This window comes from Bolinopsis microptera, chromosome 1 (assembly GCF_026151205.1).
Source record: "Bolinopsis microptera isolate Bmic1 chromosome 1, MBARI_Bmic_1.0, whole genome shotgun sequence".
NCBI lineage: Eukaryota > Metazoa > Ctenophora > Tentaculata > Lobata > Bolinopsidae > Bolinopsis > Bolinopsis microptera.
In genome coordinates, this window is record NC_087072.1 from 1,057,965 (window position 1) to 1,199,005 (window position 141,041).

A 141,041-nucleotide genomic window follows, 5' to 3' on the forward strand; every position below is an offset into this window, starting at 1 on the left:
CGGGATCCGTTACTCCTCAGCCACACTTGATAATTGCAACTACATCTCCGATGCTACAACAGCCAAATTACGTGTCTCTACGAGTTCCCATCTTCAGTATGGAACGACAGATTACCTGTTGCCACAGAAAGATTTAGGAGATATGAAAAATAGGATAGAATCTATGGTTGCCAACAAAGGAGACTGGGAGTTTAATGTGTGGTCAGGTTATACAGGTGCAAGAAAAGTGATAAAAGAAGGGGAAACTATTGCCCAACTTGGTGTATGGATGAACAGGATCAGTTCTCTGAGACCAATCTGTGAGACATACAAAGGAAATTTTAGACCTACACCGCATTAGATGAAGTACAAAACAACTTTCAAGATCAATTTTAACTCCCTCATTTCCAAGAGGTGAGTTTAACTGGTAATCTGGACATTCACAGTCAAACCCTTTAGACATGTTTGTAACGACTGCCACGACTTTACTTGCTCTCTTCGCAGTAGGAGATTTTGCTGCAACGCCAAAGCTAATCCTCTACGACCACTCTAACCAAGGAGGAAAGGCCGTTACCATACTTGGCCCATCGCCAAGGTTTGATCAACTAAGTTTCAATGATGACACTACCAGCGTTTGGGCAGTCTCTGGAGATTGGGAACTTTACACGGGATATGATTACCGGAAGACTAGGTTCATCGTGGAAGAAGGTCAGAAGTTAAACGCAAAAGACAACAACGCTTATTCTTCGGCCAGACCTGCTTATTGCAACTACATCTCCGATCCTGCGACTGCTAGATTACGTGTTTCTACAAGTTCCTATCTTCAGTATGGCACGACGGAGTACTTGACCCCGCAAAAGAAATTAGAAGATGTAGGTATGAACAATAAAATATCATCTATGGTCGCCGACAAAGGAGACTGGGAGATGTATACCCTTCCAGGCTATGAAGGTGAAAGAAAAGTGATAAAAGAAGGAGAAGTGATCAATCACCTTGGTGGATTCAACAATAAGGTCAGTTCTCTGAAACCAATCTGTGAGACATACAAAGGAAAGGCAAAGTGTGCACTGCAAAGAATCGAAGTATTGGACAAGGAAGGAGACTTAGAACCCAAGTACACTGGAACTGAAATCATCGGCTCTCAATCCAGTGGATCCTGTTACGGACCAGCCGAACACGAGATCGCAATCACACAGACAGATGCTGTGGAGGAAACAGTAAGTCTCGAAATTTCTAAAGAAGATGAAGTAAACTGGGACGTAACCGCATCTGCATCGGTTGAGGTTGACGTAGGATTTGCGGGAACTGGATCATCTTTCTCCGCGGGTTTGTCTGTCGGAGCTGGCGGATCTATCACTATGGGAAGCTCTAAAACAACAGAATCAACAACTCTGAACGAGAAATCACACGGACAGGTCACTAAGTTGAATGTGCCGGGTGCAGGGATCGTCTTCGGTATTGTGGACAGGTATGAGATTGACCAGGGTGATATACCGGTGAAGTACCACCTGATATGTCCGGACGGGGATACTAAAACAGTGGACTCCTCAATCGCAATGAAACAAGTTTCCTTCGGGTCAGCTCACTTTTGGACACTAACTGGAGAGTTCACTAAAGAAGCTTGCAGAGCAGACAGGAGCCTACCAGATTGCGTTGCAAATGTGAGGAAGAACTTTTCGAATTTTATCGGGCAGAAAACGGAGGTTGAAGATGCGTTTGAGGCATGTTTTGCCGATGGTAAGGGAGAATTTAGACGTGCGAAACTAGTCCGAGTCTAACTAGATCACTATGACTAAGGTCAATGTCTTTATTTTAACATGAGTATTTCATTCATTGACTTTTTTTGTCATTGAATCAAGACTATTTATGATTTCAATATTTTCTGATCATAATTTGTATAATTTAAACTTTTGGTAAAAGTATTTTAGTTAGCAATATTATTATATATTATTATCGTTTACTTATGTCTACGGTCATGCTTGCAAGCATTGTGCTTACTAAATATTGACTTTGATAAAGATTTCACACTAGAAATTACCACTTTGACTAAAAATTGCCAACCGAGCTCAAACTTACCGCTTTAAATTTGGTGCAAAATGGAGGCTATAAGTATAAGTTTAAATACATTTCAATAAACCGATCATTCAAATTCAGGATGTATGTAGCTACTGCCACGACTGTGCTCACTCTGATCGCAGTAGGAGTTTTTGCCGCTGATGAACCTAAGCTCTACGACTTCTCTAACCAAGAAGGTACAGCCGTTACTCTTACAGGTCCATCTGCAAACTTGAATGATGATAGAACCGATAGCGTTTGGGCAGTCAATGGAGATTGGGAACTTTACTCGGGATACGATTACGAACACGATAGGTCCGTTGTGAAGGAAGGCCTGAAGTTAGAAACAAAAGGCGGGATCCGTTACTCCTCAGCCACACTTGCTTATTGCAACTACATCTCCGATGCTACAACAGCCAAATTACGTGTCTCTACGAGTTCCCATCTTCAGTATGGAACGATGGAGTACCTGTCGCCACAGAAAGATTTAGGAGATATGAAAAATAGGATAGAATCTATGGTTACCGACAAAGGAGACTGGGAGTTTAATGTGTGGACACTGGACAGGTTATACAGGTGCAAGAAAAGTGATAAAAGAAGGGGAAACTATTGCCCAACTTGGTGGATGGATGAACAGGATCAGTTCTCTGAGACCAATCTGTGAGGCATACAAAGGAAATTTTAGACCTACACCGCATTAGATGAAGTACAATACAACTTTCAAGATCAATTTTAACTCCCTCATTTCCAAGAGGTGAGTTTAACTGGTAATTTGGAAATTCACAGTCAAACCCTTTAGACATGTTTGTAACGACTGCCACGACTTTACTTGCTCTCTTCGCAGTAGGAGATTTTGCTGCAACGCCAAAGCTAATCCTCTACGACCACTCTAACCAAGGAGGAAAGGCCGTTACCATACTTGGCCCATCGCCAAGGTTTGATCAACTACGTTTCAATGATGACACTACCAGCGTTTGGGCAGTCTCTGGAGATTGGGAACTTTACACGGGATATGATTACCGGAAGACTAGGTTCATCGTGGAAGAAGGTCAGAAGTTAAACGCAAAAGACAACAACGCTTATTCTTCGGCCAGACTTGCTTATTGCAACTACATCTCCGATGCTACAACAGCAAAATTACGTGTCTCTACGAGTTCCCATCTTCAGTATGGAACGACGGAGTACCTGTTGCCGCAGAAAGATTTAGGAGATATGAAAAATAAAATATCATCTATGGTCGCCGACAAAGGAGACTGGGAGATGTATACCCTTCCAGGCTATGAAGGTGAAAGAAAAGTGATAAAAGAAGGAGAAGTGATCGATCACCTTGGTGGATTCAACAATAAGGTCAGTTCTCTGAAACCAATCTGTGAGACATACAAAGGAAAGGCAAAGTGCGCACTGGTAAAAATCGAAGTATTGGACAAGAAAGGACAATTAGAACCCAAGTACACTGGAACTGAAATCATCGGCTCTCAATCCAGTGGATCTTGTTACGGACCAGCTGCACACGAGATCGAACTCACACAGGTAAATGGCGTGGAGGAAATGGTAGCTCTCACGATTTCTAAAGAAAACGAAAAGAACTGGGACGTAACAGTGTCTGCAGAAGCATCTGTTGAGATAGGATTCATGGGAAGTGGAGCATCTTTCTCAGCGGGTTTGGATATTTCAAATGGCGGGGCTGTTACTATGGGAACGTCTGAAACAACAGAATCAAAGACTATCAGCGCGAAAGGACACGGAATGGTCACGGAATTTTCAGTGCCGGGTGCAGGGATCCTCTTCGGTATTGTTGACAGATATGAGATTGAACAGTCCGATTTACCAATGAAGATGCACATGAAATGTCCGGACGGGGAAAAAATAGTTAAATCCTCTATTGCAATGAAATCGGTTTCCTTCGGGACAGCTCACTACTGGTCACTAACAGGAGAGTTCACTAAAGAAGCGTGCAGAGCAGACAGGAACCTCCCAGATTGCGTTGAAAATGTGAGAAAGAACTTTTCAAATTTTGTTGGGCAGACAAGGGAGATTGAAGAAGCGTTTGAAGCATGTTTTGCCGGTGGTAAGGGAGAATTTAGACGTATGAAACTAGTCCGAGTCTAACTTGATTATTATACTATAGTACTATACTACACTATTAAAGATACTGTCTTGTTTACCGCTACGTAGACACTGAAGGATGTTCTTTACTTATATAAGAGTTCCAAAAATTATCGTGTTGGTACCCCTATTATAGCACTCAGTGGTATTGGTCATGATGCGATGAGGGAAAGTCTCGGCTGACAATTGCACTACCACAGTGAAATGTTTATCTGATGAGGGCGGTAGTAAAGTGCACTCCCACTAAATCGTTCGCTAAAAATTTAATACATTTTTTGCCCAGTGACCAATTAGTCATCTAAGTGGGGAATGGGGAATAGCGTAAAGTGCCCAATTAAATAAGAACGATCGTCCTTGCTTATTGCAATAAACTGCACTGCTATTTACTGAAATCAAACAAATCTCCTGTACAGCTATCGTACGCCATTGATTTACACCAACTCCTTTTGAAAATAAAACAATTTATAGACATGACCCCATGTAGAAATTACAATCATTTTCTATTGCAATAGCATTGGTGCAAATGATATTGATATTAGAAGTCCGCGTCCGTCAGTAGTGCAATTTAATCAATAGGACTAACCGGGGACCAGACATTTTAAATATTTACCTTTCTGGTGACAATCTCCAAATTATGAAACCAGTTCAATTTATAACTGAGCTAATCGTAATTTTCATCACGAAGGGTTGAATCTTGATAATATTAATGTCGAGGCTTGTACCTTGTACTGATACTTTTATGATGGCTACAAGCCGATGACAGTAACACATAATATCTGAGCAAGCCATAGACTAGTAGACTAAATAAAAGTGAAAAGACTGTAGTTCATGTTAATGTTGGACACACGTTGTATACCTCTTTTCGTGCGGCGCGAAGTGCGCGTGGCGGCCGAAGATAACAGATAGGAGGTATACAACGTGTAGCAAGTTAATTTAGAAGGTGTAACTTAAACTTATTGTGGGAGCAGGATAAGGGTGTGGTTCCAATGGCCACGTAGCAGCGTGTGGACACTGACCATAACAATGTAATAACAAAGGAAATATAAGGAGTTATAAACTTCCAGTTTACCTCATAGAGATTAAAGTCGTCACAGTGGCAATACGTAGCGTTTCATTGAAATTAAATTGCCTTTTCTGAACAGCTGTCTCCGATGCGGCAAAGTTCAAAAAACTGATTATACAGACTGATTATAAAAACTGATTTTAGTTAGAGAGAGAGAGAGAGAGAGAGAGAGAGAGAGAGAGAGAGAGAGAGAGAGAGAGAGAGAGAGAGAGAGAGAGAGAGAGAGAGAGAGAGAGAGAGAGAGAGAGAGAGAGAGAGAGAGAGAGAGAGAGAGAGAGAGAGAGAGAGAGAGAGAGAGAGAGAGAGAGAGAGAGAGAGAGAGAGAGAGAGAGAGAGAGAGAGAGAGAGAGAGAGAGAGAGAGAGAGAGAGAGAGAGAGAGAGAGAGAGAGAGAGAGAGAGAGAGAGAGAGAGAGAGAGAGAGAGAGAGAGAGAGAGAGAGAGAGAGAGAGAGAGAGAGAGAGAGAGAGAGAGAGAGAGAGAGAGAGAGAGAGAGAGAGAGAGAGAGAGAGAGAGAGAGAGAGAGAGAGAGAGAGAGAGAGAGAGAGAGAGAGAGAGAGAGAGAGAGAGAGAGAGAGAGAGAGAGAGAGAGAGAGAGAGAGAGAGAGAGAGAGAGAGAGAGAGAGAGAGAGAGAGAGAGAGAGAGAGAGAGAGAGAGAGAGAGAGAGAGAGAGAGAGAGAGAGAGAGAGAGAGAGAGAGAGAGAGAGAGAGAGAGAGAGAGAGAGAGAGAGAGAGAGAGAGAGAGAGAGAGAGAGAGAGAGAGGAGAGAGAGAGAGAGAGAGAGAGAGAGAGAGAGAGAGAGAGAGAGAGAGAGAGAGAGAGAGAGAGAGAGAGAGAGAGAGAGAGAGAGAGAGAGAGAGAGAGAGAGAGAGGAGAGAGAGAGAGAGAGAGAGAGAGAGAGAGAGAGAGAGAGAGAGAGAGAGAGAGAGAGAGAGAGAGAGAGAGAGAGAGAGAGAATTTTACCGAAACTGTACCGAAAAAACCAGTTCTTATAACTCTGTAATAACATTCTGTAATCACCACCCTCTTGCAGTTTCGTAAACACTCGTTTATAACAACACGAAAAGGTGTCTGGTGGTCTCACATTCCAATTGCTATTGTTTTTTTTTCACTAACATGCTGCCATGTGGGATGTTTAAGAACGACAGTATCATTTCAATTTTTATTATTTCGATCTGACCCAAATTTGAGGAGCTTGCTACAATGATAATGTTTAAAGCTACTTTATCCACCCTTCTAGCCCTGGTCTTTGCTCTTGCAACTTCTGATGATGGCACCTGTAACAAGAACATTGGTGGATGCTGTACCGATGTCGAGTGTTTCCAGGGTGATAACCCAGTGCCATTCAAGGCACTGGCTCTAGGCACTCAACTGACGTCTGCAAACGGAAAGTATGAGTTGAAGATGCAGACAAACGGAAACTTGGTGCTTTACTGCAATAAACCATGGCTTGGTGTTTTAGTGCCGAAGAAAATTTGGTCCTCAAAAACATTCAATTCAAATGGTCTTTTCTTTTTAGCTTCTAGCAACCTCGTCATATACAACGTGACTACTGGTGATTACTGGGTTAGCGGTACTGAGAACACCGATGGTAACAGGTTGAAAGTTCAGGATGGCGGCAACGTCGTTCTCTACAATGCCAATACTGAGATAGTCTGGAGTACAGGGACTGCTGGAGAATGTTAGAACTTGACAATAGATCAAAATGTTTTCAATAGCATAGGAGTTATTTGAAATTATGGTCAATCAAATGGTGCTACTCTAATTATATATCGCATTTTAAAGTTATTGACTGTGTTTCTTTTTGTTTCGTTTCAAACAAAGTAGTCAATTAAATTTTACTCGGCGTGCTGGGTACGAGCGTGCTAAATCACTCCACACTCGAACTTTGAAATTTTTCTAAAAGGGTTCCTGGTTGTTGAAACCAATTTGAATCTATGTATTTTTTAACGGTGATTCCGCCATGGGCTAAAATGCTCCCCTGGCGAGTTATCGGCTAAAAACGTTTTCAATCAAGTGACATTACCATTGACCATAGATTTACAAGATTTGCAAGATTCAAAAAATACAATTTATATTACATAAGTGTAATGTCAGATATACGGTCAATAAAAAGAAAGTAATAAATTGAAAGTTAAAAACAACTAAAACAGTTGTTTTGTCAGGGGTAAATGTTTGTGTCTCAGGTTCAGATGTTTTGGTCCTTGACAAACAGTGCTGTTGTTGTTGTTGTTGTTGTTGTTGTTGTTGTTGTTGTTGTTGTTGTTGTTGTTGTTGTTGTTGTTGTTGTTGTTGTTGTTGTTGTTGTTGTTGTTGTTGTTGTTGTTGTTGTTGTTGTTGTTGTTGTTGTTGTTGTTGTTGTTGTTGTTGTTGTTGTTGTTGTTGTTGTTGTTGTTGTTGTTGTTGTTGTTGTTGTTGTTGTTGTTGTTGTTGTTGTTGTTGTTGTTGTTGTTGTTGTTGTTGTTGTTGTTGTTGTTGTTGTTGTTGTTGTTGTTGTTGTTGTTGTTGTTGTTGTTGTTGTTGTTGTTGTTGTTGTTGTTGTTGTTGTTGTTGTTGTTGTTGTTGTTGTTGTTGTTGTTGTTGTTGTTGTTGTTGTTGTTGTTGCTGTTGCTGTTGCTGTTGTTTGTTGTTGTTGTTGTTGTTGTTGTTGTTGTTGTTGTTGTTGTTGTTGTTGTTGTTGTTGTTGTTGTTGTTGTTGTTGTTGTTGTTGTTGTTGTTGTTGTTGTTGTTGTTGTTGTTGTTGATGTTGATGTTGTTGTTGTTGTTGTTGTTGTTGTTGTTGTTGTTGTTGTTGTTGTTGTTGTTGTTGTTGTTGTTGTTGTTGTTGTTGTTGTTGTTGTTGTTGTTGTTGTTGTTGTTGTTGTTGTTGTTGTTGTTGTTGTTGTTGTTGTTGTTGTTGTTGTTGTTGTTGGTGGTGGTGGTGGTGTTGGTGGTGGTGGTGGTGTTGGTGGTGTTGTTGTTGTTGTTGTTGTTGTTGTTGTTGTTGTTGTTGTTGTTGTTGTTGTTGTTGTTGTTGTTGTTGTTGTTGTTGTTGTTGTTGTTGTTGTTGTTGTTGTTGTTGTTGTTGTTGTTGTTGTTGTTGTTGTTGTTGTTGTTGTTGTTGTTGTTGTTGTTGTTGTTGTTGTTGTTGTTGTTGTTGTTGTTGTTGTTGTTGTTGTTGTTGTTGTTGTTGTTGTTGTTGTTGTTGTTGTAATATGGTATTTAGAGATATCTTTTAGGATATCTTAGTTTTAGTATAACGTTTACGGGACGTAGAATTTAGTATGTGTTTCCGGGTATATAATAACCAATGTTTTTATATGTTCGTATTTGGGAGTTACACATTTTGAGTGTAAGTCGGTTGGCTGGCAGAACTACTGTCAGACTAACTGTCTGAAACGAGCCGTCCGCTCACTTTGCACCTGACTTACAGCCAGGCCTGTGGTTGGTCCTCGCGACCACAGCGTGACTGCTAGTGGAGTGCTCATTGGCGAGACGGCGTGTCACGTGGTACAAGCAGATGCGTTGTGCCGTCACGCAGTGTGGCGTGACGAAGTTTTGAGAGTATACCCGGAGAGCCGGATGTGGAGAGCTCACTTCTTAGTTGCCCCTTAATCACATTAAGGGATTCGAATTAACGGTAGCCAGTCTTACTGAGCACTACCAGCTGTGATTAGACACGTCGTGTGATCTATAATCACGTTAATCGATTTGAGCGAACACTTGGAGGTTTTTATCTGTTGACGTTCACTTTGTATTACTTTTCCTTTTAATTTATTATCCCTTTTAATATACTCGTTTCATTTCTATCTTACGGTACGCCCTGCCGTTCGTGCTTCGTGACTAGAGCTTGACTAGCATACACTAAATACTAAGTAAGAGAACTCCGTTTTCTATATATATATGGTTGTTGTTGTTGTTGTTGTTGTTGTTGTTGTTGTTGTTGTTGTTGTTGTTGTTGTTGTTGTTGTTGTTGTTGTTGTTGTTGTTGTTAGTAATCCACCCACTTCTTTTTCTTGAAATAGTTGTTTTCTTGAGGGAGTAGTCGACGAAGGCATGTCATATAAGGAAGTCGGTCTAATTTCTTGTCACGGTTAAAGTCTTAGCATATGCTTCAGTTAGAGATTGAGTGAGAGTAGAGGTGCCATCTAGAGAACGTGTTTAAAAGTAAGTTACGTTATTGTCGAGTGTCTCAGTCTGTTTAGACCGGGTAAAATTCAATTAAAAACCAGGAGCGGAGATATTTCAAAAAACCCAAAATGCAAAACGGACAATATCCTCCTGGGGAGGACACAAAGAATCAACGAAAGAAGTATTTTGTACAAATGAATCAGACAATTAAATTAGACAGTGTAAAGCTAATCTGGCAAGTATAAAGTACTAGTAGTCTCCTAAAAAATGGTGGTCACACCGCGCGACCGTGAAAATTTTAATTGCTAATTGTCATGCGCCATGCTGATGCATGACTAAAACTTCATAAGTGACGGAAAGACAGTGTCAGTAAAAGGATTGACCTGGCCTCGAGCAGAGAGAGAGAGAGAGAGAGAGAGAGAGAGAGAATTTTACCGAAACTGTACCGAAAAAACCAGTTCTTATAACTCTGTAATAACATTCTGTAATCACCACCCTCTTGCAGTTTCGTAAACACTCGTTTATAACAACACGAAAAGGTGTCTGGTGGTCTCACATTCCAATTGCTATTGTTTTTTTTCACTAACATGCTGCCATGTGGGATGTTTAAGAACGACAGTATCATTTCAATTTTTATTATTTCGATCTGACCCAAATTTGAGGAGCTTGCTACAATGATAATGTTTAAAGCTACTTTATCCACCCTTCTAGCCCTGGTCTTTGCTCTTGCAACTTCTGATGATGGCACCTGTAACGGGAACATTGGTGGATGCTGTACCGATGTCGAGTGTTTCCAGGGTGATAAAGCATTCAAGGCACTGGCTCTAGGCACTCAACTGACGTCTGCAAACGGAAAGTATGAGTTGAAGATGCAGACAAACGGAAACTTGGTGCTTTACTGCAATAAACCATGGCTTGGTGTTTTAGTGCCGAAGAAAATTTGGTCCTCAAAAACATTCAATTCAAATGGTCTTTTCTTTTTAGCTTCTAGCAACCTCGTCATATACAACGTGACTACTGGTGATTACTGGGTTAGCGGTACTGAGAACACCGATGGTAACAGGTTGAAAGTTCAGGATGGCGGCAACGTCGTTCTCTACAATGCCAATACTGAGATAGTCTGGAGTACAGGGACTGCTGGAGAATGTTAGAACTTGACAATGGATCAAAATGTTTTCAATAGCATAGGAGTTATTTGAAATTATGGTCAATCAAATGGTGCTACTCTAATTATATATCGCATTTTAAAGTTATTGACTGTGTTTCTTTTTGTTTCGTTTCAAACAAAGTAGTCAATTAAATTTTACTCGGCGTGCTGGGTACGAGCGTGCTAAATCACTCCACACTCGAACTTTGAAATTTTTCTAAAAGGGTTCCTGGTTGTTGAAACCAATTTGAATCTATGTATTTTTTAACGGTGATTCCGCCATGGGCTAAAATGCTCCCCTGGCGAGTTATCGGCTAAAAACGTTTTCAATCAAGTGACATTACCATTGACCATAGATTTACAAGATTTGCAAGATTCAAAAAATACAATTTATATTACATAAGTGTAATGTCAGATATACGGTCAATAAAAAGAAAGTAATAAATTGAAAGTTAAAAACAACTAAAACAGTTGTTTTGTCAGGGGTAAATGTTTGTGTCTCAGGTTCAGATGTTTTGGTCCTTGACAAACAGTGCTGTTGTTGTTGTTGTTGTTGTTGTTGTTGTTGTTGTTGTTGTTGTTGTTGTTGTTGTTGTTGTTGTTGTTGTTGTTGTTGTTGTTGTTGTTGTTGTTGTTGTTGTTGTTGTTGTTGTTGTTGTTGTTGTTGTTGTTGTTGTTGTTGTTGCTGTTGTTGTTGTTGTTGTTGTTGTTGTTGTTGATGTTGATGTTGTTGTTGTTGTTGTTGTTGTTGTTGTTGTTGATGTTGATGTTGTTGTTGTTGTTGTTGTTGTTGTTGTTGTTGTTGTTGTTGTTGTTGTTGTTGTTGTTGTTGTTGTTGTTGTTGTTGTTGTTGTTGATGTTGTTGTTGTTGTTGTTGTTGTTGTTGTTGTTGTTGTTGTTGTTGTTGTTGTTGTTGTTGTTGTTGTTGTTGTTGTTGTTGTTGTTGTTGTTGTTGTTGTTGTTGTTGTTGTTGTTGTTGTTGTTGTTGTTGTTGTTGTTGGTGGTGGTGGTGGTGGTGGTAGTGGTGGTGGTGTTGTTGTTGTTGTTGTTGTTGTTGTTGTTGTTGTTGTTGTTGTTGTTGTTGTTGTTGTTGTTGTTGTTGTTGTTGTTGTTGTTGTTGTTGTTGTTGTTGTTGTTGTTGTTGTTGTTGTTGTTGTTGTTGTTGTTGTTGTTGTTGTAATATGGTATTTAGAGATATCTTTTAGGATATCTTAGTTTTAGTATAACGTTTACGGGACGTAGAATTTAGTATGTGTTTCCGGGTATATAATAACCAATGTTTTTATATGTTCGTATTTGGGAGTTACACATTTTGAGTGTAAGTCGGTTGGCTGGCAGAACTACTGTCAGACTAACTGTCTGAAACGAGCCGTCCGCTCACTTTGCACCTGACTTACAGCCAGGCCTGTGGTTGGTCCTCGCGACCACAGCGTGACTGCTAGTGGAGTGCTCATTGGCGAGACGGCGTGTCACGTGGTACAAGCAGATGCGTTGTGCCGTCACGCAGTGTGGCGTGACGAAGTTTTGAGAGTATACCCGGAGAGCCGGATGTGGAGAGCTCACTTCTTAGTTGCCCCTTAATCACATTAAGGGATTCGAATTAACGGTAGCCAGTCTTACTGAGCACTACCAGCTGTGATTAGACACGTCGTGTGATCTATAATCACGTTAATCGATTTGAGCGAACACTTGGAGGTTTTTATCTGTTGACGTTCACTTTGTATTACTTTTCCTTTTAATTTATTATCCCTTTTAATATACTCGTTTCATTTCTATCTTACGGTACGCCCTGCCGTTCGTGCTTCGTGACTAGAGCTTGACTAGCATACACTAAATACTAAGTAAGAGAACTCCGTTTTCTATATATATATGGTTGTTGTTGTTGTTGTTGTTGTTGTTGTTGTTGTTGTTGTTGTTGTTGTTGTTGTTGTTGTTGTTGTTGTTGTTGTTGTTGTTGTTGTTGTTGTTGTTGTTGTTGTTGTTGTTAGTAATCCACCCACTTCTTTTTCTTGAAATAGTTGTTTTCTTGAGGGAGTAGTCGACGAAGGCATGTCATATAAGGAAGTCGGTCTAATTTCTTGTCACGGTTAGTCTTAGCATATGCTTCAGTTAGAGATTGAGTGAGAGTAGAGGTGCCATCTAGAGAACGTGTTTAAAAGTAAGTTACGTTATTGTCGAGTGTCTCAGTCTGTTTAGACCGGGTAAAATTCAATTAAAAACCAGGAGCGGAGATATTTCAAAAAACCCAAAATGCAAAACGGACAATATCCTCCTGGGGAGGACACAAAGAATCAACGAAAGAAGTATTTTGTACAAATGAATCAGACAATTAAATTAGACAGTGTAAAGCTAATCTGGCAAGTATAAAGTACTAGTAGTCTCCTAAAAAATGGTGGTCACACCGCGCGACCGTGAAAATTTTAATTGCTAATTGTCATGCGCCATGCTGATGCATGACTAAAACTTCATAAGTGACGGAAAGACAGTGTCAGTAAAAGGATTGACCTGGCCTCGAGCTGCCCTTTCAGGCATTTGTAAAACAGGACCATCCTTATCTTGCTTTTACATTTTATTTGGAAATTTCAAGCGTAAGTTTTTATTTTTTAAAAAAATATAACGGTTTGACAAATTTTTTGCTTATATAATTTCGTTATAGCGATAAATTTTCATACTATACGTTGTATGACCATTGACCCGCCGCGCACGCATGCGCAGCTCCCCCTGTATCGTACTCGTAGAAACTCTACTATTATTATATAGTGAAGCGACAGGGGGGTCACCCCCAGGAAACCTTACTGGTAGGGGCCTAACTTCGCGTTCGAAAATAAAAGAGATAGAAACGTCTGGTTTTCAACAAAATGTCCGCTTTGTGAAAATAACGTTTCCTTCCCAGGAGGAAAATTCAAGACAACTGACAACGTAGATTTCAAAATCAAATTATCGCGAAAAGTCTTATTTTGGGCCTTATAAAAGTGCGCAGCTTTAACTCTGCAGATTCTTGTTCTCTAATTGGCTGAATCGTATCACGTGGTGCAATTGCATTCTTGGAATGTTTGCAGCGTGCAAATGCAATGAACCTACGAGCGCGCGCGGAGTTCAACAGTAAAGCTGTGAAGACGCAATTACCTGTAGTAATATCGCCAGCCAGTAAGGTCTGCTGGGTAAACAGTAAATACTGGGGTCCCCAGGTGGTATGAAATATGATAAAATACGCGGCCATCGGATCGGGAAATTGAGCAGCCATCCACAAAAGAAAAGCGGCCGCATTTCTTGTTATATTGGCCATATGCAGCTTCGACACCTAGGTCATTTCTTCACTTTGAAGGTATTTATGTCCAGCGACCAATAACTAAAAAGTGTGTTCACTATGGATGGCACAAGATACGAATTTTGAATTTTGAAATGGCTTTACAATTTAAAAGATATAAACTCGTCGAACTATGCTTGAAAAAATCAACAACATAAAACATATCTGGATCATTATTCGATATCTGGGTCACATTCAGATATCGGGGACACATTATACAATAATGCTATTTAGAATGATCACATACATGAATCTATCTGGGTCACAAATGAGATTTATGATTGCAAATAAATTACTAAATATAAAAAGGGTCTCAAACTGAGACCCTGATCACTAAGTGATGTTAAATGTATAAAATATTATTGAAGGTGATACTAACTTAAAATATACACAAATATTATTCAACAACAATAAAAGTTAATTTTTCCCAAATAAAGCTTAATAAAACAGCTTCAAGGTTTTTTTCGTCAACACTGGAACTTTAAAATCCTGGTTCAACTAAATCTAAGATCCTCTTCTTCAAGACGAATGTAAATTATCCTCCAAACTAACTAAGGAAAGGTCCCTCTTAACGTCCCTCTCCTCCCTAGCGACCCCCCTATTAGCGACATGAGTCAGATAAGTAGTCCACAGCACGCCCACCATATTACTCACCAGCACTCTGTGACTAAGAGGTATGAAGGTAAGGAGGACGAAGTGAGTTGGTATCCAGATCTTGTAGTTTGTTAGGATTATGAAGGGAGCCTCCTGTCTGGAGGAAGGAATGTGGTATTGAGACGGTTACTAATGGTTACTAATGGTTACCAGATCTTGTAGTTTGTTAGGATTATGAAGGGAGCCTCCTGTCTGGAGGAAGGAACGTGGTATTGAGAAGGTTACTAATGGTTACTAATGGTTACTAATGGTTACTAGTGGTTACTAATGGTTACCAGATCTTGTAGTTTGTTAGGATTATGAAGGGAGCCTCCTGTCTGGAGGAAGGAACGTGGTATTGAGACGGTTACTAATGGTTACTAATGGTTACCAGATCTTGTAGTTTGTTAGGATTATGAAGGGAGCCTCCTGTCTGGAGGAAGGAATGTGGTATTGAGAAGGTTACTAATGGTTACTAATGGTTACTAATGGTTACTAGTGGTTACTAATGGTTACCAGATCTTGTAGTTTGTAAGGATTATGAAGGGAGCCTCCTGTCTGGAGGAAGGAATGTGGTATTGAGAAGGTTACTAATGGTTACTAATGGTTACTAGTGGTTACTAATGGTATCCAGATCTTGTAGTTTGTTAGGATTATGAAGGGAGCCTCCTGTCTGGAGGAAGGAACGTGGTATTGAGAAGGTTACTAATGGTTACTAATGGTTACTAATGGTTACTAGTGGTTACTAATGGTTACCAGATCTTGTAGTTTGTTAGGATTATGAAGGGAGCCTCCTGTCTGGAGGAAGGAATGTGGTATTGAGAAGGTTACTAATGGTTACTAATGGTTACTAGTGGTTACTAATGGTATCCAGATCTTGTAGTTTGTTAGGATTATGAAGGGAGCCTCCTGTCTGGAGGAAGGAATGTGGTATTGAGAAGGTTACTAATGGTTACTAGTGGTTACTAATGGTTACCAAATCTTGTAGTTTGTTAGGATTATGAAGGGAGCCTCCTGTCTGGAGGAAGGAATGTGGTATTGAGAAGGTTACTAATGGTTACTAATGGTTAATAATGGTTACTAGTGGTTACTAATGGTTACCAGATCTTGTAGTTTGTTAGGATTATGAAGGGAGCCTCCTGTCTGGAGGAAGGAATGTGGTATTGAGAAGGTTACTAATGGTTACTAATGGTTACTAGTGGTTACTAATGGTATCCAGATCTTGTAGTTTGTTAGGATTATGAAGGGAGCCTCCTGTCTGGAGGAAGGAATGTGGTATTGAGAAGGTTACTAATGGTTACTAGTGGTTACTAATGGTTACCAAATCTTGTAGTTTGTTAGGATTATGAAGGGAGCCTCCTGTCTGGAGGAAGGAATGTGGTATTGAGAAGGTTACTAATGGTTACTAATGGTTAATAATGGTTACTAGTGGTTACTAATGGTTACCAGATCTTGTAGTTTGTTAGGATTATGAAGGGAGCCTCCTGTCTGGAGGAAGGAACGTGGTATTGAGAAGGTTACTAATGGTTACTAATGGTTACTAATGGTTACTAGTGGTTACTAATGGTATCCAGATCTTGTAGTTTGTTAGGATTATGAAGGGAGCCTCCTGTCTGGAGGAAGGAATGTGGTATTGAGAAGGTTACTAATGGTTACTAATGGTTACTAATGGTTACTCATGGTTACTAGTGGTTACTAATGGTTACCAGATCTTGTAGTTTGTTAGGATTATTAAGGGAGCCTCCTGTCTGGAGGAAGGAATGTGGTAATGAGAAGGTTACTAATGGTTACTAATGGTTACTAATGGTTACTAGTGGTTACTAATGGTTACCAGATCTTGTAGTTTGTTAGGATTATGAAGGGAGCCTCCTGTCTGGAGGAAGGAATGTGGTAATGAGAAGGTTACTAATGGTTACTAATGGTTACTAATGGTTACTAGTGGTTACTAATGGTTACCAGATCTTGTAGTTTGTTAGGATTATGAAGGGAGCCTCCTGTCTGGAGGAAGGAACGTGGTATTGAGACGGTTTTATTTGACAGAAAAGTGGAATTTGTACGAATGTTTGTTGTTTGAGGACCGGTTTGTTAGCAAACCTTACAAATCGATGGGAAATTAACTTTTTCTTACTTGATGTAATGAATGATGTAGTCTGAAGATTTAGCCTGGAGGATGTTGTTGAATGTAACAAATAGAGTAGCAGTAAAGGGACTGAAGCAGCTGATGAGACCAATTTTCTTTATCGAGTTCAGAGGGGTCTGAGATTTACCGAATACCTGAAATAATAATAATACCTGTATTACAAGTATTTTAGACAAACTCTGATGTTGTCAATTAACAATTTGTATACTGATTTGTACATCAAAGTCAGTCTCTAAATATTTAAAACTCTGATTCTTAACACGCACAATGATATTACTTCTAAATAACCCAATACCTTATCAGCGAGATTGTACACCAGAGTAATAACAGGAGCTATGTAACAAGAGCCTAGGAATGTAGATCTACAGGTGCGTTCAACTTCATGCCTCCCTCCCTTCTTCTCTATAGCCTGACAGGATACGTGGTGTTTGAACCTTCAGCAGGAAGTTTAATCTCGCAGGTTCTATCACAGAATAAGGACAGTTTAAATAAGGACAGTTTAAATAAGGACGTAATGAGAGAAGAGTTAGAATATTAGTTAAGATAAAAAAGTTGTACCTGCTGATAGTTGTATATATATATATGTACAATATGTACTATACCTGCTGATAAAAATTTTATATTATGTACAATATGTACTATACCTGCTGAGCCAGTACATCTCCACAAAAGAAAACACAGCCGCTAGTAACCATGTTTGTAGCTAGCTGATGTCTCTGTAACATGTGAGAGTAACACCGCATAAGAGCCCCCATACTTTCAAGTAAAGTCCCCCCTGAGTCTGCTCCGTTGTTGGATTTAAATCTTTGTTCTTATCCAGTTGCTCAGTGTCAAAGACTAAACTTCGAGATAGTGATGGAACAGCTTGAACGAGTGAAATATCAGAGGTTATGTTTAGCCATCTTGCTTGTCACCCGCTGTTCTCCCTTTTAGTGTCACCCATGACCCATAATAGCTGCAATGAGAATCAGTTCGGTTTCATTAAGAATATTTGGGCTTCATTGAAATCTGGGAATCTAAAATCTTTTACATGTTTCTCCAATAATAATCTAATTACATTTTCCAAATTGACAGTATTCAATTTCCATGCATGGCAGAAACTTGAGCCTGACCACTGAGCGATTTGGTACTTTATCAACAGATACCTGATGGATATTCAAATATATCAGCTGACAACAATTATCACCTGATGGTTTAAAAGCACCCGTGAAATGATACAATCAGATATAAAACCATATAATAACTATTTACAAATAACACAATCCTTTTTAATAATTCAGTTAATAATTCTGTTAAAGTCGGGTGAAATAAATTGTAGATATTGTGTAAGTATCCATACCTAAAGGGCGCATAAAATCTATAAACAAAATCGCCATATTTTAATCGAATATCGGGGAATGTTAGAAATAGAAATGGTAAAAGTCGCCACTGACTGAATGAGTTATGAACTAATAAACTAAATAAATTCTTAGACTAAGCTTAACTCATAATTAGTGTCCACTCTAAAATGAATATCAATTCACAGTTCAGCTTCACATGCAATTGCTTAAAAGATTAAATATATAGATAACAGATAATATGTACATCTTTAAAATTACTTTTCGATAAATTCCCTTGTCACGATCAATAATCTCTCTCCTCCTAGGTCCGGGCAGGTCCTCTGCCTAGGTCCGGGCATTTGAGACATTAGTCAAATAACAAGTCCACAGGACACTCACAAAGTTACTGAAGAACACTCTGTGCCTGAGCGGGATAACAGTGAAGAGGAAGAAGTGAGTTGGGAACCAGATCATGTACCCAGTCAGCACTATTCTCGGAACATCCTCCGCTATCTGGGTCATGGTGTAGTCCAGGGGTTTGGAGCGCAGCATGTTGTTGCACAATATGAAGCCGGAGTTTGTTAGCGGACTAAAAACAGCGAGCAGTCCTATCTTCTTTATAGTGTTGAGAGGGGTTTGTGTTCGTCCAAAAACCTGAATAAACGGTCGCCATGATCATTGATAAGGTATGTTGAAGGTAAAAACAATTATATATCATGATATTAAAAAGCTTGTTATGTGACATTTATATCATTGCAATCTTTCAAGAAATCTATCATGTATCATTTTAATGATTAAACACCCAACATGTGAACATATAAGCTAAACTTGAAACAGTTCCAAATAAAATCGTTAACCAGTACTACTGTACAGTCGTAGTACAGTAGAACTGTAAAATACTACTGTAGTTACCTGATCGACTAAGTTGTAGAGAAATACGACTATGGGAGTAGAGTACAGGGAACCGACAGCTACTGATCTACCAGTACGCTCTAGATCGTGGTCTTTTCCTTTCTCCTCGACCAGCTGAAACGTTATTTTACTGTTCAAGTTACTATGGTTACCAGCCTGTTACTATGGTTATCAAGTACGCAGTGATTTGGTATCGAGGAATCGATCCACATATGGAGAATTAAACAAAAGAAACATGAACACAAAAAAGGATTCCAAAAGATAAAATTCCATTACCTGTTGAGAAAGAATGTCCCCAAGACAGAATACACTTCCTGTAGTCACCATGTTCATCGCAAGAGGGTGTCTCTTTAGGTTGTGGGAATACCATCGCATAAAAACACTCATCTTCCCACCGCTCACTATTAGTAGTCTGCTCACTATTAGTAGTCTGCTCACTAATAGTAGTCCGCTCACTAATAGTATAGTAGTCCGCTCACTAGTCCGCTCACTAGTCAGCTCACTAGTAGTATAGTAGTCCGCTCACTAGTAGTATAGTAGTCCGCTCACTATTAGTAGTCCGCTCACTAGTCCGCTCACTATTAATATAGTAGTCCGCTCACTAATAGTAGTCCGCTCACTAATAGTTTAGTAGTCCGCTCACTAAAAAACACCCTTGCTGGAATGATTACACTTCACCGTCTTTTACACTTTTGTAGATCACAAAATCATATGGTTCAGGGAGGATTAACGACTTTTACTCGTAAAACTGATCGTTAAAATCACCTTCTTACTTCTCGGTAGTTTTCTTGATAAAATTATTCTTACATCATCTTATTTACCTAGTTTCAAAGTTACACGTTAGTATACTTATTTTGCTTTCGATATCCTAAAGCCAAGAACCGGGAATGTAGCCCAGATAAATTTCTCAATTGCTACAAATTTATGTTACATTAAATTCAACAATGCTTTCTGAAGCTTAAGCTACATATTTTGTCACATATTTTGCAAAATAAACTGAAATGCTCTTACAAAAAGTACAAATCTAAATCAAACTGGGCATCTATTTCTAAAAACCGTTACTGTTCGTACATGTCATCATATAAATCATAATATTCCAAACAAAATAAAATCTAACATAAAATAATAAATTGTTAGCTACATTGGATGAATATTTATTCACTCAGAAGACTCCTCCTCCTCCTCCTTCACGTGACTACTAGTATTAGAAGCGTGAGTAAGATAGCAGGTCCAGAGGACCCTGACCATGTTACCAAGCAGTACTCTGTGTTTGAGGGGAGCAACAGTTAACAGGATGAACTGTGTGGGGACGGAGAGGCAGTAACCAGCCAGGATCATCCTCGGTACATCTGTTCTGAAAATGGGGAAATTAATAAAACATTTCATAAATATATCTTAGGGTTGGGTTCATTTCATGGATTCATTCGACATTTGCCACTCTAACATCAATACAAAGTTCGACTTACCGACTTAGGGCGGATTCAACTTCCGAACAAAAAATACAAAGTTCGTCTACAGTAATAAAATTAAATCGACGAAGTAATACAATGTCGAACTTCGACATTGGGACTTCGACATTGTCGAAGTCCCAATAAAAGCCTCCTTCATAAATCTTACTTTATTTGATGAATGGTGTAGTCGAGTGATTTAAACTGGAGCGCATTATTTATTATAACGTAAGTAATTATATTGAAGGGAGTCAGCATGCCGATCATCCCCATCTTCTTAAGGGCGCTGAGTGGAGATTGGGATGATCCAAATACCTGAGGATGGAAGATTTAGGGAGTGTTAGCTACAGGAACAACTACAAGTTTGAAAGTGGGGAGGGCGCACAAGCGAAGATTCTCGATGACCTCAACGTTTTTCAGGATAAACACTGGGCTAACTCAGTCACTCTTACGAGGAAATTATGTTTTAATTAAATAATTATATAAATTTACATTAATTAACTATATAAATCTACCTTGTCCACAGAATTGTAGATGAATGTAGCGGCCGGAGCTGTGTAGAAGGAGCCGATAAGAACAGATCTCACAGTACGGTCCACCTCGTGCAGCTCTCCTTTCTTCTCAACTACCTGGAATAGAATATTAATGGTACAAATATTAGGGGATCATAGCAAGGGGTTCGTGTAGGTGTTGAAATTTAAAATTCGGTATAAAGATTAAAATGGAACCAATTTGCACTCCTACCTGTTGAGAGAGGATGTCTCCGAGGAAGAATACAGCTCCTGTTGTGACCATGTTCACTGCAACCTGGTGCTTTTTTAAGTGGCGGGAATACCACCGGAGAAAAGCACTCATTCTGTCAGTCTAATCTCCCGATGTCTCAAACAATGCGGTCAATGTTTTATTTAAAAAGTTTTTATTAGAAATGTCTAGGCAGCTTGTCGTCACAAATTCATGAATATATGGGTTTCCGCTCTGCGAGTCTGCGATACAATATCAGACTTTATTGTTTGTCGTCACATTTTTGTTTCCTAGTAAGAAGATGTGTTTTAAGTCAACTAGCGCAGAATATAACATGTAAATTGTATTTTATACATCATACAGTTACAGTGATTACATATATGAAATTAATTGGAATAAAAACAATCGAAATTAAAAACTGTATATATACCCCATATAGCAACACTAAAAAACTGAACTGCAGAATTCTGACTGGATTTTTACCAACCCTCGAATAAGAATTAATATTGTTAATATTTTCATCCCACACCTATGAATAACAACAATATTGAAGCGCTAGATATATTCTTAACACACAATAATAATAAGAAATGCATAAAAGCCTTGAAATTGTAAAGCTGTTTTAGTGAGTTAATAAAAACATAAAAAACTAAAAATAACAACGGTACGCGTATAACAAACATGTGAAAGAACTACCAAAAGTAACAAGTTTAAAAGGTACCTTTTGTAAAAAAAGGTTAAAAGCATGTTTGGTATGTTTTCCACATTTGTTTAGGAATCAACTGCTATGTTATACGTTTTTACATTAACTAAAATACAAATTGAAATCACTCCAAGCAGACACATCAATCACAACTATTCGGAACTAAAATTTGATATAAATGAGTATTTAATCTGGTCTCTGGATATAAAATTATAAATGTAACATAAAATAATCCAAGTGTAAGTTACAACTTCTTCTCCTTCTCCTCCTCCTCCGCCCCATGTTACCCAGGTTACCAAGGTTACCAAGGTTACCAACGTTACCCAGGCTTCTTCTCCTTCTCTTCCTCCTCCCCCTTCACTGTCCCATGGGTGCCAGTATTAGAAGCGTGAGTAAGATAACAGGTCCAGAGGATCCCAACAAAGTTACTGAGAACCATTCTGTATCTTAGAGGGACCACAGTCATCAGAATAAAGTTAGTAGGTATCCAGATCTTGTACTGAACTAGGACTATCGTCAGTAAATCGTCTCTGGGAGGTTACAGATATAATGTTATCCATCAAATTAGAACAGATGATTTAAAGTAATTAATATAGTTACTAAGTCACATGATGGGTATTGGGTATCCATTACTTTCAGGGGTGCTTAGGTAAACCATGAGAATCGAATAGGTGCTTCTGGTTCAGGTGGGCAGCAGGTTATTACCAAGGTTACCCAGGTTACCAAGGTTACCAAGGTTACCAAGGTTACCAAGGTTACCAAGGTGGGGAGCAGTTTCTATCTTGCGTTATGGACGTGTAAAGTTCCCACTAAATACTGTATTCTCAGAAATTCATACTAAAATTCTCACTTCAACTGATTGATGGTGTAGTCAAGGGGTTTGTTTTGGAGGACATTATTGCAGATGACGTATCCAGCACTGGTGATCGGACTCAGTAGACTTAAAAAACCAGTTTTCTTCAGAGAATTTAGCGGCGTTTGTGACGGACCACATACCTGAGATAACAATAATTAACCTACTTAATAATTTTGTAATTAACAATAATATTAACAAACATATTTACGTCCTTCTAAACACAGACAGAGTATTACTCCGCCGTACCTTGTCAACAAAGTTGTAGAGAAATGTGATGACGGGGGCGATGTAGAACGAGCCAACTGTAACAGATCTGACAGTTCGTTCCAGTTCATGATCCTTTCCCTTCTTTTCTATTACCTATATTGGAAAGTCGTATATATTGGAGGAAATACCATTCCCAAGCAAATTCTGTATTTAAGGAGCGCGAACATTTTGTAGAGGATTAAAAATGAAATGAAGCTGATCACCAGGAGGCAGGAACTCGTTAGTTTTTGTACCTGTTGAGAGAGGATGTCGCCGAGAAAGAACCCGGTTCCTGTTGTAACCATGTTCATTGCAAACTGGTGTTTTTTCAAGTGGCGGGAATACCACCGGAGAAAAGCACTCATTCTGTCAGTCTAATCTCCCGATGTCTCAAACAATGCGGTCAATGTTTTATTTAAAAAGTTTTTATTAGAAATGTCTAGGCAGCTTGTCGTCACAAATTCATGAATATATGGGTTTCCGCTCTGCGAGTCTGCGATACAATATCAGACTTTATTGTTTGTCGTCACATTTTTGTTTCCTAGTAAGAAGATGTGTTTTAAGTCAACTAGCTTAGAATATTACATGTTAATTGTATATTATACATTATACAGTTACACATATGAAATTAATTGGAATGAAAACAATCAAAATTAAAATCTGTATTTATACCCCATATAGCAACATTAAAAACTGAACAATAGAATTCTGTCTGGATGTTTGCCAATCCTCGAGTAAGAATTAATATTGTTAATTACTTCATCCTACACCTATGAATAACAACAATATTGAAGCGCTAGATATATTTTAAACAAACCATAACAAGAATTTCAAATTAAACCCACCCCCCCCCCCCCCCCCCCCAGATAACCGGTTGTGCTACTCGCAGTCCTTGAACTGTGAAAACTGATAAAAACTACCGAATAAAAACCGTGCGATAAACGTGTGAACAAGAATGAACTACTAAAAGTATCTGTTTTTAAGATACATAAGTCATCTTTGGTATGTTGTCCACAGTTGTTTCATAATCAACTGCTATTTTATACGTTTTTACATTAACTAAAATACAAATTGAAATCACTCAAGCATACATTTATCAATCACAACTATTCGGAACTAAAATTTGATAGAAATGAGTATTCAATCTGGATATAAAATCATAATTTAACATAAAATAATCCAAGTGTAAGTTACAACACCCACGCTTATTCACTCAGAAGACTCCTCCTTCTCCACCTCCTGTGTCACGTGACTACTAGTGTTAGAAGCGTGAGTAAGATAGCAGGTCCAGAGGACTCCAACAAAGTTACCAAGGTTACCAAGGTTACCAAGGTTACCAAGGTTACCAAGGTTACCAAGGTTACCAAGGTTACCAAGGTTATTCACTCAGAAGACTCCTCCTTCTCCTCCTCCTCCTCCTCCTGTGTCACGTGACTACTAGTGTTAGAAGCGTGAGTAAGATAGCAGGTCCAGAGGACTCCAACAAAGTTACCAAGGTTACCAAGGTTACCAAGGTTACCAAGGTTACCCAGGTTATTCACTCAGAAGACTCCTCCTTCTCCTCCTCCTCCACCTCCTTTGTCACGTGACTAATAGTATTAGAAGCGTGAGTAAGATAACAGGTCCAGAGGACTCCAACAAAGTTACTGAGAAACATTCTGTGTCTTAGAGGGACCACAGTCAGGAGGATAAAGTGAGTAGGTATCCAGATCTTGTACTGGACTAGGACTATCGTTGGTAAATCGTCTCTGGGAGGTTACAAATATAATATTATCTATCAAATTAGAACAGCTGATTTGTAGTAAGTAATATACTTCTAACACACGATGGGTATTGGGTATCCATTACTTTCAGGGGTTCCTAGTCAAACAAAACAATCAAGAAAATCGAATAGGTGCTTATGGTTCAGTTGGGGTCCAGGTTATAACCAAGGTTACCAAGGCTACCAAGGTTACCAAGGTTACCAAGGCTACCAAGGTTACCCAGGTTACCAAGGCTACCAAGGTTACCCAGGTTACCAAGGTTACCAAGGCTACCAAGGTTACCAAGGTTACCAAGGCTACCAAGGTTACACAGGTTACCCAGGTTACCAAAGTTGCCAAGGTTACCAAGGTTAACAAGGTTACCCAGGTTACCAAGGTTACCGAGGTTACCAAGGTTACCAAGGTTACCAAGGTTACCAAGGACGTGTGTAAAGTTCCCACTAAATACTGTATTCTCAGAAATTCATACTAAAATTCTCACTTCAACTGATTGATGGTGTAGTCAAGGGGTTTGTTTTGGAGGACATTATTGCAGATGACGTATCCAGCACTGGTGATAGGACTCAGTAGACTTATAATACCTGTTTTCTTCAGAGAATTTAGCGGCGTTTGTGACGAACCAAATACCTGAGATAACAATAATTAGACATTAACCTACTTAATAATTCCTTGTTTAACAATATGATAGTATTATTTGTACACGGAGTAAGGAGATTGTTTGCAAGGAGAGATACATTCCGTGTACTTGAACTTTAGCAGACGTGCGAGCTAATCATTGCAACATCACGTTATGTGTACAATGTAACCACATGCAAAGAAATATCTTGACGTAGACAATACGTTTCACGTCTAAGTTTATCCCTATTTAGCAAAAGGAAGGAGAACAATCAGGTGAACAAATCCTCACCTTGTCAACAAAGTTGTAGAGAAATGTGATGACGGGGGCGATGTAGAACGAGCCAACTGTAACAGATCTAACAGTTCGTTCCAGTTCATGATCCTTTCCCTTCTTTTCTATTACCTATAATGGAAAGTCGTAATATATTGGAGGAAATACCTTTCCAAGGCAAATTTTGTTTTTAAGGAGTGCGAACATTTTGTAGAGAATTAAAAAGGAAATTATCACCAGGAATTCGTTAGTTTTGTACCTGTTGAGAGAGCAATTTGCACTCTTACCTGTTGAGAGAGCATGTCTCCGAAGAAGAATACAGCTCCAGTTGTGACCATGTTCACTGCAACCTGGTGCTTTTTCAAGTGGCGGGAATACCACCGAAGTAGTGTCCTCATTATCTCGGCAATAAGACGCTCTCAGTTTAATCAGACTGTTCTTGTTTTAGATTATCAGGTGCTAAGGCAACTCGTCCGGTTTAGATGTGGACTTCATATGTCACTAGCAACCGGAACAGCCTTTAAATACAGTAGTTGTACTGTTTACCTCCCTTATAAACCTTTGTTGTCACATCATATTCTGCAAACTATGGGTTGAGACGGTTAGTCGCTCGGGTTGAGACAGTTAGTCGCTCGGGTTGAGACGGTTAGTCGCTCGGGTTGAGACGGTTAGTTGCTCGGGTTGAGACAGTTAGTGGCTCGGGTTAAGACGGTTAGTCGCTCGGGTTGAGACGGTTAGTCGCTCGGGTTGAGACGGTTAGTCGCTCGGGTTGAGACGGTTAGTCGCTCGGGTTAAGACGGTTAGTCGCTCGGGTTGAGACGGTTAGTCGCTCGGGTTAAGACGGTTAGTCGCTCGGGTTGAGACGGTTAGTCGCTCGGGTTGAGACGGTTAGTCGCTCGGGTTGAGACGGTTAGTCGCTCGGGTTGAGACGGTTAGTCGCTCGGGTTGAGACGGTTAGTTGCTCGGGTTGAGACGGTTAGTCGCTCGGGTTGAGACGGTTAGTCGCTCGGGTTGAGACGGTTAGTCGCTCGGGTTGAGACGGTTAGTCGCTCGGGTTAAGACGGTTAGTCGCTCGGGTTGAGACGGTTAGTCGCTCGGGTTAAGACGGTTAGTCGCTCGGGTTGAGACGGTTAGTCGCTCGGGTTGAGACGGTTAGTCGCTCGGGTTGAGACGGTTAGTCGCTCGGGTTGAGACGGTTAGTCGCTCGGGTTGAGACGGTTAGTTGCTCGGGTTGAGACGGTTAGTCGCTCGGGTTGAGACGGTTAGTCGCTCGGGTTGAGACGGTTAGTCGCTCGGGTTGAGACGGTTAGTCGCTCGGGTTAAGACGGTTAGTCGCTCGGGTTGAGACGGTTAGTCGCTCGGGTTAAGACGGTTAGTCGCTCGGGTTGAGACGGTTAGTCGCTCGGGTTGAGACGGTTAGTCGCTCGGGTTGAGACGGTTAGTCGCTCGGGTTGAGACGGTTAGTCGCTCAGAGAATTTTAATAAATTGCTTTGAAAAAAAAAATTATTATAACAAGTAAACGGCACACAACTGTTTCCAAGTCTCGAATAAATCGTCTTAACTATAACTTAACTATATAAAAGTAGAACAAAAAATATAATATCAAAAACACTGAGTACACATATTCCATTTGTTGATAAACTCAAAAATTGAGCTAATAAATTAGTTTTCATATTGTAACTGATAGATAAGTTACAAAAATATCATTAAAAAACAAAAACCGTAAAAACAATGAAATATTTAACTATCCTCCGTAAACAAAACAATTTTCGCATCTTCAGGACTAGTTTGAGAGTTGGCTTTGTAGGCCAAGTAAGTATTCCAAAACAGAGCCACAACATTGGAAAACATCAGCCTGTACTGAAGTGGAATCAGTCTGAAGTTGAGCACTTGGGCTGGTACCCAGAGCATCCAGTTGGTAACTATAATGTTTCCGTACTCCAATCTGAAATTATCATATTGCAACCCGCATTTAAATTCATTATTAATATAATTGAAAAACACGATATCACAATCATATCATAAAGAAAAACGATCGATGAGTCTTCAAAAAGTTACAGAGATAAGAGGAAAACACACAACGCACCGCAACTGATTCTCTATCATTTCCATGGACTTCCTTGCAGCAGATTGTTGACGATGATAAATGCAGCCACAAAACATGGAGCAAACAACAGTTGATCTGTTACTAACTTCTTCGCAGCAGTTGAAAGCAACATCTGACTTCCAAACATCTAGAAAAATATCTATCATTATTGAATATTGATATTACTGAAATAAAAACACTTTAAAAATGATTAACAATATTTAAAATATACTTGTCAGAACTTGTACGAACGGGAAAATTAGCGAAAGCTCAAACATTATTCGACAAAAACAAATGAAAACCTTGTCAAGAGCGAGGTACCAATTGCGGAGAATTGGTGCTACGAAAAACCCGCCAATCGCAGTCATCCTTGCAGTGCGCATCCAGTCATGTTTCTTTCGTCTTTCTATCAGCTGCAGGAAAAACAGCAAGACGTTTAATAATTGACTGTGCCAAACGAGAATTTGGTGCCTACTTTGTTAACCCTGCAATTGATTGACTGGCACCACCACAATATGATCAGAATATAAACCTAAACTTGAACAAGTTAGAAGGGTAAACAAGTCAACCTGCTGAGCTATGACGTCACCGGTTAAGAGAATGGAGGCTGTGGACCAAATGCCAGTTAAAAGTGGACGAGAAGTCAGCTGTCTAGTGTACCAAGCAAGCATTACACACCTTCTTCTGGTTACCTTCTACATTTGTACAGCTATTGCAGTGATAAGAATGTGATACAAAAGTTTTGAAAATTAACCGATGGCAGCTGCAGGAAGTTTCGGTCAACAAAATTTAAACCGAGAATATGGAAAAATGAATTCATCTGGGGTCAGTAAAGAAACTCAGTGATGGAAAATGAAAAGAAATAAAATAAACTAAAAACTTTAACGTCAACTTAAATAACACGAATAGATAAATTTCAGTTGTTGTATCGACTAACTAATAAACATTCATCGAGTCGGTGAAAACTACCCAAAAATATGAAACATAAAACTATTAACTGAGGGCACAAAACATGAAAACATGTGAAACATAAAAGAAAGCAAAACAGACGTATTTCCACTGTGTTACCGTGGTAACAGGTAGCAGACGTATTTATCGGCCCACTTTCCCAAGGGTTGTGTCAGTCTTAGGATCTGCAGTTTGAGACTGAGCTGCCACTATTGCCTCGTTGATCTGGGTCTGCAACAATCTTAAATCCTCGATGTGGAGAAGACGCAAAGCTTTTCCTGCTTCGTTGGAACTTTTCTCTCCGAGGTCAAAACCGATCTGTTGTGATGAAATTTGTCAATTTCAAGCTCCAACGAACCAGCATTGCAATCAAAAAATTTGTCCGTGGTAATATGTTTAAATTGACACTGTATTTACTAAAGCAAACAGTAATTTCAATATGAAAATACAGCAAACCTCGGCGGAACCAAGTGTCATCTTATCCCCAGTGCGTTTCACTGCGCCGGGGCTAAGTCGCTTTTCTATGAGAATCCTGCAGGCTTTCAAAACCTGAGAGTTAGCAGAATTTACGAAATTTATCATTCCAAGAGTTTTACTGTTTTAGGGTGTACTCAAGAAATTCATGTTTTGAAAAGCAAACTGTATGTGACATTGTTAAGATATTGTAAATAACATGTCATATCGCGCGCCGCCCGCTGCGCGTTTTACCTGATGCTTATAAACAATCAAAATCGGTTCGGATTTCGCGCCGGGGTTACAGTTACTCGAGGAGTACGGAAATAAAGTCGAGAAAGATCTGTCTATCCCTATTTGGGCTCGGACAGTTATCTTTTTATCTCTTGGAGCACTCGCCTGTAAATAGTCGTGATGGGGAGGTATTCTGAGGAAATCTCTGAGCATGTTTACACTGTTTTTAAACTGAACACTATTCACGTCAAGTGCAGCACAATCCTCATCCTCCGTAATCCTCAACTTAGCTGCTCGCTCACTATAGTTACAAATATATGAACATTAGGATTTCTAATCAATTTGAAGTGGAGCAGTGGCGTAACGAAAGGCCCTGCTGACCCCGCTGTGCAGGGGGGCGCCGTCTTAGGGGGGCGCCAAATCGTCGTTTGAATGTGGGACAATTTCGAAAACTTAACTAAAGTACTAGCAAAACTGCGCGTTTTGCTCTAGATACACACTTTTTTAGAGATTTTACCGGCGTATTCTTTAAAATCACCTAATTTGTTCAATTTTAGGGAGGGGCACCAAAAGGGGAGGGGGCGCCAACAGGGGGGCGCTTTTTTCGGCAGGGGGGCGCCAACAGGCAACGTTACGCCACTGAAGTGGAGTCAAATATATTCTCGATTTAAACTTGATAACTAAGATTTTCACAAAATTACTATTAAAAAGAGTAGTCCTCACTTGATGTTGTCCTTCTTATCAGAGTATTCCAATCTAATAGCATAGTTCAATAGCCAATCCAAAGCTGCATTTTGATATTTCTCAAACCCATACGGACATTTGAGTTGTTTGAGATACGAAGCCGAGTTCGTTCTCCAGTCTTCACCTTGCAGCACGCCTCTATCTTCAGTGCTATAATATCTGAAGATTAAGCGCAATATTTACAGCTGTAAATAGAACTTTTGCAATGTATCAGAGAATCGTATTTGAGTAAGAACTGTACGCTTAGGTAACTAATTAACTTAGATAACTAATGACTCATAAAACTGGCAGTTAAAACACTCCGTAGTTAAAAGCATAGGCAGTTAATTCAGATCTGTTTATTCAAAAACATCGAGGCTTTTAACCGACCTGATTTTCTGGTTTTCGAGCCAGTTCAAGATATTCTTGACATCCTCCTCGCTATTTAAAGAGAAGTGTTCGGGAGAATGATATTGTAGTGTCCTTAATTTCCTCTGGATTGAGAGCATCTGCTAATTGAGGGGGTTCACGTAAAAATCATATAATATAATATTATTAGAGAGAGAGAGAGAGAGTCTGATTGAAATATAAGTCGGGGACTTTAGCAATGAATAATGAAAAATCACATATTTCGTGAGATTCTGATTGTCGACTCATAAGTAAAAATACTGTTAATTTTTCACGAAAACATATACATTTATAGTTAATTAACAAACAACTCTGAAGTATAAGAAGTACAAATCACAGATTTGATTCATTAATCAAACCAACAAACCCCAATTCAGAAGTACCAAAAGTCTATCATTTTCCTAAATTCACACGACTCGTCAGAGAAATGGCCAAAAGATTAAAAAACAAACTTGAATCTCTATCTCATGTATTTTTGCACGGTTATGAAAGTCTAATCAAAACACAAACAAAAAATCACTTAAATAACACAATAATAATACCAAAAACCACCTCCCCCACTCAGCGACCATCTATCAGAACTATCTTCTGAGTGTTACTAGCTGGTTACTAGTTGGTTACCAGCTGGTTACTAGCTGGTTACTAGCTGGTTACTAGCTGGTTACCAGCTGGTTACCAGCTGGTTACTAGCTGGTTACTAGCTGGTTACTAGCTGGTTACCAGCTGGTTACTAGCTGGTTACCAGCTGGTTACTAGCTGGTTACCAGCTGGTTACTAGCTGGTTACCAGCTGGTTACTAGCTGGTTACCAGCTTGTTACTAGCTGGTTACTAACTGGTTACCAGCTGGTTACTAGCTGGTTACTAGCTGGTTACCAGCTGGTTACTAGCTGGTTACTAGCTGGTTACTAGCTGGTTACTAGCTGGTTACCAGCTGGTTACTAGCTGGTTACCAGCTGGTTACTAGCTGGTTACTCGCTGGTTACCAACTGGTTACCAACTGGTTACTAGCTGGTTACCAACTGGTTACTAGCTGGTTACCAACTGGTTACTAGCTGGTTACTAGGTTACTAGCTGGTTACTAGCTGGTTACTAGCTGGTTACTAGGTTACCAGCTGGTTACTAGCTGGTTACTAGGTTACCAGCTGGTTACTAGCTGGTTACTAGGTTACTAGCTGGCTGGCTCCGCTCAGCGACTAGCTTTCCTTCTTCTCAGCAGCAGCTCCGCCCAGTATCTTACCCCTCTGTTTCAACATGTGCATGTAAAGCTTGGGAAGGTAGGGGAAGTAACCCATCATGTAGATGATCAGGAAGGTCGGGTAACTGAAGGACACGTTCAGCTTGTTGGGCAGGGAGACAGAATACATTCCAGAGGCAGTGACGTAGGGCAGGACGCTGGGGAGAATGTGCACTTAGTTATTGTTCAGTACCTAGATACCTTGGGTAGGTAGATTAAGTGGACTCATATTAAGACTAATATTCTCAGTTTGTTATCAATTTAAATCTTTCAAAAGCTTTATTCTTATTTCACTCAAACGAATGATTAGTGATTACTGTACCTGTAAATAGTGAGGAGTTCACCAGACACTCCGATAGGGTAGAGGAATGTGAAGAAGGAATACCTCGCCCAGGTGAGAACATACGGTACTTTGTCTACCAGAGATAGAGCATAATACAAGTACCTGAACCATACAGAGACAGTTAGATAAACATCATGGTACAAGCATAATACAAGTACCTGAGCCATACAGACAGTTAGATAAACATCATGGTACAAGTATAATACAAGTACCTGAACCATACAGACAGTTAGATAAACATCATGGTACAAGCATAATACAAGTACCTGAACCATACAGACACAGGGACAAAAGGATTTCGCGGTAATTTTGACCAAATTTCGCGGTACCGCGAAATTTAACAGGCTATACATTAAACTATACATAAAATTTGTCGCGGAGAATGGGAAATTTCGCGATTTCGTACATGCCGCGAAATCCTTTTGTCCCTGTACAGACAGTTAGATAAACATCATGGTACAAGCATAATACAAGTACCTGAACCATACAGACAGTTAGATAAACATCATGGTACAAGCATAATACAAGTACCTGAACCATACAGACAGTTAGATAAACATCATGGTACAAGCATAATACAAGTACCTGAACCATACAGACAGTTAGATAAACATCATGGTACAAGCATAATACAAGTACCTGAACCATACAGACAGTTAGATAAACATCATGGTACAAGCATAATACAAGTACCTGAACCATACAGAGACAGTTAGATAAACATCATGGTACAAGCATAATACAAGTACCTGAACCATACAGACAGTTAGATAAACATCATGGTACAAGCAAATTATGGTTTATAAATGCTATCATGTAGATTTTAAAGTGATAATTTCTTCTTATTTTAGCTAACCTGACTATTTCAGCAACACACCAGGCAATAATCATCATAGGAACGTTAGAATCAGCTTGTACTTCCTTCACAGGGTCCAATACTAACCACAGCACCACTAGTCTAGATTGAACCTGGAAATTAGAAATTTATAATAAATAGTCAAGGAACTTAAATTTACATTATCACACTTTAAATTCAATTAATCATTATATATATATATGAGATTTAAGCGTAACATTTCAGCCATGCAAATTACATTAACATTATTTTGATATTTAAAACTAATGGTAAATGGAAGCAATGGTATCGCATCATAAGTTGCTTAGTGATATGAGTGGCAGGATGAAAACTAACTAAAACACCATGACAACTAACTACAACACCATGACAACTAACTACAACACCATGACAACTAACTACAACACCATGACAACTAACTACAACACCATGACAACTAACTACAACACCATGATAACTAACTACAACACCATGACAACTAACTACAACACCATGACAACTAACTACAACACCATGATAACTAACTACAACACCATGACAACTAACTACAACACCATGACAACTAACTACAACACCATGACAACTAACTACAACACCATGACAACTAACTACAACACCATGACAACTAACTACAACACCATGACAACTCACTACAACACCATGACAACTAACTACAGCACCATGACAACTAACTACAACACCATGACAACTCACTACAACGCCATGACAACTAACTACAACACCATGACAACTGACTACAGCACCATGACAACTAACTACAACACCATGACAACTAACTACAACACCATGACAACTCACTACAGCACCAACAGATCACTACCTGTATGAAAGTAGTAAGAGGAGAGGAGCGGACAAGTCCGATGGCAGCGTGAACAATCTCCAGAACAGCAAGGGACTGGGACAACTTCAGGGCTACTTCCACTCTCTTGTACACTGTAGTAGTTGACTCAGTGCTGTACAGCTCGTATATAGTGTACCATAGGACTGTACTCCAACCAAAGGCCAGACAGCAATTGTACAACAGAAGATATACTTTTCCCAGCATTATAAGCCTGCATTAGTTTTATAATTAGATATGTCTGGCATCTGGCAATTTATTTCAAGTGTTAAGATTAATTGAAAGGTTTTACAATTGTGTACTTCGATCATATCGTACTGATGGTAATTTTATGTACTCACTTAACAATTTATGTACCAAAGTCCAAAATATGACTGGCATCCAATAAATATTATATTAAGATTGAATCACAAAACTTTAATACTCTTCAAATTTTACAATGGTGTCAAAGATCTATCAAAATTACATTCAAGCAACATAAAACGTAAACAAAATCGATTCATTTATGTACAAATCATACTTATAATTTAATTTGATAATTTAAGAGGGTCACATTCCTAGGTTTCAGATTCAAGGTTTCTAACATCAATACCCTATAATAATTTATCACGTGCATACACAATACACACTTCATCAATCTTTTAGTACTACAGAAACTGATTCGCAAATAAGGATTAACGAGGGCCGTCCTAAAAATAAAGTATATAAAGAATTCATAAACTCATTTAAATTGGTTATGGAGTCCATTTAATTTATCCATCAACAAATCCACGTCAGCTTGCTCAGATTTGCTCCATGCTAGTGGGAGATGCTTCCAAACAATTTGTCTGTCCTGAAAGAATTCACCAGAGCTCTTTGGATCAGTTGCTGCTGTATTGTTGGAAACAGCTAGCCATACCACTGTGTCAGCTCCTTGTTCAACTGTCCTAAGTTTATCTTTCATTTTCTCATAGAAACCAGGCATTGACGTCCGGACTGCTGGAGTATCTGCCCATCCCGGATGCATTGAAGTAAATTGAACATCAGCATATTTTTTGGCCCATTCCTCGGTCATAACAACTTGTTGCCTTTTATTTTGAGCATATGCCATTGTACCCTCAAAAGGACTCAAATTCTCTGCCATCAAATCAAAAGGATCCAGCTTGTTAGTCAACATTCCTCCTGATGAAACAGTGACAACACGTGCTCTTTCCTCAGCACTTCCAGTTTGTAGTAATAACGGCATTAGGCTTTCAGTCAGAATGTATGTCCCAAGAGTATTGGTAGCAAAGTTTTTTTCGAGGTTATCTTCTGTTAGTTCACGTTTATTGACCATACATCCAGCATTATTGACCAATGCATGAAGGCCTCTTTCGTTATTTTCTTGTGCAAACTTTATTGCAAACTTGTGAACAGCTGCTGGACTGGACAAATCAAGAATGTGTACATGAATATTCTCATTGTTAGTGCCTTCAATGATCTCCTTTTTAGTTTCTTCAGCTGAGACAGGATTTCTGCAAACTAAATGAACTGTTCCCCCTCTTTTAGCTACCTCAAACGCTGTTTGTTTCCCAATACCACTATTAGAGCCAGTAATTAAAAATTGTTTTGACGAACAGTCTACTTCTAAATCACTGGCTTTAAAATTTTTAGAAGCTGATAAAAATCCTCCACGAGTATATTCCATCAAGCCCTTCGCAATCCATACGGAATTACGGTAAATCGACATTCTGAAACCAATTAACATGAGCACAGATAAGACGAGAATCCATACAGATGAGCGTAACGAATACATTCCTATATGTAAGTGCTTAATGAATTGTATTTGTGTCATAGGATGGTCATCATTATGTGACCAACCATTTAATGAAAGACTAAGTTATGTAAAAAAAATCAAGAGTGAATATAAGAGTCATCCTCGAAGATATTTTATCAATGTTGATAATCATGTGTAATAGATACATCGTCCACAGAATTTCGTGGAAAAAAACAACAATACCAATAACTGTGAACTATTACATCGAATCTAAATCGAGTTACAGGAGAAATAAGTGACGAAGAACAAAATGCTAATCGCATCATGATAAGTAAACAAGAAGAGGTTGTAGAAGGGATATGTAACGAACTTCCATGAATTGTAACGAGTATTGTACTGTGTAGAACATTAAAATGGAACATTAAAATACTCCGCGGTGCATGTAGTGAGAATGTGACAAATTTTGATTTAGCGCTCGATTTTCACAGTACGGCAAAAAATGCGCGGCGCGCATAAATTGTAATTTTATCTAAAACTTTAAATTATATCATTGATTATTGTGGATCAGTGTTAAATTACCATTCAATATACTGTAAAATTGAATATTTAAAGTTGCGCACTGTTTATACTTTTTATTAAATTAAGCAATAATTTTTTAAATGTTCAAAAATAATTTAACATGTAAAAATATTTTTTTTTAATTTGCCTATTTTGCACATTTTAAATTATTGTGCGTTGTATGAAAATTACATCGCATTACACAAAACTAATATTAAGCAACAATACGTTAGTACGCAATTGCAATTTTATTTTATACTATAACTGGTCGGCTATCTAAAATAAATTATAAAATAATAAACACAACAAAATTGAAATATGATTTATAATCTATAAAAATAACAAACAACAAATTGGATTAATTTAAGCACATATTTATACTATCAAAGATATGCAAAAAATTTTAATAAAATCAAACATACGATTTTGTAATATATAATACATAATAATATAATGACCATACAAATATTTTAAAACTCAGGTTTCGGAGCGCCGCGCATATTTTTGTAACTCGTGTAGACGCATTGTGACAATCGAGTGATAAAGCTAAATTGCTCTTATTGTTAATTCCAATCCAGTTAGTCGTGCTGCTGTTTAACATCGAAACACTTAACACTTCCTTCGTGTATTTAAATATCGAGTCAATGAAGAGTTCCAACGATCTTTGTGTAAATCTGGACTCATTTTGTATCACATCAATGCTAGTGTGACGTCAACATTTTTCAATTCACATTGATTGATAATGGCACACAATATTGCAAAATACATGTAATTGTTAGAAATTATCGAGATGTAGTGCAAGTTACTTACTTAAATGATTTCATCATTTATGAATTGCTAGTCTGATGCTTATCTATTTGTCATAGCTTGTTTTCTATCATCCAATCTCTCCATTCATTCGAATGTTGGGAATGTTGAGACTTGATTAGAGCCTCTACAAAGTAAAGTAAAATTTATGACATAACATCATCACACATGTCTACAAAATGCAGTTGTAACCAACATGAGCCGATGTATATTTGAACGGTTATTATTATTATCTCCCCTCTTTATACAGGTTTCAATTGCTTCCCATGACGAGTGACTGGCTTGTTGAACGTTTGAATCATCCGATCATGTGGATTCTCTGTCAAAGCCAAATGCTGAACGTTTTAAAGATAATCACGTGACAGCAAACTGAAGTAATCATTAGTCAATCGATCCCGTGAAATGACTTAGAGTCTAATTGTTAGCTGCTATTATTCGACAACATCAGTCTTGGATTAATTAATGCCACACTTTACTCCTATGTAACTTGGGGACGGGGTCAGTGGCGTAACGTTGCCTGTTGACGCCCCCTGCCGAAAATGCGCCCCCCTGTTGGCGCCCCCTCCCCTTTTGGTGCCAACGATTTTGTGCCCCCCTAAGATGGTGCCCCCGGCCCCCCCCCACAGTGGGGTCAGCGGGGCCCTTCGTTACGCCACTGGACGGGGTGGGCAACCCCATAGGCAAGTCTGCAAGCATCACTGAATCAATTACTGCATACCATCACAGTTACACTGTCGTAAATATTGTTTTGATTTTGACCAAATTCTGACTAATTTTTGACTGAAGAATGTTGAAAATGATGCCCATTTTGCCCATTTACTCCCTAACGTTTGGCCAGAAGGGGCATGGGCATCTATGGGGTTGCCCCCCCCCCAGCATTTGATTTCAATTATAAATATAGTAATAATGATGTCTGTTTCTGTAATGGCCTATTTTTCAACTTCACGCTCCCTTGAGGGCTGACCTCTTTGAACCTTGACCCTTCCACCAGGCCTGTACCTTAGCAAAACCTATACTTCAATTAACAGCTACTGCTAATATTTTCAGCAACTGCTAAGATTTTTCGTTAACAGAAAATACTTCAGAATGGCATCAGTCGTTTTGACAATGAATAGCCCCCACGATGGTCAGCAACAGTCGAGCTCATCTCCGATGATCATAAAGAAGAAAACTAGAAGAGCCCCTAAGAAACAGAAAAAAAATAAGAAACCATACTTCAAGTTGTCGTGGAAAGAAAAGGAAGAATTAAATGAAAAAGATCGTATGAAAGGGGAAGCAAGGCTTGCTAATGCAAAAATATCTGCCCCTAATAACACTACTCAGTTTTTGATGCAGGAACATCCAACTACTACTCCAAACCGGACTCCAGTGGGCATGTCTTATGATTCTGACGATGATGAATACAATTCTATGAGCAGTGATGACAATGCAAATGAGATCCAGCCTGGAGCTTTGGAAAGTCCTGGAGTATTCATGGAGAACGATTTTGCTGAAACTTTTGAGAACATGAAGGCTGATATTCTGGAGACTAAAACCAGGTCACAACTGATTACTGAAATAGTAAGTTTGGAAAAGGCAGTCAATGAGCTGGTCAAGGAGAATGGGAAGGTCAGACACAATTCTAATGACACTAATACTGAACTGATGAGCCAGTTGAATCAACTCCGCAAGGAAAACGAACTGCTCAAAGTTGAGAACATGCTCCTGAAAGCAACTAAAGTGAAAGATAACTCTATTCCTATTACACCTGTGAAAGATAACATGATCTCCTTGGATATCGACGACAACAGTAATGCTTCCCTGACTTGATGTTACCCTCTGTGCCCTATTAGATAGAACGTAAACGGTAAATTTTAATTTTTTCTATCCTAATTCTTAAAACACTCATCAAAATTTTGAAGGTTCTGAGCTCGATAAATGCTCTCTCTGTGTGTCATTTATTCTGACAGCTCTCTGACTGTGTGCTGTTTTATCATGTACATGATGTAACGTACACTGATATCATGATAATTATGTGTACTTATAAAATGTGCATGTACATTGGAGTGTATAATTATAAAGCACTGCTAATGGCTCAAACACAGGTGCAACTGTAGATTTTAAATCAGTCCTCCATTGTTGGAATGATGGGCGCCTCCACTGAGTGTTAAATTCCTAGGAAACAGGATCATAGGTTCTATCTAAATATGGTAAGCCCTGTAAGTGTGCGGTTACATGCAAATATCTGCACCCCAAAACTAATTGTACTATTCTACTTAATACCATCATTGCCTAGGAAACTTGTACCGTGTGCAAGTTGGTACACTATTGAAAGTATTGGGTATTGATTTTATATTAAAGCTGATTTCCACAGGACACAGACTGCTAGAGAAAACGATCAGATTGCCAAGAAAGAACGGAAGAAGATAACGGACAATTTAAGACGAACTTTTACCTCGCGGGAATCTATAAATAGCATTGACTTTGTAATGTAATTTATGAGCTAACATCCTATCACAGAATGAGACTAAAATCGAAAAGGGATTGGGGGTGAAAATGGGAAGTGTTTTATCAAAATTACCTACATGAGCCGACTGGAAGCAAATTCCTTTGCTTTTTGGTTTTATCAGTAAAGGCGTTGAGCTAGCTACTTTGTTTATAAGGGATTTTGTCTAATAATTGTATAACTATTTAACTAAATATATTCAAATAAGGTCAGAAATTTGGTACGGGAACTTGTGGAAATTTTACGGAATGCAGTAATAATGATAATCACACCCAATGATATGCTGTCAATGAGTTTATTACATTTAATGGGCGAAAGCCCGGATTTGGATAAATGTCTTATTTCTAGGGCTGAGTTCTAGGAGTTAGACTGGCATTGACAGCTTAGTTTTGGATGAAAATACGTGTATTTAAGATTTGTTTACTTTACATTCAACTGTCTTAAACCTGATGATAAAACAGTTTGAGACTGACTATAACTCTATAAGATAATGTAAGATATTGGGGCAACTATTAACTTATGAAGCCACAGACCTTGGTTGAAGGTTTTGTGAAACATGCATTGTGCAATTATCGATTAGCTATTGAATATGTCAAGTCAGCATAATTATCATAACTGCATAATTGATATCCGCATTGCCGCAAAATACACAATACTAGAGTCTGTAATCTGTATGGTAAGAAATCATATTAGCTCATACTTCATAGTAACGTCCTGACAAAAATTGTATTGTCTCATGCCCACACAATAATTTTATTGGCATATGGCCAGACACTAACTTAGCTTATTGCTTATATTCGCAGCAGTTTGAAAGGGATGTGCTGTTGTACAGCCTTCAAATTCCTGTGAAAATGCATGCTGTACACTCTATACAGTATACATTATGCTGTACACTCTATACATTATGCTGTACACTCTATACATTATGCTGTACACTCTATACATTATGCTGTACACTGTATACATTCTGTGAATGTGATGGGACATAGTCCAGTGTATATTACTCCTACATAGGAGATGCTATATACAACGTCTACCAGATTTACGTGACTAACTTGCTATTTGACTTGGTGATTTCCGTGGATCAGAATAATGAAGTTGAAATCATTTTGAATCTTACAGGTGAAATGTGGACAATTTAAGTCGTTCTGAACTTTCCATTTCTTTGGTCAAATTGTTGAGACCATTCTCATTTCTCCCTTTTATATTTTATTGCGTTTGATTAAACATTTCCAAACTAGCTCTTTGTTTACACTTTACATGCAAAATGTTACTTATTTTAAGAATAGACGGGTTCATATCTAGTCTGTAGTTTAAATTACCAGCATCAGGAGTTTCATATCTCTTGTCACCTTTATTTAATAAGTACCTGAGAAAATAGTGTTAAATTGTGTGTAAACACGGGTAATAAAGGGATCCTGAGTTTAAATATCCACTTTATATACCCAACTTTATAGTTCCGTCTAAATCGCTAATAAATTTGTTTTATTATTATTAATTGTTATCGGGAAAAGCAATGTATTTTATAGTTACTGGAAAATCACAATCCAAATTTAACTTGGGACTGTTTGATATATTACGTAATATATCGAAATCGTATTATAGATTATTTTGGATTATTCCGTTTTTATGTAAAGATATGGAACCACAAGTAATTTTATATCGTATAGATAATCGATGGAATTAATAGAATTTATTGTGTTTTACTCAGTGTTATTGTATAACCTTTGTAATCTTTCCCAGGTTTGATAAACATTAAACATGTCGATTGTTGGCCTCAGTAAAATTTGGAAATAAATTCCGGTAAGCTAAGTCAGTCCTGGTCTCGAAAAATGTTAATTTAAACATTCTGGATTTCACAAGCAAAATTTACCAAAATGTTGCATATAATACTTAAACTGACTATAGCAGTTCACTTCAAAATCAAGCAATTTCAATGTTTATTTTACTGCAAAAGGAGTAAGCCGGCACCACATGTCTGTTTGACCCTTCAAAAGCCATTTGAAATTTATAACATTTGGTCCGGCCCTGTTATAAAATTTGTAAAATATCCTCAATTCCTCAGTCCTAGCATAATTTGGCGTTGTTTTCCCCTGCTTTCTGGCGTTGTCGTAAATAGTTCAACCAAAAATCATGGCCAATCCCGTTCTTAGTAAATGCCATTATAGTTGCACTAATAATTTCGCTGGCTAATCGATCACTGGATATTTAAAATTGAATATTCAAGAACAGTTGGCTTCTAAATTGTACTATTTAGAGCTAAATTGTACTATTTAAATAAATTGTACTATCTAAGTTGTACTATTTAAATAGGACATTAAACTCCGTTACCAGCAGAAGGTTTAACACACCCTATTAATAGGTACTAACCAGAGTCACTGACAGTACCTCGAATAGGTAACTCTAGTTGCTAGGTAACTGAATGTAACCATGGCATACCTAGCCAGAATAAGACCGGTTCAGGCGACACTGCGCGGTGTCGCGCTGGTGCCCGCACGTGGAGACAAATGGTACATTGATCCAGAGGAGGAGCGACAGTACAACGCTCCCTTCCATCTCAAATGGAGTCAGAGCTGGCCCCTATCTACGGGACCCTCCTGGCAGAGTCACACCTTTATGAACAAGAACAGCATGTACCCTCGCATGCCTTACTACCACAGATCACTGAAGAACCCTTACGTTAAATACGATACTGGTATTGGAATGAGGAAGAACTTCGGAGAGACATATCACATTCTGGAGGTAAAGTTAGTTATTACTAGATCATCTCACTAGAGTATTTATTGTACCCCACTATTCTCTTCATGGTAGCAGTAGTAGATAATAGTGGGTATTATCTTCAAGTATTTAACAGCTAGAAGTATATTTATGCCATAAGAGGGGTGTGTATTTGTATTACACATGATAAATGTTAATTAACTCTCTCTCTACCCCACCAGGTAACCAGGTAACCAGGTAACCAGGTAACCAGGTAACCAGGTAACCAGGTAACCAGGTAACCAGGTAAATGTTAATTAACTCTCTCTCTCTACCCCACCAGGTAAGCAGGTTACCAGGTAACCAGGTAACCAGGTAACCAGGTAACCAGGTAACCAGGTAAATGTTGATTAACTCTCTCTCTCTACCCCACCAGGTAAGCAGGTAACCAGGTAACCAGGTAACCAGGTAACCAGGTAAATGTTAATTAACTCTCTCTCTCTATCCCACCAGGTAACCAGGTAAGCAGGTAACCAGGTAACCAGGTAAATGTTAATTAACTCTATACCCCACCAGGTAACCAGGTAACCAGGTAACCAGGTAACCATGTAACCAGGTAACCAGGTAACCAGGTAACCAGGTAACCAGGTAAATGTTAATTAACTCTATACCCCACCAGGTAACCGGGTAACCAGGTAACCAGGTAACCAGGTAACCAGGTAACCAGGTAACCAGGTAACCAGGTAACCAGGTAACCAGGTAACCAGGTAACCAGGTAACCAGGTAACCAGGTAAATGTTAATTTACTCTATACCCCACCAGGTAACCAGGTAACCAGGTAACCAGGTAACCAGGTAACCAGGTAACCAGGTAACCAGGTAACCAGGTAAATGTTAATTAACTCTATACCCCTCCAGGAGTGGCTGACTCCCCAAGGCTCGGAGTGGGTCAGGGAAAATGGTCAGAGCAACTCTTTCTCCGGAACTTTCGACCTTGTCCTTATGTTCGTCGTTCTGTGGTTCACGCTCAAGGTATGTGTTTTAGTAATCGATACTATTATAATGGTCAGAGTTTTTTATTTGATCATTGATCTACGCGAAGCTTGGGTATTTGCATTGACTTAAACATGGATAAGAAAAGAGAAAGTTTTTAATCCTCATCATTAGCATTAGGAATGTTTCCTTGTCATACAAATGCGGTTACTGTAATGCGTGTGTAAGATACACACTATGTGTATCACTGTGTATCTTCACACAAGGCACCTTTTAGCAGTGTGCATGTTACCATTCCATGCTAGGTTACAGTTCACGCTGTATATTCCATGCTAGGTTACAGTTATCACTGTATATTATATAGAGGGTGGCCTGGCCTATACGTCAGTGTGCAAATGTTGGGCTTTTTTCTCAGTTACTGAGTGCCCGATTAAAATGATTATCTCTGATATGACTTGCTACCTGACTACCATTACTCATTCGAGGAATCCGTCAAATTAAAAATGTTTCGAATGAACTTTCATTTTCACATTTTAAAGATATTTCGGATGATTGGATCCAAATTATAATGCATCGTGTTAATTAGAATACAAATAACACTCGTCCTGAATATAATTGGAAGCTCTAGCTACTAGCTACTAGCTGGAGCTACATGAAGTGCAATTAGAGCGCAGTATAACATAGTAGTAGTAGTATTAGTAGTAGTAGTATAACTCAATCAAATGATAACCCCACGAAAAACAATTTGCTAACGATATGAACAAAAAGCTTGATAAATAATTTTTCATTTTATGTTTCGCCTATTTTCAGATCATGTTCCACATCTAATAACTGCAATATTATGTAAAATTGAAGTTTCTAGCAGGTTCCTTAAAACGGGTGTATAGTGTATACTGTAAATGTCGAAAGGGCTGCCTTCAACAATAGAATTTTATAACTTTGGCGACAGATTCCTCGAATGAGTAGTAAGAGTATGCTTTCTGCAAAGTTACAAGTCTCAACCTTTCATTTTTTACCCTGTATATAATATTAGATACAGCATGTATTAGATATAATATTTAATACTGTAATTAATTTCTTGGCTTTTTATGCTAATTACCCATTCTTATTTTTCAGTTTATCGACTACCTCGACAAAGAATATTGTATCAGTTTGTATGCGAAGAAAGTGTACCCCTTCGATAACCTGTGGACAGAGAGTGGCGGTAATCCGTTGGTGCCCAGCGAGAAGAGACCTTATATGTTCTCCCATATCCCTGTTCTTGCCCCTGAAGCTGGTCTACAGAAATGCTGAGAGAAAACTTTTGTTAAATAAGTTATTAATTAATTTGTAATTAGCAAAGTTAGTTACCATTAGTTACGGGTGGGAGAAATACGGTTTTATATTAATCCACCTTACACAGTGCATAGGTTTTGAGTACTGCACTAAGAAATTATTAGCGAATTAGCTCATAATACTGAATGTACACATTGACTGCGTAATGAATAGCGTAATTGGTTTCATATGCCCTGTTCTATTGTTTGGAATGGCAGTTAAATTATTAAATATCATGAGGCAGGTCACATGTCACTTCTTCACTAATTGTTCTTCTAGGAAACTATCTGAAGTGTGTGTCTAAATCGAGAAGCTTTTTAATTGAGTCACACTTCATAAATACATCACCTTTATCTTAGAGATGATTATGTTATTGTGCGATGTGAAATCCCAATTAATATCAAAACGAATTTTATGAAGTTTTATTCAAATGATCCATTCATAAAGAGGTGAGTGATTTCAACTTTAAATTTTCAAGTACGTTTGAGAGGGCAAAGTAGTAATGAAAATTCTGAATATGTGGTATAAGTTACATAAAAGTAGCTCAGTGGTGTGTTCACATCGCTTAGTGCATAACTCATTGTCCTGATAAGTGGTGCATACTGCATTTGTTGGGCCATCCCCGGCGTGCCTGCTGTCATCAACGTTAGCGGGACAATTTCGCAACCAGAGCCACTGTACTAGCAAAACTTTAGTGCTATCTGTGCGTGTTTATATTCCTCGCGCGCGCAGCACGCGAATATATTATATAAATCTTGTAGAATTTTGTAACTAACTTTTGCTAATACTTCAAGGATGGGCAAACGTAACAGAGTTCCAACCAAGCCCACTGCGGCGCCCGGCAAGGTCAAGCTGGGCAGCAGTCTCAGTCTCAAGAACAGGAGTAGCAAAACTCAAACTGGTATTCGAGACAAGGCAACTGTTAAACGGTTGAACATGTACAAGACGAATGGCCCAAAACGGAACAAAGATGGTAAAATTGTGGCTCCAGCAGAATACCAGAAGCCTGCAGCATCAGGAGAACGAGCTAGAATAGAACCAAACAGGAAATGGTTCGGTAATACCAGGACCCTGACTCAACAAGCACTGCAGAAGTTTCAAGTGGAAATGGGAAAGATTAAGAAGAGTCCGTATCAAGTTATCATGAAGAGCAGCAAACTGCCTGTCGGGCTTTTGAAAGAAACCTCCAAAACTGCCAACGTTCACATTCTCAAGACTGAATCCTTCCAGAGCACGTTTGGCCCCAAGAAGCTGAGGAAAAGACCCAAGTTAAATATTGATAATATCCTTGACATGATAAAGAAAGTGACTGAAGTCACGACCAAGCATGATGAAAAGGAAGAAGCTAAAGCTCCAGTACCTGATGGGAAAGATGCCCCTAATGACTACATATTCGCTGCCGGACAGAGCAAGAGAATTCATGCGGAGCTGTTCAAAGTAATAGACAGTTCTGATGTTGTGGTCCAGGTTTTAGATGCCAGAGATCCAATGGTTAGTTCTCTATTTAATCAGATATATCAGTCGGTACTTCTTTTGTAGGACCACCTACGGGGGAGAAACTGGGGCTTTTTTAGGATGGTATTTTAGAATTCCATATTGCGATCTCTTAAAATCCCTACTTTACTTTTCAGACTAACATTTTATTTCTTCTTAGTTAATATTCTGGCCTAATCAGGGCACGAGGTCAAAGTACATCGAAAGACATTTGAAGGAGGAGAAGTCCCACAAACATCTCATATTTATCCTAAACAAGTGTGACTTGGTCCCAACATGGGTAACAAAAGGGTGGCTGGTGCACCTGTCGGCAGAATACCCTACCTTAGCTTTCCACGCCTCTGTTACAAATCCTTTGGAAAAGGTATTGTCCGTTAATTATCGATGTTTATACATTGTACATTTATACATTATACATGTTTATGTGACATTTTAATATATTGAGTGTTATAGTTAGAAAGCATAACTACGTAGGATATCTACTAAATAGCCACAATGTGTGCATAATAACATATAACATAATGTTATAGGTGCCCTGATTAATCTGCTGCGTCAGTTTGCTAGACTACACTCGGACAAGAAGCAGATAAGTGTTGGGTTTATTGGATACCCTAACGTCGGCAAAAGCTCCATCATTAACACCCTCAAACATAAAAAGGTTATGGTTTACTTTGATGTCTACAAAATGCTGACTTTCATGTAAATTGTATAGCACTGTGGAAGTATCAAGCTACATTGATAATCAAAATGCACATCCTCTTGTGTATACAATATACATGTGTAAGATCGCACTAATTAGGAAGATTGCTTGCTTATGATTTTATTACTTAATAGTACAGAGTTTGTTTACTGGTTAACCTAGGTCAACTGAAATAAATCAGACATTCTCCAACCAATAACCCCCTCTCTCTCTCAGTGTTGTAAAGTAGCCCCACAACCAATAACCCCCTCTCTCTCAGTGTTGTAAAGTAGCCCCACAACCAATAACCCCCTCTCTCAGTGTTGTAAAGTAGCCCCACAACCAATAACCCCCTCTCTCAGTGTTGTAAAGTTGCCCCACAACCAATAACCCCCTCTCTCAGTGTTGTAAAGTAGCCCCACAACCAATAACCCCCTCTCTCTCAGTGTTGTAAAGTAGCCCCACAACCAATAACCCCTCTCTCTCAGTGTTGTAAAGTAGCCCCACAACCAATAACCCCCTCTCTCTCAGTGTTGTAAAGTAGCCCCACTAGCGGGAGAGACGAAGGTTTGGCAGTACGTTTCCTTGTTCCGTCGTGTTAACCTCATAGATTGCCCCGGAGTTGTGAGCAACACCTCCGATTCTAACGCTGACATGATGTGCAAGGTAAGGATTGTGCCTCTAACGCTGACATGATGTGCAAGGTACGGATTGTGCCACTAACGCTGACATGATGTGCAAGGTAAGGATTGTGCCTCTAACGCTGACATGATGTGCAAGATAAGGATTGTGCCTCTAACGCTGACATGATGTGCAAGGTAAGGATTGTGCCTCTAACGCTGACATGATGTGCAAGGTAAGGATTGTGCCTCTAACGCTGACATGATGTGCAAGGTAAGGATTGTGCCTCTAACGCTGACATGATGTGCAAGGTAAGGATTGTGCCTCTAACGCTGACATGATGTGCAAGGTAAGGATTGTGCCTCTAACGCTGACATGATGTGCAAGGTAAGGATTGTGCCTCTAACGCTGACATGATGTGCAAGGTAAGGATTGTGCCTCTAACGCTGACATGATGTGCAAGGTAAGGATTGTGCCTCTAACGCTGACATGATGTGCAAGGTAAGGATTGTGCCTCTAACGCTGATATGATGTGCAAGGTAAGGATTGTGCCTCTAACGCTGACATGATGTGCAAGGTAAGGATTGTGCCTCTAACGCTGACATGATGTGCAAGGTAAGGATTGTGCCTCTAACGCTGACATGATGTGCAAGGTAAGGATTGTGCCTCTAACGCTGACATGATGTGCAAGGTAAGGATTGTGCCTCTAACGCTGACATGATGTGCAAGGTAAGGATTGTGCCTCTAACGCTGACATGATGTGCAAGGTAAGGATTGTGCCTCTAACGCTGACATGATGTGCAAGGTAAGGATTGTGCCTCTAACGCTGACATGATGTGCAAGGTAAGGATTGTGCCTCTAACGCTGACATGATGTGCAAGGTAAGGATTGTGCCTCTAACGCTGACATGATGTGCAAGGTAAGGATTGTGCCTCTAACGCTGACATGATGTGCAAGGTAAGGATTGTGCCTCTAACGCTGACATGATGTGCAAGGTAAGGATTGTGCCTCTATTACGCTGACATGATGTGCAAGGTAAGGATTGTGCCTCTAACGCTGACATGATGTGCAAGGTAAGGATTGTGCCTCTAACGCTGACATGATGTGCAAGGTAAGGATTGTGCCTCTAACGCTGACATGATGTGCAAGGTAAGGATTGTGCCTCTAACGCTGACATGATGTGCAAGGTAAGGATTGTGCCTCTAACGCTGACATGATGTGCAAGGTAAGGATTGTGCCTCTAACGCTGACATGATGTGCAAGGTAAGGATTGTGCCTCTAACGCTGACATGATGTGCAAGGTAAGGATTGTGCCTCTAACGCTGACATGATGTGCAAGGTAAGGATTGTGCCTCTAACGCTGACATGATGTGCAAGGTAAGGATTGTGCCTCTAACGCTGACATGATGTGCAAGGTAAGGATTGTGCCTCTAACGCTGACATGATGTGCAAGGTAAGGATTGTGCCTCTAACGCTGACATGATGTGCAAGGTAAGGATTGTGCCTCTAACGCTGACATGATGTGCAAGGTAAGGATTGTGCCTCTAACGCTGACATGATGTGCAAGGTAAGGATTGTGCCTCTAACGCTGACATGATGTGCAAGGTAAGGATTGTGCCTCTAACGCTGACATGATGTGCAAGGTAAGGATTGTGCCTCTAACGCTGACATGATGTGCAAGGTAAGGATTGTGCCTCTAACGCTGACATGATGTGCAAGGTAAGGATTGTGCCTCTAACGCTGACATGATGTGCAAGGTAAGGATTGTGCCTCTAACGCTGACATGATGTGCAAGGTAAGGATTGTGCCTCTAACGCTGACATGATGTGCAAGGTAAGGATTGTGCCTCTAACGCTGACATGATGTGCAAGGTAAGGATTGTGCCTCTAACGCTGACATGATGTGCAAGGTAAGGATTGTGCCTCTAACGCTGACATGATGTGCAAGGTAAGGATTGTGCCTCTAACGCTGACATGATGTGCAAGGTAAGGATTGTGCCTCTATTACGCTGACATGATGTGCAAGGTAAGGATTGTGCCTCTAACGCTGACATGATGTGCAAGGTAAGGATTGTGCCTCTAACGCTGACATGATGTGCAAGGTAAGGATTGTGCCTCTAACGCTGACATGATGTGCAAGGTAAGGATTGTGCCTCTAACGCTGACATGATGTGCAAGGTAAGGATTGTGCCTCTAACGCTGACATGATGTGCAAGGTAAGGATTGTGCCTCTAACGCTGACATGATGTGCAAGGTAAGGATTGTGCCTCTAACGCTGACATGATGTGCAAGGTAAGGATTGTGCCTCTAACGCTGACATGATGTGCAAGGTAAGGATTGTGCCTCTAACGCTGACATGATGTGCAAGGTAAGGATTGTGCCTCTAACGCTGACATGATGTGCAAGGTAAGGATTGTGCCTCTAACGCTGACATGATGTGCAAGGTAAGGATTGTGCCTCTAACGCTGACATGATGTGCAAGGTAAGGATTGTGCCTCTAACGCTGACATGATGTGCAAGGTAAGGATTGTGCCTCTAACGCTGACATGATGTGCAAGGTAAGGATTGTGCCTCTAACGCTGACATGATGTGCAAGGTAAGGATTGTGCCTCTAACGCTGACATGATGTGCAAGGTAAGGATTGTGCCTCTAACGCTGACATGATGTGCAAGGTAAGGATTGTGCCTCTAACGCTGACATGATGTGCAAGGTAAGGATTGTGCCTCTAACGCTGACATGATGTGCAAGGTAAGGATTGTGCCTCTAACGCTGACATGATGTGCAAGGTAAGGATTGTGCCTCTAACGCTGACATGATGTGCAAGGTAAGGATTGTGCCTCTAACGCTGACATGATGTGCAAGGTAAGGATTGTGCCTCTAACGCTGACATGATGTGCAAGGTAAGGATTGTGCCTCTAACGCTGACATGATGTGCAAGGTAAGGATTGTGCCTCTAACGCTGACATGATGTGCAAGGTAAGGATTGTGCCTCTAACGCTGACATGATGTGCAAGGTAAGGATTGTGCCTCTAACGCTGACATGATGTGCAAGGTAAGGATTGTGCCTCTAACGCTGACATGATGTGCAAGGTAAGGATTGTGCCTCTAACGCTGACATGATGTGCAAGGTAAGGATTGTGCCTCTAACGCTGACATGATGTGCAAGGTAAGGATTGTGCCTCTAACGCTGACATGATGTGCAAGGTAAGGATTGTGCCTCTAACGCTGACATGATGTGCAAGGTAAGGATTGTGCCTCTAACGCTGACATGATGTGCAAGGTAAGGATTGTGCCTCTAACGCTGACATGATGTGCAAGGTAAGGATTGTGCCTCTAACGCTGACATGATGTGCAAGGTAAGGATTGTGCCTCTAACGCTGACATGATGTGCAAGGTAAGGATTGTGCCTCTAACGCTGACATGATGTGCAAGGTAAGGATTGTGCCTCTAACGCTGACATGATGTGCAAGGTAAGGATTGTGCCTCTAACGCTGACATGATGTGCAAGGTAAGGATTGTGCCTCTAACGCTGACATGATGTGCAAGGTAAGGATTGTGCCTCTAACGCTGACATGATGTGCAAGGTAAGGATTGTGCCTCTAACGCTGACATGATGTGCAAGGTAAGGATTGTGCCTCTAACGCTGACATGATGTGCAAGGTAAGGATTGTGCCTCTAACGCTGACATGATGTGCAAGGTAAGGATTGTGCCTCTAACGCTGACATGATGTGCAAGGTAAGGATTGTGCCTCTAACGCTGACATGATGTGCAAGGTAAGGATTGTGCCTCTAACGCTGACATGATGTGCAAGGTAAGGATTGTGCCTCTAACGCTGACATGATGTGCAAGGTAAGGATTGTGCCTCTAACGCTGACATGATGTGCAAGGTAAGGATTGTGCCTCTAACGCTGACATGATGTGCAAGGTAAGGATTGTGCCTCTAACGCTGACATGATGTGCAAGGTAAGGATTGTGCCTCTAACGCTGACATGATGTGCAAGGTAAGGATTGTGCCTCTAACGCTGACATGATGTGCAAGGTAAGGATTGTGCCTCTAACGCTGACATGATGTGCAAGGTAAGGATTGTGCCTCTAACGCTGACATGATGTGCAAGGTAAGGATTGTGCCTCTAACGCTGACATGATGTGCAAGGTAAGGATTGTGCCTCTAACGCTGACATGATGTGCAAGGTAAGGATTGTGCCTCTAACGCTGACATGATGTGCAAGGTAAGGATTGTGCCTCTAACGCTGACATGATGTGCAAGGTAAGGATTGTGCCTCTAACGCTGACATGATGTGCAAGGTAAGGATTGTGCCTCTAACGCTGACATGATGTGCAAGGTAAGGATTGTGCCTCTAACGCTGACATGATGTGCAAGGTAAGGATTGTGCCTCTAACGCTGACATGATGTGCAAGGTAAGGATTGTGCCTCTAACGCTGACATGATGTGCAAGGTAAGGATTGTGCCTCTAACGCTGACATGATGTGCAAGGTAAGGATTGTGCCTCTAACGCTGACATGATGTGCAAGGTAAGGATTGTGCCTCTAACGCTGACATGATGTGCAAGGTAAGGATTGTGCCTCTAACGCTGACATGATGTGCAAGGTAAGGATTGTGCCTCTAACGCTGACATGATGTGCAAAGTAAGGATTGTGCCTCTAACTCTGACATGATGTGCAAGGTAATGGTTGTGCCTCTAACGCTGACATGATGTGCAAGGTAAGGATTGTGCCTCTAACGCTGACATGATGTGCAAGGTAAGGATTGTGCCTCTAACGCTGACATGATGTGCAAGGTAAGGATTGTGCCTCTAACGCTGACATGATGTGCAAAGTAAGGATTGTGCCTCTAACTCTGACATGATGTGCAAGGTAAGGATTGTGCCTCTAACGCTGACATGATGTGCAAGGTAAGGATTGTGCCTCTAACGCTGACATGATGTGCAAGGTAAGGATCGTGCCTCTAACGCTGACATGATGTGCAAGGTAAGGGTTGTGCCTCTAACGCTGACATGATGTGCAAGGTAAGGATTGTGCCTCTAACGCTGACATGATGTGCAAGGTAAGGATCGTGCCTCTAACGCTGACATGATGTGCAAGGTAAGGATCGTGCCTCTAACGCTGACATGATGTGCAAGGTAAGGATTGTGCCTCTAACGCTGACATGATGTGCAAGGTAAGGATTGTGCCTCTAACACTGACATGATGTGCAAGGTAAGGATTGTGCCTCTAACGCTGACATGATGTGCAAGGTAAGGATTGTGCCTCTAACGCTGACATGATGTGCAAGGTAAGGATTGTGCCTCTAACGCTGACATGATGTGCAAGGTAAGGATTGTGCCTCTAACGCTGACATGATGTGCAAGGTAAGGGTTGTGCCTCTAACGCTGACATGATGTGCAAGGTAAGGATTGTGCCTCTAACGCTGACATGATGTGCAAGGTAAGGATTGTGCCTCTAACGCTGACATGATGTGCAAGGTAAGGATTGTGCGTCTAACGCTGACATGATGTGCAAGGTAAGGATTGTGCCTCTAACGCTGACATGATGTGCAAGGTAAGGATTGTGCCTCTAACGCTGACATGATGTGCAAGGTAAGGATTGTGCCTCTAACGCTGACATGATGTGCAAGGTAAGGATTGTGCCTCTAACGCTGACATGATGTGCAAGGTAAAGATTGTGCCTCTAACGCTGACATGATGTGCAAGGTAAGGATTGTGCCTCTAACGCTGACATGATGTGCAAGGTAAGGATTGTGCCTCTAACACTGACATGATGTGCAAGGTAAGGATTGTGCCTCTAACGCTGACATGATGTGCAAGGTAAGGATTGTGCCTATAACGCTGACATGATGTGCAAGGTAAGGATTGTGCCTCTAACGCTGACATGATGTGCAAGGTAAGGATTGTGCCTCTAACGCTGACATGATGTGCAAGGTAAGGATTGTGCCTCTAACGCTGACATGATGTGCAAGGTAAGGATTGTGCCTCTAACGCTGACATGATGTGCAAGGTAAGGATTGTGCCTCTAACGCTGACATGATGTGCAAGGTAAGGATTGTGCCTCTAACGCTGACATGATGTGCAAGGTAAGGATTGTGCCTCTAACGCTGACATGATGTGCAAGGTAAGGATCGTGCCTCTAACGCTGACATGATGTGCAAGGTAAGGATTGTGCCTCTAACGCTGACATGATGTGCAAGGTAAGGATTGTGCCTCTAACGCTGACATGATGTGCAAGGTAAGGATTGTGCCGCACTTTTCATCAAATTCATTTGCCTTTGTTTTTAGATCTTATAAATACAGAATGAATAGGAGGTAGTTTGTGTCTCCCCTATTATAATGAGATTTTGTCTCGCCACTCATTGAGCCGAACAATTGCTAAATTGTTTCGGATTTGTTCACTACATTGCTTCCCGACTCCGCCAATTTGAAATCAAAATATCGAAAGTGTTGAATTCAATTTATTGAGAGCTATTAACTGTCGCGACAGGAAAAGCACTTAAACCTATAAATTATTGTAACACCATGGCGTCACAACTAGCATTTAGCCATTTTTACAGTAGCTGTTATGAAAAGTTCTTTCTAGAGAAATTTTATTATAAATTCTGACTTTCAGGGAGTTGTTCGGTTAGAATATGTGACAAACGCAGCTGATTACATCGAAACAATCATGGAGAAAATAAAACCCAAGTATCTCACACAAGCGTACAAGGTGAGTTTAAGTTATAACATAAAACTTTGTTAACATAACAAATTTACATCCAACAGTCAGCAGATTAAGAAACGAAATAATACATATTCGATTTTTTTAAATCGCTGTTCAGTGTTCAAACATCTAATCGTCTGAAAAAATATAACTAAACATTAATTATTTCCCTTCATTAAGGTATATATTCTAAGCTACACAAAATTAATATAATAAAACAAATTTCTAAAATCTGAATCCTTCCCAGTCAATCAATCTGTTTCGTCAGTATTCGGCTTAATCACTGTCTACAATCTACATTAAAATATTGTGCTGCAAGATACTAGTTTATAAACAAATTGACGGTCAATGTTTAGCGTTATGAATAACGCTAAACATTGATCGTCAACTTGTTCTAGTTAAATAAATAGCACTGATATTAATCTGTCGAGGAAGCAACTCGAAACTTAAGTACTAGCTGGTTTGGGAACACTTAAAACCTCTTTAAGCCTCACTCCCCCTGGTTTGGGAACACTTAAAACCTCTTTAAGCCTCACTCCCCCTGGTTTGGGAACACTTAAAACCTCTTTAAGCCTCACTCCCCCTGGTTTGGGAACACTTAAACCTCTTTAAGCCTCACTCCCCCTGGTTTGGGAACATTTAAAACCTCTTTAAGCCTCACTCCCCCTGGTTTGGGAACACTTAAAACCTCTTTAAGCCTCACTCCCCCACCCGGCTGAGGACCCTTATTACGATACACTACAACAGCCGGAATGGGACGTGTAGGAGTCTTGCTAGACTCGCTCCTCCAAAATGTCGCTCCTAAATTAATGCTATCTCGGCCACAAAACAACTTGTTTATGATAAAAATTCTAAGTTTCTCATTTCTAGCAAAGTATACAACCGGATTGATGGCAGAGTTTAGTGGTATACACAAGCTGTAAACGAAAATGTAGATATCGTAGTTGTGAACTGATCCGTACAGACTGCCAGGTCCAAGGGCGTACTCCCAAATGTGAACCACGCAGAAGGGGATGTTAAAGAGACAGAAGATCATGGCAAGGATCAGGACTGTTGTAGAGGCGTGCACATTCCTTCTCCTCTTACCGTTTGTGTTCAAATCTCCTCTTCCAGAAGCCAATAGACAGCAGATAGATATGACACAGGATAGGATGATGAGGGTGGTAAGGGTGGTGGGCAGTACAGCCAGCTCTAGCCAGTAGTATTTGTAGTGGATTGTTTCTGAGAATGCCAAGCTGACAATGATGATCTCGTAGAGGAAGAACAGTCCGCCCAGGATCATGATGTGACTCACTGTTACTCTGAGAAAGGGTTTCACCAGAGACAGCGTCCTGATGACGGTCATCATGCACGTCACAAACACTGTCATCTTCATCGTGATGTCACTTGTTGCTATGAGAGCCTGGGGTAGGGCGTTTATTTAGAATGTATCACGTGTAGCTATTTAAAAGGACGAATAATATATTTGCACTGTAAGTTTTGGTGGCATCACACTTGCACTGATCGACTTTACCTGGAAAGAAAGAGGAGGGGCTGGCTGGACGGTGTCCAGGAACCAGAAGGAGTGAACCCAAGTAGCCAGACTGGTGACACAGACCAGCATGTCGACCAGGTTGAGTGAGATAAAGAGGACAGTGCCAGGAGAGGGAGACTGTCTCTGGAGGAAGAAGGTGAGAGACAGGGTGTTGGTGAAGAGTCCCAGGATAACTATAGTTGCTGCCAGGTAGCTGGTAATGCTGATGTAGTCTGACATGTTGCTGGGTGGGAGAGATGTTTAGTAACTCAAATCACTTTATCTTGTGATAGTTGGGGGGGGGGAGTAGTAAAAATATATTTAAGAAATTATTAAGATTCTAGTCTCGATAGGGGGAGGGCGAGAGTAGTAAAAATATATTTAAGAAATTATTAAGATTCTAGTCTCGATATTGAAAATGGTAATAACGCCAGCGCAACCTCCTGCAATCGATACTACTGTACGGTTACTTCCCCGAATATAAATATTAAATATTGTAGCACCTGGATCACAACTTGTCGCTGGCAAAAACCATTTATTTAAGTTATGCGTTCGAACAGAAACGCTAAATAGTCATTTATAACGATATAACCGATCAAAGGCTTAAAATTTACAGTTCCACGCGCCAGTTGAAGAATGGAAGTGGTTTAACAAAGTAGGGTTAGTCTCTTAAAGTCTTAAATTTTAGTGCATGCAGTCTAGGATAGCCCCCCCCCCCTCCCGATGCGCAGTAGGCGACCCATCCCTCCACCCACCCCACCGCCCCCACCCCCCCCCCCCCCTAGTGCCCTGCCCCCTGGCTACCAACTCGTATTATTGGTTGCATAACCCTTGCATAACCGGAACTGAGCATGGTTATACGGTTATATTACCACATATTATCCCAATCTCCCTTAAGTTATAACCAACTTTGCAAAACCTACAGTTTCACAGAAAATCATGTCTATGTTAGGCATAAATGGACCATAGTTTATTAGATATGGCCCATCCAGACATCCCAGACCAATAAATGATAATAAGCTGACTACGGCTGAGTCCTCCTAGAATGGGATATGTTTCTTTGATCTCAGTCTACAAGTGGTTATCAAAGTTCAAATAGCTAAATAGACACGGCGCAATTTGATGTTGTATAACGGTCAAAATGAGTTGAAGAAATTCTGAATCCTGTAAGCCAAAACGGCCCCCTTATACGATCATTAGGCGCTGAACCAGTAAAGAACAAACACTACTACACTCTAGTATAATTATATAATACTACTGTACAGGAACAAACACTAGTATAATATAGAACAAACACTACTACATAATATAATTATATAATACTACTATACAGGAACAAACACTCTAGTATGATATAGAACAAACCTCTTATCTCATTTTCAGTCGTTAACACCATTAACAAAAGAAAACTTAGTCACCTTGAATCCAGACTATAGTGAAGTTAAACTTAATAAATAATTGTTGACCAGGTGTTAATCTTAGTATTATATTTAAATAATAATTGGGAGTCGAGTACTTCACAACGATAATCCGCCTCCCCACTAGACATATAATAGTATATAATATATATATTGAGGTTTTAATAAATCAGGTGTTCAAGTTTTGCGAGGGGCCTTGTGAAGGAAATGGTGCACACTTCCGGCGCTACAAGGAATCCCTCACAAGGTTATTTAAGAGGAAATGTATGCAGTTAAACTGGCTAATTCAGCACTTAACTTCAGTGAGGCGTACAATTAATAGCGATAGAGTAAGTAAAAAGAGAATATACCCAGCTAGCCTCATTGAATATTGGGAGTTGTTAAAACTCATGGAACTAAGGTATTGGACATTGATATGAATTATATGGGATAATGTAATTGGAATAATGTAATATTATCTGGAAGAAGATTAAGTTGTATAATATTTTAAACCAAGGATAGACATTAGACACAGTCTCATTGACCACTAGCTATTTGACTATATTACTGAGGGAAGTTGGGACAAACTCTAAAGAGGAACTGCGAACCCTGATGCGAGACAGGGATATAAGGAGGGGGTTATCCGGGGTAGATCAGACTTAGTTCCGACCTAGTAGTAATACTACTGGATTACACCAACCCACCAGATTACACCAACCCACCAGATTACACCAACCCACCAGATTACACATGTAAGCGGTTCAAATCCTCAATCATTAGCAAAATAACTACATACCACTTTTTGAAATCAGCAGCCGTATTTTACAATATAATTTACTAGAAGCTGCAAACAGATGACGCTCTGTCGTTTTAACAATTGAAAACTGCTCGGATATTTGGTGTAATCTGGTTGGCTAATCGTTGCTATGCGCCGTTGCTATGCGCCGTTATCAATTTGCCCCACCGGCCACCAGTTTTCTAGAGGATCTAGACAAATACTTTTAAACAAAGCTTATATCCATTGTGTAACGTAAATGTGGTATGTTTCATGGAATTAATGACACGTTAGTTTGGACACCACCACGCTGTTACCAATATAGGTAACGTCTATATTATATTAACAATATAACAATATATAGCGTCTAGCCACTATTGTAGAATTAAAGTAAGTTACAATGTCTACAATAATTATAATAGCGCCTGGTCGGCGACAAGCAATTAGAAGGTAGGCACAACTCACAAGGCATAAGGGAGCCTCTATTATTAACAGCGTGGGCCGTGGGGGTCATTAATTCCATGAAACATACCACATTTACATTTACGCTACACAATGGATATAAGCTTTGTTTACAAGTATTTGTCTAGATCCTCTAGAAAACTGGTGAGTGGTGGCCACCTGCAGAGCTACCATCAATATGATTATAACGAAAAACAAACATTGGGGGGGGGGGCTGACCATATTAAAGTATATTAAAGTATATCCCCGGCCCTAAATCGGGAAAAACCTACATTTTAATATACTTTAATATACTTTAATATACCCTAAATTAGTCGAGCTATATTCTTCGTTTAGATTTGCAAGAAAAGCCTGTTTTTGGACTATTACATGAATTTACATCCAGTTTGGTCAAAAAATGGCTGAGTTATGAGCTTTAAATCATATGCCCATATTTGGGCATACGCACCAAATTTGAAAGCTTTTGCCCAAAATTCGATCAAATTTCAATATTTGTTAATGAGACTATCTTTATGTGAAAGATATAGCTCAATATCTGTTGAATAGTGGATACTAAGTAAAAAGACCTCCATGAACAAAATTGCACATAAAATATCTCGGTTTGTACTTTGTAAAATTGAAATCAGTTTTCAATATTTTTGCCTCCAAAAAGACACATAATTTCCAGCGACAGATTATAAATTGCCGGATTAAGAGATGTTGTCATTAAAGAAATGTAACTATGGCAAATTTTAAAGTTAAAAATAAAATCTGTTAACGGTTCATGATCTTCAAAGCAAGTCACTTGAAGCATTCGTTTGATACAGTGGCTTTAAAGAAGGGTATGAAATGGTGTGCGTCTCCAATAAACAGATAAATGCTGTAGGAGTTGTCTGTCTAGCTAGCCGCTATATGATATTATGCGGCGTAATGCTATTGGTTCATTTTGTTAACGGTTTTAATCGGTTGCAGTGCAACCTTCACAAGCAATCATTGTTGCGCAACCTTCCCACGAGAAGAAAAACTAAGAAGAAATAAGAATGCGATATTTAGGTTACCTGGTTACCAGATAGCAGAGGGCTAAAACAGAAAGGACGATGACGTCATGGATCCTTAGCGTATTCAGAGATAGGTCACGCTTCCTCATGCTCACACTCTACAAAACCCTGGTGAGAAGCAAACTCGAATACTGCTGCCCGGTGTGGAACCCGGACAAGATCAGCGATATAGAAGCTATTGAAAGCATACAACGACACTATAACACTCGTCGAATCAGTGGCTGCCAGAACCTTGATTACTGGGAACGCCTGCAGAACCTGAATCTTCTCTCGTTACAGAGACGCAGAGAACGATACATCATAATCCATACGTATGGAAGATGATGAATGGACTAGCTCCGAACGACATCAGCATGCAGTTCAAGGAAAAAAGGCACAATTCTCAATCTCGACCCATTATGAAAACTCTTTTGGAGTAAAAGCAGCCAAACTATGGAACCTGCTCCCCAAGGAAGTTAACACAATCCAAGTCTTGGAAACTTTCAAATCCTCCCTTGCTAAATTCTTGAAAGGCTTCCCGGATACCCGCCCACAAAAGGGTATACCGCCATCACAAATAACTCTTTTTGGAATGGACTCTACAAAAAGATCTAAGCCAGGAGTGATTGGAGGCTAGGAGGTATAGTATCAGGTACTTGATACTGTTGTCCAGAAGCGATCCCTGCCGAACCTACCTAAAGTAACCCTAAGTAAGTAGATATTTGATAACCCGTTAGGATCTTTAGAAAAACTGTCTGAAAGGATATATTAATCTCCTAGCATAAAACGGGGTAATCTTCACTCAGCCCTTGTCCGAATGCTTTTTACAGTGCTAAGTGGCTCGTGTCATACTGTGGATATTATATTATTATATTATTATGTCTCAACCTAGAACATGATCACTAGCATGACAAAGCCTTTATTGAAGGTGTGTTAGCAATGAGTGCCACCTTGATAATAATATAACTGACACCCCGATAATATAACTGACACCGAGCTATAAATCTACTTACTAATACTTAGGCCGGCTGGCGAATACTCTAGGAGAGATTAGCAGATTCTCCTTCTGGATCAATGCTGGTTTGTTTAAATACTACTTGTTATACAAGACCACAATTCAGCTAAGAATTTCCATTACGGCAGTAGGGTTGCCATTATCGGTACAAAATTTTTTATCGCGATAATCGATAATTTGGCACCGTTTGGCGGTTGGGGTCTAGTTTGTTGGTCAACTGCTATCTCGAAACCAAGTTTCACAAAAAATCAGGGTGAACCACCCACCCCCACCCCCCTGTAAGGACATGTTTTATTCATAGGACAGAGAGGAGCGCGATTGGATATCCAATTATCATTAAATATTAAGGACATGTTTTATTCATAGGACAGAGAGGACCGCGATTGGATATCCAATTATCATTAAACATTATATACTTGCTTTAGGTACTTGGTATAATAGATATGATAATGATATTGGCTTGAGCTTCCATCATTTCTGTTGGACCAGGAGCTTCCTATTATCATGTTAAATTGAGTTGAATAATTAACCTTATTAAAGATACAGTGGGACGGTGGAATATGGTATTCAGTACGGAGTCTGCTCAGTAGTTTATAAATGAGCTTTAAAGAAAGATAATCTAATTTCTATCTACAAACAAACAGATAAGAATGATATGATAGAAGTATGTTTAATTTTAAACGACAGTAATAGTGTTACGTCCGACAGTGAACAGCAAAGTTAACAATCACGCTACTATTTGTAGGTTTCAGCTTTAATTTGCGATAGATATAACTTGACCCACAGATTTGTTAACTTCAATATGACAGTATGAAAATCGATAAATCCCAAAATAAATCGCGATACAGAACGAGATTATGGTTAGGTATGAAACTCCGTTATAAATACTGCAACTCCCTGTAGTTTAGAGTGAGGTTATACTAATACAGAATACTGCACTGGAAGCTATCGCACGTGGAACTAAACACTTCCGTGACACGCGTTAATCGCTGACACGAGCACCATTTCATACATCCATGTAATAATAATCACAAATATTGTCTCGAAGCAAGCCTGCAATTAAATTTGAATCCTGCAGTTAACACCATGACAGTTCCCCCACGTAGCTTCGTGTGACATGGGTCACGTGTGACATGGGTCACGTGTGACATGGGTCACGTGTGACATGGGTCAACTGCATGTGTTATTTAATTAATGGCAGTAGTAGTAGTAGTGGCAGCAGGATGACTATCACAAGGGTAGAGAGCGAATTATAAGTTATAATAAGTGCTATATTGACATTTTAAATATATTGAGTGGAGGTCAAACCACCGCTTTTTTATTCCCATCGAAGATTGGTTACACTTTCAATTAATCAATATAAAAGGATATATTCGATTGAAAACGCTAATATCTTATTTTCTTAACACATTTAAAACCCAAGGTGGAGAGTTGGACGAACGGAGAGGACTTTTTAGCTCAAATGTGCAAGTTAACCGGAAAATTACTGAAAAAGGGGGAGCCAGATCTGAACACCTGCGCTAGAATGGTATTCCAGGACTTCCAACGAGGCAAATTACCATACTTCAACGTTCCGCCAAACAGTTCCAGGGTTTGTTATTTCTTAATTTTCTAATGCCTGGTTTTACTACTTTCCTTAGCATTATTCATTTTTAACCATTTCTTGTTCATACTTTCATAGTTCAGACGCCTTCTTTACGCGAAGAGAGCACTGTTATTTCAATCGAGAGTTTTTGCTAGCCTTGTTTTAATTCAGCTTTAAAACACTATTTAATACGGTTTAATATAAACATACAAATTACAGTTTTAATGTAGAACATGATTGGTTTCTATAACATATAGTGGTATATATATAGTGTATAACTTCCGAACATTGTTATCAGAAGTCAACAGACGAAGCAATGCCGACAGCGAAAGATATGTCATTTATAGACGAGGCTAATAATGAACAATTAAAAGAAGATAACCCTGAAGATATGAAAGACATCTCAAACGAAACAACAGAAGATGCAGCTTTAACAGAAGATAACACACCAGATGATAATAATTGTGGTGAAATATCAGACGGTAATCAATTAGATACTAGTCTTCCTGAGAGGACTCCCGAGCAAGCTAAGAAACGGAGGAGAATTGTTCCTGATGATGATTGATAGAGTGGTGTTCCCTTTTTATTTTGCTTCATATCGCCAGCAAAGGCGCCTTTTAAAGTCTATTTTATGTTTTACCGTAGGGTTTTTAAGAGTTTTTGTCCGGAAACTTGACCGGGGGTAATTTATTATCGACTGTAATCGTTCATTTTAAAGAGCATTTTAATTTAAAACTAAATTGCTGCGTTTTAGTATCATCAAATTAAATTACAAGTAAAATGTTTGACGTTCCCACTTGCAACCTACAGTTACACTGAAACCATGGGACGCGACCAAAGTGCGTCTGAAAATCCGGAGGCTAAACTATAAAATGAGTTACATTGTCTTATAATATGTAATACTAATGTTCCTTAAGTACGGGAACTGAGACAAAGTGACTTCATCACTTCAACTCGAAGCATTCTCCAAATTAAAATGTGTACCATTATACCATATTCAATATTTAAGACTGATAATAATATCAAATTTGCCATATTGGATATATTCAACTACAAATGTAGTGGAAGATTGAGATTAACCATTAACTGGATATACTTCTACTACTACTATGTTGGAGCTAAGTCCGATCTACGCCAGATAACCCCCTTCATGCATATATCCCTGTCCCGCATCAGGGTTCGCAGTTCCTCTTTAGAGTTTGTCCCAACTTCCTTCAGTAACATAGACAAGTAGCTTTGTCTTGGTCGGCCTTGCTGTGCTCTACCGTGCGTAGGTTCCCATAAGACTAAATCACTGGCAAGTAGCTCAGGATGTCTGATGCAGTGTCCCGCCATTTGTAATTTCCTAACTTCGTAACTGGATATAGGGTATTATAATCATCACGATAACTAGCATGCAGCAGCACTATAGCGGTATCCACAGACTATTAATTAGAATCTTGCGATCTACTTATTCAGGGGTGATTTTAGGGATTCGTGAATCCATCGATAGAAAAATGCGACTGTTAGGGGTCGTTCACATATTACGTTCTCTTTTTTAGAACATTTTTAACCCCCCCCCCCCCCTCCGTAATCAGTTTTACATATAGCTATTGTAGTGTGTCAAAATTACACTAGCGTAATCATTCGGAACCCCCCCTCCCCCCTCAGCTGATAACGTAATATGTGAACGACCCCTTATGTCAATTAGCTGGTCGAGGGCTGCCGTACAATGGTGACGGGCTTACCTGGGGACCTCAGGCTATTATGTTCATAAACATAATAGCCGAATAGAGATTAGGCGGAATGACAGGCTGAGCGCGGCCCAGTAACTGTTCACGTGACATGGACGACCAATCAAATAGGTAATACAGTATGTAACAGGTAATACAGTATACACCTTGTCTATATGGTCTAACTCACCAAGTCAACATACATGACACATGAGATTGAGAACTAAGCAATTGAAACGTAACACATCTCACCAAATCTAGATCAAGTAACCACCATTGCATGGGAAGATGATAAATCAATTAAACCAATAAAAATTGCTTAAATAGATAAGACAGGTGCTGCGATTTTCGTGTTTTTATCTGTATAAGAAATAGGGGCGTGGTCCACGGCCAGGGCGTGGTCACAGAGTCTTGAAAATATGTTTCAACGAAATGCCATCATCACATTTATATTAGAGTAGAAAGTCTCAAAGCACAGAAATGACGCTATCATGTTAAAAAATGCGATGTTCCTTATTTTACCTGTATAAGAAACGCGCTATAAAAATGGGCGTGACCCAAGGCGACATTATCCGAAACACTAGAGTCAAAAAGATTTGTTTGCTTGTTCCTGACCCTATTGCGCCCTGTTACTGTCACCAAGATGCAGTTAGACCTAACCAGTTAGGCCTAACGTAGAGTTAGAAAGCGGCGCGCGCTACTTCGAAGAAATTTAGACGAGTAACATCCGTCAAGCCTAACTCTGCGTTAGGTCTAACTAGTTAGACCTAACTGCATCTTGAGGACAGTTAGTGTTAATCACGAAATCCTATTTTTTGAGCTTCACACTTCAGATCAAATACAATTGTCCATATTATGTGATATGTATATTATAATTAGTTAATTAATAGTTCTTAAGTAATATTGGCAAATCGATTGACCCAGTTCAACGGGTGATACTCTGTACTCGTAAAATATTTGTTCCAAATATATACAAGCACAAGACTGTCGACGAGTCCAACTCGGCGCGCGTCTCATGGTAAGTTATAAACCTTGAAATCTACAAAACTCTTATTGGGCCGCGCTCAGCCTGTCATTCCGCTTAATCTCTATTCGTTTATTTTCGTTTATGAACATAATAGCCTGAGGTCCCCAGGTAACAGGTAACAATACCTTTTTATATATCACCTCCACAGGGAGACTAAAGTGCAAAGAAACTGCTGCTGTCGCGCGCGCGCCATTTGCATCAGTTTCTTTGCACTTTAGTTTACTAGCTCCCTGTGCCTTGACCATTGTTAATGGTTTGGCCCGGCGCGCGCTACTTTGTAGCACTTGCCATCTGGCCGAAATAACATTTCGAGAAGAAAGCGACGCGCGCTATTTCGAAGAAATTTAGACGAGTAACATCCGTCAACCTGTGCCTGGCTTCGTGACCGGTGGGTCCAGTGACCCCGGCCCCATTGTCGAGCGCGAGCGAAAGCCCCAATATTGATTCACATTTCACGATGTCAATTTTTCGCATCTCGCCGATCTGCATTGTGGTTGCGAGAAGATGCGCGGCGCGGCCCGGTGGTGCATCGCGCTACAATTTTCACGTTTACTTTAAAACCAGAACTAACTCAAATCCTAAAGCATAAACAGCTCAAATATTTTTTAACAAACTGTCACACGACGTGCGCGCGTTCGACAAAAATGGTTATTTACTCATAACTCGTCAAAAAATTATTTTCATGCTATGTAGTATGTAATTATTGTATCACGTCGTGACTTGCTCTATTCAGAGCCCTTGTGCTTGCAGTAGTGCGCGCCCGCCTCTTGACTTGTGAAACAAGCGCGCCCGCAGTGGCGCGCCCGCACATGGTTAGGTGAACGTCGTGACCCCTATTGGCGTGTCACTAAGTAGCGTTTCTACGACACAGGGGGAGCCGCGCACTCGTGCGCGGCGGGTCATACAACGTAAGACATTGTAATCAGTAATAGGTTTTATTCTAAATCAGCTTAAAAAATACATTGGTATATAAGCTTAAATTAACCTTATTAAGCTTACTTTCACAATCCCACAGCTTAGGTGTCCATGTCGTTCACATATTATATAACGTAATCAATATTTTGGCAATTTTTACCCTCCTCCGTAATCAACCGTAATCAAGACCAAACCCCCCTAAATTACGTAATCAAGGTTTGACCCCCCGTAATCAAGACCCAACCCCCTATATTACGTAATCACGGATTAATGAATGAAATAATCTCAAAGCACTTACTAAACGAAAATTGGTTTAAAAAACGAAATTTTTGATTACTTGATTGACGATGTCAACCCTTTCTAGCTCGGCGCGACCCAGTGGTGCATCTCGCCGATCTACGGAAGGTTGCGAGAAGCATTATTGGATGCGCGCGCGACCCAGTAGTGCATCGCGCTACAATTTGATTACATAATTAACGAAAATTGTCCAATTGGTATTTTGAAAATCGGTAAAAAATAAAAATTTTGATTACGTTATCAACGACCAAAACCCCCCCCCCACAGGAGGAGCAAAGTGCAAAGAAACTTCTACTAACTGCTACTAACTGCTACTAACTGCTACTAACTGCCACTAACTGCCACTAACTGCCACTAACTGCCACTAACTGCTGCACACGGCGCGCGAATGCGTGGGCGCGAATGCGTGGGCGCGATTGCAGCAGTTAGTGGCAGTTAGTGGTAGTTAGTGGCAGTTAGTAGCAGTTAGTAGCGGTTAGTAGCAGTTTCTTTGCACTTTGCTCCTCCTGTGCCCCGTAATCAACCGTAAGCATTTAAAAACCCCCCTCGGCTGATTACGTAATATGTGAACGACCCCTTACTCAATACTCATAATATATAAAACAAAAACGTATAAGCATGTACACAGAACGTCAAAATCTAATATGTAATAGTGCCCTCAGCTCTGGCACCCCGCGACTCAAGTGTCAAGGTTTTACTGGTTAAGTAAAAGTAGTTTGATTATTTATAAACGTTGCATACCTGGCCTCGGCCGGTGCGAGAAAAGTGAAAGTATACAACGCAAATGCGTGTATAAAAAATAAAAATTTGCTGCAACTGATTTATAAGCACCACTAATAATTAAATGCACTGTTTTACTTGATACAAAGCATTCAGAATAATTCATGGCTCATGCCATAATGTAAAAAAAGTAACCCACCGCAATTTTATTTTTGTAAGACCCAGGACCCGTAATATAAGTCTCGCAAAGGTATATTATACTACTTCTTTTTTCTTCTATCAGTTGTGATGGAATTGTAATGAACAAAATCCATATATAATAATTTATGATATGTTTGATTTCTTGTTATTGTATGTCATTCAAATTTGGTAGACGGCCCCAACGTTAATGTGGCTCTTGCTATGTGTTGGTTCAGCCGAATTAATTAGTATGTAATCAAGATCATTTTACTCTTTTAGTTAGTTGTCTTCCGGCCAAACATTAAGCAACTTATATTGCAGTACCATTTATCAATTAGTATATCTAAATATTGTAATTTTGTATGGCTGAAATGTAACGCTTGATTTGTATATATACAAATTTTTTTTAATTTGAAAATTCAATTAATCATCATATATATATATGATAATTAATTGAATTTTCAAATAAAAAAATAACTAAAAACAAGAAATACAAAATAAGAAGTTTCAAGTTCAGCGAAACTAAACTATCTTCTATAGACTTTACAAAACCATTTCTGCCAGATGTATCTAATTTAGTATTTACTAATCCTTTTGGTTTTATTTGAAATGCTTATGATTTAAAATCGTCTTATAATTATTATGGCGACATGTATACTGGCACGCCACCCCCTCTTTTTCACTATTGTCATTATAAACTAAGAACTCTTTGAGAGAATAGAAAGATTCCAGGATGAATCTTTCTGGACAAATTTGGCCAAGTTCCGAAAATTGTAAGTTGACATTTTAAAATTTAGCAGAGTTATTACCATATCAAAATATGGCAGACATGTGATCTCAGCACCCAATCAGTTATCTCCTCACTCAATCAATGGCCTGTTTGGTTCACATGCACAGCTTGATTGGTTGCAGGATTCTTAGAAGCTGATCCTTTTGGCTGACAGCTGCACCTGAAGCGATGTAACACAACCCGGATAAAGTGGTGCAGAAAAAGGCTTTTTCTGGAAGGTAATAATCTGGTGCGCCATCAGCTTGTACTTACGAGGAAAACGGAGTAGAGCAAGAAAGAAAACAACAATTTCAAGAAAAAAAGTTCACCATGCGTATCTGCTGACAAAATAAATGAAGGAACAACAAACATCCCACAGCTGCTTAAGTGCCATTTAATAATAATTTAATTTAATTTAATTTGACGAACATCATTAACAATATAGACCCATAGCTTGCTGTTTATGATTATCGGAGTGTAAAAAAGCTATGAGCTATCCCACAAGGTGCTTGCAGCTGCGTGAAGGCATTTTGAACATCTTTGAATCATTATTTTATTATGTAGGAATTTTTTTAACATGATCAGATCATCGTCTCCCCAACATTCTTGGTACCTCCTTATGAGGTGCATTGTTGCGTGTTAGCGACTAGCTTCTGATGAGATCACTGATTAAATGATCAGGTAACTGATTGAGTGCCGAGATCACGTATCTGCCAAAATTTCAAATGGTTTTAACTCAACTAAATTTTCAACTATCGACTTGAAATTTTGTAAAAAATTTTCAATTTTCTGACCAAATGTATCTCAAAGCGTTCTCATTTTATGACAATAATAGTGAAAAAGAGGGAGTGCTTTTAGGAAGTCTAAGTTTGACCCATATCTGTAATATCTGAAATTTTGATATGCTGACATAAATTACACGAGTTGTGTGTTACTTCTCGCCCACCCTGTATACAATTTTCCCTTCTTTTTCTACCTCAGAGTATGCTTTCAGATCATAGCATGAAATGTTCAGTGACATTATGAGGTTTGGTAAAAAGAAGCAGAGCAATGCCTCTATTAAAATGGTGAGTTGTAAATGAAAACTGACAATTGTTCTCTTTATTGTCTTTACAGAAAGAAAGAAGTGAGCTAGTCCATATTGAAAACAACTCGTAGACAGTACTGAGTACAAGTTTCAAAATTAAATTATTAGGATTTAAGAGAGATTTGAAAAAAGCACACTCCCCAAATTGTGCACATTGCAATAACTTCTTTTGAACTTCATGAATCACATGCATATAATTAGAGGTGGTAAATATTGCTGATGTAGTTCCCACAGGAAATTATTGAGATCCACGAGGATATCTGCTGTCTCACTATTGATGAGTGCCTAACGTTAGTGGAACTCTCTGAGCAGTTTTATATTGTTATTTATATCTGCCTTGGTTAACTTCTTTCAGAATGAACTATCACCTTTATTAAAGTAAGATTTTTCCCTAGTAAAGTAACGAATATTTCTCAGTTTTGCTCAAGAAGAGCACCAGATAATGCAGTTTGTTGGAGCTAATCAAAGATCTCAGCGTAAACTTCTGCGTTATGACTTAGAAACACACCAATTGGCAGTGAAAGGTGTAGGCCACAGCTCCAAAATAGATCTCATCAAATGTGAAGACATAAAAGAGGTAAGTAAACTATAAAACCATGGCAAGTATGTCCCCGACGCATAGTCAGCTACGTTTTATCCCTGCAACTAAAATTCTGCGACTGAACTTCAAAGTTCTTTGAATTTATAACCTCGGGAAACCGAGTAGGTTAACTCAGTTTTACTATAAAATTTCAAATTAGAAGAAGTAATTCAGTCTAGTTTTGTGTTTTCGTAGGTACGCTATGCTGCAGAGTGTTTCCAGCTACAAAAACAGTACGAAGATATTGAGGTGGATCTTTGTGTCGCTATTAAGTATAAAAACGGGGACAACTTTCTTTGGAGCTCCTTCAGATTTGAAGGTAAATAAGCGCCATTCGCCATATTTTCACTGATGCTTAAATTACCTATTATAAGGTTTTAGCGCTATATAATTCCGTATGAAAAATAAAATTAGAAAAACGTACAATGTACATCTGTACAAAAATAGAAAACATAATTTCAGCGTTTGACCCGGACTCAGCCCAGAAATGGGTGCACACTTTACGAACTCTACAGAAAGCTGCTCTACACAAACAGAGTGTCCGGCGGTACAAGTCTCTATTTGTACACCGCTTCCCTTATCAGCTGGAGTCTATTGGTGGCTCCAAGTAAGTCGTGCTGGTCACGTGCTGGTCACGTGCTGGTCACGTGCTGGTCACGTGCTGGTCACGTGCTGGTCACGTGCTGATCACGTGCTGATCACGTGCTGGTCACGTGCTGGTCACGTGCTGGTCTTTTTAGGAATAACCTTTAATAAATATTTCGTGCATTTTATTATTCTGATACCAGCTATTCGGCAATGGTAGACGTGCAATTTAAAGTATTTGCAACTCGTCATCAAAATAAAAACTAAAACGGTGTAATTTTCCTAGAGCGATCAGTCCAAAGGATTTGAAGGTGTTTCTCTGTGATCACATGAACTACAAATTAGAAATTGATGAGCTCAGTAAAATTATGAAGGTACGCTCTCAAGCTAACTATTACAATTTCTAATAGCCGAAAATTCTGGTTTAGAATAAATCTTGACTTTGGTTTCGATAAACGTTACCCTAATCATTAGCATGCATGTTCGATGTTTGTCCATCAATGAAGTATCGATTTAAACTTGTAGTCAGGTATAATTGTTTACAAATCAGGAGGAAGGGCTAGAAGAAGAAGATTGCAACATTGAACTACCTAACCTAATGTTAGTTAATTAGGTATAATTAGGTATAATTAGGTATAATTAGGTATAATTATGTATGATTAGGTATAATTAGGTATAATTAAGTATAATTAAGTATAATTAGGTATAATTAAGTATAATTAGGTATAATTAGGTATAATTAGGTATAATTAGGTATAATTAATTAGGTATAATTGTTTACAAATCAGGAGGAAGGGCTAGAAGAAGAAGATTGCAACATTGAACTACCTAACCTGGTGAACATCTTCAACAAACTAACATATGAAGACAAGGTATGGACACTAAACAGTAGGGATCCCAGTAGGGAGCCCCCTGTACTCCACTGGACACTGAACAGTGTGCTTTTTTTTTTTTTTTTTTTTTTTTTTTTTTTTTTTTTTTTGTTTTTTTTTTTTTTTTTTTTTTTAAATGAGGAACCTGCCAAACCCCAGGACACCAGGACAGTGTGCTTTTGCTAATTACTTTTATTCGCACCACACTTGGCAACATTATGCTGTTCAGCGGGAATAATGAACAAGCCCTGCACCCTTTAACACCTAGATAATAGATTGCTTAATTAAGATTAGCATGGAGTGTAGTAGGATTGGCAGAATCTTTTAGTTTTTCATTTTTCACTGAACGTCTACGACAAAGTTTCAATAAACTTTGACCGATGGAATTCTTAAAATAGGTACTTAGTTGTACTTTAGCTGGTAATTCATATTAACTATAATAACTACAATACTACTGTACATTAGCTGGTAATTCATATTAACTATAATATATAATAACTACAATATATAATAACTACAATACTAGTTACTGTACTTTGTATCAATAACGATTATTCCTCAGATAATTGACAATCTCTATCGCCTTCAAGAAGGCACGTCTGATGAACCAATCTTCAAAAACAGGTACCTACCCATATTCCATTACTTTACCTCTCCTTTGATCACATTTAGTACACACTCAAATTGTAAAGTATTTTCCTCTGTCCTTAGCGTAAGGACCTGGTCAGTGGTCAGGGAAGGGTTGTAAATGTTGTGTAGTTGTTGTGTAGTTGTTGTGTAGTTGTTGTGTAGGGGTGTAGGAACCCCTGTTGTAGTGTTGTTGTGTCAGAGTGTTACGTAACTGTGATAATTGGTAGACAGTGGAGCGTGGGATGGCACTTGTCAGGTTATATTGGTGTGATGTCATGAGTAATGTGTGTAGTACAACACAGTCACACCTGCAAACTGGTCAATACAGTATCACACCTCCGCATTGTTACTGTACTGTCACACCTCCACATTGTTACTGTACTGTCACACCTCCACATTGTTACTGTACTGTCACACCTCCACATTGTTACTGTACTGTCACACCTCCACATTGTTACTGTACTGTCACACCTCCACATTGTTACTGTACTGTCACACCTCCACATTGTTACTGTACTGTCACACCTCCACATTGTTACTGTACTGTCACACCTCCACATTGTTACTGTACTGTCACACCTCCACATTGTTACTGTACTGTCACACCTCCACATTGTTACTGTACTGTCACACCTCCACATTGTTACTGTACTGTCACACCTCCACATTGTTACTGTACTGTCACACCTCCACATTGTTACTGTACTGTCACACCTCCACATTGTTACTGTACTGTCACACCTCCACATTGTTACTGTACTGTCACACCTCCACATTGTTACTGTACTGTCACACCTCCACATTGTTACTGTACTGTCACACCTCCACATTGTTACTGTACTGTCACACCTCCACATTGTTACTGTACTGTCACACCTCCACATTGTTACTGTACTGTCACACCTCCACATTGTTACTGTACTGTCACACCTCCACATTGTTACTGTACTGTCACACCTCCACATTGTTACTGTACTGTCACACCTCCACATTGTTACTGTACTGTCACACCTCCACATTGTTACTGTACTGTCACACCTCCACATTGTTACTGTACTGTCACACCTCCACATTGTTACTGTACTGTCACACCTCCACATTGTTACTGTACTGTCACACCTCCACATTGTTACTGTACTGTCACACCTCCACATTGTTACTGTACTGTCACACCTCCACATTGTTACTGTACTGTCACACCTCCACATTGTTACTGTACTGTCACACCTCCACATTGTTACTGTACTGTCACACCTCCACATTGTTACTGTACTGTCACACCTCCACATTGTTACTGTACTGTCACACCTCCACATTGTTACTGTACTGTCACACCTCCACATTGTTACTGTACTGTCACACCTCCACATTGTTACTGTACTGTCACACCTCCACATTGTTACTGTACTGTCACACCTCCACATTGTTACTGTACTGTCACACCTCCACATTGTTACTGTACTGTCACACCTCCACATTGTTACTGTACTGTCACACCTCCACATTGTTACTGTACTGTCACACCTCCACATTGTTACTGTACTGTCACACCTCCACATTGTTACTGTACTGTCACACCTCCACATTGTTACTGTACTGTCACACCTCCACATTGTTACTGTACTGTCACACCTCCACATTGTTACTGTACTGTCACACCTCCACATTGTTACTGTACTGTCACACCTCCACATTGTTACTGTACTGTCACACCTCCACATTGTTACTGTACTGTCACACCTCCACATTGTTACTGTACTGTCACACCTCCACATTGTTACTGTACTGTCACACCTCCACATTGTTACTGTACTGTCACACCTCCACATTGTTACTGTACTGTCACACCTCCACATTGTTACTGTACTGTCACACCTCCACATTGTTACTGTACTGTCACACCTCCACATTGTTACTGTACTGTCACACCTCCACATTGTTACTGTACTGTCACACCTCCACATTGTTACTGTACTGTCACACCTCCACATTGTTACTGTACTGTCACACCTCCACATTGTTACTGTACTGTCACACCTCCACATTGTTACTGTACTGTCACATCCTCCACATTGTTACTGTACTGTCACACCTCCACATTGTTACTGTACTGTCACACCTCCACATTGTTACTGTACTGTCACACCTCCACATTGTTACTGTACTGTCACACCTCCACATTGTTACTGTACTGTCACACCTCCACATTGTTACTGTACTGTCACACCTCCACATTGTTACTGTACTGTCACACCCCCACATTGTTACTGTACTGTCACACCTCCACATTGTTACTGTACTGTCACCTCCACATTGTTACTGTACTGTCACACCTCCACATTGTTACTGTACTGTCACACCTCCACATTGTTACTGTACTGTCACACCTCCACATTGTTACTGTACTGTCACACCTCCACATTGTTACTGTACTGTCACACCTCCACATTGTTACTGTACTGTCACACCTCCACATTGTTACTGTACTGTCACACCTCCACATTGTTACTGTACTGTCACACCTCCACATTGTTACTGTACTGTCACACCTCCACATTGTTACTGTACTGTCACACCTCCACATTGTTACTGTACTGTCACACCTCCACATTGTTACTGTACTGTCACACCTCCACATTGTTACTGTACTGTCACACCTCCACATTGTTACTGTACTGTCACACCTCCACATTGTTACTGTACTGTCACACCTCCACATTGTTACTGTACTGTCACACCTCCACATTGTTACTGTACTGTCACACCTCCACATTGTTACTGTACTGTCACACCTCCACATTGTTACTGTACTGTCACACCTCCACATTGTTACTGTACTGTCACACCTCCACATTGTTACTGTACTGTCACACCTCCACATTGTTACTGTACTGTCACACCTCCACATTGTTACTGTACTGTCACACCTCCACATTGTTACTGTACTGTCACACCTCCACATTGTTACTGTACTGTCACACCTCCACATTGTTACTGTACTGTCACACCTCCACATTGTTACTGTACTGTCACACCTCCACATTGTTACTGTACTGTCACACCTCCACATTGTTACTGTACTGTCACACCTCCACATTGTTACTGTACTGTCACACCTCCACATTGTTACTGTACTGTCACACCTCCACATTGTTACTGTACTGTCACACCTCCACATTGTTACTGTACTGTCACACCTCCACATTGTTACTGTACTGTCACACCTCCACATTGTTACTGTACTGTCACACCTCCACATTGTTACTGTACTGTCACACCTCCACATTGTTACTGTACTGTCACACCTCCACATTGTTACTGTACTGTCACACCTCCACATTGTTACTGTACTGTCACACCTCCACATTGTTACTGTACTGTCACACCTCCACATTGTTACTGTACTGTCACACCTCCACATTGTTACTGTACTGTCACACCTCCACATTGTTACTGTACTGTCACACCTCCACATTGTTACTGTACTGTCACACCTCCACATTGTTACTGTACTGTCACACCTCCACATTGTTACTGTACTGTCACACCTCCACATTGTTACTGTACTGTCACACCTCCACATTGTTACTGTACTGTCACACCTCCACATTGTTACTGTACTGTCACACCTCCACATTGTTACTGTACTGTCACACCTCCACATTGTTACTGTACTGTCACACCTCCACATTGTTACTGTACTGTCACACCTCCACATTGTTACTGTACTGTCACACCTCCACATTGTTACTGTACTGTCACACCTCCACATTGTTACTGTACTGTCACACCTCCACATTGTTACTGTACTGTCACACCTCCACATTGTTACTGTACTGTCACACCTCCACATTGTTACTGTACTGTCACACCTCCACATTGTTACTGTACTGTCACACCTCCACATTGTTACTGTACTGTCACACCTCCACATTGTTACTGTACTGTCACACCTCCACATTGTTACTGTACTGTCACACCTCCACATTGTTACTGTACTGTCACACCTCCACATTGTTACTGTACTGTCACACCTCCACATTGTTACTGTACTGTCACACCTCCACATTGTTACTGTACTGTCACACCTCCACATTGTTACTGTACTGTCACACCTCCACATTGTTACTGTACTGTCACACCTCCACATTGTTACTGTACTGTCACACCTCCACATTGTTACTGTACTGTCACACCTCCACATTGTTACTGTACTGTCACACCTCCACATTGTTACTGTACTGTCACACCTCCACATTGTTACTGTACTGTCACACCTCCACATTGTTACTGTACTGTCACACCTCCACATTGTTACTGTACTGTCACACCTCCACATTGTTACTGTACTGTCACACCTCCACATTGTTACTGTACTGTCACACCTCCACATTGTTACTGTACTGTCACACCTCCACATTGTTACTGTACTGTCACACCTCCACATTGTTACTGTACTGTCACACCTCCACATTGTTACTGTACTGTCACACCTCCACATTGTTACTGTACTGTCACACCTCCACATTGTTACTGTACTGTCACACCTCCACATTGTTACTGTACTGTCACACCTCCACATTGTTACTGTACTGTCACACCTCCACATTGTTACTGTACTGTCACACCTCCACATTGTTACTGTACTGTCACACCTCCACATTGTTACTGTACTGTCACACCTCCACATTGTTACTGTACTGTCACACCTCCACATTGTTACTGTACTGTCACACCTCCACATTGTTACTGTACTGTCACACCTCCACATTGTTACTGTACTGTCACACCTCCACATTGTTACTGTACTGTCACACCTCCACATTGTTACTGTACTGTCACACCTCCACATTGTTACTGTACTGTCACACCTCCACATTGTTACTGTACTGTCACACCTCCACATTGTTACTGTACTGTCACACCTCCACATTGTTACTGTACTGTCACACCTCCACATTGTTACTGTACTGTCACACCTCCACATTGTTACTGTACTGTCACACCTCCACATTGTTACTGTACTGTCACACCTCCACATTGTTACTGTACTGTCACACCTCCACATTGTTACTGTACTGTCACACCTCCACATTGTTACTGTACTGTCACACCTCCACATTGTTACTGTACTGTCACACCTCCACATTGTTACTGTACTGTCACACCTCCACATTGTTACTGTACTGTCACACCTCCACATTGTTACTGTACTGTCACACCTCCACATTGTTACTGTACTGTCACACCTCCACATTGTTACTGTACTGTCACACCTCCACATTGTTACTGTACTGTCACACCTCCACATTGTTACTGTACTGTCACACCTCCACATTGTTACTGTACTGTCACACCTCCACATTGTTACTGTACTGTCACACCTCCACATTGTTACTGTACTGTCACACCTCCACATTGTTACTGTACTGTCACACCTCCACATTGTTACTGTACTGTCACACCTCCACATTGTTACTGTACTGTCACACCTCCACATTGTTACTGTACTGTCACACCTCCACATTGTTACTGTACTGTCACACCTCCACATTGTTACTGTACTGTCACACCTCCACATTGTTACTGTACTGTCACACCTCCACATTGTTACTGTACTGTCACACCTCCACATTGTTACTGTACTGTCACACCTCCACATTGTTACTGTACTGTCACACCTCCACATTGTTACTGTACTGTCACACCTCCACATTGTTACTGTACTGTCACACCTCCACATTGTTACTGTACTGTCACACCTCCACATTGTTACTGTACTGTCACACCTCCACATTGTTACTGTACTGTCACACCTCCACATTGTTACTGTACTGTCACACCTCCACATTGTTACTGTACTGTCACACCTCCACATTGTTACTGTACTGTCACACCTCCACATTGTTACTGTACTGTCACACCTCCACATTGTTACTGTACTGTCACACCTCCACATTGTTACTGTACTGTCACACCTCCACATTGTTACTGTACTGTCACACCTCCACATTGTTACTGTACTGTCACACCACCACATTGTTACTGTACTGTCACACCTCCACATTGTTACTGTACTGTCACACCTCCACATTGGTCACTGTACAGCTAAATTAACCCCATTTTACCAGATCTTCAGTAATAGTGAGTACTACTCGTTTATCAGGGAAGTACTATCACACCTCAACATCACACCTCTTTTACCAGGGAAGGAGTGATAACCATCACAGAATTAGAGGATTTCTTAGTTTCCGAACAAAAGTCAGAGGTCCCAGCGTCGGTTATCATGAACAGATACGGCAACGAGGGAGTCATAACTAAAAACCAGGTAGTTAGTTAGTTAGTTAGTTAGTTAGTTAGTTAGTTAGTTAGTTAGTTAGTTAGTTAGTTAGTTAGTTAGTTAGTTAGTTAGTTAGTTAGTTAGTTAATTAGTTAGTTAATTAGTTAGTTAGTTAGTTAGTTAGTTAGTTAGTTAGTTAGTTAGTTAGTTAGTTAGTTAGTTATTTAGTTAGTTAGTTAGTTAGTTAGTTAGTTAGTTAGTTAGTTAGTTAGTTAGTTAGTTAGTTAGTTAGTTAGTTAGTTAGTTAGTTAGTTAGTTAGTTAGTTAGTTAGTTAGTTAGTTAGTTAGTTAGTTAGTTAGTTAGTTAGTTAGTTAGTTAGTTAGTTAGTTAGTTAGTTAGTTCGTTCGTTCGTTCGTTCGTTCGTTCGTTCGTTCGTTCGTTCGTTCGTTCGTTCGTTCGTTCGTTCGTTCGTTCGTTCGTTCGTTCGTTCGTTCGTTCGTTCGTTCGTTCGTTCGTTCGTTCGTTCGTTCGTTCGTTCGTTCGTTCGTTCGTTCGTTCGTTCGTTCGTTCGTTCGTTAGTTAGTTAGTTAGTTAGTTAGTTAGTTAGTTAGTTAGTTAGTTAGTTAGTTAGTTAGTTAGTTAGTTAGTTAGTTAGTTAGTTAGTTAGTTAGTTAGTTAGTTAGTTAGTTAGTTAGTTAGTTAGTTAGTTAGTTAGTTAGTTAGTTAGTTAGTTAGTTAGTTAGTTAGTTAGTTAGTTAGTTAGTTAGTTAGTTAGTTAGTTAGTTAGTTAGTTAGTTAGTTAGTTAGTTAGTTAGTTAGTTAGTTAGTTAGTTAGTTAGTTAGTTAGTTAGTTAGTTAGTTAGTTAGTTAGTTAGTTTGTTAGTTAGTTAGTTAGTTAGTTAGTTAGTTAGTTAGTTAGTTAGTTAGTTAGTTAGTTAGTTAGTTAGTTAGTTAGTTAGTTAGTTAGTTAGTTAGTTAGTTAGTTAGTTAGTTAGTTAGTTAGTTAGTTAGTTAGTTAGTTAGTTAGTTAGTTAGTTAGTTAGTTAGTTAACATCAGATAATGTGGTATTACACGCTAGACTAAGTGTTGACTAGACAATAACTTGGTGCTCCTACGTGAAATATCGCCCGTGCGCGTTGGCACAGTGAACTTGTAGAGATTCTCCCTTTTAAAACGGGCATTGTACCGCTGTGTTGATGTAAGCACTACGTAAATACATTGACGTGGTGAAAGTATTTTCGCTTTTGGTGAAGTGCGATTCCCAGCCCTGCTCACGAACTTCCCTCCCCAGTTCCTGGACTACCTTTACTCTGACGAGAACTCTGTCTTTATGCGGAGTGAAACTGTTGACGAACTGATGGACTCACCGCTCAGCCACTATTGGATAGCTTCCTCTCACAACACGTAATATAACGTGGAGTCACGTGATTTGGGACGTGGTTTTGTCTTGTAATCTATGTAGTGTAATTTATGTAGTGTAATTTATATTATAGTGATCACACTTTGTAAGTGATTTAACAGTTTGTTGTAGTGGACTGGCGTGGTAAATAAAGTACGCATTTATTCTGACACCCAAACAGTCGACTAGTACAGTATTACAGCATTAGTTAATTAGAGTCACACTAACTTACATTAAGTTACCATGGTTACATGGTGTAACTTAGTTACCATGGTTACATGGTGTAACTTAATACACTTATCAGCACCCACCACCCATTTCAGCTGACACCAACTTGTTAGGTAACACACCAAATTTTAACGGCTTCAGATTCATTACCGGCATGATTATACGCTCTCAAATAACTGCACTTAGAAATCAAACGATATCGAGTATTATAGTAGTTAGGAATAGTTATGTATCCTCGGTACGCACCGTATTGTTTATTTCATACAAACGTCAATTTTCCTGACTGAAAATTGAGTGAAGGTTAAATCATCGGCAACTAAGAAGTAAAATATGGCGACTGTTTACAGGGTCCAACGAGTTTACTCCACCGTTCCGAGTAGGATGGTCAGTGGTCACTCTCCACTTGTAATAAATATGCAGTGACCGGGAAAATGTTAAACTAGTAAAGTAGTAAGCTCACGTATTTGAAACCAGGAATCTCAAGAACTTAGTAAGTTCGGGAAAACCAGAGAAGAAGAGTTTCTGTAGTCGAGCATCGAGCACATAAAAAGGTTCAATAGTTTGGCAATTTATAGATGATGGGATATTCTTCATTTATTATAAACAGAGGTTTGTCATGAGTACAAAATATATATTTCTCCTGACGATACAACGGTATTTGGTAAAGTTGTGAGATGTAGCCGGTAAAGTTGTGAGATGTAGCCGGTAAAGTTGTGAGATGTAGCCGGTAAAGTTGTGAGATGTAGGCTGTAGCCGGTAAAGTTGTGAGATGTAGCCGGTAAAGTTGTGAGATGTAGCCGGTAAAGTTGTGAGATGTAGGCTGTAGCCGGTAAAGTTGTGAGATGTAGCCGGTAAAGTTGTGAGATGTAGCCGGTAAAGTTGTGAGATGTAGCCGGTAAAGTTGTGAGATGTAGCCGGTAAAGTTGTGAGATGTAGCCGGTAAAGTTGTGAGATGTAGGCTGTAGCCGGTAAAGTTGTGAGATGTAGCCGGTAAAGTTTTGAGATGTAGCCGGTAAAGTTGTGAGATGTTGCCGGTAAAGTTGTGAGATGTAGCCGGTAAAGTTGTGAGATGTAGCCGGTAAAGTTGTAAGATGTAGCCGGTAAAGTTGTGAGATGTAGCCGGTAAAGTTGTGAGATGTAGCCGGTAAAGTTGTGAGATGTAGCCGGTGTGATTTTCCAGATCTGTATTTTAGTCAGGGGTTACTTGAAACGTCTCATATAATAACACAGTATCCCCATCAGTTGCAGAGTTTAGAGCCTCTATTAGTATTATATTCCTTACCAGTAACCAGTACTTCCAATTTAAATATACAGCCAGTAACATAACCTCCGGACCCGCAAGATTTCACGACCGGAGTCGTGATGCATGGCCCGGAGTGCTCAGTGCATGGCCGTGTGTCCATTGTAACTTGGCAAAGTTTAATACAATCGTATCTCGAATTATTGATAACTTGATGCCGGCTAGCGAGTACTATACCGGCATGTGGGATGGAGGTTAATTGTTAACATAAGTATGTAGTCTCGTAAACTGTAAAGATGAATATTAAAATTGTTAATGTTTTCTGATTGTATTCAACACACTCGATACTTCATTCTTCAATTGCGCAAAGTGTAAGAAATAAGTCAATAGAAACTAGCAAAAGGATCTTTTAGACAGATTAATTAAGTGCCGATTAATTAGCAATACACTCATACCTCGCCACCGTGGACTTAATATGGATTTGTCAAGGATATTTGTAATATGATATACTTAAGACTTATCTGCCGACAGTAACCATTTTAATTAACACTTATTTTAACGGCTTCTAGTTCATTACCAGTGTAACCACCGGCCACCACGGTGTAACCACCGGCCACCATGGTGTAGCTAATGGTAGTCCGTCAGCTATTCAGTTGGAGTAATCACTGAAAACATGTACATAGAAAATGGGTTTCAGGGTTTGGTGTGGACTTGAAGTGATGTGTTTGTGTGAGGAGTGGAGTAATGGAGTTGTGCATAGCCGTACTTTTATTTTAACATTTTAACAAGATATATGCAGAGTACATTTTCGTGTTCAGACACTTTCATGTCTGCTATTTGAGCAAACGTCTGAATAGTCGAGAAGCTGTCATACACAAATCTCACCTCAGCACAACTCGCCTTCTTAACGAGTACATTACTTCGTAGTTACAACAGACACATCTCATGTAGGTATTATATAGTTTGTTCTAGTTTTGGCACTGGTCTGTTGAGTGGTAACTTGTTACCGTAAACTGCACTAATCATGAGCCATATCTGATGTTAAGAAAAGATGTCAAATTTCATATTACGAAGGTTTAACACAAGTGAAATTATTTAACATTCCATTAAGACTCTTGGCCGATCGTGTATGACGCACGAATTGTAGATTTGAACACCTAAAATAAGCAGAGACTTCAAATAGGTCTACATGTTTTTAAGTTGGACCGCGCGCAGTAAATCTTGTACAGACTGCGGCGTTGCACGAGCGTTTATTATGTGTAATTAAGGCCAAGAAACCACGTGCTACTTGGATAACCGGACACCATAATACCGTCGCATCTTATCTCGTATGAAAGCGATCTTGCGGAAGATCGACAATCTTGTCGACACCCCGGAAAATAATTGGCTTGCAAATCAGAAATCTTCAGCAAGTCAGGTATTTTCTGTGGCACGTGCATAATAACATTACTAGTACACTTCCGTATGCCAGCTAACTTCACCACTTTTCCACCAATCGCTTTTCGTGGCTGTAAATTGAAATTTAAATAATACCATCACAAATTGTGGAAATGTACTTACACCTCGCCACAAACACTGCCAAATGGTTATTCGATAAGAACTGGTAACTCGTTATTCGTTTATCATTACCGACTGTCAAACCAGCGCCCACATTACTACATTACATCGTATAATAAAGACAGAAAGTGAAGATAACGGGAACACGTGATGATATTGACTCAATCTCAGGTACCTGATCGGTAATCAGTTGACGAGTAGAAGTGACGTTGAAGCGTACGTACAGGCCCTCCTATCAGGATGCAAATGTTTGGAGCTGGATGTTTGGAAGAGAGATGGAACCATTAAGATACTGCACGGTCACATGCTGACGACGATGATTAACGCGGAGGATGTTCTGGCGGCTATTGATATGTACGCCTTCAAGGTGTCCCCGTAAGTGCTACTGGAGGCTATTGATATGTACGCCTTCAAGGTGTCCCCGTAAGTGCTATTTAGTGCCCTTGTGTCCAATTCATGGCGCTTACTAATACGGTAACACCTTACCTACTAATCTCTTAACCATTGGGTGAATACATCATCCCAGGTATCCTCTAATTTTATCCATTGAGAATCATCTTGACACAGAGATGCAGGAAAAGTTTGCGAAGATGATTAAAGAAAAGCTGGGAGGTAACTATTGATAAAGTAGTAGCAAACGTATGTACCGTAGGATGAAATTTTGATATTGAATACTAACAATGACATATCAAAATAAATTGCCCAATTTGCTAATTAAATAATATACGTATCTCCCTCAGATAAGTTGTTATCAGTTCCCTTGCCAGATTCCGGCCAGCTACCCTCCCCAAACATACTTAAAAATAAGATCCTTATTAAAGACAAGAAATTTAGCAGAGAAAACGTGGATTACCGTAAGTTTAAAGTTATTGATAAATTTAGGAGCCTTATTTGTTATTGTATTTGTCGCTTTACAGCCATGATCATGTATTAACGTACAGATACACTGTAAACTAAACCGTATTTTATATTCTTGAAAAAACGTTTCAGTGAAGTCAGATATCGTGAAACGAGGTGAAGTTTACATCGAAAGTACTTTACACGTGAGTTATTCTAAAATAAACCTATTTTGATCATCTCCCTTAACAAACTAAATGAACGAACATTGCAATTTTGTACGAATTTTTGTACACATTTACCAATTGATTGGCTTCCTATCCATAAAATCTCTCAAATCTCCTCTAACTGCCAGGCAAATGACTGGAGTAAAAGAGCAGTGTTGATGACCCCCGATTTTATCTACTACTCCCACACGGAGGGAACAGATGAGGAGAGTGAGGTTGTCAGAGAGAGAAGTGAAGTGCTGACGTCACGTGCTCCCACCGCGCAGAAACTATCTGAGCTTCACCTCGCTGAGCCGTGAGTTTACTTACTGTCACGTGCCCCCGCCGCGCAGAAACTATCCGAGCTTCACCTCGCTGAGCCGTGAGTTTACTTACTGTCACGTACCCCCACCGCGCAGAAACTATCCGAGCTTCACCTCGCTGAGCCGTGAGTTTACTTACTGTCGCGTGCCCCCGCCGCGCAGAAACTATCCGAGCTTCACCTTGCTGAGCCGTGAGTTTACTTACTGTAGCGTGCCCCCGCCGCGCAGAAACTATCCGAGCTTCACCTCGCTGAGCCGTGAGTTTACTTATTGTCAAGTGCCCCCGCCGCGCAGAAACTATCCGAGCTTCACCTCGCTGAGCCGTGAGTTTACTTACTGTCATGTGCCCCCGCCGCGCAGAAACTATCCGAGCTTCACCTGATCGCTGAGCCGTGAGTTTACTTACTGTAGCGTGCCCCCGCCGCGCAGAAACTATCCGAGCTTCACCTCGCTGAGCCGTGAGTTTACTTACTGTCACGTACCCCCGCCGCGCAGAAACTATCCGAGCTTCACCTCGCTGAGCCGTGAGTTTACTTATTGTCAAGTGCCCCCGCCGCGCAGAAACTATCCGAGCTTCACCTCGCTGAGCCGTGAGTTTACTTACTGTAGCGTGCCCCCGCCGCGCAGAAAATATCCGAGCTTCACCTCGCTGAGCCGTGAGTTTATTTGCTGTCAAGATGTTTGCTGGTTTTCAGCTATGATCATCACGTGACTCAGTGCTCATCACGTGACTCAGTGCTAATCACGTGACTCAGTGCTCATGTCACGTGTATCAGGTGGTACTGGGGCGGAGTTGACGGTACAGCTGGTAATTTCTACGTTAGTGAGTACGTGAAGAGAATGATAAACCAGCTGGGACGTGACGTACAGCTAGTCGGCGACTTCGCCATCAGACCCCGGACTCAGTCTACTGGAGAATACGTCCTTCTCTTCCTTGAGTTAGTGGATACGGGATGGTTTCTACCAGTTGTTTAGATAACTGAAACTAAGCAAGAATCTGGAAAAAAGTAACCATTGTGCAGATCATTTGATGCGAACCAAGCGCAATTCGTTACGTTTCATACAATTTTCTTATTTTCTCTTACCTTATAATAACGACAAACGAACTCAACATATTCCACAGTGCTCAGAATACTCCGAAGAAGATCAAGATTCACTCACGATATGAGAAAGGATTTCCTCGTTACTTTATAGAGGAGTACTCAAATGCCCCAGTATTCGAATCTCTGTACACTCTCGTCCGGCATTATCAGAGAGTTCCTTTCTCTGTTGAGAAAAGCCCTCTAATATTGAAGAGACCTATTGAGGAACCTAGAAACTTTGCGAAAGAAACGTAAGTTATCATTTAACATGTTTGACTAAGATTTTACATTTTACATCAGGATCTTTTAGTGACCTCTGTCCTATCTTTAAACTTTATATCTCAGTTGGTTTCACTACGGTGCTACGTTTGAAGACTCAGAGAGGAGGCTCAGATATCAGAAAGTTAACGGAGCATTCCTTGTGAGGGAGCAGCCGGACAACAAGTTCAGACTGGTCTTTAGAAGTGCTGGAGCTGTGAGTCTCACTTAGTTACTTAGTTACTTAGTTACTTAGTTAATTAGTTGCTTAGTTACTTAGTTACTTAGTTACTTAGTTAATTAGTTAGTTAGTTAGTTAGTTACTTAGTTACTTAGTTGCTTAGTTACCTAGTTACTTAGTTACTTAGTTACTTAGTTACTTAGTTACTTAATTACGTAGTTGTTTAGTTACTTAGTTGCTTAGTTACTTAGTTACTATGTTACTTAGTTGCTTAGTTGCTTAGTTGCTTAGTTGCTTAGTTACTTAGTTACTATGTTACTTAGTTGCTTAGTTGCTTAGTTACCCCTTAGTTACGTAGTTGCTTAGTTGCTTAGTTACTTAGTTACTTAGTTGCTTAGTTGCTTAGTTACTTAGTTGCTTAGTTGCTTAGTTACCCCTTAGTTACTTAGTTACTTAGTTAATTAGTTACTTAGTTACATAGTTACATAGTTACTTAGTTACTTAGTTACGTAGTTACTTAGTTACTTAATTACTTAATTACTAAGTTACTTAGTTACTTAGTTACTTAGTTACTTAGTTACTTAGTTGCTTAGTTACCCCTTAGTTACTTAGTTACTTAGTAACTTAGTTACTTAGTTACTTAGTTAGTTAGTTACTTAATTACTTAGTTGCTTAGTTACCTAGTTACTTAGTTACTTAGTTACTTAGTTACTTAGTTACTTAGTTACTTAGTTACTTAGTTACTTAATTACTTAGTTACTTAGTTACTTAGTTACTTAGTTAGTTAGTTACTTAGTTACTTAGATATTTTGATAGACGAAACCGAAACTTCGATTTATCCAGACTCCAACTGCATAAAATAACATTTTTGACTCGGTTTTCTACATTAAAGTGACAATAAATTTCAGGTGAGATCCTGTAAAATAGGGCAGGACGGGAGACTCTGGGTCATTGGCAAGTCTCAGTTTGAGGGATTGACTCAGCTGATAGAGTATTATAAGAAGAGACCTCTCTACATCACCAAGAACAACCAGGAGATAAAGCTGACCAAACCCGTTGAGATGATCCCTTTGAATGAGGTTTCAATACTACTGACAAGTTACCAAAATATACAGCAGCACGAAACATTATTAAATAAATGTGAAATCCTTCGACTTAAAATGTAATATTTATTGTTACCTTACCCTCCTCCAGGCTTCTTCACCCTCACAATACGAACTTATAAACAAAGCGTACGTGACAGAGGAGGAGATAAGAGAGCGTCCTGATGAGGTGTACGAGGCGGAGGAGGATTACAGAGGACGAGGAGACAACGAGCTTACCTTCCTAAGGGGGAGCATCATTAGGAATGTGGAGCAGGACCCTGATTACGTGGGCTGGTGAGTTCGTGTTCATTGAGGAAAGTTCCTGTTCATTGAGGAAAGTTCCTGTTCATTGAGGAAAGTTCCTGTTCATTGAGGAAAGTTCCTGTTCATTTAGGAAAGTTTCTGTTCATTGAGGAAAGTTCCTGTTCATTTAGGAAAGTTCCTGTTCATTGAGGAACGTTCCTGTTCATTGAGGAAAGTTCCTGTTCATTTAGGAACGTTCCTGTTCATTTAGGAAATTTCCTGTTCATTTAGGAAAGTTCCTGTTCATTGAGGAACGTTCCTGTTCATTTAAGAAAGTTCCTGTTCATTGAGGAACGTTCCTGTTCATTGAGGAAAGTTCCTGTTCATTGAGGAAAGTTCCTGTTCATTGAGGAAAGTTCCTGTTCATTGAGGAAAGTTCTTGTTTATTTAGGTTGGAAACATTGAAAATGTAGATGCAATATGTTGTCCGAAACCACATGGGTAGGTCACATGTTCACTGTATTGCAGGTGCTTTGGAGACTACGGGCCGAGAAGGGGGAAGAGGTTCCCAAAAAAGGTGGTCAAGTTGTATGAGTGGGAGGAGGAGGAGAATACCGACAATCCACTAGGTATAAACTAGTAGTAACAAGTATTAGTGGTTACCGACAATCCACTAGGTATAAACTAGTAGTAACAAGTATTAGTGGTTACTATGAATTATTAGTACCTCTGTGATTTGACTATTCGTGTATCTTTCACAGACAATTACCATTCACAAACTGAAATGATTGAATCAGCCAATTGAAAGCATTCTACTGTCAGGTAACATGTGCGACGGAATGATAAACTTGAAGAGATCAGTAACCCGATTTCACACTGTATCCGACAACAACTTCATCCCTCACTACATCTCTATCAAATGCGAGGGCAGGGAAGAGTACAGGATGGGCTTCAAACAGTACGAAGATATGGAAAAATGGCACGAAGCTATCACAAACGTCCGGAAGAATAAACCGAACAACAAGAAGCCAGCCAAAGTTAAACAAGCACCCACCTATTCAGCTCTCGTGATTTATGTCATGGCAGTACCGGCACCCTCCGAGTTTACCTCTGAGTACATATCAGCTCTAAACTATCGGGAAATGTCTTCATTCGCTGAAAACAAATTAGAGGGATATGTTCAAAAAGCATCCGCTGCCAACCTCCTCTCCTTTACTAGCACGTGCATGGCGCGCGTGTATCCCAAGATGTGGCGAACTAACTCCTCCAACTACGATCCCTTGTTAGCTTGGAATTACGGAATCCAGCTGGTGGCCCTCAATTATCAGACCCCAGACAAGGCCATGCAGCTGAACTGGGGCAAGTTTCACAACAGTAACGGTGGCTGTGGTTATGTCAAGAAACCTTACGAGATGGTAACCAACAAGTTTGATCCAAGACAGGACTCCTTTTCAAACTCAGTGGCATTGTTCATCAAAGTGTTGGGTGGAAGAATGTGTTTTAGCGAGGCAGGTAACTCCCCCAAAGTTAGGATATCATTGGAGGGGCTGGACTGTGATATTACCTCTAATGAAACTCTTCCTGCTAAGTCAAGTACCTGTCCCTTCTGGGGGGATGGCAAGGTTATCAGCTTGCTTTGTCTGAACCCCGATATGGCCATGATCAGGTTTGAGGTGACGGATTGTAACGATTTTGGGGACGAGAAGTTTATTGGACACTGCACGTTTCCAGTGAAGCAGTTGAGGTCAGGATGGAGATCGGTGATCCTGTATGATGGGCACGGAAACGAGAAACACATGGCAAAACTGGTGGTTCATGTTGAGAAGGAGGTGCTAAAGAGCACGGATCCCGAGAGAGAGAAGAAGAGGATAAGAGGAGAGATACAGCAACTCAATGAGTTCTTCAGTGACAGGGAGGATGTCACCGCAGAAGATATTAGTAGACTCAAGCACATTGAAGATAAATATTTCGAGATGGTGTTTCAGAGGAATCGATCTGATTTAGATGCGAAAAGGTAAACATCTTCGTATTCTTCATTCTTGTATATCATTAATATTTTTCCATTATAATTTATATGGAAGTGAATTTTCCATGTCATTACAGCACTGTTTTGGGGTTAAAATGTATGTTGATTGATCTTTTTAAATTGATTTCCGTGATCAAAGCACTGAACGTTCAAAGTCTAATAAAACCGCAGCATTGTTGATTTGGAAAGTTTGATTAGGGAATTTTATCTGTTACGTAGATAGATGTGACACCAAGATAAAGCAAAGCATCTTAAATTACCCCTAGAGAGGTGAGTTACTATTTGACTACTAGTTTCTATTTTACGATCGTAATATCATGTTTTAATGTCAAACATGAATTCAATAATGATATTTAGAGATTGTACGAAGATCAGCATGACCGACCATTTCAAAAAATAACAGGAAGATTGGTAAGGGTATTGAAAACGGTTCTCACTTTCCAGGTTAGGATCACTCGGGGACATAACTGAGGAAGTGAGTCACACTCGGACATTATCTCGCGGTAAAACGTATGTCCGGCTGACCAGCACGAGAAAACCAAAAGCTCCGCTAAGAGAAATCACTCTGAATAGGGAATGAGGAGAATACTGATCCTTCAAGGAATTTAGGAGGGGGAGGTATGATTGTCAATCATGTTATTAATTTGTCCTTCATTTCACGTTTGTTTAAGACGCACATCCGTAGTAATGACTGGTGTGCTGGGTCACACAACTCATGCGGCAAGTCTTAAAATTGATTTTTTAAAGATTTTCGATTGAAAATGTTGTGTTTTTCGTTGAATTTTAATTTTGATACCTGTTTTGATACCTGTTTTTTCTTTCTTTTGACTACCAGCGGTACTTATGTTGTTGAGAATATTGTTTGATGTTTTACGAGTGGGCCCAATATTGACTAATGAGCTTGAAAGTAAAACTAAAAAGTACTTAATCATGATCATTTTGAAAACACGCTGACATAGCTCACCTGTGACTTAAATTGTGATTTAAATTTGACTGATTTAATTGATTGCTATTTCAAATTGTTTAAAGTATTTGATTTATTGTGATTTGAAACATTTATTTTAGATGTAAAATAAAAGATTGCTAATATTCAGTGTTTGGGAACCTTATCTATTTACTGGCCCTCTTTCCTGCTACACAGTCTGTTTCTTTAATTCAGATAATATAATTCGAAAAGCCAAATATTTCACAGAAAGGAATGGTGAAACCAAGGTAATATGACGCAAAATCACTAAATTTTTGGGGGATGGGGGCCATTTCCCCAACTTCTGGCCAAATGGGCATAGATAGACAAAGCCTTAAAGTTAAAAACAGCTTAGAATTTATTCATATTACGAAAACAATATCAGAAATATTAATTTTTTTTCGATTTTAACAGAAAAATGAAGGAAATCACGAAATTTTGCCCCAAATTTAAGTCAACAGACGTCGATTGGCATAGATGGGGTTGCCCCCCCCCCTACAATTTTTCTTATGAATTGAGATGACAACTAACCATCGTTGACGTAGTATTTTGATTTTATATTGAATATTTCTATTTTGGTTGAAAAGTAAAGTATGGGCGTTTCATTTTGGTTCTGAGATACATTAGAATAGATTTTTATACTTTAATCCCGTTTTATTTATTTACATTTACCAAAACCAAAACGTCACTCACTGTTTCAGGAGGGTGCATCCCAGAGAAAGTTTTACAAAACGACAATTCTTATTTTCTCATTTTTGTTCCATTTCCAAATATGATATTTCCTAATATTTTCTTGATATGAACAGAAATTTCACAGATTTAACGAAATTTGCGTCCAGTGACCAATTAGTCAGTTAATTATGTAAAAATTAGAAATTAGAAATTAGAAATTAGAAAGATCATAATACATACAATTTTACAATTTACATGTGTCAGATCCAGACCAACTAAATGAAAATTATTTAACCAAACAGTAAACATACCAAAAATAAAGAAATGATTTTAAAATGACCACGGACTATGGATACTATAAGAGTCACAGTTTACTTTTAGGAAATTAAATCTTTCACGAAATAAGAAAACTAAACAATATTTCTAGTCTCAAGAAACTAGTTTGTGAAGTTTCGTGCTGTTTCTCTGTCTGATCTCCTCCAATCCAAAACTGCTTTTGATTTCGTTGTAAAATACAATTTAATTGGTGTTTTGGGACAAAGTGAGAGTCCCCGCTCAGTGGAGACTCTCACATTGTCACAAAACATTAATTATATGGTCGACCCACTCAAAAGAGTGAAAACAGATTATTATTTTAAAATACAATTTGATAAGTTATTTCCTGATACAAACAGAAATTTCACAGATTTAACGGAATTTTTGTCCAGTGACCAATTAGTGAGTTATCTATGACACGATACCAATAAGTGAGTTAACTATGACATGAGACCGGTAGTCCCTACAATTAGTGAGTTAACTATGACATGAGACCGGAAGTTCCTACAATTAGTGAGTTAACTATGACATGAGACCGGTAGTCCCTACAATTAGTCAGTTAACTATGACATGAGACCGGTAGTCCCTACAATTAGTCAGTTAACTATGACATGAGACCGGAAGTCCCTACAATTAGTGAGTTAACTATGACATGAGACCGGAAGTCCCTACAATTAGTGAGTTAACTATGACATGAGACCGGTAGTCCCTACAATTAGTGAGTTAACTATGACATGAGACCGGAAGTTCCTACAATTAGTGAGTTAACTATGACATGAGACCGGTAGTCCCTACAATTAGTCAGTTAACTATGACATGAGACCCTATGGAAGTAAGATTCCTGTCGGACAAAGCACCACAAAAGAGAAAATCATACTGTAAAACTCTTGTCCCATTTTTTAATTTCGAAGGTGATATTTACTGGCCTGAAATTACACAGTTTTTACTGAATTATTGTCCAGTGAGCAATAAGACAGTTTCTTGATGGTTTTATTAACCGCTCAAGTATATATTTCAATAGTTTAAAGTGTATAAGATAAAATAGCTATTAGTATTACTAGAATAAAATAATGCTAATAATAAGATTGTTAAGCTCCAAATGAAATAGTTTCTCTCAAAAGATTGTCCACCCAGCACTAAGCTCAAGTATATATTTCAATAGTTTAAAGTGTATAAGATAAAATAGCTATTAGTATTACTAGAATAAAATAATACTAATGATAAGATTGTTGAGCTCCGAATGAAATAGTTTCTCTCAAAAGATTGTCCACCCAGCACTAAGCTCAAGTTTATATTTCAATGGTTAAAAGTATATAAGATGAAATAGCTATTACTAGAATAAAATAATGCTAATATCATAAGATTGTTAAGTTCCAAATGAAATATTTTCTCTCAAAACATTGTCGACCCAGCGTTGACACACGCTGTGACCCCTTTTGATCGCCGAGAGGTATACAACGCGTATCAACTACAGATTACATATACTCATACTGTATGATACAGTCAGGGAAACTCTTTTAGCAAATACCTCGTGCAAGGACATCCTTGAAGGATGGGCTGAACAGTTTTTCATCGTTTTGAACTTTAATCACGATCCAATGTATTTCCCTTTCCTGCAAAGTATCTTCCGGCTTCGTTTGAGAAATTATCCATTTACCGCTCCCATTTCACGCTGCTCACTATCCTTCGCATTGGTCCCACGAACTTCACTCTCAGTTGACTGCTTCTCGTGATGATGATAACGGGATTGAGTGCAGCGTTCAGCATTGGTAATACTATTCCGAGCACTGCTACGATAGTAAAGTGGGTTGCATTAGAAGTTACATAATATGCATCGAGATATAGAGACGTTATATAGCCATAGAAGGCGGAATTACAGACTACAAACAGGGATGAAATCAGGAGAACAGTGATGGTCACGTGTCGTTGAGTGGAGCTAAATTGAAACTGACTTGATCTGTGCAGTGATACTAGTTGTACAACACATGTGATAATGATGATAAGGACCGGTATTATAAAAGCTATCGCGTCAGGCAGAAGACTTATGAAGGTAAAGATATCATAATTGTAGTTGTACGAACTATTTTCGTAAATATCTGAAAGACCAGAGCCCATTTGCAGAGCGTAGTAGGAATACACCTTGGTTGTAAATTTGTTTTCAACAAAATGAAACTGATATATATCAATAGCAGTTAGGATAAGCCATGGCACAATGTACAAGAAACATGCCAGTTTCACTGCATTTAGCTTAATCTGGAAAAAAGGTCTTAAGATCAAGAGAGTCCTGGAAACAGCCAGCACTAAGTTGTAGAATACAGATGATCTGTAGCTTACTTGGATGAGAGTGAAGCAGACAATGCTGTTTTTATCTGTGGTACTTTCATCAATACTTCCTTTTGTGAACAATGATAGTGTTATAGACTGGTGTATAACCCCAACAGATGTCAGAATATCCGCTGATGCTATCATGGTGTAGAGAAATGGAACTAGAGAGAGTTCGCCTTTCCGATAGTAGTTGATAACGAAGATGTTGAGGGTGATGGTTATCATTCCGAGTATGATGCACGGTGCGCTGATGCTAGAGTAGGGCTCTAGAATATGCGCAAGTGATGGCGTCATATAATAAACAGTTGCATATGTACTGTTATTAGCCATTTCACAGTTTTCTGTAGCTTTATGAAAATCAAAACGATTTTAATTGAATTCAGAGCAAATATTTGTAAGGGTGGACCGTATAGAATACCTGCAATCAACCGATAAAATCAAACAAATGCGGTTCAATTGACCTTCTCAATTCCATGCAGTTCCCTGATTATAGTTGCTGGTTTTTAGCTACGGAGTTCAGCATGAATCATGAATGATATAAAATTGAAATTATGTAAATTTTACAATTTACCTGTCAAATCTTTGCAGGTTGCATTTCAATAGTAATACTAATACTATTGTTTTGAAATGCAACCTATTAATAATAGAAGTCGTTGAGAAAGTTCATGTTGAGTCCAAAATTGTAAACTACAAATGCGACAGCACTATAATAGTATTTATACTAATATTATACAAAATCCTAAAACCTACATATCGCCATCGGCCGTGAAGAAATTAAAACAAATTCTAAATGAGGATTAATTGAAACATTGTTTACCTCTTACTCTTACTCTTAGTCCTACTCGATCCTATCATTAATGCACAGGATGAAATACCCTGAAACAGTGCCAAAATCAATCAAAGGCCTTTTTCCAAGTAATATCCCGACAGTTAACTCCAGCCATGAGACTAGCTCTGACTGGCTTCTTACATACGGTAGTAACACTTTTAGACAATCAGTATTTTTTAAAGGTCCACTGCTTACCATCACTGAAACAAACTTAAATATAACGTGTCTTCCCAGCTTACTTTCAATAAACATATACAAGTCTAATGCAAAACGTGTGCTATTGGAACACCAATCAAGAGGTAATAACGAGGAAAGCTGGCAAACCTTTTTACTGAATAATATTCCAGGTTTAAGGAAATCTCAACAGTCACAAAATCACACACCTCACAACATAACTTAGTATTAGTAAACTATCTAAACAGCATGAGGCATACATTCTTCTCCTGTCTCAATTCATCACCCAATACCAAAATACTTCAACATTATTCCTTATACTCGGCAGTGTTTAATGAGTGAGAGGAAATATAAATATCAATATGGCCATGGGAGTGCCGGCCATAAACAATAGAAGCAATTATTCTCATTGTCCTATCAAAAACTAAATCTCATCTGTTCGTCTGCCAGTTCAGACTCATGACCCAGACCGGCAAGCGGGCAACCGTTCTCAGTTCAACAAAAGCAAAAAATGATTTCAACAAAACAACAATTGGGAAGGTCTATGTTCTGGACCGACTCCATTGTCAACCTGACATATTTATAGATTGTATTTTGAAGTTTAAAATAATTGTGTGATCGGCCAGGGAAACTCGACATTCTGCTCGAATCTGAGCAGAAACTACGATATACCCAATTACTTTGATTCACGATGTCAATCCTTCGCATCTCGCCGATCTGGTTGCAAGAAGCATATTTGATGCGCGCGCGACCCAGTAGTGCATCGCGCTACAACCAATTACTCAATTATACCGCTCGTGAATTTCTTAAAATGGAGAAAAAAGGAACGGCGCGGCGCAGCTCAATTGTCAATTGTTGATTGTAGATTTTATTTATAGATTGCATTCTGAAGTTTAAACTAATTCAAATTGTGTGTGGAGTAAAAGCTAATGGGCCATCTACTTAGGACGTCCGGCAAATAGGCCGGGAGGGGGTGGTTTTGGAATTTCGGACAAATCCGGACAAATCCGGACAAATCCGGACAGGGGGAGGGGAGTGGTTTCTAAAAATCGTGACGTCCCGAAATTTTGGCAGTATTAACGAAAAAGTTTTGTTTATTTCAACTTTATACTAACTTTTTACTAACTCTTTGAATTTTATTAACAATGAATTTTAGTTGGTTTTATTTGTATTTTTAAAAGTAGCTAGAAATTTAGCTAGCTCATGTGTCTGAATTTTCAAAACCACCCCCTCTCCCCCGAACATCTTAGATGGGGGGGGGGGGGGGGTGGTATTGAAGATTCGGACACACCAGGAGTAAGGACATAGTAGAGGCTCTTACGGGCAAAAAGACGTGTTTTCTGCTATGATTTTGGAGACCTAATCATTAATTGGACACAATAGTATTATGGATCGAGAATATGTTAAATGTGCCCCAGCTGTGTCCCAAGTAACTTTTTGCCCCAACTGTGCCCCAACTGTGCCCCAAGTGTGCCCCAGGAAATACAATTTTGTGCCCCAAGTGTGCCCCAACTGTGCCCCAACTGTGCCCCAAGTGTGCCCCAACTGTGCCCCAAGTGTGCCCAGCGCGATTACCAAATTGCCCTGAATTCAGCCATGGAGTCATGGCAACCACATTAATTTGTAATGTTAAAAAGCTGTGATCTTACATTTGTATTATTGGCCCAAAATCATACTTTTCAGGATAACTCAAAATTTACAATGTCCCTAATTTTCCTCCTGGGAATGTAACCTTAGTTTTACAAAACGAAAATTTTGTTGAAAACCAGACGTTTCTATTTCTTTTATTTTCGAAGTTAGGCCCCATACCAGTAATGTTTTTTGAGTTTTTGTAAGGGTTACACTTACTGTCCTAGCGCACATTGCTGATTTATTTTTATGCTTTTATATGTGCATATTTGATATATGGTGCTGCATTGCATTAAAAGATTTTATCAATTCGATGACAATTTAAACTGCGAAGTTGCATGATTTTGAAATTATTGATAAAATTTTTGAAAATGCATTCTAAACTCAATTAAAGCTAACGTGGAATTAACCAAATGCTTAAATGCATACTACTAGTCCACTGTTCATTACTTAAACACTTAAACACAAATCTCAAGTTCGTCCTTCCCCTCTGATAAGTCAGATGACAGCCATGTGCTATCCTCGTTCTTGAAAGTCCGGGAAGATTTACCTCGTGTAACTTTAATCTCGTCAAACAGCCAGGCATCATCTTGAGCAGCAGTGATGAAGATACAGCCAGCTTTTCCAATGTTCTTTAGGTTGGGCAGGGTGAAGGTGTCTGTTGCCCCTTTAATAAAGTCGTCTTTACCTTTATTGTCCAGGATCCCTGTGGTGGTGTTCCCCTTCCTGCTTTTAGTGCTGCTAATTGTCAGTCTAGCGTGGATGTTGTCCGTGCCGGCGTGATTCTCATCTTTAGTCGTGATCGCGAGAACGTAGGTTGCATCCCCCTGTTTGCAAAAGCTCATCTTATCCTTTCCTTCACTTGTATCTGAGGACAGATAGCTACCGTCAGTGTTGTACACGTATGTCTTCTCCGAGCCAGCAGTCACAGTTATGTAGTCTACCATCCACGCGTCATCTGATTTAGCTTCGATTTCCACGCACTTCACTTTACCGATGTCGATGTCGGACTCAGCTGCAAAGTTGTCAGTTGCTCCCAACTGGAAATCATTCTTCGATGGGTCGTCTAGTACTCCAAACGCTATTTCACCATTGCTTCCTTTTACCTTTGCTACAAAGCTACCGTCAGTGCCGTCGTACTTCCGAGATCCAGTAACGACATCCAGCTGGTAGTGGACAGAGAGAGCTTGTGCGGCCAGGAGACCCAGTAACAGGAGTTGAGAAAGTTGTTGCTTCATTTTCAGCTGGAACGAATAGATAAAAATATCGAATGATGGTAGCTTTATAGACTGCTTTGAACGCGGCTCATTGGATACTTGAAGTTTAAACAATGGGCTACCTCATGGAGATTTAATAAATCTCCATGAGGTAGCTTATCGTTTAAACTTCAAACCTCTTATATTCTCCATTGCAGAATAAGAATTTTAAACTTGTAATTCAATATTATAGTTTACTACGGACAGTAACCACACTCACAGTACTCAGATGGTGCTACACCGTTAGTCTAGACCTGATCATTATCTTCTCGTCCGCACATGACAGAATTCAAAACAGTTATTAGTAAATGACAACTCCACTTTTCAAACGTCCCCGGAGTGTTGAACGAACAAATGAGAAAGTTAATCCAAATAAAAAGATTGATCTGAAAATTTCCTGGTGTTACCCCCCAGTTTCATAGCCGGATATTATGCCAAATTATTAGACGGAGGTCCATTTCCCGTAGATCATCTCTGGAGATGATTCTCCGGCTCCGTCTACTGTATTAGACGGAGATGAAGCTCTCCGGGAATTTAACGGAGATTAATTCACACAGAATCAACAAAATTACCGTAGATGGTCTCCGGTCATGGAACTGCAAACTCCGGAAAAATATCAGTAGACGATCTCCGTCTAATAATTTGGCATAATATCCGGATTCCGGCTATGGAACTGGGGCGTTAACAAATTTAGTCTAACATTTACACTTTACATACAGGCTGGGTTAAACAGATCAGATCATTTGACATTTTTCACTCATGACTCATTTAAAATTAAAGTTTTAACGATGTTTTTGACAAGGAAATCTCTAGACACTTTGGACTATAATTTCTATAATGAGTGTTTTGGAACTTGTTTAGAACAAAAATAATTTGTTTAAGACATCATCGAGATTTACTGTAAAGCTGAAGATAGATAGCGCCGATTAATCACATATGCCCTTTTAATGTTTTAGTAATTAATAGTAATTTATATTTTAGAGTGCAGTAAACCTCTATTATACCATGTTTATCTATAATATGAACCCCGGCCCCTCCCCTCCCCCCGGGGCCGGAGGCGGGAGGGGGAGCCCCCCCCCCCCCCAATACGACACTGTAACCACAATACACGTACAGTTACACTAAACTAATAATACGCTCGACGCTTGACAGATACTGGCGTCATCTTTTTTATACCAATTTCTTGCTGTATCATTTATTTTTCGTTTCATCCGACAAGCCCGGCATAGGGGGTTTTACTGTACAGTGTACATGAAAAAATAGTTATTAGTTGTTGTGCTGTTGGAGTCATTGAATTTGAACGAAGAGCTTAAAGACTGTTGACGGATGTTACTCGTCTAAATTTCTTCGAAGTAGCTCGCGTCGGGCCAGATCATTAACAATGGTCAAAAATACTGTCACACGGAAAGGATGGTTTTACTGAGAGAAGCTAAGCCTCATTGAGTGCGCGGCGCGGCTACAACATCCCTCACTACACGGTGTTCAGTCTAGGTAAAGTTTAGATTGTAGGTTGATAATGTACTTTTATAACTTAATAAGAAACCATCCTGAATTTCTCAGATTCGAAAATAAGTTTTGAGACATTATTGAGTATTCCCGGTGAAAATGGTCAAATTCTCAGATTCAAAATTTCTCAAAAATACTTATGACTCCCCTCCCCCGCCCCCCCCCCCCCCCTGAAGAATGAGAGTTCTAGTTTCTAATATGACCGAGATATGAAGCATAACGAGTTTATTCATTTACATGTAAGGTGGTAAGGTACTATTACTAACTGCTAATACCTTTGCTCCTTTTTGAAAAATTACGGAATACTGCAAAGGGACGGGAAAGAATGAAGAAGGATAAAAAGAAAAGGGCGGCGTTATTTTTATCCATCCCGCTCAATAAATGATCTCTGCACATGCACAGTTTTAACATTCAGGGAGTTGTATTTATTTCACTGAACATAATAAAGTGATAAACCGCACAACGATGAACGATAGTGTTAAACTGTAATTAGGACTTTAGGAGTGTGGCAGGTATACATACTGTTTGACACGTGCTCAGGTTCAACACACCCTGAGGTTCAATTCCGCGCGTTCTTGGACACGTACAATTACAAAAGTTCGACAAAAATTCTGTCGAAATTCTGCACTCATAAGTCATAATTGGATACATTTTCAATTAATTCAGATTCATCATTGAAAAATCCGGTTATCTGCATGCAGTCTGATATTGTACATTATATTTATAATTCAAAAGTTGGCGAGCAAGGAGGGCCTCGTAGATTACAAGCCCATTGTAACAAATATTCAGATTAAACTTTTTCAATAATATGATTTTATTCTCAGTTGTGCCACTGCCTGGGTTTCTACGTGCTTTTTGTCATCAGAGATCCTCAACGAGCAAAGAAACCAAGATCCGAATCCGTCAGTTTAAAGGAGGTAAGTTATTTCGAGATGATCATTCAAACGCCATCTTATGCTGCGAATCAAGTATCGATTGATTTGAACCAAGTGTTTACGTTTCGGGTTTCAAATTAAATTGAAATGCAGCGATGAGCGAAATCAGAAATTTTTTTTAACATACACCACATCAAAAAAATCTATAAAATCTCGTTTTAGTTTAACTTTACTTATATCTGTTAAAATACTATATCATTATATAATGTTTAAACTATGATATAAATCACAATTGTTGTTAACCTAAAGAAAATCACCTGACTTTCTGCGATTATTTGAATATTATCTAAATATTTCCCAATAAACAGCTCTCTTTAGTTCATAACCATTAGTCTATCTACGATAGCTATAACGTTAGCTTAGTTCACGATATAGTCATCTTGACAAACCTACAGCAGAACCTGCATCAGGAGGAGGAAGGTCAAAATTCGAGGTCCTAATTTTACACCAAATCCCAAAACCGGCTCATCTGAAAATATGTAGATTAAATCTCTGAATTCTTTGGATAAATGTGGCGTTACTTTTTAAAGTTTGTACTTTGTTTTTAATCTAAAGTTTTATCGGGTGTTAACGTTGGAATATTCATACTGATGACTGGTCACCCAAGAAGTGTCCAGAAATATATTACCCAGTACAGTGAGAGTCATAGAATGAGATAAAGTTTCGTTCAGTTCACGAGACAGCTCTACGGTTATAACTCCTGATTGTTCCACTTTAAGGTCTACAAGTTTCAGTGTGTACGTTGTGATGTAGGTTGCTGGGTCAAAAGATTCCTCGATGAATATAGTGGCCCTGATAATGAATGGAATTTAATTTCTCCAAGAGTAACAATGATAAGACTCAATAAAATATATTTTAAGGTAGTATAGAATCTGGATATAGCAATATCAAAAACTAGGCAGTAATGAAATATAATGTATCATGTTATTTTGAGTTTAAAATTTTAAGTGCAATTTGATTACAATTCGATCCAATTTAACATTGAATTTCATTACCATGATTACGGACAAAACTTACTTATTATCCACAAGGTCAGTGTCATCAAGCTTCCAAGTTACTCTCTCTGGAACCGGCTTAGCAATCACATGTACATCTAAATTCAGTTCCTCACCATTGTTTAACTTCTGATCTTCAACAAAGGTTTCGGTAAATGTCATCGGAACTGAAATGTTATAACTTTATAAGTTTACTAGAAAGCCTGTGGTCACAGGGAGGAGGCTAATAGTATTATTTGGTAGTCAGTTTTTCGCATAAAAAAAATCCGTCAAAACCGAAGATACAACTGATCAAAATGTAACTTGCACTGAACACAATACGTAATTACCACAAGACCGATCAAAATGACGTTCCAACAATCATTGCAGTGCGGCATTTTTGGCACATCTACCGCTATTTTCGCAGCACATTGGAAATATAAGATATACCTTTTGCTATTTTGATGTCACGACGATAATTTGCGTTTTGAAGTTGTATACCATTAACCTATCAAACTTTACAATTAAAAATGGTGTGTTTACGCACCATTTTTGCGTGACGTCACGATATTGGAGAGCTTGGAGCAGCAACTTTGTAAGCCATGCAAGTTAGAACGTCTCAATATATCCCAATTATTTTGCAAAAGTGAGGAGTGAGGAGTGAGGAGTGAGGAGTGAGGAGTGAGGAGTGAGGAGTGAGGAGTGAGGAGTGAGGAGTGAGGAGTGAGGAGTGAGGAGTGAGGAGTGAGGAGTGAGGAGTGAGGAGTGAGGAGTGAGGAGTGAGGAGTGAGGAGTGAGGAGTGAGGAGTGAGGAGTAAGGAGTGAGGAGTGAGGAGTGAGGAGTGAGGAGTGAGGAGTGAGGAGTGAGGAGTGAGGAGTGAGGAGTGAGGAGTGAGGAGTGAGGAGTGAGGAGTGAGGAGTGAGGAGTGAGGAGTGAGGAGTGAGGAGTGAGGAGTGAGGAGTGAGGAGTGAGGAGTGAGGAGTGAGGAGTGAGGAGTGAGGAGTGAGGAGTGAGGAGTGAGGAGTGAGGAGTGAGGAGTGAGGAGTGAGGAGTGAGGAGTGAGGAGTGAGGAGTGAGGAGTGAGGAGTGAGGAGTGAGGAGTGAGGAGTGAGGAGTGAGGAGTGAGGAGTGAGGAGTGAGGAGTGAGGAGTGAGGAGTGAGGAGTGAGGAGTGAGGAGTGAGGAGTGAGGAGTGAGGAGTGAGGAGTGAGGAGTGAGGAGTGAGGAGTGAGGAGTGAGGAGTGAGGAGTGAGGAGTGAGGAGTGAGGAGTGAGGAGTGAGGAGTGAGGAGTGAGGAGTGAGGAGTGAGGATTGTAATTCGAAATATTATGTCTGTATGTCTGTCTGTATAGCTGTATGTACGTCTGCCCACGTGCAAATTAGGTAAAAAGCAAAAGTTTGCATAGTAACCTAAACCATGGTAACGGTGTTGAAACGCGCATGGGCACGTGCAAAGATTTGCGAGCGACATTTTGATCGGCTTTGTGGTAACTTGGTAATTACGTTTTGTTCAGTGCGAGACATTTTAATCGGCTGCATCTTTTGTTGTAATGGACATGTTTTGAAGCGTTTAAAACTGGCTATCAAAAAAATACTATTAGCTTCCTTCCTGTGACCACGGGCTTTCTAGTTATAAATAAAATAAGTCTGAACTCTTTAGGATCATAAAGTCCGGCAAAACTTCGCCAGAACTGACCATCATTAATTCACTTTTCTGTCCATAATTTCAGGATAAGAATTGTAATTTGTATCCCACCTCTGATTTCAACGGGGTGACTAGGCACTATCGGTCCTTGGAAAATATGGAACTGTTCACCGTTCAGATCACTTGATACTTCAACGAATCTCTTCCGTCTGCTTTTTGTGCACAAGTCTGTACAGCCAAAACTGAAAGTGTTGATGAATTACGAATGAAGTCATAAAGCCGTAGTACATACTTATTACTTATTACTATATTACATTGCGATGAAACCTAGCCAGAAATTCTTACTGGCTGGGTCCCAACTTCAAAACTTCAAAAGTAAAAGAGCTAGCGCCTTCCGGTTTTTTGAAAAATGTTCGTTTTGTAAAATAACCTTCCTCCCCAGGAGGAAAATTTGGGACATTGTAGATTTTGAGTTATCTCAAAATCTCCGGAAAAGTCTCATTTTGGGCCGATCAAAAGTTTGCAACTTTAACTTTGCGGATTCCTGTCGTCTGATTGGCTAAATTGTGTCACGTGCTGGCTGCTTGAAGATTGGAATGCGCCACGCGTGCAAATCACTTAATGTCGTACTCGTACGAGAGCTCAAGTTGACAAATGTTACTCCGTACTCGTCTAAATTTCTTCGAAGTAGCGCACGACGATTTTTTCTCGACCATTAACGATGGTCAAGAGCTCGAGCCGTCTGTTTGAATAAGACCACTTTTAGTAACACGGCCAGCCAGTAGGGTTTGCTGGGTACATTGCAATGAAAACCGCGATAAAATGCTGCGTCTATATAAAATTAAACGTATGCCTGTATTAAAAATGCGCGGCATTTAATCGCAGTTTTCATCTCAATGTAGGTTTCATTGCAATGTAATATGTATGTACTACGGCTTTAGGATGGGATACAGTTGAGTAATACTAATGAGTATAACTATAACATGATAATTAAATAATTGATGAATTATGCACATATTTTAAAGCTTAAAGCTAACTTCCCAGGAAATCAAAAAGGTTCTAATTCTAAATTATTTTATTTTTACGGAAGAAAATTAAATTAGGAAGGCCCACCTTGAATATTCTTTAAACAGAAGGTTTCTGAATGTGTTAAGTTTTACAAAAAGATCGTTCAACTTCACTTAATGAAGATGCCTGCCTGCCTGCATAGCTCAATGAATATAATCAATAATGACATCATAATACTATTACCTGTTATCCGAAAGACTACAGACTTTTATAACAGCGTGAATGTAAATCGGAGTCTGGCTGTCCAAAAAGCTAAAAGCTTTAAAAATAAATCGTTTAGATTTGGGGTCGGAAAGAGGCTGTAAATTCGAGTCTGTTTCAATAAACTTGAAGGTGGAGTCAACGATGCACCTGAAATGAATTTAAATTAATTAAAACCTAAAGGTCACAGCATATTTGTCTAGCTATATGGAAATTAAATTCCCTTCGTTAATATTTCACCTTTAAAAAAACTTTGAAATTTTGGATATAAGCAATAGTTTCGTGCTATAAGCAATATCATCGTTATCACTATTTTAACTCAGTCACGCTCACTACTGTGTGATATGAATATTATTTATGGCACGTTGAGACAGCAATAATCCAATCAGCTTCCAGTGTTGACCCAATAAAATTAAACATGTTTCACCTCCCCCTATGCGGGGGTAGCGGGGGCGGTCGTACTGAACCTCCCCACTATAATACCAATTAAAGAACTAACCCTTCCTTCACCAAGTCGTAGGACAAGTTTCTATCCTCCTCGGTTTCACTGTCCTTTGCCTGTATTCGAACCACACCCAGAGACTGGTCTGGATCTAATGAATCCAGCGTGACCTGGTTATGTGTTTTAGTTTATCAAAGCTATTCTTCTAAGTGCTTAAGTGGTCACTAAACACTTATACAACCGTTGGGAATATAATAAGTTGCTATAAAGTGGTAAAAAAGAATCGAAATTTGATTCTATCCTAATTTTCACATCCCAATCAGGGACAAAACTAGTTAATAACCATGGTAACTAGTTAGTAACCATGGTAACTAGTTAGTAACCATGGTAACTGTTACTGTTTATTTTATTCCATCCTAATTAACACATCCCAATCAGGGACATAAGAAAATCGCGATTATTTTGGCCAGAAATCGCGATACGGCGACAAGCCAAAAAGACGACATATAAAATTTGTCACAAAGAATAAGAAAAATCGTGATCCCGCCACATGCCGTGATTTCCTTTTGTCCCTGATCCCAATCAACTCCTAAATTGATTTAAAGTCTTTAAATTTCAGATGATACTGGCGATGAGTATTACAAATCAGTAGATTAAATATTTCAGACAAGACCTGCATGTTGATGTTAGCATTAAGGGTTAACTGAAATGGAAAGTTGACCACTTTGTTGGCATATGTTGCGTCCTCGTAGATATCTAGAAGGAAACGTAGCGAACCTTCACCCGTCACTCTTTCCACAATGGCTGCACCCTTTACCTCCCAAGATGCATACTCGGTAGCACCTAAAAAAAATTAAAGTGTCTATGATTGTGGTTAAAGTTTTTCTTTTTAAACTTTTTGCTTTTTTTCTTTATAAATCTAACTTTCGATCCGACAAAACTGCTCCGTCAAACTATCTTTTATCATTTAAAACCTAAATTGCAATTTGAATTGTGTTTAAAAATAAAGGTATATTCACAATTATAGTTCATAGACAATAAAAAATTGTTGAAATTAGATTAATTTCCATGCTATTTCACCTGTTCTATTGAATGAGCACTCAAATGCTATCTTAAGTTCTCCTCCTCTGGTTATACCGTTACTGTAATCAATTTTGCTGGAAATTCCTGTCATCTGAAAAATTAATTTATAAGAAAATTTACAAGGAAAAAACGTAATTTTTAAGACTTGATTTATAATCTTTTTAAAATTTATAATGTATTTATTCTACCACCCGTCTCTTCAGCTCAATCGAAATTCAACGACCAAAATCTGCTAATAACTAACAAATATAACGGTAAATGAAGAGCATCTTACTTGGTTTTTGTAAATGACATGACTGTTATTATAAGATACCGTCGTACCGCATTTGTCTAAATCTGTTCTGATTTCTTGAGAGTCTCCCTTAAACTCACAATCTGTAATGAAGTATTGACAACGTGATTTACGGTATAAGAATTCTATCAGATATTCAAAAAATAGAAGCAAACAAACTCTAAAAATTATCAAATAAAATACCTTTGTCGTTGAGCAATATTGTATCAAAACTGATTTTCTCGGTAACGAACAACTTTATTCCGTATTCATCACAAGTGACGGTAGCCACTGAAAAAAAAAGTAAATTATCATAGACAGAAGTATCCCTGTTGGTAAATATGCAGTCACAAATTTGGAAAATATTTCTCAATTTACATTGATCTATACCAAATGTGAAAGTGTAATAACATTTAACAAGTACTGAGGATAACCCGATTGAACTTTATTCCTTATCAATGATAATTTCATTTGGAAACCATAATATCTCTAAGTCATATTTAGTAGATTAACCTGGTGGACAAGATGGGGATTCAGATAAGGTACCGTTAGTGCACACCATCGAGGACGGTCCAATTATGACAAACCCGCTGTCGCACCTTATTTCGTATGTTGAGCCTGAATCAATCGTCGAATATGGAGATATGATGCCTTGTTCGATAAAGGGCATGCTACAAGGTGCTGAAAGGGAAAATATGATTAAGGGTAAAAAATGCTTCCTCAGTTCAAAGTATTTTAGATAAATACACTTTGTAAATTGTAGCGACTTACTCATGAATCAAAAATAAAATCTAATTTTACAATCCACATTTTGAGGACAACGAAAGTTTTTGTTTTATTACGAGACACCGTCAAAGTTATTTTTATGTGAGCTCAAACATCTTCAAGGGCGAATCAAGCTATTCCAGCTGTACGCTTACTGCAACGTATAAGAATACTATTAGCTAAAAGGGAATCAAAATATTATGGAAACAAGACCATACACAAATAATTGTCCTTAAACTTTTGCAGAACATTATTCTTTATTAAATCACCTAGAACGTTGACCACAACTCCGTGGGTAGATACAGGTGAGTTTGGGTACTGTGTTGATGTTACCGAGCACTTGTATGTGAATGTTGACTGGTTAACAAAATCAGCAAGCTTGGTAGCCTTGATGGTGAGTTCTGCCACCTGTATGCCGGTTCCATCAACTGCACCGTTGCTGACATAGTAGTTCGTAATATCCGAGACAGATACAGTCGTACCATCAGGAGCCTTCCAGACTACATTAACAGGGGTTCCACCTACGTCTAGTTCTCCAACTGTACAGGTCAATGTCTGATCCTTACTAGTAATGACTGACTTAGTCACTGACGCTACAGCTGAAAGATGTATATGTTAATAAATCATTTTAAACTTTGGAAGATGGCTATAAAGTTACTCATGTTTTCAAGTGTTTTTTGCCTACCCCAGAGATAGACAGAGCATCTCAATACTATTCTCTCGTGGGCTATCTTGGCCCAACCTCTCTTAAAAAAAGAAAAAAAAGCCTCAATTAAGAAAGATTACTGCTACAAAATTCGATTAAGACCTCGTTATACACATTGTGGTTCTCAAATTGTATCAAGATTACTCACTGAAAACGTTTGAGTTGACATCAGTCTTTTCTGATGTTTTTGCATGCTCGTCAGATGTAATGACACAGGTGAAAACAGCATCAACCGTGTTTTCATCAGCAGGTACGGTCAGAATTGTAGTTTGAATGTTGGTGGTATGATCGTAAGTTCCAAGCTCAATAGCATAGCTGCCAGCACTCGCAGTTATAGCTTCACCCGAAGGTTTCTTCCATGTTACCGCCTCCAGCTGCTGACTCAAACCACTTACTACACAAGATATTGTAGCTTCTGTGTTTATCAGCACTTCGCTACCCTTAGCTTGTACATCTGAAACAATCAGTCATTTAAAGTAAGCCCGTAATAAAAAATATCAAGAGTATTGTACAGGAACTGAATCATTGAACTTTCTCAACTAAATTCACTGGATCCTTTGATGAGTTTAATTTTGTTTTAACAGTAGGATGTAACAAGTTATTTTAGATATAAAGTTAAAACAGCAGGGCATCATTTATGGGCAGTTATAAATACCCACCAAGTCCTAAGAAACTTACCGAAAGTAAGAAAGTTGACAACAATGTCTTTGAAAGTAGATGTTGCTGAATCCGAATATTCTGCAGATTGCGCAGCACATGTGTATGTCGCGGGATTTCCTGCTTCAGCTACACTTGGAAGAGTGGCAGCATCAATGGTCAGAGTTGATTTCTGAATCTTGGTACTAGGGTCAGCTGCTCCCTGTGCGATGATGTACCCTCCACTACCACTTGTTATAGCAGCCCCAGCATGATCCTTCCACGACACAGTGACACTTGTATCCACAGCTCCGATATCACAAGTCAATGTCTGAGCCACAGCGGTGGTGGCTTTTTTAGGAGTCTCCGGAACGACGGCTGAAATAATTTGATTCTTTCAAACTCACAACACATTTGGTATGTTAAAGTATCATTACATTTAGTTGTAACTAAAATAGCCTAAATTAAGAAAGATTACTGCTACAAAATTCGAATAAGTCCTCGTTATACACATTGTGGTTCTCAAAATGTATCAAGATTACTCACTGAAAACGTTCGAGTTGACAGCAGTCTCTTCATCAGTTTTTGCATGCTCGTCAGATGTAATGACACAGGTGAAAACAGCATCAGCCGTGTTTTCAACAGCAGGTACGGTCAGAATTGTAGTTTGATCGTTGGTGTCAGGAAGGTAAGTTCCAACGTCAATAGCATAGCTGCCAGCACTCGCAGTTATAGCTTCACCCGAAGGTTTCTTCCATGTTACCACCTCCAGCTGCTGACTCAAACCTTTTACTACACAAGATATTATAGCTTCTGTGTCTTTCAGAACTTCGCTACCCTTAGCTTGTACATCTGAAACAATCAGTCATTTAAAGTAAGCCCGCAATAAAAAATATCAACAGTATTGTACAGGAACTGAATCATTGAACTTTCTCAACTAAATTCACTGGATCCTATGATGAGTTTAATTTTGTTTTAACAGTAGGATGTAACAAGTTATCTTAGATATAAAGTTAAAACAGCAGAGCATCATTTATGGGCAGTTATAAATACCCACCAAGTCCTAAAAAACTTACCGAAAGTAAGGAAGTTGACAACAATGTCTTTGAAAGTAGATGTTGCTGAATCCGAATATTCTGCAGATTGCGCAGCACATGTGTATGTCGCGGGATTTCCTGCTTCAGCTACACTTGGAAGAGTGGCAGCATCAATGGTCAGAGTTGATTTCTGAATCTTGGTACTAGGGTCAGCTGCTCCCTGTGCGATGATGTACCCTCCACTACCACTTGTTATAGCAGCCCCAGCATGATCCTTCCACGACACAGTGACACTTGTATCCACATCTCCGATATCACAAGTCAATGTCTGAGCCACAGCGGTGGTGGCTTTTTTAGGAGTCTCCGGAACGACGGCTGAAATAATTTGATTCTTTCAAACTCACAAAACATTTGGTATGTTAAAGTATCATTACATGTAGTAAGTAGTTGTAACTAAAATAGCCTAAATAAAGAAAGATTACTGCTACAAAATTCGAATAAGTCCTCGTTATACACATTGTGGTTCTCAAAATGTATCAAGATTACTCACTGAAAACGTTCGAGTTGACAGCAGTCTCTTCATCAGTTTTTGCATGCTCGTCAGATGTAATGACACAGGTGAAAACAGCATCAGCCGTGTTTTCAACAGCAGGTACGGTCAGAATTGTAGTTTGATCGTTGGTGTCAGGAAGGTAAGTTCCAACGTCAATAGCATAGCTGCCAGCACTCGCAGTTATAGCTTCACCCGAAGGTTTCTTCCATGTTACCACCTCCAGCTGCTGACTCAAACCTTTTACTACACAAGATATTGTAGCTTCTGTGTCTTTCAGCACTTCGCTACCCTTAGCTTGTACATCTGAAACAATCAGCCATTTAAAGTAAGCCCGCAATAAAAAATATCAACAGTATTGTACAGGAACTGAATCATTGAACTTTCTCAACTAAATTCACTGGATCCTATGATGAGTTTAATTTTGTTTTAACAGTAGGATGTAACAAGTTATCTTAGATATAAAGTTAAAACAGCAGAGCATCATTTATGGGCAGTTATAAATACCCACCAAGTCCTAAAAAACTTACCAAAAGTAAGGAAGTTGACAACAATGTCTTTGAAAGTAGATGTTGCTGAATCCGAATATTCTGCAGATTGCGCAGCACATGTGTATGTCGCGGGATTTCCTGCTTCAGCTACACTTGGAAGAGTGGCAGCATCAATGGTCAGAGTTGATTTCTGAATCTTGGTACTAGGGTCAGCTGCTCCCTGTGCGATGATGTACCCTCCACTACCACTTGTTATAGCAGCCCCAGCATGATCCTTCCACGACACAGTGACACTTGTATCCACATCTCCGATATCACAAGTCAATGTCTGAGCCACAGCGCTGGTGGCTTTTTTAGGAGTCTCCGGAACGACGGCTGAAATAATTTGATTCTTTCAAACTCACAAAACATTTGGTATGTTAAAGTATCATTACATGTAGTTGTAACTAAAATAGCCTAAATTAAGAAAGATTACTGCTACAAAATTCGAATAAGTCCTCGTTATACACATTGTGGTTCTCAAAATGTATCAAGATTACTCACTGAAAACGTTCGAGTTGACAGCAGTCTCTTCATCAGTTTTTGCATGCTCGTCAGATGTAATGACACAGGTGAAAACAGCATCAGCCGTGTTTTCAACAGCGGGTACGGTCAGAATTGTAGTTTGATCGTTGGTGTCAGGAAGGTAAGTTCCAACGTCAATAGCATAGCTGCCAGCACTCGCAGTTATAGCTTCACCCGAAGGTTTCTTCCATGTTACCGCCTCCAGCTGCTGACTCAAACCTTTTACTACACAAGATATTGTAGCTTCTGTGTCTTTCAGCACTTCGCTACCCTTAGCTTGTACATCTGAAACAATCAGTTATTTAAAGTAAGCCCGCAATAAAAAATATCAACAGTATTGTACAGGAACTGAATCATTGAACTTTCTCAACTAAATTCACTGGATCCTATGATGAGTTTAATTTTGTTTTAACAGTAGGGACCCATTCTTTTCATTCTATACATTGACGACCAACTTGATACATTGGTTACCGCTCTGGGAAAGGTGTTTGCTGACGACACCAAGCTCATTGGAAAAATCATGGACTTAGCTACCAAAAGCCTACTTCAAGACGACCTCCTAAATGTAATCGGTTGGGCCCTGAAGAACAACATGCAACTAAATGAGGCCAAATTCGAAATATTGAATTACAGCTTGAACAATTCATTACTGTTAAGAGAATTGCCCTTCACCAGTCAATATTCCTGTTACAATTTAACAAATGGAAGAACTATTGACCCAGCCAAAACTGTGAGGGACCTAGGGGTTCTCCTGTCAAATGACTGCTCCTGGTCTTCTCACATACAGCAGATGGCTAAAACAGCAAGGACGATGACGTCATGGGTCCTTAGCATATTCAGAGATAGGTCACGCTTCCTCATGCTCACACTCTACAAAACCATGGTGAGAAGCAAACTCGAATACTGCTGCCCGGTGTGGAACCCTGACAAGATCAGCGATATAGAAGCTATTGAAAGCATCCAACGACACTACACTCGTCGAATCAGTGGCTGCCAGAACCTTGATTACTGGGAACGCCTGCAGAACCTGAATCTTCTCTCATTACAGAGACGCAGAGAACGATACATCATAATCCATACATGGAAGATGATGAATGGATTAGCTCCGAACGACATCAACATGCAGTTCAAGGAAAGCTCCCGACAGGTTGTAAAGGCCACTGTGCCTGCATTTAACAAAAAGGCACAATGCTCAATCTCGACCCATTATGAAAACTCTTTTGGCGTAAAAGCAGCCAAACTATGGAACCTGCTCCCCAAGGAAGTTAACACAATCCAAGTCTTGGAAACTTTCAAATCCTCCCTTGCTAAATTCCTGAAAGGCTTCCCGGACACCCCGCCCAAAAAAGGGTATACCGCCATCACAAATAATTCTCTTCTGGAATGGACTCTACAAAAAGATCTAAGCCAGGAGTGATTGGAGGACGTACTTGATACTGTTGTCCAGAAGCGATCCCTGCCGAACCTACCTAAAGTAACCTAAAGTAAGTTAGATGTAACAAGTTATCTTAGATATAAAGTTAAAACAGCAGAGCATCATTTATGGGCAGTTATAAATACCCACCAAGTCCTAAAAAACTTACCGAAAGTAAGGAAGTTGACAACAATGTCTTTGAAAGTAGATGTTGCTGAATCCGAATATTCTGCAGATTGCGCAGCACATGTGTATGTCGCGGGATTTCCTGCTTCAGCTACACTTGGAAGAGTGGCAGCATCAATGGTCAGAGTTGATTTCTGAATCTTGGTACTAGGGTCAGCTGCTCCCTGTGCGATGATGTACCCTCCACTACCACTTGTTATAGCAGCCCCAGCATGATCCTTCCACGACACAGTGACACTTGTATCCACATCTCCGATATCACAAGTCAATGTCTGAGCCACAGCGGTGGTGGCTTTTTTAGGAGTCTCCGGAACGACGGCTGAAATAATTTGATTCTTTCAAACTCACAAAACATTTGGTATGTTAAAGTATCATTACATGTAGTAAGTAGTTGTAACTAAAATAGCCTAAATTAAGAAAGATTACTGCTACAAAATTCGAATAAGTCCTCGTTATACACATTGTGGTTCTCAAAATGTATCAAGATTACTCACTGAAAACGTTCGAGTTGACAGCAGTCTCTTCATCAGTTTTTGCATGCTCGTCAGATGTAATGACACAGGTGAAAACAGCATCAGCCGTGTTTTCAACAGCAGGTACGGTCAGAATTGTAGTTTGATCGTTGGTGTCAGGAAGGTAAGTTCCAACGTCAATAGCATAGCTGCCAGCACTCGCAGTAATTATAGCTTCACCCAAAGGTTTCTTCCATGTTACCGCCTCCAGCTGCTGACTCAAACCTTTTACTACACAAGATATTGTAGCTTCTGTGTCTTTCAGCACTTCGCTACCCTTAGCTTGTACATCTGAAACAATCAGTCATTTAAAGTAAGCCCGCAATAAAAAATATCAACAGTATTGTACAGGAACTGAATCATTGAACTTTCTCAACTAAATTCACTGGATCCTATGATGAGTTTAATTTTGTTTTAACAGTAGGATGTAACAAGTTATCTTAGATATAAAGTCAAAACAGCAGAGCATCATTTATGGGCAGTTATAAATACCCACCAAGTCCTAAGAAAGTTACCGAAAGTAAGGAAGTTGACAACAATGTCTTTGAAAGTAGATGTTGCTGAATCCGAATATTCTGCAGATTGCGCAGCACATGTGTATGTCGCGGGATTTCCTGCTTCAGCTACACTTGGAAGAGTGGCAGCATCAATGGTCAGAGTTGATTTCTGAATCTTGGTACTAGGGTCAGCTGCTCCCTGTGCGATGATGTACCCTCCACTACCACTTGTTATAGCAGCCCCAGCATGATCCTTCCACAACACTGTGACACTTGTATCCACATCTCCGATATCACAAGTCAATGTCTGAGCCACAGCGGTGGTGGCTTTTTTAGGAGTCTCCGGAACGACGGCTGAAATAATTTGATTCTTTCAAACTCACAAAACATTTGGTATGTTAAAGTATCATGACATGTAGTTGTAACTAAAATAGCCTAAATTAAGAAAGATTACTGCTACAAAATTCGAATAAGTCCTCTTTATACACATTGTGGTTCTCAAAATGTATCAAGATTACTCACTGAAAACGTTCGAGTTGACAGCAGTCTCTTCTTCAGTTTTTGCATGCTCGTCAGATGTAATGAAACAGGTGAAAACAGCATCAGCCGTGTTTTCAACAGCGGGTACGGTCAGAATTGTAGTTTGATCGTTGGTGTCAGGAAGGTAAGTTCCAACGTCAATAGCATAGCTGCCAGCACTCGCAGTTATAGCTTCACCCGAAGGTTTCTTCCATGTTACTGCCTCCAGCTGCTGACTCAAACCTTTTACTACACAAGATATTGTAGCTTCTGTGTCTTTCAGCACTTCGCTACCCTTAGCTTGTACATCTGAAACAATCAGTCATTTAAAGTAAGCCCGCAATAAAAAACATCAACAGTATTGTACAGGAACTGAATCATTGAACTTTCTCAACTAAATTCACTGGATCCTATGATGAGTTTAATTTTGTTTTAACAGTAGGATGTAACAAGTTATCTTAGATATAAAGTCAAAACAGCAGAGCATCATTTATGGGCAGTTATAAATACCCACCAAGTCCTAAGAAAGTTACCGAAAGTAAGGAAGTTGACAACAATGTCTTTGAAAGTAGATGTTGCTGAATCCGAATATTCTGCAGATTGCGCAGCACATGTGTATGTCGCGGGATTTCCTGCTTCAGCTACACTTGGAAGAGTGGCCGCATCAATGGTCAGAGTTGATATCTGAATCTTGGTACTAGGGTCAGCTGCTCCCTGTGCGATGATGTACCCTCCACTACCACTTGTTATAGCAGCCCCAGCATGATCCTTCCACGACACAGTGACACTTGTATCCACATCTCCGATATCACAAGTCAATGTCTGAGCCACAGCGGTGGTGGCTTTTTTAGGAGTCTCCGGAACGACGGCTGAAATAATTTGATTCTTTCAAACTCACAAAACATTTGGTATGTTAAAGTATCATTACATGTAGTTGTAACTAAAATAGCCTAAATTAAGAAAGATTACTGCTACAAAATTCGAATAAGTCCTCGTTATACACATTGTGGTTCTCAAAATGTATCAAGATTACTCACTGAAAACGTTCGAGTTGACAGCAGTCTCTTCTTCAGTTTTTGCATGCTCGTCAGATGTAATGACACAGGTGAAAACAGCATCAGCCGTGTTTTCAACAGCAGGTACGGTCAGAATTGTAGTTTGATCGTTGGTGTCAGGAAGGTAAGTTCCATTGTCAATAGCATAGCTGCCAGCACTCGCAGTTATAGCTTCACCCGAAGGTTTCTTCCATGTTACCGCCTCCAGCTGCTGACTCAAACCTTTTACTACACAAGATATTGTAGCTTCTGTGTCTTTCAGCACTTCGCTACCCTTAGCTTGTACATCTGAAACAATCAGTCATTTAAAGTAAGCCCGCAATAAAAAATATCAACAGTATTGTACAGGAACTGAATCATTGAACTTTCTCAACTAAATTCACTGGATCCTATGATGAGTTTAATTTTGTTTTAACAGTAGGATGTAACAAGTTATCTTAGATATAAAGTTAAAACAGCAGAGCATCATTTATGGGCAGTTATAAATACTCACCAAGTCCTAAGAAACTTACCGAAAGTAAGGAAGTTGACAACAATGTCTTTGAAAGTAGATGTTGCTGAATCCGAATATTCTGCAGATTGCGCAGCACATGTGTATGTCGCGGGATTTCCTGCTTCAGCTACACTTGGAAGAGTGGCAGCATCAATGGTCAGAGTTGATTTCTGAATCTTGGTACTAGGGTCAGCTGCTCCCTGTGCGATGATGCACCCTCCACTACCACTTGTTATAGCAGCCCCAGCATGATCCTTCCACGACACAGTGACACTTGTATCCACATCTCCGATATCACAAGTCAATGTCTGAGCCACAGCGGTGGTGGCTTTTTTAGGAGTCTCCGGAACGACGGCTGAAATAATATGATTCTTTCAAACTCACAAAACATTTGGTATGTTAAAGTATCATTACATGTAGTTGTAACTAAAATAGCCTAAATTAAGAAAGATTACTGCTACAAAATTCGAATAAGTCCTCGTTATACACATTGTGGTTCTCAAAATGTATCAAGATTACTCACTGAAAACGTTCGAGTTGACAGCAGTCTCTTCATCAGTTTTTGCATGCTCGTCAGATGTAATGACACAGGTGAAAACAGCATCAGCCGTGTTTTCAACAGCAGGTACGGTCAGAATTGTAGTTTGATCGTTGGTGTCAGGAAGGTAAGTTCCAACGTCAATAGCATAGCTGCCAGCACTCGCAGTTATAGCTTCACCCGAAGGTTTCTTCCATGTTACCGCCTCCAGCTGCTGACTCAAACCTTTTACTACACAAGATATTGTAGCTTCTGTGTCTTTCAGCACTTCGCTACCCTTAGCTTGTACATCTGAAACAATCAGTCATTTAAAGTAAGCCCGCAATAAAAAATATCAACAGTATTGTACAGGAACTGAATCATTGAACTTTCTCAACTACAACAGTTTTGCAATCAATCAGTTTTGCAATCAATATTTTCGCTTGTGAGTTGATATCAGTTGTCTCTTATCAGTAAATAGGTAATTGCACTGCCTTTTACTGTGCAGCTTTGCTATACACGAAGTATACACAATATGGAATTTTCGGTCAGTACTCTTCACGAAATGGAGAAACAGATTGAGGACTTATCAGACTCGGTTTTAGCGAAACTTAATTGCAGGAAACTAGAGGACCTCACTCATGACTTGTTCAAGCCAAAAGGCGTGACAAAGGATGTAATAACCGAAATAGTTTTGAAGATGGGGTCTATAATATGTAAATCGAGAACTGTTTTGAGATCAGCAGCAGAGACGCTTGACCAACAGAAATCAGAACAGATAAAAACTCAGAACGAGCTCATCCAATGCAAATCTGGTAAACTAGCTTCAGTGAAGGAGACAGTGAAAACAGAAATGAAACTGTTTACAGATGTTGTGAAGAATAACAGCGTAGCTAATGATATCTCTCCAGCTAAAATCAAAATGGCTGTGAAATCGGCGATTACAGAAGATGATCGGTCGAAAAACTTTATCATCTTCGGGGCCCCAGAACAGCTCGAATGTGAAGAGCAAGAAATGAACGAACGGGATCTCGTGGGTGATATTTGGGGTTTAATGAAGTTCATTGGAAGGCCGACCATAACAAACATTGAGAGAGTGGGAGTAAAGAAGTCTGACAGCCCTCGATCACGGCCGATAAAAGTTACTTTGCGAGATCCTGAAATTGTACGTGAATTTCTGAGCAGAGCAAAAGTCTTGAAATCGGTTGATGTGGCAGACTACAATTTCGAGTTTCGACTACAACAAAGTCTACTTATCTCCAGACAGGTCGCAGGATGAGCGAATCTCTCGCCAAAAGCTCGTACAGGAAATGAAAGAGCGAATCAAGAAGGACCCGAGCAAGAAATATTACATAAAAAACAACAAAGTTTGTGTCGCTGAGTGACTAATTATTTGAGAAAGTCAAGCATTTGTGTATGTGTGTGACGTTAATTTCATGGAGTTAAAACTTTTTGTATAACTGAGAACAGAGGTTAGAGGAACTACTGATAAGAGTATGATTAGACTGTGTTGCGTTATCAGTTGACTTTTTGCATCACTCTTTTAGATTATACGTAATAGGGTAACTTAGTTATAGAGTAGGATTTTAGTTGTTGCAAGCATTGCACTAAGGTTTTAAGTTAGGTAAGTAGGCCACGAACTGTTGAGCAAACTGGGCTGAAAGCCCAAGCAATATGCAGTTCTGGTCTTGAGGCTATTTTACAATGTTTTATAACATGTGCTTGCAACTAGATCTTGAATGTCGCGTGCCCCACGGGGATTTGATTTATTCATACAATTTATTATATATTGGTTCCAAAGCCCTTATGGGTACCAGCAAAAAACTGGTTTTCAAACAAAAAACAAAATTCACTGGATCCTATGATGAGTTTAATTTTGTTTTAACAGTAGGATGTAACAAGTTATCTTAGAAATAAAGTTAAAACAGCAGAGCATCATTTATGGGCAGTTATAAATACCCACCAAGTCCTAAGAAACTTACCGAAAGTAAGGAAGTTGACAACAATGTCTTTGAAAGTAGATGTTGCTGAATCCGAATATTCTGCAGATTGCGCAGCACATGTGTATGTCGCGGGATTTCCTGCTTCAGCTACACTTGGAAGAGTGGCAGCATCAATGGTCAGAGTTGATTTCTGAATCTTGGTACTAGGGTCAGCTGCTCCCTGTGCGATGATGTACCCTCCACTACCACTTGTTATAGCAGCCCCAGCATGATCCTTCCACGACACTGTGACACTTGTATCCACATCTCCGATATCACAAGTCAATGTCTGAGCCACAGCGGTGGTGGCTTTTTTAGGAGTCTCCGGAACGACGGCTGAAATAATTTGATTCTTTCAAACTCACAAAACATTTGGTATGTTAAAGTATCATTACATGTAGTAAGTAGTTGTAACTAAAATAGCCTAAATTAAGAAAGATTACTGCTACAAAATTCGAATAAGTCCTCGTTATACACATTGTGGTTCTCAAAATGTATCAAGATTACTCACTGAAAACGTTCGAGTTGACAGCAGTCTCTTCATCAGTTTTTGCATGCTCGTCAGATGTAATGACACAGGTGAAAACAGCATCAGCCGTGTTTTCAACAGCAGGTACGGTCAGAATTGTAGTTTGATCGTTGGTGTCAGGAAGGTAAGTTCCAACGTCAATAGCATAGCTGCCAGCACTCGCAGTTATAGCTTCACTCGAAGGTTTCTTCCATGTTACCGCCTCCAGCTGCTGACTCAAACCTTTTACTACACAAGATATTGTAGCTTCTGTGTCTTTCAGCACTTCGTTACCCTTAGCTTGTACATCTGAAACAATCAGTCATTTAAAGTAAGCCCGCAATAAAAAATATCAACAGTATTGTACAGGAACTGAATCATTGAACTTTCTCAACTAAATTCACTGGATCCTATGATGAGTTTAATTTTGTTTTAACAGTAGGATGTAACAAGTTATCTTAGATATAAAGTTAAAACAGCAGAGCATCATTTATGGGCAGTTATAAATACCCACCAAGTCCTAAGAAACTTACCGAAAGTAAGGAAGTCGACAACAATGTCTTTGAAAGTAGATGTTGCTGAATTCGAATATTGTACATATTCCGCAGCACATTTGTATGTCGCGGGATTTCCAGCTACAGCTACACTTGTAAGAGTGGCAACATCAATGGTCAGAGTTGATGTCTGAATTTTGGTACCAGAGTCAGCTGATCCCTGTGCGATGGTGTACCCTCCACTACCACTTGTTATAGCAGCCCCAGCATGATCCTTCCACGACACAATGACATCTGTAACCACATCTCCGATATCACAAGTCAATGTCTGAGCCACAGCGGTGGTGGCTTTTTTAGGAGTCTCCGGATCGACGGCTGAAATAATTTGATTCTTTCAAACTCACAAAATAAGATAAATTAAGATAACTCTCAGTTTTTATACTTTAGGAAAAAACAAACTGATGTTTAGACAGCCCACTTTGAATGGACTGGTTGTGCAAAATATATAGGACAGGCTCAGCGCTTATGTTTTTTTAATGAAGAAAATGATCAATAAAACATTTAATAGTGCTACTGTTTAATTAACAGACCCGATCTTTTTAAAACAAATAAAAACTGATTGATAATTACCTGGACAGCTTCGATTGTTGCAACTCTGAGACTCTGAAGCTGTTCCCGAACAACTTGCACCTCCGTGTGCAGGATGAGGATTTGTACAAGTTCTCCTTCTTGTTTGTGTTCCCGATTCGCAACTCTTTGAACAGGTAGACCATGAGCCGTATGAAGTCCAACCTCCGTTCACTGAATAGGATGTTCGGGTCAATAAATCACAATATCTTTCTAACAGTATCTGTCGTGTTTCAGCTAAACAATTTTGAATTAAAACTACACTTAGAAAAGAAACAAACCGTTTATGACACAGCCCACTTTGAATAAACTAGTTGTGCAAAAGATATTTAGGCCAAGTTCAGCGCTTATGTTTATTTTAATGAGGATATGATGAATAAAACATTCACTAGAGCTACTATTTTATTAACATACCTGATCTTGTTAAAACAAATGAATACTGGTTGAATTACCTGGACAGCTATGGGTGTTGCAGCTTTGACTATATGAAGATGATCCTGAACAATAAGCACCTCCGTGTGCAGGATAAGGATTGCTACAAGATCTGTATCTTGTTTGTGTTCCATATCCGCAACTCTTTGAACAGGTAGACCATGAGCCGTAGTAATTCCAACCTCCGTTCACTGAATAGGATGTTCGGGTCAATAAATCACAATATCTTTCTAACAGTATCTGTCGTGTTTCAGCTAAACAATTTTGAATTAAAACTACACTTAGAAAAGAAACAAGCCGTTTATGACACAGCCCACTTTGAATAAACTAGTTGAGCAAAAGATATCTAGGCCAAGTTCAGCGCTTATGTTTATTTTAATGAGGATATGATCAATAAAACATTTAATAGAGCTACTATTTTATTAACATACCTGATCTTGTTAAAACAAATAAATACTGGTTGAATTACCTGGACAGCTATGGGTGTTGCAATAATGAGGGTCTGAAGATTTTCCTGAACAACTAGCACCTCCGTTTCCAGGAGAAGGATTTGTACAAGATCTGCTTCTTGTTCGTATTCCCTTTCCGCAACTCTTTGAACAGGAAGACCACGACCATGAAGTCCAACCTCCGTTCACTGAATATGGGTTAATAAATCAAAATATCTTTCTAACAGTATCTGTCATGTTTCAGCTGAACAATTTTGAATAATAAAAACTAATTTAATTACCTCAAAAAAGATTTTAACAATTAATTTGTGTGCAAAAAATTTGGGCGAGAATTTTTCGTTGCCCAAATTTTTGGGAATAGGCAAGATCTTAAAAGCGTCATAACTCGGTTAAATTGTTAACAACCAACTTGAAATTTTGGGAAAGCACTTCAATTATCAAGCTAAATGTGTCTAGAAACTTTGAAGTTCCTAGCTAAAAGCGTTCTCACTTTATGGTGACAATAGTAGAAAAGAGGGGGTAGCGTGCAACACCTACTGTAATTAATTAAATTTGACGAAACGTTCAGAAAATTTAAGTTTGACCCATATCTATAATCTCTAAAATTTCTGTGCAATTCTAAGAAGAATAACGTGAGTTATTAAAGGGTTGCGTGTGAGAAGTTACTTCTTGGTCAGAAATTTCAAGTTTCAGGAGTATCGGGAAGTAAGTTTTATGAAACCCCTGTTTTAGAAGAGATTGTCGTGAAATATATTTATATGCTTAACGACTGCTTTTCTTATTAACTGTATAATAAAAACTAACCGTTTAAAAATGGATTTAAAAATCATTTGCTGAAATAAAAAAACGTAAAAATACGAAGAAAGAAATTCGGATTTTTAATGGTTTTGAATGCCTTCTGATCTAGTGTTCATATTAATGTCCGTTCATAATTATGTCCGTTCATTTAATGTTCGTCCAAATAAGGTCCTATAAGGTAGTAATACCAATTATATTTATTGTACAAATACTAAACTTTGCTTGTTGACTGTTTTTCTTACTTACTGTATAAAAATGGATTTTAAAATCATTTGCTAAAGAACATTTAAAAAATGAAAACAGTTAGGATTTTTGATAGTTTTGAATGCTGTCTAGCGTATATATTAAAGTCCGTTCATACAGGGTGTTTCGAGACTCGTGCCCAAATTTTAAATTATAATTTTTCTGTTTTATAAAGGAGCAAATTAAATGAAATCGGTTTGGAAATGCTTGTTAGGTTTTAAATTTTAGTTATTTCTTGAAAAATCGTGCAAAAAACCATTTTTTCACAATTTGGTTTGGTTAGGTCTCGGTAACCGTGGTGTCTTCGCATCTCAATTTTTTGAGAATGAAGATGAGAAGGCAGACACGATAAGGACAGCAAATTATATCGCTATGTTGCGTGGGAAAGTTATTCGAGTCCTTAAAAGAAATAAAAACATAATTCCTGTATTTTCCAATAAGACAGACCCCTCATTGCACTGCTTTCACGAAAGTTTGGGTTGGCTGAGGGAGCATTTTGGAAAAATACTGATTTCAGGGAAAGCAGACTTCGGCTGGCCTCCGTACAGCCCTGACCTGAATCCGGCTAATTTATTTTCAGGGGTGATCTTAAAGATCGTGTTTATTCAGATCAAGTCCCAAAAAAAGTAGAACAGCCGAAAAACAACATCAGAAGAGAGGCTAAAAAGTTAAACTTGACATGGTAAAACGTGTAATAGACAATATGATTTGAGGGTTCCAAACCTGTTATGCCGGAAGGGAGCTTGGTTCGGAAAGTTTATGAAATATTTGGGTTATTTTTGATATGTATTTTGAAATGTAATAATTTATTTATAATTTAAAACAAAAAACGAACTGTTTGACCTATTCGTTAGATTTTAAGGGCCATTCAAAATTTGGACACGAGCCTTGAAACACCTTGTAATTATGCCCGTTCATTTATGTTCGTCCAAATAAGGTCCGATAAGGTATACAGTAGTATATTATTTGTGCATTTCAGTAAAATGGGATGGGCAAGTGGAAACATGCATCAGCATGAAGTAACGTCATAATAATGTATTCCATGCTCCAATTGGAATTACTATTATGCCGGAAATGAAGTAAGAATTAGTTGATTTGCCACACAAAAAAAGTTAATCATTAACCTCTTATTTGGAAATTTTGCGAAATTACTGTTTACTGGGCGGCAATGCTGTTATATACGTAGTGTTTCAAGCAAACGTATGCATACGCAAACGTATCTGTCGCCGAAAATTCGCGTATTTCGATTTCCACTGAGTAAGAACGATTTTTTACAATTTATAATATCACAACCGCAAAACATCCAGTCATTTATTAAGCTTCATACCTCATGTTGTAAATTATTTGTGTCTTAACATTTATATAGGAACGTTTGGAATTAGCGGGCAGTTCTCTGGTATCCTTCTCCTAATCCTATGACTATGAGTTATCAAGTTTACTATATTCCTTCCTCGTAGATACTTCCTCATAGATACTACATTTCTTTTATTCCAAAGAGTTTCAATTCTAAGAAGTTCTCTAAAACACAATGCAAATAGATCGTATCACAATGCTGGCAAGCATTACCGTTGCCATTATATTCACAATACTATTTACCCCCTTTACTATTTACCCCCTTTACTATTATACCACTTTATTATTTATCAGGCATTAAGCCTCATCGAAAGTAGTTGAGCAGGTATATTTAAGCTTAAAAAATTCTAATTCAATGTCAAAGATGACAGGAATAAGAAATAGTTATGTGAAGGTTTTTAAGAAATTTGCGCAAAATACGCGCCAGCATGTTATAGTTATATGAAATTAGGTAAAAAACCCAAAATCGCCATATTCAACAACAACAACAACAACGTTGACCAAATCGACTGTAAATTTTTTTTCAAGTTTCAGGAGTATCGGGAAGTGGGTTTTCTGGAACCCCTGATTTACAACAGATTATCGTGAAGTAATGAAGTATATGTATACATACAAATACTTCACGACAATTTGTTGTAAAACAGGGGTTCCATACATGTATGTATGTATATATATGTATAGACGCTTTGGCAGTCAATTGTAGTCTACATTTAAGTGTCCGTAAATTCGAAAGTATAAAAGATACAGTAATCTCGAACCACAGGTATTAAAGATAATCGTTCACACTTTAGTTAACATTATATTTAAAAATTATTTAACGTCATCATCAACACTTGATGACGTCATCAAATTAGGTGTTTTTAAAACTTGATTTTTGACAAAATAACAACTTTTCAAATTGATTTTACACCATTAAGAAAGAATTTTATTCAAAATCTGAGGACATTTTCACCTTAGATAATTGTTGAAGCATTCTGAAAATCTACCGACAAGTTTTTCTAACTTGCTCCTTCATAAAGATATTTGCTATTGAAGTTAGTGCTTTTTTGAAGAATAATTTTATAAAAACACAAAAGTTGTGAATTAGTATTCTCTGGTGTCGGGCCATCCCTTGGGTTGTGGAGCTCAATTTTGCTTCCTGAAGTAATAGGATAGTTTTAAAGTTGAAAATCGAAAAATTGCACACGTGGGGACACGCCCAAATTGATTTAAAATTGCTAAAATCACTGAAAATTTTTATTTTCACGATTTTTATCAACTTTGGAGTCCCGTTGTGATCCAAGTTCTTTTTGAAATCTTCTGAAACTTTGCATGCTTATCAAACTATATATCAAATAACACTAATTTGTGGTGATTCAATTGTATGCGCACGCAATGTCCGCTCAAAGTTTGCACGTGCGAAAGGTGAGAATTTTGCTCATTCGTGATTTCAAATATATTATGCTTTCCCACGATATTTAAATGGCAGTATATATGATTTTAATGCCAACTTGAATGAGTAAAAAGCGCCATATTCAGTATGTTATCGACAGATATGCCTACCTAAACACAAGGAAACGTTTTCAAAGGTAAAACTTCGAAATCGCTGAAATTACCTCCTTATTAAATATTAATGAAGTTTCGGCTGTGTAAATTATTCTGACATTATAATCAAAAAGAGATGATATTTGACCAAAACCTATAATCATGGGTAGAGTGAACCGCTGCCAAGTGCCAGTGTCTCTCTTTTCCAAACAAAAGGAAATGATATTAATTTAAGGAACCGTCCGCAAATGCAAATTGATACCGAGAATGAAATCGGTCGCTCGCTTTTCCCATTCATTCACGGCTCACGAATTGTAAAAAAGCTTATTGAATGGGGAAAGCGAGCGACCGATTTCATTCTCGGTATCAATTTGCATTTGCGGACGGTTCCTTAAATTAATCATTTACTTTTGTTTGGAAAAAAAGAGACACTGGCAGCGGTTCACTCTACCCATGATTATGGGTTTTGGTCAAATCACTTTTACTAAATTTTACACCAGCAATCAACGCGACAGGTGGTGATTGGTGCTATAAGACTTTCCAATTTTGGGGGAATCAACGCCTGCTATGAGTGCTATCATGATCAAGCCTGTTCTCAAGTTTCTGCTGCTTTGAGCGTGCGTGGCGTTAATTTGATCTGCACGCGCGCGTATTTTGGACAAATTTTAGACATATTTTGGACAAAATTTAACAGGGTCTAAATTTAATTTTTTTCCGGCTTAATGATTGGAAGCTTCACGTATTCTTACGTATTTCTCTCGAACATTAAATACGCCGTATTTTGAGCCGATTTTTGACGTATTTAACAAAAATGCTGGGCGGCGCTCTGCAGCCTGTCGTTCCGACAAATTTCTATTACTATTAGTATTGGGCGGAATAGCCTGGGGTCCCCAGGTAATGATATATGATAACACAATATTAACCCACCTGTAACTCTGAAACCCACTGTTCTATCCCAATGAGGATGAAAATCGAGCCACGTTACTGATCTAGTCTGCCACCCTTGAGAGGATGAACAACTTTTTTCTGCCACCAATGCTCCGTTACACTTGATTGAAATTTTGCTCGATCCCTGCTTAATGAATGTCCAAAACCTTACGTTATTTCTAGCGTTGGGTACATTTTGCAGCTTTTTGTCACCTTGGCAATTAAGAATGAAGAAGATAGGAGGATTACTTAATCGCACTACAATTCTTGAAAAACCGCTTGAATCATCGCTAACTGAAATAAAGATTTCATCACCACTTCCTATCGAGGAGGTTGTCTTCACTTGAAAAGGTGTTTTATCCCAGGAGTGTCGAAACCACTTATTTTTTGGTTTAGTTTGCCAAGCCGAACCTGAAAACAAAATATCCAAATTATTAAAACATGGACGTGCTTAGTTAAACTTAAAGTTAAAGAGTAAAAAAAGGATATTCAGCTACCACTATAAATCCTGTCCAAATTCGTTTAAAAAGTAAATGGTTTACAGTATTGAACAAAAGTTTCTTTTTGTATGTACAGCCGCCCACGTTGCACGTGCAAGGAATGCACTATATCACTTTTCGGACTCATATTGCATTGCAATATGATTGGCTGACATTGAACACGTGACGTGTTACTATGGTTGCAAAACATTCGTGGCGACATAAAGTCTAAGTTGGTGTTTATTGTCTATACAAGTATACAAGCTCCACTGTTTCTTTTAACTTTTTAACTGTTCGTTTCATTTCTATTGCACTTTTAATTCTGATCAACCGACGTAAAGATCACTAATTATCATCGCATCACATGAATACATAGCTAGAAGTGACTTCTAGCTATGTATTCATGTGGGGTGCACCATAAAAATAAACTTGCTCGGATTTTAAAAATTTTTGTACCATTGTTTTCTAGAGACTGTGAGAATTTTCACGATACCAAATGTGTCATACCTTTTTAGAAAGATCAGTGAGTTTCGCCTAAGTGCCATATTTGATGGTGCGCGGCTTTTGGAGCAAAATTAGCTGTAAAAGTCGCGTAATTTGACCAAATTTGACCAAATTCGTTGATTTTTGTCGTATTATTTGGATATATCTTCAGTTCCTTGAATGAGATCATTCTGAAAATTGGCGACAACCTTCCAATAGGGCTTTCACAACTGTCCGAAAAATTTGGTGGATATCGGAGTTGATATAGTGATCAAAATGGGGCAAAATACGCTGCTTTTACTTACTTACTTGTACTTGAAAAGGTCTCCTCCTAGTCGTTGGAGTGGCCTGCACCACATAGTAACTCCTTTCTCCGGTGTATTAGACCTCTCCAGTGAACCCTATCTGTAGCTTGTTGTTCTGCATCTTCTATCGTGATGTTATCGACACCTGTGAAGATTGCTGCATCCTCCCGGACGCATGACAACCAGTTTTTCCGAGGTCTGCCTCTTGATCTTTTACCATGTTTTGGGATCCAGTGCAGAAGATAGTTGGGAATTCTTTCTTTTGGCATCCTCACCACATGGCCAAACCATCGGAGCCTAGCTGCTCGTACGAAAGTATCAACAGGGGCGATGTTAGCCCGCTTAAGTACGTCAGCATTAGATACGTGATAAAACCATTTGATTTTCAGGATTCTTCTCAGACATCTATGATGGAACACCTCGAATCTTTTCATCTGCGTCTGAGTGGTATTCCATACCTCACTTCCATATAGCAGTATAGTGAGGACAGCCGCTTTGTATATCCTGATTTTAGTTGGTGTCTTGATGTTGCGACTGTACCATATACTGCTAAGCTGATAGAATGCCCCAGAGGCCTTTTGAATTCGAGCTGACAGTTCTTTGTCAATTGTTCCATTCCCACTGATGATAGCACCCAAGTAAGTGAAACTGCTAACCTGCTGTATTGGGAGACCTTCCACACTGATGTCCATAGTGTCGTCTTTAGAATACGGCCTCTGCGATGCACTTTTACTGACAACCATGCTCTGTGTTTTGCCAGCATTAATCTTCAGACCCGCATAGGCACTGTATTTGCAGAGAAGGTCAGTGGTTTCCTGCAGCCCTTCTTTTGAGTTATCTAACATGGCCATGTCATCAGCGTAATCAGTGTCCAAGAGATGTTTTTCTTCTACCCCGGGGGCTGGCAGCTGTAATAAAGCCCCCTTACTAATGACCTTGTTTAGTTCCATAAGGTATGCTGAAAAATTCAAACAAAAGTTGAAGACTGGTGGTCCCTGTATATCACCTTGCCCAGTTCCCGAGTTGACATCAAACCAACCTGTAACCTCTCCATTGACCCTAACAGCACTAACTGTGTGAGTAAAGAACGCCTTCATAATTCTAATGTACTTGTCAGGTAAGCCGTAGTGCTGCATACTTCTCCAAATGAACTGCCTGTCAATCGAATCAAAAGCTGCTTTGAAATCAACAAAATTAATATACAGAGGAATATTATACTCAATGCATTGGTGTATAATACAGCGGAGTGAATAAACCTGGTCAATACATGAGCGATTCTGTCTAAAACCACTTTGATTCTCCCGGAGAAATTTTTCCATGCCATTGCTAAGTCTCCGCAGGAGTATCATCTGCAGGAGCTTCGAGGCTGTGGATCTTAATGTAATGCCTCTGTTGTTAGCGCAATGAGAGGTGTCACCTTTCTTTCCAACGATGATAATAACACCTTTGGACCAATCCTCAGGAATCTTCTCATCTTCCCACACTTTCTTGAACAACACAACTAGTTGATCAACCAACCCATCCTGTCCATACTTAAGTTGCTCGTTGGTGATACCATCCACTCCTGGACTTTTGTGATTCTTGAGTTTTTTGAGGGCATCAACAATCTCGTTTCTTGTAGGAGCCTCATCCGAATCTGAAAGGTCGTCAAAACTGGGTTGCGGAGGGATGTTGTCTAGGTCAGAAATATTGGCCTCTTGCGGGGGAGGGTTCAATAGCCTAGAGAAGTGCTCTTTCCACCTTTCTTTCTGGGCATGAGGGTCGGCAATCAACTGGCCAGATACGTCTCTAACTGCAGTTGACTGCTTCTTCTTCTTTCCAGATATGACATTGATCTTCTGCCATACCTCTTTTTAGCTGTAACATAATGTCTGATGGTTGGATATACTTTAAACTTTTCCATTTTCGGACACTTTCCTTGTAAGTCTATGAGTAAGCTTACCAATTTTTGTTGCAATCGGAGGTCGGGAAGGATACTTAATATCTATTTGTTTGAAGAAAATTGTGCTGGCCGAAATTAGCGCTAAAAACCATCCTACAGTCGGCACGCGCGGCTCACTGTCGATGGCGCACTTATATATGGGTGGGGCGAGACTTTGGACTTGGAGTTTGGGATACCTATACTATGGGAATTGGCCATTGTAGAACATATGCTGTTAAAATTATTGATCATCAAGTGCAGGACAAATAAGCAATAGGACATGACAATGGAATGTAAAATGTGAATAACTTAACATATTTTGATTTAACAATGAAAGGTTGGCACTGATTTGAGTAGCAAATTAATAAATATCCGTGATCAGGGCCTGCCCACACAGCCGCCCACGTTGCACGTGCAAGGAATGCACTATATCACTTTTCGGACTCATATTGCATTGCAATATGATTGGCTGACATTGAACACGTGACGTGTTACTATGGTTGCAAAACATTCGTGGCCACATAAAGTCTAAGTTGGTGTTTATTGTCTATACAAGTATACAAGCTCCACTGTTTCTTTTAACTTTTTAACTGTTCGTTTCATTTCTATTGCACTTTTAATTCTGATCAACCGACGTAAAGATCACTAATTATCATCGCATCACATGAATACATAGCTAGAACAACTTATATATGGGTGGGGCGAGACTTTGGAGTTTGGGATACCTATGGGAATTGGCCATTGTGAAACATATGCTGTTAAAATTATTGATCATCAAGTGCAGGACAAATAAGCAATAGGACATGACAATGGAATGTGCAATGTGAATAACTTAACATATTTTGATTTAACAATGAAAGGTTGGCACTGATTTGAGTAGCAAATTAATAAATATCCGTGATCAGGGCCTGCCCACACTACGCCTGTTGGCGACGGGCCACTTGGCGTGGGTCAAAAGTCGCAGTGTGTCCAGAAGCCCCGCCACAAGTCACCGGAGTCACGCAACGAGGCACGTAGTGTGTTTAGAGCTCCCGCCAGTTGGCGTGAAAACTCTCGAGGAATAGAGGCACGGATTTTTAAAATACGGGCCTTGCTAAATCCACGCCAAGTGGCACTGTGTTTTTAGAGGACGGGCCACTTGGCGTGCATATTTGTGACGTCATCTTCCTGTCAGCCAATCAAAATGGTTTATAAAAAATGATAATACATTGCGCACGTCTGACGTCACGCAGGCGACGTGCCTGGAACATTTTTTCACGCTAACAGGCGTAGTTTGTTTAGATAGACGGGCCACTTGGCGTGACTACTCACGCCAAGTGGCTCAGTGTGTTTAGGTGGCCCGTCGCCAACAGGCCCTTTCAGTTTACAACCTTATCGGACCTTATTTGAAAGGACATTAATTGAACGCTGGAGGTCCTAGCGTTCATCTTGATGTCCGTCTAAATAGAGTCCGTTACCTATCAAGTTACCTCTGTATTATCTAAATTTGACAAACGACATGACATGACCCGTGACAATTTGACTCCCAACAACGTACTGTTCTCAAATCATTAAAATCTAAGAAATCTGAATTAAAATTTCTCCCACCCGATAAGGGCAACGCCACTGTGGTGTTAACCCACGAACAATACATAAATAAAGTTAATGATCACTTGACATCAGGTAGCTACACCCTTTTGAACAAAGACCCTACACAATCCGTCACCTCCAAACTGCACAAAGTCCTCAAGAAACTTCACAATGACAAAAAGATCACCACAGACCAACTCAACAAGATGCGGAACCTTCACCCTAGGGCCTAGATGGCCTCAACTCTTTAGCCTTCTCCTCATGTCCCGACCCTCCTCATACCTACTCATACCTACTCCCACTTCGTTGACGATGGCCTCGGATCCTTCAGAGACAAACAGCACGCAGAATCCTTTCTCACTTTCCTCAACTCGCTCACCGAAGACCTCAAATTCACTCAAGAACACCCTTCATCCAACGGAACCATACCTTTTCTCGACGTCCTCATCCACCCTGACAAGTCCACCTCAGTCTACAGAAAACCCACCCACACCAACCTCTACACCAAGTATTCATCCTGCACCACAAACTCCTCCAAGAACGCCGTCATCCGATCCCTCACCAGAAGAGCCTACAACATCTGTTCACCTCAACACCTCGAAGACAAACTACAGACTATCAGACACGTTTGCCTTCAGAACGGCTTCCCACCCCTCCACATCACCACCATCATGGACGAAGTTCACCGCAAGTACACCGACCCTCCCCGACATCAATCCTTAGCCTCATTCAACCGACAGACCAGCGATCACGCACTCAGCGTTCCCCTTCCTTTCCATCCCTCACTCTCCAAACCCATCTCCAAGATACTCGGACAACATGACATCAAAGTGACCCACTCATTAACCACTACTTTCTGCAACCTCCTCACCAAGACGAAGACCACACCCCCACTCAACTCACCCCCAACGCCATCAACGAGATATCCTACTCACAATGTCCCTCCAAGTACACTGGACAGACCTACAGACCCCTCATCCAACGAATGAAAGAACACGAACGATGCTACAGACTCAACAATGCCTTCGACGAAACCACAGACAGGATCAAATTCGCCCCCGCCCATCATGCCCTAACCACTGGACATTCCATCTCCTGGAACAACATAGAAGTCCTTAACCACACAATCTCAACTTGACCTGACAGAACATGCTGCTATCCAGATAAGTAGGGACTACCGGTGGGTGATGAATAATTGAGAATCCAACAGGATCTTGTTCTCTTCATTGTGCTGATTCCGGGAAGCATTCGTTTTACGCTCTAATCATATTAAAAATCGAGATATCGGTCATTGAAAAATGAGTAATTATAGGCCTGTCAATGATTGCATCCCAATTAAGAGCTGATCAGTTGCAGCTACTTGTGCCATATAAGGGATAACTGAAGTCACGTGACCGCCAATCCTATCACGTGACCTTGATTCGTAAATCCTTGGTCACGTGATCACATTCGTAACGTGTCGAATGCTGACTAGGATATCTCGTGACGTCACCAGAGCTCAAGTTTCCTGACCAGGCCTTATATGGAATAATACAGTGTATCACGTGTAATTGGATCCAATTAAGAGGAGTTGCGCAATTATCGCAGCATCTCGATCTGGTACCCAGCAGGCAGCTGGGCCAGAGATTTTAAAGATAAAATAGAAGGATTTTTTGTTAAGGTAAATCGAAGCGAAAATCATGTAACCCTATGTTTTTGATGACGCTGAACACGATAAAACTGGTTATAATGTTCATACTTCAGAGGAAATTGCTTTAGTCCCTACAGATAAGACAACCCTCCATGAACCGAACTGATCGTGCCCCTAAATGTAGCTCACTATGGGACCCCATCCTTCCCAAGATCACCTCATCCCTCAAGATCAGGCCATCTGGTATTTCCTTTTCATCTACCTCACAAGCCTAGTTTTTTAATGTTATTGTAATGTAATCCGAACATTTTTTCCACCCTCACCACTCCACCCTTTCACGTCACACACCACTCATCATTGACACCACTAAATCATATATAATCACCCTTCACAACATCATCCCCAGCTGAAGACGATTTACACAAGTATTTTGAAAACTCCTGCTAATAAAATCCTTTCGTATCACTTATATGTTTTAAATATCCCCCTCCAGAGTCCGTCCGTTTAAGGTCCGCCCAAGTTAAAGTACGTTGAGATTTTTCCAAAATTATTTCACTGCGAACTCATGTTTAGGATATGACAACTTTTTAATCTCAATCAATTGTAATTTCTATCATCGGATTCGGACTAAACTATATCATTGGGTCAATGAAAAACTAGTTTAAGTGAAGTAACTGCACTCACACGCAACCTTTCAAATTTCGGAGCTGAGAGTGTAGACATTATAGAAGTCTATAATGTCTATACTCTCAGCTCCGAAATTTGAAAGGTCACGCCACACATGATCTCAGCTATAAAATTATGAGTATTTATGATTTAGTTTGAATATCAAAATGCTTACCACTGCATCTAGGTACATCACAGTACGCCCATCGAGGATAAGTTCCCTCAGCATTATAACACCATGCGCCATCTGAAGAACTGAGGAAAATGACGACACATGTTATAATGAAGAATTTCTAAAAGTAAAAAGAAATTTCACAGATCATTTATATGCCAAAGCTCCTTCATTGCAGTTTTATTGTAGATTTTAATTAAATCTACAATAAATGTTTGTGCCCTACCTTGTGCTCGACTTGATAACAATGATTATGGAACACTACCAGATATCAGATATTGAAGACTTACCCGTCTGGATTTCTGCAATAGTTATCTTGCAGTCCTGAATTAGCGTAGCTGAAAATGTTTTTGTAATAAAATATTTTCCTCAAGAAGGTAGTGTTGTGAATCGTAACTAAAAATTTGGCTTCTGTCGAGAGCCCTTTTAGAAAAATTTTGAAGTTTGGGTGTAAAATTATTTAGGACGCTCGATTAAATAGAGTACATGTGTCTCATCTTCCAAAATCCGAATAATTTGGATGAGAATAAATCTGATTCTGGATTATGCCGTATTGTGACCTGTTAGTGTTGTGCCTTAGAAGCACCAAAAAAACTTACTTCTGATGCGAAGGTGTGTTGCCGTGTCTATTAGGTGATTGAGAGTCCCATCTCTGGCAGACGAATCCTGACTTTGTGACAGATACAGTTCCCCTGTAGTCTGACCCATCATTTTTAATACACTTGTCTGAAGCAGGAGTTAATTCATTTGTTATTCTTTTGAGAAACGTTAATAATGAATAAAAGTAGTTTCTTGATAAACAATGGCTTGATAGTGAGGTAGATAAATTAGATTGGGGTTTGCGGTAAATCTGCGTTTGCGGTAAAATTGGAGCGCAGTAAATCTGCATTTGCGGTAAATTGGAACGCAGTAAATCGGAATCTGTAAACAAGGCCAGGGCGGTGTAAATCAGACATCTTGATCTGTGAATCCGAGCGTGCGGAGAATGACGCTAAGATGAGAAATACGTACGGTACGTACCTTTAAAAATAGTTGTATTACGGTACGTACTTTAAAACTTGGGCTGAAAGGTACAGTAACCACTTTCACACGAAAACTTTCGTGGAAGCTGAATTCGATCATCGCTGCTTTTCAATTTGTACCATTAGATTTAGACTTAGATCAGTTGTACAAAATTGTTCTAGAAGGGTTGGACCATGTGACATTGGATTTGGCGCTTTGAATTGTGTTGGTTGAAAAAGTTGGCAGATGTTGTTTACACGATTTTGAGCGCATCCTCATTGTTATGAATATGTGTGAAACAAACTTTAGAGACTACGAATATCTTATGAATAAAAAGAGGCTGAGGCTGTACATGGATTTGTACGTCTTGTAAATATATAATTGTTTACCGAATAGAAACTTGCCCTGTTTTGACACCGCCAGTTAAATGTTGTTTTTGCGAATTTGACGATCTGCTCTCACGTTTTCTCCGTCTCAAACTCTCCTAGTAACTTAAAACTAAGTCATAGATGCTTACAGTTGACGAACTCACACCCATGACGATGGCCTGCATTATGTCTACTAGCAGGAACCCGTCTAACCCTAAAGTGGTGTCAAGACTCGAGAGACTAAAATAATTATTACCTATTTAATTCGCGTTTTTGACACCACTTGGGAGTCCAAATTTCGGGCACTAAAATTATTATTCCTTGGTCAATTTTTTATTTTTTCATTCTGATTTGAAGGCCATTAAAGCATTTGACCCAGTCAAAAAAGTTTCAGTTGTATATCTTTTACGGTTTTTGTGGAAAGTTGCGTTAAAGTTGATGCCGTGGTGTCAGTAAAATGGCACGGATAAATAAATATATATATATATTTTGTAGCTGTACTCCTACACATTAAAAGTCGGTGTTGATTAGATCTTCGAAATAAGTCTATGCATCATTTTATTAAACATCGTTATCTGAGATAAAATTGTTCTAAAAGCAACTGGAATATTCACAAATCTTTAAAATAACTTACAAACTAGGAAAGGAAAACAAGTCTTAGGAAGACGTACAAAACTATGTGACTTAAAACGGTACAAAACTAAAATATACTGAGTAATAATCAAACGAAAAGAATGGCTGCGTACATTTTATCTAATCTATTAAAGATTAGTTTCTCGGAAAAAGCTAGATTTCTCTGAATCAAGCAGTAAAAATATATAAATAGTAATGAATATAACACGTCTCTGATAGCAATATTGTAAACTAAACACGGGTTAATAGGCTGAGATCATGTCAAATAAAATAAATAAACTAAACACTAAGCTCCAGCGGATTTAAAAAGGATGTGGTTACTATCGAGGGTGTTCATACCCCCATAACGCTCAAGGGTTTTCAATTGGGTCTGGTAGAACCCCTCTCTAGCTTCCATGGCCTTTTCCCTATCTGCTTGACTTATTTCAGGTTTAAATTCAAGAGCGTCCACTATAATAACAGAAAGGTGCGTACTAAGTGAAGAGTTATATAAGGCTACTGAACTAAAATCTAAATCATGATCAATATCTAAAAAGTGATTTACTAACTTACAACTTCTGATACCTTTCTTAATGTGGCTCTTATGATTAGAAAATCTCTTAGGGAGATTAGAAGTAGTATATCCTACATACGACTGTTTACAAGTTCTACACTCCATTAAATAAATAATATATATATATCGTCTCGCTTTATATATAGTAAGATGATCGTTTACAATTACTTGAAGCAATAAACTGACAAATTTTGTTGATAACGTCGGTTCTCTATTCTTTTATTGTGTAATATAATCAGTAATTTTGCCCTGTTCTGCATCTTAAACCGAAGGCGAAAGCATAATTTTCTCGTAAATTTGCAACTTGAGTTCGAAATCTTTTACTTCTATTTGCTATTTGAACATTTTTTTTTGAACATTTAAAATATAATTTGAAACATTACAGTAACGTTATTCAAATCTCAAACAGAAACAGTATATAACAAAGTTTTGTGTTTTGATCATATGATCGTGGATGTATAGTGATTGATTGCATAATTTTGAATTTGATTGATGGTGATTGTGAGTGAGAAGATGTTTGGAGTGCCAGCCAGTAACTCTGTCAAATGAACAGCCCATTGAAGAGCGAATGAGCGCAATTTCGCAGGAACAGCAGAGAGGGTGGCACAAAACGGCACACACGGAAAGGACGAAACAAAAAAGAAAAAACGCCGTGCGCGGTAAGCTTGCCTATGTCTGAGAGCTGGCGTTACCTGGCAAGAGACCTTGAAGGAGGTGCCGTGGTGGAGTGTGAAGGGAAAGTTCGAGAGCACGGCAGCTCTAACTGATGATGATGATTGAAGATTGAAGAAGGAGGTCGAGCGGGAAGCTCAGAAAAAGCTAAACAGGAAGGATCCAGCTGAGGTCTGACTCATGTCAGGAAGTGACGAAAAACTCACAGACAAAATCATCAGTGGCTGTCTACCCCGTACGTAGGCAGTGTCCAAGATTTCAGGCATCAGGATACACTGGAGCAGTGCAGAGCTGATTACGACCAGGGTCCTCACGGATACCCTGTCTTGGAGGTCGAGCCAATGCCCTGCGTTCGGTAATTGTGTCTACTGATATAGCCTTCATACTTTCCCTACTAACAGTCACTGTAACCCTATCACTCGGAAGGCCCCACGGCTCCTACATGGACGCACGGCCGGGAGCCCATGTAAGGATAAAAGTGACCGCAAGAAATCCGTCACATCCGTCACAGATCCAAAGCTGGAAAAGAAAAAAAGGCGGAAAGATAAAGGGAAAAAAAGAAAGGAAGAAAGGAAGGACTGAAAGAGGAAGCTAGTTATCTACATTTAGACTTTCTTTGAAGTTGAGGGTTAGTCTGTAGATTTTATTAATGGTGCTGGTCGAGAGTTTGATCAAACTTACGTCCTCATCGCTGAGTTTGTCCATGCAATCGGGTTGCGAGATAAACGTGGAGGCAAGATTGAAGCTACCATTTCCGTCAATGCTGACTAGATTTCCATTGAGGCTTTGAAATCTGTCCCTTGGAACTTTCCCTAGGGGGCAGGAATGGAGCATATGATTCTCGTCTTCGATGATTAGCTGGTTGATGTTCAGCTCGCAATAGTTACAGGTCCTTTCATCAAGTGGAGTTTTGTCGTACCTCCCCCTTTCAATTCTAAGGTGATGAGAACTGGACCGAATCTGTGTGGTTGCCCTTCTGTCCTGGAAAGACCTAGCGTGGTTTAGATATGGCTCCCATCCAAATTCTTTTTTGACTTCACTGTAGAATGATAGCTTTCTAGAATCTTTCACAAGAGAACCCCAGGAATCACGGAATAGTTTTCGCAGGTTCTCTGTCATCAATTCAGGGCTGCAGGAGTCCGCGAGGAAGGTTGCGTTGAGCAACGATGATGAATTCCTGTCAGGAAGGTCGATGTTGTTAAATGACTTGATAACTGATTCGATGCCTACAAACCATGACAATTTGAGGTTAATCTGCTCAGTCATTGCAGCTTTGACCAGTTGTGTTGAGGGAAGGCTCATAACTCTTTTGAAGTATTTAGTACTCAGTTTCAACATCTCAATTATAATTGGGTATGAGCCAGTTTCTCCCCAGGCTGTAGCATTGACTGCCCTTCTGTTAATACCAAGAAGGTATTTGAGGTGACGTAGGTGCACTTGCTCCAGTTTCTGTTTTGCGATGTGGGAGACTGCATGATCAAGGTTGTGAAACTTGCTGAAGCAAGAGAGGACCTTACTGACAGTGGGTAGAACTGGGGCCCAAACTTGACAACCGTATAGTAGAATAGGCTTGACAAGGGTGTCAAATAGTTTGTTAAGGCATGATGCGTCAATGTATCTCCGGTCTATGGTGCTTCTCAAGCTAAAGTAAGCTCCGAGTCCCTTACGGTAGAGAGAGTCAGTTGCCTGCCGAAATTTCCCTGTGCTGCTTATAATGATTCCAAGATAGCAGTAGCTGGAGACCATCTCTATATCTCTGTCATGAATAGAAGGACGCCAGTTTGGAATGTCAGGTCCTTTACCGTTGAAGACCATGAATTTGGTTTTGGAGATGTTGATTTCCAGACCCCATTCGATACAGTAGTCCCCAATGATCGAAAGCAACTTTTGGAGTGATTCAGGATCTAGGGCGAGGATTACTAGATCATCAGCCCACGCTAGGTGAGTCACTGAGATACCAGCGAGAGTTGGGCAGTTCACAACGGCTTCATTGAGGAGGTCAGAAAGCTTTTTAAAGTAGACTTTGAAAAACTCGGGGCTGAGTGGATGTCCTTGTTCAGTCCCTTTGAGGATCTTGAATGCTTCACTGATTTTACCATTCATCTTGATATGACCCTCTGATTTACTGTACATGTCTTTGATGATGTCGTAGTAGCCGCCATTGACGCCATAGCAGGCTAGTTTGAACAGGAGGGCTTGTCTGCACACTAGATCAAACGCTTTTCGGAGATCAATGAACACTGCATATATTTTATTTTTCACTTTCTTGTATTTTTCGATTGTGGACATCAGCGTGAATATATGGTCATTACATTGACTTCCTTTGGTAAAGCCTGCTTGATTAGGTGGATCTGGATGAGAGATTTGGCGGTGAGTGACAAGCCGAGATAGCAGCATCGTGGAGAGCAGTTTCCCAATACAGCTACATACTGCTATTGCTCTATAGTTGTCAGGGTTCCTGATGCACCCTTTTTTGTGAATCGGTGTGATCACCCTTTTGCTCCAGAGGTAGGTTCCTGTCTCAAGGCACAGATTGAAGAGTTTAAGGAGGAGGGACCTCATTTTCACGTTCAAACCCTTGAGCATTTCATTGCTTATGTGGTCAAAAGCAGATGCTTTGCCGGATTTTAGTTTGCCTAGTGCAGCGTTCAGCTCACCCAGTGTAAATGCGCTGTTCAGCGACTCATTTGGGGCAGATCCCTCGGCTAGGGTGTTGGCTTCTTCGAGGAGAGCTCTTTTTGTGAGTGAGTCTACAGTTGGATGAGTGTCAGAGTAGAGCTCAGCGTAGAACTGATGGAAGGTTTTAAGTTGCTCTGAGTCAGTTTGGACTTCTTCCTTCTTGTAGCTCTTAAGCTTTTTGAAGTCTCTCCAGGATATGGTTTTACCGTTTTTAATCTTTTTGTTAAGACTATTGAAGAAGTCATCCCGTTTCTTATTGACAATCTTTCGATATCCTCTGCAGTTAGCACGGTGTCGAGCTTTGATCCTTTGATTGTCAGGGTTATTATCGACAATCTTTATTGACCGCTTGAAGAGGCGTCGTGCGGTGTGACACTTGCCGTCAAACCATGAATCGAACTTGGGTTTTGGATTCTGGGTCTGTTTAGAGATTTCAAGCTCATTTTTAGCGGCATCATTTATAAGTTCTGTAATGTGCCTATTCAGTGCTTCGACTGCCTCATGGGTTTTTGGGGCGGATTCGGCATCTTTGGTTAGCTGGGAGATTCTTTGGATGAACTCAGGCTGTTCAAAGGAGTGTGTGAAGTTGACTAGACTGTTTTCTGTGATCCGGTAACGAAAAGGAGCTTCCTGATAATTGCTATTGGGAGCTCGACTATTCCTTTGAGGGGCTCCGTGTCCATGCCAGAGACTGAGTAGAACAGGATTGTGGTCGGAGAACAGAGTATGCTCGCCCACTGAGAGGGACTTGACACGGTGAAGAAAGGATGTTGATGCAATGAAGTAGTCCACCACGCTGTTTCCGTTCCATTTGAAGCATGTGTATTTTCCGGCAGAGTCACCAATGGTACGTCCATTAAGGATCAAGAGGTTTTGCGATCCACAAAGGTCAAGCAAAAGATTTTTATGTCTATTGGTGATTTTGTCCTGGCTGTTCCTATTTTGAGATATAGGTGCCACATCTGGTATAACCATGAAGTCGGAGGGCCTGCCAGTTTCTGGAAAGAGCTCGAATTCATCCGCTCTGTCATATATCTGAAATTCAGGAGATGCCCCTATTCTGGCATTAAGGTCTCCAAGAAGTATGAGCTCATTACTGGAGTTATCCTTGATGTTGCTTATTTTTTCCTGGAGGGCATCAAAATTTGCTTCGGAGCAGTTAGTGCGGTTTTTCAATTTGCTGTTTGTAGGTGGTATGTAGCTATTGAGAACAAAGGTGTTGATATTGGTGTAGGGATCAGTAACTTTAACAATTACAATGTTCATTGAGTGGTCCGCAGTAAGTGTGAATTTCTCCAGAGAGCAATATTCCAGGATAGTGTTCCTAACCAGAGTAGTTACTCCTCCACCTTTACCAGATTTTCGGATGTCACTATAGGATTTGTATCCTTTCAGAGACACTTCGCATCCGGTCTCTTGAAGGCAGATAATATCATTCGGACTGATGATTTTTACAAAATCGGGATCCTCGATTTTGTTTCCGAGCAAACCATGAATGTTTGCAACATTCCAGGAAATTATACCGTTGACAAAGTTCATCAGTCAACTTGTATAAAGGATGAGAGAGGCAAGAGGAGAAGGAGAAAAGGAGGGAGGGGACTAGATAAGCTGAGAATGAGAGACTAGTACTCAGGTGCGGTCTCTGCTAAATGTACTGTTGAGGCTTGTCTTGAAGTTGCCCATGATTACTCTGATACCTCTGTCATTCAGATGAGGTTGATCTGGGACAAACAAATAGTCGTGTGGGATATCTGATCCCCCCGAGTAGAAGTTGTTGTTTCTGTTTTCCCTTGATCTCATCCAGAAATCAGCTTTCTCACTGTCACCTTTAAGATTTCTGATTGCTTCAGTGATGAGTCGACTACTCTTACTCCATTCCTCTCCAGGATGGTCGCGGAGAAAGGGATGCGAGATGAAAAGTTGGCAGTGTTGCGAAGTCTGTCTAAGTATCTTTTCGGTAGACTTTATTAGTGATCCCACCACGGAGTCAGGCTCGGTACCATCTATGATGTCCTGAGTACCAAGGTGAGCGTACACTGCATCTGGGTTGAGATTGGAAATCTGTTCGACCGTTGATTCGAGACTTGAGTGAAGGTCTTTCAGGCTCCGTTTGTAAATTACAGAGACGTTGTATCTTTTCGGAAACTCTTCAGGTTTAAAGCTTCTCATGGTTGAGTCACAGAGGAGAACTATTTTCTTTTGGCTTGGAACAGGCCGGTTACTTGCTCTTTTTGGTCTATCTGCCCGGAAGACACCTGTTCTCTTGTCTCTCTGTCTGGGTTCTATACCCTCTCTCCTGTAGGAGGGTCGTCCCTGATTTGGTGATAGCCCAGGGGTGTCCCTGTTGGTCCTCGTGTCAGCCGGAGACCTGGGGATATGTCTCACATGGTCTTGGCTAGCATTTGCACCTGGGTCTAACTGGCTGATACTGAGGATTTCTTGAAAATTAGGGGTCGAAATGATGTTATGGATTTCGTTGATTTTGTCACTCTCTTCCCTTTTGAAAACGCTCTGACGCCAGACATCCAGATCTTTCTTTACAGTCATAGTGTCTTTTAGGGTTTGTGTCAGCCCTTTTAGACCTTTTTCTGATTTTTCGAGGAGCAGACTGGTGTCTTGGGTAGCTTTTGTCAGGCTTTTAAGGAGATCAGTGCCACTTGAACAATTTCTTGCTATTTGACAGTCTCCAGTCGATTTGGCTCCAGAGGTCTTTTCTGTTATCGTGAGCTTTAGCTCTTTCATATCATTTTTAATTTCAGTAAGAATAGAGCTGATTGACACATTGGATCTTTCCATCACTTCCAGTCTATTCTGCACATCGTTGAGTTGCTCAGATGTAGCACTGCTGCTAGCAGCGGAGAGTTGATTAGGGTTCTTCAGATGTTGAGTGATCCTCTTTTTTCTGATTTTTGAGCTTCCTTCACTGCTCAGTTTGAGGAATCCGAGCTCCTTTGTGAGTTCATTTTCTGTAGCTGATTCGAGTGATTTAATGTAAGTTTCAAGTCCTTGAAAGCTTAGATCAGTCTTGGTGTCAGCTTGTTGTCTTTTCCTCTTAGTTTTGGATGCTTGCTGTGTAGAGGAGTGTTTATCCAGTTTTGATCTCAGGAAATCCTTAGCGTTGGGCAGTGAGCTGGTAAAACAGAACTCAGTAGGAGATACAACGCTGTTTGGAACCGGGGCAGTTTCAGAGAGTGGCGGTTCAGGGGAGTATAAGAACTCTCCACTTTTGTCGCATGACTGGTCTGAGTCCCTAGTTAAGTATCTGCATAGTCTCTGTCTTAACAAGGCTACAACACCATTATTTTCCTGGTTACATGCAGTAAGCTCCTCTTTCGCGTCTTTAAGTTTCATCTTAGTTACTATTACACTTACAGCGGCATAGCTGGGGGGTGAGTAAGGGTCTGCTAAGAGAGTTTCTGTTCTTGTTTTCATATCGTTCAGGGAGTCGCTACTAGATGTGGATTGATCCATGGCATCCAGTATCAAAGTAAAGTCAGCTGGGGTAAGCTTGTCCAATATTTGTTGGTATATATGAACTTGACCCATTCTGTAACTTAGGGTATTGCAGAATCTTGATGATCTGATACTCTCATTGGGAATATCGGTACTGTCCCATAACAACGTTCCGTCAGTATCTATTTTCGAGCGAAAAAAGATAAGTCTGTAAGATGGTCTTGCATCGTTATTTAGAGAGTTACTGAGTCCTACTCCTGACCGGACTTGGTAGCGTTTGAGTGCATCTTTGGACAAGAAAACCGCTCCCCCATGATCCGGAGACAGCCTTCCTGCATCTACCTTACCACGCAAAGATCCGGAGTGTGACTTGGGTATAACATCGATCGCATTCTGTTGACCCAGGCAGAGGATTACCATAACGGAGTTGTCCTCTGCGTATGAATCAAGGTCGGATGGGAAAACCGTTGATTCTGGTGTGTGTTCGTTCATTCTAATTTTTTCGACCACACAGCTGTTGAGTGAGGGGTTCTCGTCGATGCGATGATCGCTGATGATTTGATTCATGCACTGAAGTAGGATAGGTACTTCCTTGAACTCCTTGGCATCATATGTGTCCCATGAGTTGCATGGGTAGTAACGAGAGCTGAACAAACAAAACTCCCGTTGGTGGATCCCATATTTCCTGAAGGATACTTCACTGTCTGTCGACCAGTATAGGATATTCGCAGGCTCTGTTGGGAAGAGAGATTTGCAATGGAAAATGTCACGACAAAGCTCGGCAGAGTCACCTCCTGGACTGACTGAGGTGTATCCTGGAGATGATGAGAGATTTCTCATTCTTATGACGGGGTCGTTTAGCCCTGTTATGATCGGTAACGTATTCAGCCGTCTGACGGATGTTATCTCATCACAGAAGTTGAGATGATCATCTGTTGGTGTTAGTCTGCGGCGTAGGTCTTCTTCTGATGAAAAACTGTAAAGCGCCCGCTAGTGGATATAATACATATCCTACTCGCCTCACGGGCGTAATTCCGCATAGCACTCGGGCCCAACGGGCCCTCCGGGCTATATATACTAGCAGGAACCCGTATAACCCTAAAATGGTGTCAAGACTCGAGAGACTTAAATAATTATTGCCTATTTAAT

The 141,041-nt window shown here is 39.7% G+C and overlaps 14 protein-coding genes across 21 annotated transcripts; 5 read left to right on the plus strand and 9 right to left on the minus strand.

Annotated features, from left to right (window-relative positions):
- The first annotated feature begins 9,986 nt into the window (after positions 1 to 9,986).
- Positions 9,987 to 10,463, plus strand: LOC134825885 (comitin-like). The gene has a single exon (XM_063838074.1). It carries the CDS (start codon positions 9,987 to 9,989, stop codon positions 10,461 to 10,463), a length of 477 nt encoding a protein of 158 aa, XP_063694144.1.
- Positions 10,464 to 13,836: 3,373 nt separating this feature from the next.
- On the minus strand, positions 13,837 to 17,495 carry LOC134820001 (protein Mpv17-like). Its single transcript, XM_063830173.1, has 4 exons — positions 17,184 to 17,495; positions 16,835 to 16,948; positions 16,528 to 16,673; positions 13,837 to 14,517 (listed from the first exon to the last, which is right to left on the minus strand). Exons 1-4 carry the CDS (start codon positions 17,292 to 17,294, stop codon positions 14,286 to 14,288), a joined length of 603 nt encoding a protein of 200 aa, XP_063686243.1. The 5' UTR covers positions 17,295 to 17,495; the 3' UTR covers positions 13,837 to 14,285.
- A 269-nt stretch (positions 17,496 to 17,764) lies between these two features.
- Positions 17,765 to 22,427, minus strand: LOC134817047 (protein Mpv17-like). 5 transcript variants are annotated; one of them, XM_063826140.1, is made up of 6 exons: positions 20,963 to 21,251; positions 20,734 to 20,847; positions 20,388 to 20,533; positions 19,047 to 20,124; positions 18,771 to 18,884; positions 17,765 to 18,512 (listed from the first exon to the last, which is right to left on the minus strand). In XM_063826140.1, exons 4-6 carry the CDS (start codon positions 19,155 to 19,157, stop codon positions 18,204 to 18,206), a joined length of 534 nt encoding a protein of 177 aa, XP_063682210.1. In that variant the 5' UTR covers positions 19,158 to 20,124; positions 20,388 to 20,533; positions 20,734 to 20,847; positions 20,963 to 21,251; the 3' UTR covers positions 17,765 to 18,203. The 5 variants fall into 5 exon arrangements, with proteins under 5 accessions (XP_063682210.1, XP_063682225.1, XP_063682234.1 ...); XM_063826155.1 differs by lacking the exons at positions 20,388 to 20,533; positions 20,734 to 20,847; positions 20,963 to 21,251 and adding an exon at positions 22,377 to 22,427 and having other exon boundaries at positions 19,047 to 20,032; XM_063826164.1 differs by lacking the exons at positions 20,388 to 20,533; positions 20,734 to 20,847; positions 20,963 to 21,251 and adding an exon at positions 21,959 to 21,978 and having other exon boundaries at positions 19,047 to 20,032.
- On the minus strand, positions 21,964 to 23,301 carry LOC134817027 (protein Mpv17-like). Its single transcript, XM_063826112.1, has 4 exons — positions 23,019 to 23,301; positions 22,765 to 22,878; positions 22,513 to 22,658; positions 21,964 to 22,192 (listed from the first exon to the last, which is right to left on the minus strand). Exons 1-4 carry the CDS (start codon positions 23,127 to 23,129, stop codon positions 21,982 to 21,984), a joined length of 582 nt encoding a protein of 193 aa, XP_063682182.1. The 5' UTR covers positions 23,130 to 23,301; the 3' UTR covers positions 21,964 to 21,981.
- Positions 23,302 to 23,491: 190 nt separating this feature from the next.
- On the minus strand, positions 23,492 to 25,998 carry LOC134817037 (protein Mpv17-like). Its single transcript, XM_063826120.1, has 4 exons — positions 25,704 to 25,998; positions 25,435 to 25,548; positions 25,009 to 25,154; positions 23,492 to 24,512 (listed from the first exon to the last, which is right to left on the minus strand). The coding sequence occupies exons 1-4, from the start codon at positions 25,812 to 25,814 to the stop codon at positions 24,302 to 24,304; spliced, it is 582 nt and encodes a 193-aa protein (XP_063682190.1). The 5' UTR covers positions 25,815 to 25,998; the 3' UTR covers positions 23,492 to 24,301.
- Positions 25,999 to 26,920: 922 nt separating this feature from the next.
- Positions 26,921 to 28,208, minus strand: LOC134825888 (protein Mpv17-like). The gene is made up of 4 exons (XM_063838076.1): positions 28,073 to 28,208; positions 27,806 to 27,916; positions 27,530 to 27,651; positions 26,921 to 27,362 (listed from the first exon to the last, which is right to left on the minus strand). Exons 1-4 carry the CDS (start codon positions 28,172 to 28,174, stop codon positions 27,158 to 27,160), a joined length of 540 nt encoding a protein of 179 aa, XP_063694146.1. The 5' UTR covers positions 28,175 to 28,208; the 3' UTR covers positions 26,921 to 27,157.
- A 138-nt stretch (positions 28,209 to 28,346) lies between these two features.
- LOC134819678 (RNA transcription, translation and transport factor protein-like) lies at positions 28,347 to 30,370 on the minus strand. The gene is made up of 5 exons (XM_063829763.1): positions 30,252 to 30,370; positions 29,862 to 30,041; positions 29,304 to 29,439; positions 28,908 to 29,000; positions 28,347 to 28,769 (listed from the first exon to the last, which is right to left on the minus strand). The coding sequence occupies exons 1-5, from the start codon at positions 30,368 to 30,370 to the stop codon at positions 28,596 to 28,598; spliced, it is 702 nt and encodes a 233-aa protein (XP_063685833.1). The 3' UTR covers positions 28,347 to 28,595.
- Positions 30,371 to 30,556: 186 nt separating this feature from the next.
- Positions 30,557 to 34,008, minus strand: LOC134819609 (very-long-chain (3R)-3-hydroxyacyl-CoA dehydratase 2-like). 2 transcript variants are annotated; one of them, XR_010160788.1, is made up of 6 exons: positions 33,545 to 34,008; positions 32,704 to 32,816; positions 31,827 to 31,949; positions 31,331 to 31,662; positions 31,111 to 31,223; positions 30,557 to 30,948 (listed from the first exon to the last, which is right to left on the minus strand). XR_010160788.1 is itself a non-coding variant. In XM_063829632.1 (4 exons), the coding sequence occupies exons 1-4, from the start codon at positions 33,767 to 33,769 to the stop codon at positions 31,464 to 31,466; spliced, it is 660 nt and encodes a 219-aa protein (XP_063685702.1). In that variant the 5' UTR covers positions 33,770 to 33,791; the 3' UTR covers positions 30,563 to 31,463. The 2 variants fall into 2 exon arrangements, 1 of the variants encoding a protein (XP_063685702.1); XM_063829632.1 differs by having other exon boundaries at positions 30,563 to 31,662; positions 33,545 to 33,791.
- LOC134819600 (dehydrogenase/reductase SDR family member 12-like) lies at positions 34,008 to 35,288 on the minus strand. The gene has a single exon (XM_063829620.1). The coding sequence runs from the start codon at positions 35,286 to 35,288 to the stop codon at positions 34,284 to 34,286; it is 1,005 nt and encodes a 334-aa protein (XP_063685690.1). The 3' UTR covers positions 34,008 to 34,283.
- A 2,447-nt stretch (positions 35,289 to 37,735) lies between these two features.
- Positions 37,736 to 40,839, plus strand: LOC134817008 (protein HEXIM2-like). 2 transcript variants are annotated; one of them, XM_063826080.1, is made up of 2 exons: positions 37,736 to 38,508; positions 39,016 to 40,839. In XM_063826080.1, exon 1 carries the CDS (start codon positions 37,749 to 37,751, stop codon positions 38,469 to 38,471), a length of 723 nt encoding a protein of 240 aa, XP_063682150.1. In that variant the 5' UTR covers positions 37,736 to 37,748; the 3' UTR covers positions 38,472 to 38,508; positions 39,016 to 40,839. The 2 variants fall into 2 exon arrangements, with proteins under 2 accessions (XP_063682150.1, XP_063682157.1); XM_063826087.1 differs by lacking the exon at positions 39,016 to 40,839 and adding an exon at positions 38,747 to 38,835 and having other exon boundaries at positions 37,742 to 38,508.
- Positions 40,840 to 41,500: 661 nt separating this feature from the next.
- On the plus strand, positions 41,501 to 44,560 carry LOC134817021 (uncharacterized). Its single transcript, XM_063826098.1, has 3 exons — positions 41,501 to 41,889; positions 42,762 to 42,875; positions 43,953 to 44,560. Exons 1-3 carry the CDS (start codon positions 41,578 to 41,580, stop codon positions 44,127 to 44,129), a joined length of 603 nt encoding a protein of 200 aa, XP_063682168.1. The 5' UTR covers positions 41,501 to 41,577; the 3' UTR covers positions 44,130 to 44,560.
- A 379-nt stretch (positions 44,561 to 44,939) lies between these two features.
- Positions 44,940 to 62,158, plus strand: LOC134817002 (nucleolar GTP-binding protein 2-like). Its single transcript, XM_063826066.1, is given in 8 exon segments — positions 44,940 to 45,641; positions 45,826 to 45,994; positions 45,997 to 46,008; positions 46,175 to 46,302; positions 46,855 to 46,989; positions 53,566 to 53,661; positions 61,257 to 61,424; positions 61,717 to 62,158. Coding segments are annotated over 8 exon segments (1,671 nt in total). The 5' UTR covers positions 44,940 to 44,945; the 3' UTR covers positions 61,984 to 62,158.
- Positions 62,159 to 68,026: 5,868 nt separating this feature from the next.
- Positions 68,027 to 88,951, plus strand: LOC134816987 (1-phosphatidylinositol 4,5-bisphosphate phosphodiesterase delta-1-like). 2 transcript variants are annotated; one of them, XM_063826055.1, is made up of 24 exons: positions 68,027 to 68,105; positions 68,360 to 68,415; positions 68,543 to 68,702; positions 68,901 to 69,024; positions 69,168 to 69,312; positions 69,577 to 69,664; positions 70,079 to 70,162; positions 70,725 to 70,786; positions 77,000 to 77,120; positions 78,366 to 78,478; positions 81,670 to 81,873; positions 82,025 to 82,110; positions 82,239 to 82,352; positions 82,489 to 82,541; positions 82,691 to 82,857; positions 83,641 to 83,802; positions 83,988 to 84,197; positions 84,292 to 84,421; positions 85,294 to 85,464; positions 85,580 to 85,764; positions 86,242 to 86,342; positions 86,536 to 87,727; positions 87,911 to 88,009; positions 88,184 to 88,951. In XM_063826055.1, the coding sequence occupies exons 1-23, from the start codon at positions 68,046 to 68,048 to the stop codon at positions 87,960 to 87,962; spliced, it is 3,840 nt and encodes a 1,279-aa protein (XP_063682125.1). In that variant the 5' UTR covers positions 68,027 to 68,045; the 3' UTR covers positions 87,963 to 88,009; positions 88,184 to 88,951. The 2 variants fall into 2 exon arrangements, with proteins under 2 accessions (XP_063682125.1, XP_063682120.1); XM_063826050.1 differs by lacking the exon at positions 87,911 to 88,009 and having other exon boundaries at positions 88,184 to 88,874.
- Positions 88,952 to 98,441: 9,490 nt separating this feature from the next.
- Positions 98,442 to 118,147, minus strand: LOC134825891 (uncharacterized). Its single transcript, XM_063838077.1, has 32 exons — positions 118,034 to 118,147; positions 117,747 to 117,804; positions 116,994 to 117,329; positions 116,464 to 116,769; positions 115,953 to 116,288; positions 113,977 to 114,282; positions 113,473 to 113,808; positions 112,943 to 113,248; positions 112,439 to 112,774; positions 111,909 to 112,214; positions 111,405 to 111,740; positions 110,872 to 111,180; positions 110,361 to 110,696; positions 108,757 to 109,062; positions 108,253 to 108,588; positions 107,723 to 108,028; positions 107,212 to 107,547; positions 106,682 to 106,987; positions 106,178 to 106,513; positions 105,648 to 105,953; positions 105,063 to 105,392; positions 104,542 to 104,709; positions 104,233 to 104,319; positions 104,032 to 104,132; positions 103,755 to 103,848; positions 103,348 to 103,517; positions 102,732 to 102,844; positions 102,215 to 102,382; positions 101,075 to 101,205; positions 99,362 to 99,506; positions 98,973 to 99,136; positions 98,442 to 98,813 (listed from the first exon to the last, which is right to left on the minus strand). Exons 1-32 carry the CDS (start codon positions 118,145 to 118,147, stop codon positions 98,734 to 98,736), a joined length of 7,704 nt encoding a protein of 2,567 aa, XP_063694147.1. The 3' UTR covers positions 98,442 to 98,733.
- Between the last annotated feature and the right edge of the window lie 22,894 nt (positions 118,148 to 141,041).

Excerpts from the sequence above, each read along its gene's own strand:
- LOC134825885 (XM_063838074.1), top strand. The coding sequence starts at position 9,987 with ATGATAATGTTTAAAGCTACTTTATCCACCCTTCTAGCCCTGGTCTTT.
- LOC134820001 (XM_063830173.1), bottom strand. The coding sequence starts at position 17,294 with ATGGGGGCTCTTATGCGGTGTTACTCTCACATGTTACAGAGACATCAG. Across the intron at positions 16,674-16,834 it reads TGTACAATCTCGCTGATAAG|GTATTCGGTAAATCTCAGAC; the intron begins GTATTGGGTTAT and ends TTATTATTTCAG. Across the intron at positions 14,518-16,527 it reads TACATCATTCATTACATCAA|ACAGGAGGCTCCCTTCATAA; the intron begins GTAAGAAAAAGT and ends TCCTTCCTCCAG.
- LOC134817047 (XM_063826130.1), bottom strand. The coding sequence starts at position 21,073 with ATGAGTGCTTTTCTCCGGTGGTATTCCCGCCACTTAAAAAAGCACCAG. Across the intron at positions 20,848-20,962 it reads GAGACATCCTCTCTCAACAG|GTAGTTGAGAAGAAAGGAGA; the intron begins GTAGGAGTGCAA and ends ATTCTATTCCAG. Across the intron at positions 20,125-20,387 it reads TACACCATTCATCAAATAAA|AACAGATGTACCGAGGATGA; the intron begins GTAAGATTTATG and ends CCCCATTTTCAG.
- LOC134817027 (XM_063826112.1), bottom strand. The coding sequence starts at position 23,129 with ATGAGTGCTTTTCTCCGGTGGTATTCCCGCCACTTGAAAAAACACCAG. Across the intron at positions 22,879-23,018 it reads GCGACATCCTCTCTCAACAG|GTAATAGAAAAGAAGGGAAA; the intron begins GTACAAAAACTA and ends TTTCCAATATAG. Across the intron at positions 22,659-22,764 it reads TCTACAACTTTGTTGACAAG|GTATGTGGTCCGTCACAAAC; the intron begins GTACGGCGGAGT and ends TTGTTATCTCAG.
- LOC134817037 (XM_063826120.1), bottom strand. The coding sequence starts at position 25,814 with ATGAGGACACTACTTCGGTGGTATTCCCGCCACTTGAAAAAGCACCAG. Across the intron at positions 25,155-25,434 it reads TCTACAACTTTGTTGACAAG|GTATTTGGTTCGTCACAAAC; the intron begins GTGAGGATTTGT and ends TTGTTATCTCAG. Across the intron at positions 24,513-25,008 it reads TACACCATCAATCAGTTGAA|AGACGATTTACCAACGATAG; the intron begins GTGAGAATTTTA and ends GTAACCTCCCAG.
- LOC134825888 (XM_063838076.1), bottom strand. The coding sequence starts at position 28,174 with ATGCTTGCTTGGTACACTAGACAGCTGACTTCTCGTCCACTTTTAACT. Across the intron at positions 27,652-27,805 it reads GGTACCTCGCTCTTGACAAG|ATGTTTGGAAGTCAGATGTT; the intron begins GTTTTCATTTGT and ends ATATTTTTCTAG. Across the intron at positions 27,363-27,529 it reads AATCTGCTGCAAGGAAGTCC|ATTGGAGTACGGAAACATTA; the intron begins ATGGAAATGATA and ends TGATAATTTCAG.
- LOC134819678 (XM_063829763.1), bottom strand. The coding sequence starts at position 30,370 with ATGCTCTCAATCCAGAGGAAATTAAGGACACTACAATATCATTCTCCC. Across the intron at positions 29,440-29,861 it reads GATAAGAAGGACAACATCAA|TGAGCGAGCAGCTAAGTTGA; the intron begins GTGAGGACTACT and ends TTGTAACTATAG. Across the intron at positions 28,770-28,907 it reads TGACACTTGGTTCCGCCGAG|ATCGGTTTTGACCTCGGAGA; the intron begins GTTTGCTGTATT and ends TCATCACAACAG.
- LOC134819609 (XM_063829632.1), bottom strand. The coding sequence starts at position 33,769 with ATGCTGGGAAAAGTATATCTTCTGTTGTACAATTGCTGTCTGGCCTTT. Across the intron at positions 32,817-33,544 it reads CTCTTACTACTTTCATACAG|GTTCAATCTAGACTAGTGGT; the intron begins GTAGTGATCTGT and ends TCTAATTTCCAG. Across the intron at positions 31,663-31,826 it reads GAACTCCTCACTATTTACAG|CGTCCTGCCCTACGTCACTG; the intron begins GTACAGTAATCA and ends CATTCTCCCCAG.
- LOC134819600 (XM_063829620.1), bottom strand. The coding sequence starts at position 35,288 with ATGTTAATTGGTTTCAGAATGTCGATTTACCGTAATTCCGTATGGATT.
- LOC134817008 (XM_063826080.1), top strand. The coding sequence starts at position 37,749 with ATGGCATCAGTCGTTTTGACAATGAATAGCCCCCACGATGGTCAGCAA.
- LOC134817021 (XM_063826098.1), top strand. The coding sequence starts at position 41,578 with ATGGCATACCTAGCCAGAATAAGACCGGTTCAGGCGACACTGCGCGGT. Across the intron at positions 41,890-42,761 it reads AGACATATCACATTCTGGAG|GAGTGGCTGACTCCCCAAGG; the intron begins GTAAAGTTAGTT and ends ATACCCCTCCAG. Across the intron at positions 42,876-43,952 it reads TTCTGTGGTTCACGCTCAAG|TTTATCGACTACCTCGACAA; the intron begins GTATGTGTTTTA and ends CTTATTTTTCAG.
- LOC134816987 (XM_063826050.1), top strand. The coding sequence starts at position 68,046 with ATGTTCAGTGACATTATGAGGTTTGGTAAAAAGAAGCAGAGCAATGCC. Across the intron at positions 78,479-81,669 it reads ATAGCTTCCTCTCACAACAC|GTACCTGATCGGTAATCAGT; the intron begins GTAATATAACGT and ends ACTCAATCTCAG. Across the intron at positions 85,765-86,241 it reads GACCCTGATTACGTGGGCTG|GTGCTTTGGAGACTACGGGC; the intron begins GTGAGTTCGTGT and ends ACTGTATTGCAG.
- LOC134825891 (XM_063838077.1), bottom strand. The coding sequence starts at position 118,147 with ATGGAACACAAACAAGATACAGATCTTGTAGCAATCCTTATCCTGCAC. Across the intron at positions 105,954-106,177 it reads TGTCAACTTTCTTACTTTCG|ATGTACAAGCTAAGGGTAGC; the intron begins GTAAGTTTCTTA and ends TGATTGTTTCAG. Across the intron at positions 104,320-104,541 it reads ATCCCCATCTTGTCCACCAG|TGGCTACCGTCACTTGTGAT; the intron begins GTTAATCTACTA and ends TTTTTTTTTCAG.